Consider the following 102,870-nt stretch of genomic DNA (forward strand, 5'->3'; position numbering starts at 1 on the left):
AATTTACTTCTTTCAATTAAAAATTTTTAAAGATACATATGTAACATCCATTCTTATTAGGATAAAATATAAATAACAAAAATTTGCTCTGGGAACCTGAATAAGTCTACCCTTAAATGGCATTTACTTAGTCATTATGGTTTTTATGTTTTGTGGTTTTTTTAATTAACCATTCAGTCTTCAGTTATGTAGTGGGTCTAATGATCAACAAAACTGTCAAAGGACATTGTAGTCTTAGAACAATGTGAAACTCTCTAGAGTATCTCAGACTAAGTTCTAAGAGTCTCCTGTCACTTCCATTTGTTCTCACTTTGGTTTTGCTAGGCTCAAGGACATGTCTGTCATTCTTGAAGGTTGTAGATATTCACAAAGGGAGGTGTGGGCCCTGTGTAAGGGAAACACAAACAGGAGCTGCTCAATCTTGTCTCTGACTCTGGAGGACATTCCTGAGTAGAATGAAGATACAGACAGGAGAGCACTCGTGTGTTGAAAGACCACTGAGCAAAGCCAACCTGTTTGTAGAGCAATGGCCTATTCAATATTTAACACATTTTATAATATATATAATTAAAATAGATAATATAATTATGATATATAATAGAAGATATATATATATCTTCTGTGCCTAAAATGGTGTAAGTTCTTGGGTATCAGAAAAGAAAGACAGTTGGTCATTTCACCCCAGATATACAGCATATACTTATATAAGGGGAGTATAAAAATATAACATTATAGAAACATCAAAATAATAAATTCATGTCAAAAACATTTCACTTGAATATGATGAAGTTTAGTCTTTCCATATGAATAATAACTATCTAACATTTTGTCTATATTTTGCAACTTCATCAAATATCAGTCACATAGGTAATACACAATTTCAGTTTAATGTGGATTCAATGACATTGTATCAGCTATAAATCACCTTGGATGACATTGCTGAGTATCATAGACACTAACAACCTGCCAGGTATTCAGGAAAGAACCAGCTGAGACAACAGAAGCCAAAATTAAAATTTAACTCTCTGGTTCTGATGCACTAATCTCTTCACTGTTTTCCAAAAATCAGGGCGTTGTCAACAGAATCCAGATGTCTTAGCTGCAGGTGCATATCAAATACAGTCTTATTCCTTTCCAAGTAGTAATGAAATACTGACCTGCTTTTGGTATCCGCTTTAAATTGAGTGAGCTAATTATCAGCACACAGGAGGATGTGGCAGCTGCAAGGGTGTCCCAGAGAGGGGGACACAGGGAGGCCTGTGTTGCATTATCTGTGCCCACTTGACCTTAGATCTTTGTCTTATATCAGCCATTCTTCCATAGCTGGTGCAACTGATGCCACTGGCTGCTCTCACCAGGGATCCACAGGGAAGTGCACAGAAAAACAAGGTCCTCTCCTGGACTGACAAGAATGTAAAACACAAATGGATTGTGGAGGGGACAACCAGCCAGCACTGTCCTGCCAAGATGCCATGTGCCTCAAACCCACAGTGCATTTCAAACATAGCCTCAGTTAGTTGATCTAAACATCTAGCACAAGTTACTAAAAACTCTGATCCTCTCGATTCTGTGAAATAAAATATCATGGTCATGACAGTTACACCTTGGTGAAAATTGTCAGACAAATTCAAACAATCTGCAAATAGCTTACACTTCAGGCACTCAGGGATCTCTCATTGAAGGATCATATGTTGGTGTGCTATCCTCATCCAGGTCCACCTCCTCCTCCTTACCTACATAGACATAGTCTCAGTGCTGAGGACAGTGTGAAGAGCACATTCCCTCACTGTGGATGACAGTGTGTGGTAAGAAGGATCTGTGTGGGTGGAAAGGAAAACTGTAGTGACATTGCTGCCATGCTCACCACCACCGTGGATGTCACACACATGCCTCGACTCTCAGTCCCCATGACTGACACTGTGCAGGGCTCTCCCCTCTGGGCAGCCACACTGCATGTTGGTCCTTCCTCCATCCTCACCTCCCTCAGCAGTTACCTATTTACACTGGCTCAGGTGGTCGTGACTAAGGAGAGTGGATTCCACATGGCTGGTACCCAGGGGCCTCCCACCTCATCTTTAGGGGTGACTCTGTGCACACTCAGGTAGGGGCTTCCTAATAGAAACATCCAGTGAGAAGAAACACAGTGTGGGGCCCATCTGACTGGAGCCATCAAGATGAAAGTCTGGAGGCAGAGGCTGCCCATTGACTATGGTGTGACCTTGGAGGCTCAAAGCATGGAACTCCTGACTGGCCAATAGGTGAGCACATCACAAACTAAGGACTTCCTAACTGCAAAGTGGAAGAATAAGGGTAGAAAATGAACATCAACTGTTGTTTTTCAGTAATTCTTTGTGAAAAAAGTCCATTTTCACTCTTGGATTCTTTAATTATTTTTTTTTAAAATAGTAGCTTCCAAAGAATATTTTCATTATGGCATTTTAAAATCATAAACATTTTCCATTATTGTCATTATCAATAGCATAGTTTAATGTCATTCAATATAGACTTTGTGTGATACAATAACCATCATCCATCTCCAATATTCTTCATATTACCAATATTAATCTTTGTTCCCAGTAGGAACACTTCCCAAATTTCCCTACTCCACCATTCTACTATGGAACTCGAACTCAGGAGTTGGAATTCAGAGACACGGGTTACGTTTTGTGCTAGTATACTGCTTAAACCCCTTTTGAAAAAACAAAGCAGGTGTTACAAAAAATATATAAACAGGCACCCCTTTTTCTGTAAGCATTTGAAATTAAGTATGTACAAGGAAACTGCTCATACATTAGGTCCATACACCTTCAACAACAGTTGTCAGTAGTGAGACTCCCAGTCTCTGCATACTGTTTCATTCTTTCTCCATAATTCATCCTCTTTCTGTACTCAAAGTTGTGACATTTTCATAAGCAGAGTTAGAAATCCAGGAGCAGAGGAGAAAAGTTCATGATCACAATAAAATATAGCATACTATTCAAGGAATAAAAAAGAAATAAGTAATGATTTTCCTGTAAGAGAAATTAAGAAGCAGTTGATATACCTCTAAGTTAGGCCTTGGAACAAATTCCTTTGACAAGATATTTGTGACTATGTAATGAGTGCTTTTCCTGACAACTAAATCAAGGGGGATGCATCATAACTAGAAAGAAGTATGCTCCATTTTCTGCAAGGGGTCTCATCATTCCTTTATCTTCTCATTTTCCTCCTTTGTGCATATTTCTCTTTATTTTTTAAAAAAATTTCAAGCTGCATAACGTGTAATTCTCTCCCACTATTAAGTGTCCCTGTGTATATCTTAGAATATCTATGCAGAGTGATGTCAGACCAACACCAATTGTATCTGCATGTCCACATGTGAAGTTCTCTATGGTCCTTTCTTATACCAAATCTGATATCCATTGTCTAACAACATCCTGACATAGAACATACTCCATGAGTATTATCTACTCTTATTGACCATAATACCCATTACCTATATTAAAATATGTTAATCTGATAATACTTGTGCCAGGACTAACATTGGTAAGAGATCTGAATCATTATATAAGAAATTTGAGTCTTGGTATCTCTGCCTGATTCCATTCTCCTGCAAACCTGTCTCTCAGACACTTCTACTGTCATGAAATGGGGAGGTGTTATTTTCTGGTATTTTCATTTTAGTGTTATCTACCATACAATTTTCTTTACAAAATTGCTTTAAAAGTACCTAAAAATACTCATCTAAGTATTCTGCAAGACAATGCCTATTGCCCATGAAAATATACCAGTTTACATTAACCTGAGGTGATAATTCCTCTGTGAATTACATTCCTCTTCTTCAGTGTTTATCTGATGCAAAGTGCTACCTGAAGAAAGGACACTGTCATTTAGTTGGAGAGTTTATTAATATGGCAATGATTTCAAAACCCTTCTGCCAATTGATTTGTCATTCAAATAAAATATGCTCACTTTGGCAACACATATATTAAATTGGAATGATAACAGAGAAGATTAACATGGCCCCTGCTCAAGGATGAAATGCAAATTCATGAAGTGTTCCATAGTATAATAAAGAATGTTCCATAATGTCTTGGTTGGGGATAGGAGACTGATTTCCAATGGGAAACAAATGCATATTGAAATTTGCTATTAATGACCTACATTTGTGTCCCTATAAGAGCAGACAATATCACCTACATCTTCTCAATCCTAATATGTATCAGGAAAATGAAGCATCAGCCTGAGTAGGAATATGCTGTCCTTGAAGACTCCTGAAGAAATTTCAACTTGTGCAGGGGATACGTTTCCCTCTGGCTGCAGTGGAAGAGCTGGTGCCCTGGCCTCCAGTCAGGAAGGCAGCATTTCAGACCGACATCCCACCTGCCAGTGTGTGTACAGTGTGCGAATCTCTCCTCCTCTCCCTGATCACTGCTTAAGGGAAACACAGAAAATAACACCATCTCCCCAACATGTGCAGTGTCAAAGGGAAATGTGGAACTCAATAAATATTTGGTCACTATGATTTCAATAAACAAAGTCCATGATGAGGTAACTATCAGCATTATGGAGAAAAGCCAAGGTCAAGGGCAATGAAGTAAGGTGAAACTCTGACCTGTGCTTCATGGAAAGCTGCAGTGTTAAGTGCCCTTCAGCTTCTGCCTCATTGCCACTCTTCAAATCCATAAAGATTTCCATCATGATTTCTGAAACTTTTTCTACTGTGGATTACATTAAATAAAACTAAATGTTCGCTATGTCAAAAACATGGAGAGAGGAAGACACTATTTCAACTTCCTTGGGCACTGCTGAAAGGAATGAATGTTCAGACAGGAGGCCACAAGGCTGATCCTCCAAATTCATTTGGATAATTTTGGACAGAAATGATGCATGGGTTTTAATGTCCAACAGACCTGCTCTAGATGCCTCCCATGCCAAGAAGAACATGACCTGGAGTGTAAGAAATAGGAAAAAGGAAACAGTTCTAAAATGCACAGCACATGTATCTGTAAGGGCAAAAGTAAAGTGTCCCATCCAGAAATAGGAACGGTCACTTCAGACCACTGAATGCATTAGTTGAGTGGTATGAAGATCAACCTAGTCATGCTAACAGTAACAATGATATCCAAAATTTTTTTGCCCAGATTTTATTCACATATTTCATATTATACAGAGAATAGCATCAAGTATCTATTTATCTTTACTCATTGCAGTTGCATCAGTGGGAAATCAGCTCAGATGGCAAAGCTGACTCTAGACCCCCATGAAATTAGGGACTACCATACAGATATAGAGATTGGGAATGACAGACTCTAAAATGGATCGATCAAATTTTTTTTTTAACTTTCCCACTTAACAGTTTTCAGCCTACATCCACAGATCTTAACCACTGGTAAATCTCAGGTACATTTTATAACACTTTCCAGTTTTTTTGAGTGGGAATGAAATGGAGACCTAACATTAGGTTTCCTCTGAGATTAAGAGGACTGTTTTCATGCGTGGAAGAGCATGTGGTGAGCTCAAGGAGGCTATGGAGGGAGGCCAGGAGCATGATTTATGCTGAATGATCATGAGCCTCCTCTACTCTGACCTTTCCTGTGACTTGTGCATGTTCCTCCATAGTGTATTCAGCAAGCGCCCCCATTGCTCTGCCCTGTGATTCCCCAGGAATCCCACAGGAAGAGCACCATGGGCAAGGCTCTCTTTCTTCAGGACAGGGACAAGGAATGGCTAGTGGGCTTGCTGATGGAATAGCCTGCCAGGATTCTCCCATGATGCCCTATGTCCATCGTCAGAGAGCCCAATGCAACCTGGCTACTCTCTCCTAGCAAACAAGAACAAGTTGCATAATTATAAAGTTCTTTTTTTACTGTAAAAGAATAATAAATGAGGCATGCATAATCAGAGTAGGACACACAAAAAAATGAGACAGATAACACAAAATCTGTTCCCCAGTTCCTGAGCCTGGAAACCCTGAGTGACAGTTCATGATGCTCTGGCTTCTGTCATCCCCTCATCATCCTTATCAAGACCACCACAGGTCTTTCCTAGAGCTTAGGAAATGTAGTTGAAGGACCAATTTGCTGTGTAAGTTGAGCTTTTTATAGGAAATAAAAACATCATGGGTGGAGAGTACATTTTAAATAAGATATATGAGAGCCAAGCAACAGTATTTAAAAAGAAATCACAAATACCATACATGAAACTTGACCTCCTGAAATCCCCCCATCTGGGAATTCCAGCTTTGATGATTGTTCTTCTGATACGGAAGGAATTCTTGCAATTTCAAGGCTCCCAGTGCACTTACAGGGTTATGCTGTTTCTCTGCTGGGTAATGATAAGGGCTGCACATGCCAAGACCCACCCATACCTGGTGCCCAACAAAGGCTCAGACTCTGTGCCCAGCATTCCCAGGAATATGCTGTCAGCTGGGAGCTTCCTGATGCAGAACCATAGCAGGAGACACAGCCATGCAGCTCACTGGACAAGAACTATCAATGAAAGGGCTGCAGGCACAGGCTGACTGTGGATTAATATAAGACCTTTTAAGGCTCTATGCACAGAGCTCATAATTAGGCTATTTGGTCCATGCAATGCCCATCTCTAAGGACTTCCCAACATTAATGCAGAAAGATGAAGAAGAGAAAATGAAGGTCCACTTAAGCTTTGGACCCTAGTTGTAATTAGTAAAAACCTTGCATAATTAATTACTTCTTTCATTTTATGTTTTTTAAACACTTCCATTTTTTTCTTTTTTTTAATTTGTTCTAACTGGTAATACATGAAAGCAGAATGCATTTCAATTAATTCATTGTACACAAATGGAACACAACTTCTCATTTCTCTAGCTTTACATGATGCAGAATCACACAACTCATGCAATCATACATTCACATAGGGTAATAATGTCCATCTCATTCCTCCATCATTCCCACCCTCCTCCCTTACTCCCCTATGCCCAGTCCAAAGTTCCTCCATTTTTTCCTACTCACCACTTACTATGAATTAGCTTCTGCATATCAGAGAAAGCATTTGGTCTTTGATTTTTTTGAGATTGGATTATTTCACTTCATGTGATATTCTCTATCTCCTCATTAGGCTGAATAATATTTCATTGTGTATATACCACATTTTCTTTATCCATTCATCTGTTGAAGGGCATCTAGGTTGGTTCCATAGTTTAGCTATTGTGAATTCAGCTGCTATAAACATTGATGTGGCTGTGTCTCTGTAGTATGCTGATTTCAGGTCCTTTGGGTATAGACCAAGGAGTGGCACAGCTGGGTCAAATGGAGGTTCCACACCAAAAACTTAATACCAAAAAAAAAATCAGTAAATGGACTAAGGAACTGAACAGACACTTCACAGAAGATATACAATTGATCAACAAATATATGAAAAAATTTTCAACATTTCTAGCATTTAGAGAAGTGTAAATCAAAAGTACTCTAAGATTTCATCTCACTCTGGTCAGAAGGGCAATTATTAAGAGGCACTGCCTCAAATCCACACAGCGTTTCAAATATGGCTTCAGTTATTTCATCTGAATACCTAGCCCAATTTACATGAACACCTGTGTTTATTACTGTTCTCTAAAATAAAATTGTTTCATACATATGCCATGGGAAGACTTTGCACGTGAATTCAAACAATCTACAAATAGAGGATGTTGGGGGGAAAGGCTCACTCGAACATTGGGACTGCAAATTAGTGTCATCACTCTGGAAAGTAGAATGGAGATTTCTTAGAAAACTTGGAATGGAACCACTTCTCTGTTTTCTTTCTTTTTTTTTTTTGAGAGAGAGAGAGAGAGAGAAAGATATTTAATATTTATTTTTCAGTTTTCAGTGGACATGACATCTTTATTTTATTTCATGTGGTGCTGAGGATTGAACCCAGCATTCTGTGCATGCCAGGAAAGCATGTTACCACTTGATCCACATCCCCAGCCCACTTCTCTGTTTTTTAAGTTTCATATTTATTAGGTTATAATATACATAAGAAAAATTAGATTGAACCATAAAAAGTATATACTTGAATGACATTTATTTGGTTATTAAGGTTTTTTGTAATTAAAGATTAAGTTCTTAGAAATCAGTGGGTCTACTACCCAGAAGGATTGTCAAAGGACTCTGCAACATTGGAATGATGTCAAACTCTGAAGTGTGTCTCAGACCAAGCTGTAAGGGTCTTTCAATTCCCTCTGTTCCTGCTTCATGTTTCCTAGGTTCATGAACGTCTCTGCCATTGATGTTGAGTAATTGAATGCTGCAGATTCTGTTGAGAGAAAGCTGGGGCTTCTGTGTCCATGACACAGACACAAACCAGAGCTGCTCAATATCATCTTCTGCTCTTAGAACATTTTTTAGTAGATTGAAGGTACAGACAGGAGAGCACCACTGTGTAGAAACCCTGCTTGAGCATGGCCAGGACCTGTGAATGTAGCAATGGTCTATTCGATGTTTAACAACATAGTTTTCATTTTCAACTCTCTGTGCCTAACACGGTAGAGGCTCTGGGAAATCAGTAATGATGGAGAGATCATTTTTCAACCAACATACAGCATATACATATGAAAGGGAATAAGAGGCTGTACCATTACAAAAATAAGAAAATAGTAACAGGTCACAGGATAATTCATTTGAATAATACAGATTGATATTTCCATATTTGTGATAACTAATTTTCTTTTGCTCATATATTATAACTTCATCACATATCAATCACACAGGAAGAAACAATTTCTGTTTAATCTGAGTTCAATGATGTTGTATCAACTAGAAATCAACATGGAGGACATTACTGATTATCATAGACACTAGCACCTGTGTCCACCAACAGAAGCCAAAATGAAATTGTGAGCCTCTGGGTCTGATGCACTCATCTTTTTCAGTGTTTTGCAACAGTCAGAAAGTTTTCAGCAGAATAAAGAGGTCTTAGTTAGAGAAGCATCTCTGGTACATTCCTAACCCTTTAAAGTCCCTGAGTAGTAATGAAATCCAGACCTACTTTGCTCCTATTTGATGGAGAGGGTTAATTATAATATACAGGTGGATGTAACAGCTGCAGGTGTGACCTGGAGTTGGGGATACAGGGGGATGTTCCCCCTGGACCTTTGTCTTGTCTCAGCCATTCTTGCAGAAATGATGCAACTGATGCCCTGACTGCTTTTTCCTGGAATCTACCAGAAATCCCAAAGGAAGTGCACAAGAAAACTGGTCCCATCCTGGAGTGACAGGAAACTGAAACATGTGATTGTTTTGTGGAGTGGAAAACCTGTCAACAGTGGGTTGCACAAATGGCATATGCCTCAAATACACACAGCATTTCAAACATGGCTGCAGCTATCCAATCTGAATACCTAGCCCAAGTTACATGCACACCTGTGCTCATTTCTGTTCTCTAAAATAAAATTGGGTGATACTTATGCCATGGGAAGACTTTGCACGTGAATTCAAACAATCTACAAGTAGTAAATAGCTTAGCACCTGGCATTCAGAATCCCTAACAAAAAATCATCCTCTTCTTCATTCACATTCTCATAATCTCCTTCACAGACCATCTGGAGTGTTGAAGACACAGTTTAAAGGGATGCCTTTCTGCCCTTGTGGATGATAGTGTGTGGCAGGAAGAGTCAGGTGGCAGTTAAAGAGGACTTCCCATGAGCCTTCTGTTGTGCTCACCACAACAAAGCGTATGATCTCACAGTTTCATCCCTGACAATGTGCACCACGTTCTCCCATCTGGGTGGATAAAGTACATGCTCCTCCTGGTGGTGAAGAAATAATGCTGGCAATGTCCTTCCTCCACCCTTCCCTTCCACAGCAGCTCCTGATTCACACTGGGGCTCTGCTGACTTAGAACTAAGGAGGGAAGCTCCAAAGTCCCCGACTCCCTGGTGCCCAGTGGCCCTGACTTCAGCCTCCAGATGTCAACACACACTCAGTTAGGTGCTTCCTGATGCTGACATCCACAGCAGGAAGAGATGCATAATGGCACCCACTGCACTGGGGTCCTCAAGCTGAGGGGCTGGAGGCACTGGCTGGTTGTTGACTACTGGGTGACGTTGGTGGCTCAGTGCATAAGGCTCCTAGTGTACCAAGTAGCTGAAGCATATCAGCAACTCTTAAAAGCTTCCTAATATTAATGATGGAGAAGAGGAGCAGAAAACGAACATCTACCAATATTTATCAGTTTATCCCTACTAAGGAAGAGGCCCTTCTCTACTATGAATTTTTTTTCCTAAAAAAATTTAGCTTTATATTAATATTGTCGAAGTAAATTAAGTGAAAAAATTTTCTTTTAACAATTCTCAAGTATTATTATAAGCATCATCGATCACATAGATGTTTTTTAGAAATATTCATAATCACCATCTCAAAAATCTTTCATTATTTCAAAGTGATCCTTTGTTCCAAATATGAAGAACTCCCACACATTCCATTCCATCACTCACTGCAGTCATTGCACTTACATCATGTGTGATATTAAACCCATCAAAGTTCCTGAAGAGGCAGATTAAACGTTCTTGATAATTAGTTATAATGAATTTTCCAACATACATCGCAACTGGACACCACAGGGTCTGAGATTTAGGCCATCCTGCTGGGCAGCCTCCTCAGGGCACCTTTAATGTCCCTGTTCCTCAGGCTGTAGATGAAGGGGTTCAGCATGGGGGTGACCACAGTGTACATCACAGAGGCCACTGCACCCTTCCTGGGAGAATGTGATGCAGCTGACCCAAGGTACACTCCAAGGCCTGTGCCTATAAATAAGCCAACAATTGCCAGGTGAGAGCCACAGGTGGAGAAGGCTCTGTACCTCCCCCCTGAGGATGGGATCCTCAGAATGGTGGAAACAATTTTATAGTAAGAGAAAAAGATCCCTGAGATGGGGAAAAGGCCATAAAATGCTCCCAGAAAATATTTGACAATCTTATTAGAGAAGGTGTGAGAACAGGAGAGATTCAGAAGTTGAGAAGGGTCACAAAAGAAACTGGAAATTTCCACACTCTTGAAGTTGGTAATTTTTAAGATCATCAAATTGTGCATCTGGGAGTCCAAAAGGCTGAACAAAAATGAAACGAAAGTTAGGAAACCACAGAGATGAGGGTTCATCATGACCAAATAGTGCAGGGGGTAACAGATGGCTACAAACCGATCATAGGCCATCACACTCAGAAGCATATAATCCATACATCCAAAAATGGTAAAAATAGACATCTGTGTCAGGCAGCCCACATAGGAGATGTCTGTGCTGCGAGTTTGGATGTTCACCAGCATCTTTGGGACCGTGGTGGAGATGAAACCAATGTCAGCCAAGGACAGGTTGGAGAGGAAGAAGTACATGGGGGTGTGGAGGTGGGAGTCAGAGCTGACCGCCAGAATGATGAGCAGGTTTCCAAGCACGGTGACCAGGTACATGGACAGGAACAGTCCAAAGAGGATGGGCTGCAGGTCTGGATCCTGTGAGAGTTCCATTAGATAGAATTCTGATATGTGAGTTAAATTTTGTGCTTTTGTGTTGCTTGGACACCTTTAGAAAAGCAAAGGGTGTAAGGAAAGAAAAAAGAAACCCATCAGCAGGCTCCACTCGCTCTGCATGCATTTGGATTCAGATATTCACTAGGAAGCTGCTCACACTGGAGATCCACAGGCCCTCAACATAGGTCTCAGTCCTGAGTCACCCAGGCTTGCACACTCTTTCACTGTTGCTATCTACATCATTTACCCCTCTCTCCACACCCTTTTTCAGACATTGAACTGATCAATGTTAAAAGCCCAGGAGCAGAAAGAATAAGTTTATGTTTGCAGGAAATTATAGCCTACCATTTAATGGGAAATTCAGGAAGAGTAATGTTTTTTATTAAGAAAAAGTAACGTTCATAAACGTTTATTAAGAACCAGCTCAATTTACTTTGTTTTGTTCTAACAAGTTGAGGATAATGAGTCTCAATCAGAAGCATGGTCATGAGCCATTTATCTTCAAAGTGTCTCATCATTTTTTTTCTCATTGCCCTCCTCTGCAGATTAAAGCTTGCTATTTTTTAAGGTATATAATATAATGAAAATTTCCTTGTCTTTGGCACATTTCAAAATCAATAAATATTACTGAGCTAAGTGCACAAAATCAATAGTAACCCTGATCACAAATGTGGCTGAAAGAGATAATATTAAAAACATAAATGATAAAAAATACTTCAAATAGTTTGATTTTATACTGGTTTTTTTGTATGAAACCATACAATTTCAGCAGAATAGCTGGCATGTAGAAGAGCTCTTCACTGTTTTTCTTTCCTTGATTCTGTCCTCCAGCTGACCTGTTAAAACTGCTCCATGGTTTTGTGATCTTAGTCCATCAAGTTTGCAGTTTAAGATTTCATCACAAAAAAAGGCCCAAAGCTCAGCTTTTATTTGTAACCACATTATTTCCCCTTTTTGGACTCTCTGGTCAGGCATTCCTGATGTGCAGATTGTAATTCTCTCAATTAAGCTATGTGAGTGTAACTTGGGTTCATTATTTGTCTCTTCTTGCTGTGATTGATTTTGTCTAAATGTGGGGTAATAATTAACTACCTTGGGTTTTAAAAGTATTTCCAATTACCTAAACTAGTGGCTTTGTCTCAGTTAATGTTATATTAATCTTTGGATATTTTATATTATCCACATACTGTGAAATCAGACCAACACCAGTTTAATCAGGATATCTGCATGTGAAATCCTAGGTGCTTTTTTTCTTACACCAGAGTTGGAAACCACTGCCTGACAAATCTTGGCACTAGAAAAAGCTCCATGAATATTACCTTCTCGTATTTCAATAATACCCACTACCTATGTTAAACTATAGGTATTTGACAATAATTGTTTCAGGACTAACACCGTATAGAGAGATTTCAATAATTACTTCAGAAATTTGAGTTGCTAGTGAGCTAGGGATTTGGGATAAAGAGAGGGGAAATACTGAATCTTAAAGGAAACATCCACAAGCCTTTGAGATGTAGAAAGCACAGTTATAAACCTTGAAAAAACGCCCCTGGCCCATGCCCTTGACTCATGCCCTGGCTCACCTCCTGTCCAGGACCTGATACAGCCCTTCTATAAACATTCAACAGCCAGCCCAAAACAGGGCTTCCCTCAGCCTCAAGACAACCCACATCCTCCCTTGCATGTGTACCTGCCTTCATAAATAAACCTCTGTCCATGCCTCTGTCCATCTCCTGCTGAAATCCTTCTCCATCACATATACCAAGAACCCACTGGTCTGAAGCCGAGGTCCTCCTCTGCCCTGGGAACCCCTTGGACCCATCTCCAGGAGCATCTCTTCCCCTGTGACATTACTATCTCTGCCTGATTCCACTCTCCTGCAAACCTGTGTCCCAAACACACCTACTTCATGAAATGAGCAAGTGTGATTTTCTGTTGATGTTTTTATGACAATATTAATTTATGATCCCATAAAGATTTCCATTAAATATAACCTAAAGGGCACCTAAATCTCCTCTAAGTAGCACAACACAATACCTATTGCCCCAGAAATGCACCATTTACATTAAATTGAGGTGCTAATTCCATTTTTGAAGATCATTCCTCTACTTCAAAATCTTCATCCTACACAAAGGATTACCTGAAGAAAGTGCATTGTTTAACCAGTAAGGTATGACCATCACTTCAAAATTGTTGTTCATCTCTCCATATAACACAAATAAGAATTTCTATATAATACATCAGCAGGGGATAGGGGTGTGATCTCTGAAGTACCATGCATGTCCAAATTTACTCTTTAAGAGCTACATTCACTTACCAATTTAAAAAGTAATAATAATTATAGTTATACTTAATAGTTGGATTTGGTATTTTCACATTATTATGAGTGTATTATAGTTGTACATAATGGTGAGATTCATTGTTACATATTCATACATGCACACAATATAATGGTATAATTTGGCCAGTATCATCCCCTAGTATTTCTCCTTACCCTCCTATCCTCCATCCTACAGTCCCTTTCCTCTGCCATACTGATCTCCCTTTGATTTTTAAAGAGCTTTATCGTTACACATACTAGTTGTGTTTATCCCAGATATAACCATATGCCCATGAAGGGGAACCAGATGTGTAGACTCAAAAGGGTCTTGGCATGCATACTGGCCTAGTTACCAGATGGCCAAATGTGTTGCATGTTTACTGTATTAAGTTTCCTTTTTCTCCAATAGACCAAAATATAGCAATCTTTAGGGTTCAGAGACAGAACATGGGAATTCCCCATTGGAAAAGTTGCCTTACCAGCTGCTGGGACAGTCCCTCAGTCCTTCACGTTACCCAAAGGTACATCTCCTCTGCTTCATCACAAGACAAAGCCACAATGTCCTAGTTCCCCAGCAGTCATTTCTTAATAAGCTCACCAGACACCTGGCATCTTTAGGAGGGAAGGGGGTTGCCTGGAGTGTCATAGCTGCCCAAGAAGACTAGGGTGGGGGCAGCTGTGGGATCCCAGGTGGGTTACCAATCTGTTACCAAATGCTTCATCTTGTCCCCAATACCAATTCAATATTAAAAACAGGGCTTTGAGAAAAAATAAGGATTATTGTTTTGCTATCAAAGGAGAAACACGGAGGAATCTTGTCCTAGAGTCTGTGATTCTCACCTACATCTTCTGTGTCATCAAAACACTGCTGACCATGACATATTCTCTGCATAAAGACTCCTGAAGAAATCTTATCTGGTTTATAGGATATTTCCATGTTGTTCAGGTAAAAGAGAAAGTGCTTGCATTTGAGTTTTAAAAGCAACACTTTTCTTGATATCACAGCCCTGCCAGTGTGTACCCAGTGAGTGAGAATCACTCCACTTCTCCTGGCTCCGACTGCTTAAGGAGAGAGGGAGAACAACACCCAGCTCCAAAACATGTGCAGCAGCAAAGGGGAATTTGGAACTCGATAACTGATTGGTCACTGTCACTTTAAATTAAAAGTGTATGATTAGGGAAATGCCAACAGTATTGAGGAAAGAAATTGTCAACAGACCCCAGAGACTCCACAGTGGGAAACTCTGATATGTGCCTCAGAAGAGGGCTTGGGTTTCAGGGGTCCCTTCAGGTCCTACCACATTTTGCTATTTTTCACTTTAGAAAATCTATGTCATGAGTGCTCAAACTCGACTAAGTTAGAGGGAATTAAATAAAAATACATGGTTTCTATGTCCATTACAAGAAACAGAATGATAGTGATTAACTTGCCATGATTTTCATGGGGCATTGCTTCAAAGAATGAAAGTACAGACTGGAAGCAAGAAGTCCATGAATCCAAATTAATTTGGGCCATTTTGGGGAAGAAAGATCAGGTAAATTTAATGTGGAGCAGATCTGTTTTAGATGCCTCCCTGTGCCAAGACAAGCATTAGCCCCAGCGAGTCACAAATAGAAAGAGGGACACCTTCCCAAATACACAGCACACACGTGTGGAGCATCAAAGTTATTATATCCAATCCAGAAATATAAAAATTGTAACTTTGAGTAGGGCATAAATTCTCTGAGTTGCATGAGGATTAACCTAATCACTACTAACAGTAACAATAATATCTAGAGCTTATTTTGCTCAGAAATTTTTCAAAAATTCCACATTATTCCTGTAAGAGCACGGTGTATCTATTTCATCCTTAGTCAATGCAGTTGTATCAGACATAAACCAACTCAGATATCAATGCTGAATCCAGACACTAGTGACTTGCTCCTTCACAGACACAATAAGTGGGACTGAAAGACTCTAAGACCCATCCACTGTGTTTATATTTTCTTCCACGCAACATAAAGTTCTCTACCTATGTCCTAAGGTTTTAAATATAAGGTATACATTTGAGTTCTCTCTATTGATGTAAGAATAAAATAAAATAAGGACATAATATTAAGTTTGTTTTAAGATTAGAGGGCTGTTTTCAAGCATGAAAGGTCATATGGTAAGGTCCAAGGTGGTCCTGGAAGGGGCCCAATAGCATGATCTGTGCTGAATGATCATCAGCCTCCCCTACTGTGACCTCTCCTGTAACATGTGGCCATTCTTACACAATTCACACAGCAGGCACCCGCCCTGCTCTGCCCTGTGATCCCCAGGAATCCCACAAGGAAGAGTACCACAGGCAACGCTGTCTTTCTGCATTGACAGGGAAGAGGAATGGCTCTTGGCTTATTGATGGGACAGCCTGCCAGGATTCTCCTGTGATGCCCTGTGTCCATGATCAGAAAGCCCAATGCAAACATGCCGCAATCTTTCCTACCTAACAAACAAGAGCAATTTGCATGATTATAAAGTTACTTTTTTACTGTAAAATAATGATAAATGGGGCATGCATTTTCAGAGTGGGCAATGCACAAAAAATGAAAGTGATGATAGAGAAAACAGTGCTCACCCACTGAGACTGGGAGTCCATGGTGCTCTGGTTTCTGGCATCGTCCTACTCATCCTTATCACCACCAGAGTCTTTTCATGGTGTGCAGGAAATCTTTTTTCTATTCATTCTTTCTGTTTTTTTTTTCTTTTTTGGTACCAGAAATTGAATTCAGGCGTGCCTTGCCACAGGACCAGAGTCTTAGCTCTTTTCATTTTTGAGATAGGACCTCCCTAAGATGATTAGGGCCTTGCTAGGTTGCTGCGTCTGGCCATGAACTTGCAAACCTCTGCTTTAGACTCCCACCACTCCAGGATTACATACACACACCACTGCACTAGGCTAGTGAACACTTCTGAAGACACATTTTGTACACTATGGGAAACAGAAGCAGTGTGAATAGAGAGCACATTTTAAATAAGATATCTAATACACTAGCAAAAATAAAAACATAAACTTTTCAAACAATATGCATGAAAATTGACATACTGAAGACTCCTATCTGGATACTCAAACTGTGATGTTTGTCCTTCTGATAGAGGAGCAATACTTTCCATCTTTCTTCCAGGGTCCCAAGACTCCATCTGCACCTACTGGGTTATACTGCTTCTCTGCTGGCTCATGACAAAGAAGTGCACATGCCAAGACCCACCCATACCTGGTGCCCAACATAGGCTCAGACTCTGTGCCCAGCATTCCCAGGAATATGCTGTCAGCTGGGAGCCTCCTGATGCAGAACCACAGCAGGGGACACAGCCACGCAGCTCACTGGTCAGGAACCATCCACTGAAGAAGGGATGCAGGCACAGGCTGACTGTGGACTAATATAGGATCTTGGAAGCTCAATGCACAGAGCTCATTATTGAACTAATTGGTCCATGCAGTGCCCATCTCTAAGGACTTCTCAACATTAATGCAGGAAGATGAAGAGAAAAAAATGAAAGTCCACTTAAGATTTGGACACTAGCTACAATTGGGAGGAACTTTGTGTACTCAATTTACTGCTCTCACTTCTGTGTTTTAAAGCTAATCAGCCTTTAATGCCTATTCTCAGTATTAATATGCAATATAAATATAAACCACAAAACATTGCTATTTGAACCTAATGAGCATATGCTTTAGTTACTTTTATTTGGCCATTTTTTTAAATGAAGCATTCAGTCATTAAAAAAAATAGTGGTTCTCCTGCTCAGGACAGTTGTCAAAGGACTCTGCAGCATTGGAATGGTGAGAAACTCTAAAGTGTGTCTCAGAATATGCTCTAGGGTCTCCTCTCACTCCCCTCTGTTCCTACTTTACTTTTCCTAGGCTCATGGACAATGTCTGCCATTGTTCTTGAGTAACTGAAGTTTGTAGATGCTGTTAAGGAGAAGTATAGGACTCGTGTTTCAGTGACCAGACACAAACAAGACCTGTTCAGTCAGTGAAAACCAGCAAAGGGAGGATCTACACTAAAGGGACATTCAACCAAAGGAGAAACTAAGTCAAAAAAAATGAGAAAGAAATCAAATTGACAGGGAATACAAAACATATCACAATAATAACCTTGAATGTCAATGGCCTAAACTCATCAATCAAAAGACATAGATTGGCAGATTGGATTAAAGATCAAGACCCAACAATATGCTCATGGGCAAAGACATTTGCAGGCTGAAGGTGAAAGAATGGGGGAAAAATTTATCACTCGCATGGATTGCATATACAAGCAGGGGTTTCCATTTTCATCTCAGATAAAGTAGAGTTCAAACCAAAGTTATCAGAAGAAATGAAGAAGGACATTTCATACTTCTTAAGGGAAGTATATATAAGCAGGACATACAATTAAAAATAGTTATGCCCCCCAAAATGTTACATCTATGTACATCAAACAAACCCTTCTCAATTTCAAGAGTTAAATAGAGTACCGCACAACAATACTGGGTGAATTTAACACACCTCTCTCACTAATGGACAGATATTCCAAACAAAAACTAAATAAGGAAACTATAGAACTAAATAATACAATCAGTAATTCAGACTTAACAAGCATATTTAATCCATAAACAAATGTATATGCTTTCTTCTCAGAAGCACATGACTCTTTCTCTAAAATAGACCATATCTTCTGCCACAAAGCAACTCTTAGTAAATACAAAGAGAGAGAGAGAGAGAGAGAGAGAGAGAGAGAGAGAGAGAGAGAGAGAGAGAGAGTACACTACATTCTATCAGACCACAATGGAATAAAATTAGAAATCGATGATAAATTGAAAAAATACAAGCTACTGTAACAAACGGAGACTAAATAATACACTATTGAGTGATTAATGGATAGTAGAAGAAATCAAGGATTAAATAAAATTCTTACAAGTAAATGAGAACACTGAAAAAATATGTCACAATAGTCTACTGCCTTGAGTGCATTCATTGAAAGAATAAAAAGTCAACAAATAAATGACTAAAACTACATCTCAAAGCCCTAGGAAAAAAAGAAGAACAATAAATCAACACCAACAGCAGTAGAAGACAGGTGATAATTAAAATCAGAGCTGAAATCAATGAAATCAAAACAATTTAAAAAACTGACAAAAAAGTTGGTTCTTTGAAAAAATAAATAAAATAAACAAAGCCCTAGTCATTTTAACAAAAGAACAGAGAAAGAAAACTCAAATTACTAAAATACAAGATGAAGAAGAAAATATCAAAACTGACATGTCTGAAATACAGAAGATAATTAGAAACTATTATGAAAATTTATATTCCAAGAAAATAGAAAATTTCAAAGACATTAAAATATTTAGAGAGATATGATCCACCCAAGTTCAAGTAATGAAATAAAAAATGTCATCAAAAGCCTACCAATCAAGAAAAGCCAAGGACCAGATGGATTCTTTTTTTTATGTTATAACAGTCACATTTGTAACATAGTTTTATTGCCTTGGTTAATTGTATTGTTAACCTACTATAGATGAAATTATTTAACAGAGAACAGTGATTTTGAGTTTTCAATTTATTTTGAATATATATTTTTTGTTTTGGGTGGACACAATATCTTTATTATTATTATTACTATATTTTTATTGATTAAAAAATAAATGACAGGAGAATGCATTACAATTCTTGTTACACGTATACAGCACAATTTTTCATAACACTGGTTGTATACAAAGTATGTTGACACCAATTCATGTCTTCATACATGTACTTTGGATAATGATGTCCATCACATCCCACCATCCTTGCTAATCCCCTACCCCCTCCCTTTCCCTCCCACCTCTCTGCCCTATCTAGAATTCTAGATAGGACCATATCTGCTGTGCAGACTCCTCAGTGCTCTATTAATGTCCCTGTTCCTCAGGCTGTAGATGAAGGGGTTCAGCACGGAGGTGATCACAGTGTATATCACTGAGGCCACTGCACCCTTTTTGGGAGTATGTGACAAAGCTGAACCAATGTATTCATCAATGCCTGTTCCATAAAATAAACACAGCCAGGAGAGCACGGGTGGAGAAGTCTTAGTACTTCCTTCCTAATAATGGCATCCTCAGAATGGAAGACATAAAATTAGTAAAAGAAAAGCATTCTGAGTATTTTTTTTTTTGAGGATATTATGAATGGAGTGTTTTTCCTCATTTCTGTTTCAGAAGTTTTGTCGCTCATATACAGAAATGCTTTTGATTTATGTGTGTTGATTTTATATCCTGCCACTTTGCTGAATTCATTTATTAGTTCTAGTAGTTTTTTTGTAGACCCTTTTGGGTCTTCTAGGTATAGAATCATGTCATCCGCAAATAGTGATAATTTAAGTTCTTCTTTTCCTATTTTTATGCCTTTAATTTCTTTTGTCTGTCTAATTGCTCTGACTAGTATTTCAAGGACTAAATTAAATAGAACTGGTGAGAGAGGGCATCCCTGTCTTGTTCCAGATTTTAGAGGGAATGCCTTCAACTTTTCTCCATTCAGAATGATGCTAGCCTGAGGCTTAGCATATATAGCTTTTACAATGTCAAGGTAAGTTCCTGTTATCCCTAATTTTTCTAAAGTTTTGAACATAAAGGGATGCTGTACTTTGTCAAATGCTTTCTCTGCATATATCGAGATGATCATATGGTTCTTATCTTTAAGTCTATCGATGTGGTGAATAACATTTATTGATTTCCGTATATTGAACCATCCTTGCATCCCAGGAATGAATTCTACTTGATCATAGTGCACAATTTTTTTGATGTGTTTTTGTATCCGATTTGCCAGAATTTTATTGAGGATTTTTGCATCTAGGTTCATTAGAGATATTGGTCTGTAGTTTTCTTTCTTTGAGGTGTCTTTGTCTGGTTTCAGAATCAGGGTGATGTTGGCCTCATAGAATGAATTTGGAAGAGCTCCCTCTTTTTCTATTTCCTGAAATAACTTGAAAAGTATTGGTATTAATTCTTTTTTAAAGGTTTTGTAAAACTCCACTGTATACCCAACCAGTCCTGTGCTTTTCTTGATTGGTAGTCTTTTGTTCATGGATAGGCAGAACTAACATTATCAAAATGGCGATATTACTCAAAGTTCTCTACAGGTTCAATGCAATGCCAATCAAAATCCCAATGGCATTTCTTGTAGAAATAGATAAAGCAATCATGAAATTCATATGGAAAAATAAAAGACCCAGAATAGCAAAAGCAATTCTAAGCAGGAAGTGTGAATCAAGCGGTATAGTGATACCAGATTTCAAACTGTATTACAGAGCAATAATGACAAAAACAGCATGGTACTGGTACCAAAACAGGCAGGTGGACCAATGGTATAGAATAGAGGACACAGAGACTAATCCACAAAGTTAAAACTATCTTATATTGGATAAAGGGGCTAAAAGTATGCAATGGAGGAAGGATAGCATCTTCAACAAATGGTGTTGGGAAAACTGGAAATCCATATGCAAAAAAATGAAACTGAATCCCTTTCTCTTGCCATACACAAAAGTTAACTCAAAATGGATCAAGGAGCTTGATATCAAATCAGAGACTCTGCGTCTGATTGAAGAAAAAGTTGGCTCCGATCTACATATTGTGGGGTCGGGCTCCAAATTCCTTAATAGGACACCCATAGCACAAGAGTTAATAACAAGAATCAACAAATGGGACTTACTTAAACTAAAATGTTTTTTTTCTCAGCAAGAGAAACAATAAGAGAGGTAAATAGGGAGCCTACATCCTGGGAACAAATCTTTACTCCTCACACTTCAGATAGAGCCCTAATATCCAGACTATACAAAGAACTAAAAAAATTAGACAATAACAAATAACCCAATCAACAAATGGGCCAAGGACCTGAACAGACACTTCTCAGAGGAGGATATACAATCAATCAACAAGTACATGAAAAAATACTCACCATCTCTAGCAGTCAGAGAAATGCAAATCAAAACCACCCTAAGATACCATCTCACTAAGTCAAACAACAACAAGTGCTGGCAAGGATGTGGAGAAAAGGGTACACTTGTACATTGCTGGTGGGACTGCAAATTGGTGCGGCCAATTTGGAAAGCAGTATGGAGATTCCTGGGAAAGCTGGGAATGGAACCACCATTTGACCCTGCTATTGCCCTTCTCGGACTATTCCCTGAAGACCTTAAAAGAGCATGCTACAGGGATACTGCCACATCAATGTTCATAGCGGCACAATTCACAATAGCTAGACTGTGGAACCAACCCAGATGTCCTTCAATAGATGAATGGATAAAAAAAAATGTGGCATTTATACACCATGGAATATTACGCAGCACTAAAAATGACAAAATCATGGAATTTGCAGGGAAATAGATGGCACTAGAGCAGATTATGCTTAGTGAAGCTAGCCAGTCCCTAAAAACAAATACCAAATGTTTCTTTGATATAATGAGAGCAACTATGAACAAAGCAGGGAGGAAGAGCAAGAAGAAAAGATTAACATTAAACAGAGACATGAAATGGGAGGGAAAGGGAGAGAAAAGGGAAATTGCATGGAAATGAAGGGAGACCCTCATTGCTATACAAAATTACATATAAGAGGTTGTGAGGGGAATTGGAAAATAAACAAGGAGAGAAATTAATTACAATAGACGGGGTAGAGAGAGAAGATGTGAGTGAAGGTGAGGGGGGATAGTAGGGGATAGGAAAGGTAGCAGAATACAACAATTACTAATAGAACATTATGTAAAATTGTGGATGTGTAACCGACATTATTCTGCAATCTGCATTTGGGGTAAAATTGGGAGTTCATAACCGACTTCAATCTAATGTATGAAATATGATATGTCAAGAAGGTGTCAGAACAGGAAAGATTCAAAAGTTGAGAAGGATCACAGAAGAAACTAGGTTGTAGATGATGGGATTCAGCAGGGGGTGACCACAGTGTATATCACTGGGGCCACTGCACCCTTCCTGGGAGAATGTGAGACAGCTGATCCAAGGTACACTCTGCTGCCTCTTCATAAATATAAGCAAACAACTGCCCAGTGAGACCCATAAATGGAGAATTCTTTGTGCTTCTTACCTGATGATGAGCTCCTCAGAATAGAGGAAATTATTTTATAATAGGGGCAAAGGATGTCTATGCTGGGGAAAAGGCCATATATAGTATCAAGAAAGTACCTGGCAATATTATTAGATAAGATGTGAGAATACGCAAGAATAGAAAGCTGAGAGCGTCTCAGAAGAAATTAGCAATTTCTACTCTACCCTTGGAGTAGTCAAAGTGCAATAAAGCCATATTGTGCCACTGGTATTCCAAAAAGCCAAACAAAATGATACCAAAACTAACAGGCCACAGTGATGAGGGTTCAGGGGTGAAAAATGGCCACAAATAGATCATAAACCATCCGAGTCAGAAGCACATAATCCACACTTCAAAATGATAAAAAGAGACATCTGTGTCAAGCAGCCTCCAAAGGAGGTAGCTCTCTTATGAGCTAGGATGTCCACAATCATCTTGGGACCATGGTTAGAAAAGACAGATGTCAGCCAAGGACAGGGTAGAGAGGAGGAAGTACATAGGGGTGTGGAGGTGGGAGTCAGAGGAGATGGCCAGGATAATGAGCAGGTTCCCAAGCACTGTGGCCAGGTACATGGACAGGAACAGTCCAAAGAGGAGGGGCTACAGGTCTGGATCTTCTCAGGGTCCCATGAGATAAAATTCTGAGACACATGTTAAAATTTGTACTTCTATATTGCTTGAACATCTTTGAAATAGAAAAAAGAAGATGGAAGAAATGAAACAAATAAGCAGGCATAATTCTTTTTTATGTTGTTAATTCACATAAAAATTTATTCACACCTCTGTTCCATATACGTTCATTAATATTTTACAGTTGTGACAATCTGTATCTTCTTAGTACTATTTAATTATTTTTTCTGTATTATCTCCACCTATACACCCCTACTTTAGAGACATTCAACTGAATATTGGAAGTACAAGGAAATTAGAGAAAACCAATCCATCATCACAATAAAATAAAACCTATTCTTTTTAGGGAAAAAAAACAGGAGAAGAAATATCTGTCATTCCTTAAATAAATCATAAATCCATTGATTCTGGTAAAAGTAAATTAGGAAGGCTTTTAATATGCTTTATTACATTCTAGGATAATGGTACAAACTCCTTTGACATATAATATATAATATATTATATATATATATATATACACACATATATATGAATGATATATATGTGTATATATCACATATGTGGAATATATGGAATATTATATATACATATGCATATGCACGGATGGATATGTATGTATAATATATACCCATAAGACCTAGAACTGCAAAATCTGAAGACTTAATTAAAGTTTATAGCTCATAAACCATAAGTTCTGGCAATAATTTTGGGAAAACAAAAACTTTTATCTTATAGACGGAAATATAAACAAGTACTAAGAAAATCAGAATGGAGGTCCCTCAAAAGACTAAAAATTGAACTGATATATGATCCTACTATACCACTCCTTCATATATATCCAGAATTAGAGACAGCATTCTTTAGAGATGTATGCATTCCCTTGTTTATAGCAGCACAATTCACAGCAGCCAAGTTATGGAACTTGGCTAGGCAGCCATCAAAAGGTGAATGGATTAAAAAAACTATGGCATCATGAGAACACATTCTTACATGCCAGGTTTCATTCTTCTGTGTAAGTGTTCATCCAAGCATTCCTTCTGTTTCTCCTCCTTCATGGATATAAGTGCTATATCAAATGTTGTTTATCTTTTTAAAAACCATTTCATTTTTACTCATATCATTGGCCTAAGTAGACTTAAAATTATGATAAATGTGGTTTAGTGAACTGTCTATAAATAATATCACCAAATAAAAACGTGGCATGAGTGTACACTGTCCCTGTCAATGATTAAAACTAATAAAATGTTTTTTAAAAAACTTCTGAAATTACTTTTGAATTTTATGCAACTTTATTTGTGTCAACCCCATAAATAGCTGGCGAGTATGGTTGGCAAGGCAATAGTTCGTTTCTTCTCTTTTTTAAATTTTTGTTTGTTTATTTCAAGTCTGTTTTTGGTTTTATATGACCTGCCATGGCACTTCATGTCTTTCTAATTTCAAGTCCTTCATTAACAGATGAGGATATTCGCACCAGAGAAGCCCCCAAACCCAGTTTGAGTCCCAGCTTTCTCATTTCTAATAATACATTTCACAACATCGCCTCCTGATACATGGATTGCTATTCTCTTGCTTCAGCTGCTGATGCCAACTCGGGTTCATTCCTTTGTCAGGTCTTACTATGATTTATTTGGAGGGGAAAAATGCACAAAAGAAAAGCTCCTGGCCTGGCATTTTGAGAGCCCTGAAGTGGCCTGATGTTATCAAGGTGCTGTCTTTCTCCACCTCCTTTTTCTCACCACCTGTAGGACTGCTAACAAAACCTTTTAGAGGGAGCCATTTTCTGGGATCATGGATGAGATGTGTATGGGGATTAGAATCAGGGTCAAGAAAAGAAACCTTTAGGCAGAACACAAGGCCCATTTAAAGATGTGTGCCGGAGCCGTTGCTGCTTGGTTGAGGGCTGGGGTCTCTAGTGTGCTGCAGCAATGGTCAGCCACATCAGCTCAATAGATGTCCCTCCTGGGCCTGGGCACTTGGAAGTCATCTCCAGGCCCGGTGCCTGAGGCTGTGAAGGTAGCGCTTGACCTTGGGTACCGCCATATTGACTGTGCTCAGGTGTACCAGAATGAGAAGGAGGTGAGTGGCCCTTCAGAAGAAGCTCAAGGAGCAGGTGGTGAAGCACCATGAACTCTTCATCACCAGCAAGCTGCGGTGCACGTCCCATGACAAAGCCTGGTGAAAAGAGCCTTCCAGAAGACCCTTAATGACCTGCAGCTGGACCACCTGGACCTCTACCTGATTCACTGGCCAACAGGCTTTAAGCATGATGAAGACCATTTCCCATTGGAGGCAGCAGGCAGCGTGGTTCCCAGTGACACTGATTTTGTGGACTCCTGGACGGCCATGGAAGAGCTGGTAGATGGAAAGCTGTTGAAACCAATTGGCATCTTAAACTTTAATAATCTTCAGTTCGAGAGGATCTTAAACAAACCTGGCTTGAAATATAAGCCAGCAGTTAACCAGATTGAGTGCCACATCCACACCTAACGCAGGAAAAGTTGATGCAGTACTGCCATTCCAAAGGCATCGTGGTGACTGCCTACAGCCCCCTTGGCTCTCCTGACAGGCCCTGGGCCAAGCCTGAGGACCCTTCCCTTCTAGAGGATTCCAGGGTCAAGACGATTGCAGACAAGTACAATAAAAGGACAGCCCAAGTGCCTATCCAATTCCCCATGCAGAGGAAATTGGTGGTGATCCAAGTCTGTGACACCTGCACGTATTGCGGAGAACTTTCAGGTCTTTGACTTTGAGCTGAGCAGCGAGGACATGACCACCTTACTCAGCTACAACAGGAACTGGAGGATGTGTGCCTTGGTGAGCTGTGCTACCCACAAGGAGTACCCCTTCCATGCAGAGTTTTGAAGCTGTGGATGCCTGCTCTTCCACAAGGTTGCACCTGTTCCTGCCTCAATTTTCCAGGCAAGCTAGTCAGCAATGGGCCACATTGTGGGTTGCTAGCTTGACACTGGTTGTGAAGAGCAGCCTCAGTAGATTAGGTGTCTCTTACAACCTTCTTTTGCCTTTCTTCTTCTTTTTTTTTTTTTTAGAGAGTGAGAGGGGTGAGAGAGAGAGAGAGAGAAATTTTTTAATATTTATTTTTTAGTTCTCAGTGGACACAACATCTTTGTTGGTATGTGGTGCTGAGGATCGAACCCGGGCCGCACGCATGCCAGGCGAGCGCGCTACCGCTTGAGCCACATCCCCAGCCCTTGCCTTTCTTCTTGCTCATCTGGGAAAGTACAACCTGAAAATATTTTCTGACGAAAAAGAAGCAAAAGCTACAAATTTAAAATAGTGCCGCTAATCATTGCATTCTGGCTGCTTGGAACTGTAATCCTTTTAGCCAGACTTCTCTGCCTCAAATAAAAAGTCTTTTTGTGAACTTGAAAACAAAAGAAAGAAAAAGAAAAGAAACATTTAAAATGTTAAGTACGTGCAGATTTTTATACCCCAAGTATAACCAATAACCTAAATTTCACATTCCTCTGAGTTGAAATCTCACTTATTGATAACCTCCCATCTGGCTTCCCAGAGTGTCACGCTTGTCTTCATGTTGAGGGAATAATGCCTTTAATAGTCCCACCTCCATCCATCACCTCCATCACTCCTATGGGGTTAATCTGTGACTCACTCTCCTGGGTCACAAGCAAGAAAACACAAGACTGATGTGAATCCCTTGTTGGGTTCCCCATGAAGGCCGATGCACAGTCCCCAGGTGGGGACACAGCTGCGGAGCCCACTGGCCTGGAGCTATCAATCTGAAGGGCTACAGGCAAAGGCTGATGTTAGCTATTACATGAATGGAGACTCAATGCACAGAGCTCCTAATTTGCCATTACTCCATAATATACCACCCTCAAAGGATTCATAACATAAGTGAAAGCAGAAGGTGAGAAAATGAATGTCTAAGAAATGACTTAGGGTGTTTTTCTACTCGGGAGTGAAGGTTCAGAATCCCTCCACAGAATCCATAAGAGAAGCCTGTGGCATTGTATTCAGATCCACCCTGAGACTAGGGCCTGAATGCCTTGAGGAGGGTGACAGAAGAAATTGCCAATTTCCACCTCTAGGAAGCAGACAAGTTGCAAGGCCAGCAAATGGTGCAGCTGAGTCCTAGAGTCTAGCAAAGATGATGCCCAACTAAGAGACCACAGAAGCGGGGTCCAGGATACCCGTTAGTACATGGAGTGGCCTGTGGCCCCTCACCAGTATTATGAGCAGGTTCACACCCCATGACCAGGTATATAAGAGAAACGGTCCTAAGAGGACCAGCTGCCCTTTCTGGATCACCTGAGAGTCCTGTGAGATGGAATTCTAAATTCCATGTTAGATTTGGACCTTAGGAGGAGACACAGCTGTGGAGCCCCCTGGCCTGGGGCCATCAAGCTGAAGGGCTACTGGCAAAAGCAGGTTAGATTTTGTGCTTCTATGTTGATAGAACAGCTTTGAGTAGAAAAGAGGGTGGGATAAAGGAAAAACCAAGCAAGCTTCCAGAACTCTGTATACGTGTTTACTCCAAGCACTCACAGCTGAGTGTCTAGAGTTGAGACCCAAACACCTTCAACCATATCCCACAGTTGCGACAAACTTAATCTTCCTGGAAATCTTCCATTATTGGTTTCTATATTATTCAACTCTTTCTGTACAGAATTCTTTTTAAGGACTGAGAATAGAGTCCAGGGTTTCCTACATAGTAGGCAAGCAACCTCCTACTGAAGTACATCCCCAGCCCTCCCCACCACCTTTTTATTTTTATTTTTTTAAACAGTGTCTCAATAATTTTCAGAGTCTGGCCTTGAACTTGTGATCCTCCTGCCTCAGCCTCCTTACCAGTTTGGATTGCAGTCATGTGCCACTCTGCCCAACCTACTTTAGGGACACTAAACAGAGGAGCATGAGAAGACCCACAACACTAGATGTCACAGGCTCATGATCACAGCAATGTGCAGCCTACCCGCGTTCTACCTTTCAGAAATAGAACACATTTAATTAAAGAAAAGTAATAAGTAGTTTAATGTATTATATTCTAATATAATGATGTAGATTCGTTCAATGAAGGATATATATTAACATTGCATAGGAGCCAGCACTGCATAATCTGAAGACATTACAGATGAACATTCAGTATCAGAACTCATTGTTCGGTGCCACTTTTCTTCCAGGAGTTCCAAACCTCTGAGGTTATTGATGTCCCTCTCTGTAAGGATGGAAGTAGTCAGCCAAATGCTGTTTGTCTTTCAGCAATCAATCATGCACATCCACAAGAATGGGGTCCTAATCAGAATAAGATATATTCCATTCTTGTATAATTATATCAAAATGAATCCTACTGTCATGCATAACTAAGAAGAACTAATAAAAACAAACATAAATAAATATATAAAATCGTTCAAAATTCTGCTCCCTTCCTTGCCTTAGGTGGATTTCAAATGTTGGGAAAAATGGTTTATTTAACTGGACATAACCAATGGCATCACAGCCCAGAGGTGTGGCATTACTGTAAACTGTGCCAGTCAATGATTAAATAATAATGAAATTATTTCTAGAATGTTATGCAGCTCCATTGGTACAAATGCAATAATTACCTGGTGAGGAAAAGAGCTCTTTGCATTTTTTGCTGTGCCCTGCCAGTGGGCCTCCGGGCTTCCATGTTCACAAACCCTCTCATTTACAGTTGAGAGGTTTAGCACCATGGATGCCCTCAGAGACCAGGTTTAAGTCCCACCCAATGTTTTTATGCGATTGCATAGATTTTCACATCAATTTCTAAACTGATAAAGGGACTATAATTCTCTGACTATAGTCATGTGAAGAAAACTCAGGGTCATTACTCTGTCTGGTTTCACAATGCTGCAGAAGGGATAAAATACAAAAGAGAACAGTGCAGAAACTACTGGAAACACAGGAGGAGATTCCTCAAGCCGAAAATCATGATTATATTTATACGTAATGGTAATGACCAGTTTGTCATAGGAATATTTTTTAACTTTTACACTTCTTCTTTAATGTTTCTCAATCTGATAGATTTATATATTTGAATGTGAAAATTTTAAAATATTCAGATTCCCTGGCATCAAATCAAAACAAATTCAATTAGACTATATGCCTGGGAAGTTCTTGATGGTCACTTTTTTTAAAATAAGAGATGGAACCCAGGGGTGCTTAACCAGTGAGCCATGTCCCCAGTTTTTTTTACCTTTTTATTTTTAGACAGGGTCCTGCTAAGTTACTTAGGGCCTCATTAAGCTGCTCAGGCTGGCTTTGAACTTGAGATCCTTTTACCTTGGACTAAGGAGCCACTGGGATTACAGGTGTGTGCCACCAAGCTGGGTGCTCTTTTCTTAAAGCAGCATTGGGAACCTTGGCCTTAGAATATATCCTGTCATTCAGAAATCATAAAATAACACTACTTGTTATTACTACAAATAAAAATACCAATTTTAAAATTTAAAAAATTAGTAATATAATTTACTAACATTTGCTTCATAACTATAACCATATCTAGATTGGAATGATCACAATGACCTTTGACTTCTTGGTAACTCTGCATGATTCCATTCTCCTGCAAAGCTCTCACTGAAAACCAAATAGTTGCATAAATTTGGTGGGTAGATTTTTCTCTTTACCAATGTAGAAAGTATTGACTGTACATAACAGTATTGAATTATACCTGCATAAACTCTTTTCTCAAAAACTTAAAGAGAAAGGAACCTAAACCTCATCTAAGTGGTCAAGAACACAAAACTTACTGCCCTGAAATGTACTATTTTATATCAACTAGTGTTTTTCAGTGTATCCGTGAAAGACAAATAATTGTTTTCATGCTTTAACAAACACACAGAGAGACGTCATTAAACTGGTAAGTTTATTTTTGTGACAATCCATTCAAAATTCTTATGTGACTCCCCACTTTGCATGAGTGAGGATTACTTTGTAATATATGTGTGGAGGTTTGTTGATTGACTTCCACAATTCAAGAATGTTCTCTATTACTATTATACTCATATATTTATTGTTCCAAAAACAATAAATGGGAGTTTTAAAAAGTTATATTTTTCACCATTCTCAATTATGTCGAATATCAGCCTTAATCACATGGATGTGCCTATGACACAATATTCTTCAACCAACTCTAAAATTTTTTTATTTTTCCAAAGTGATACTTTGTTCCAATGTAAAAAAATTCTAAACATACCTTCCCAAACTAGCTAGAGTCATTACATTAATAATGTGAGAAATGAAGCCCTTAGAATTACTGAAAGTGCAGATTAGTATGACTGGACATTTAGCTTTAAGGCATGTTGAGCACACAGTGCAAGTGGCTGCTACGTGTGATAACATTAAACATTTCTGCTGTGCAGCTTCCTCAGAGCAACTTCAATGTCCCTGTTCCTCAGGCTGTAGATGAAGGGGTTCAGCATGGGGGTGACCACAGTGTACATCACTGAGGCCACTGAACCCTTCCTGGGAGAAGGTGATGAAGGTGACCCAAGGTACACTCCAAATGCTGTCCCATAAAATAAGCCAACAACTGCCAGGTGAGAGCCACAGGTGGAGAAGGCTTTGTGCCTCCCCCTGAGGAGGGGATCCTCAGGATGGAGGAAACAATCTTATAATAAGAGAAAAGGATCCCTGAGATAGGGAAAAGGCCATATATAACTCCAAGAAAATACTTGACAATGTTATCAGAGAAGGTGTCGAAACAGGAGAGATTCAGAAGCTGAGAAGGGTCACAGAGGAAACTAGAAATTTCCACATCCTTGAAGCTGGTAATTTTTAGGGTCATGAAACTGTGCAGCTGGGAGTCCAAAAGACTCAGAAAGAAAGACACCAAAGTTAAGAAGCCACAATGGCGAGGGCTCATAATGACCAGATAATGCAGAGGATGACAGATGGCCACAAACCTGTCATAAGCCATCACAGTCAGAAGTATGCCATCCATACATCCAAAAAAGATTAAAAAGGACATCTGAGTCAGGCAGCCCACATAGGAGATGGCTCTGCTGTGAGTTTGGATGTTCATGATCATTTTTGGGACCGTGGTGGAGGAGAAACCAATGTCAACCAAGGACAGGTTGGAGAGAAAGAGGTACATGGGGGTGTGGAGGTGGGGGTCAGAGCTGACAGCCAGGATGATGAGCAGGTTCCCAAGCACTGTGACCAGGTACATGCACAGGAACAGTCCAAAGAGGAGGGGCTGCAGGTCTGGGTCCTCTGAGAGGCCCAGGAGATGGAATTCTGATATGCCTGTTACATTTTGTGTTTCTGGACACCTTTGGGAAAGGCAAAGAGTGTAAACAACAACAACAAAAAAAATCATCAGTCCCTCCTGACTCTGTCCTTTTGAATTCAGGTATTCACTAGGAAGCTGCTCACACTAGAGATCCACACGCCCTCAGCACAGTTCTCAGTAGTAAAACACACAGTCTTGCACACTCTCACTGTAGCTCTCTCCGTCATTCACTCCTCTTTCCACATCCTGTTTGGAGACATTGAACTGAACAAAGTTAAAAACCCAGGAGCAAAGGCAAGAAGTTCATGATAACAATAAAATATAGTCTACTGTTTAAGAAAAAAGTGAGGGAGAAGTAATAATTTTCCTATGAAGATTAAATAATCTTCATAAAAGTTACTGAAAAACCAGTTCAATTTACCTTGTTTTCTACTAAGAAGTTTTGACAAATTTTTTCACACCTCTTTTCTACCTATTTGTAGACATTGAACTGAGCAATGATAGAAACTCAGGTCTAGAAAGAAGATGTTCAAGATCACAGTAAAATATAGTCTACTGTATGAGGGAAAACAGAGAACAAATAATGGCTTTCCTATTAAGAACAAAACTATCCTTATAAAAATTAATTAAGAACCAGTCCAATTTACCTTTTTTAAAAATTCTAAATACTGAGATAATATTGTTGACTTATTCCTTCTAAGACACCATCTGAACTGAGGGTGATGAGTCACAGTCAGAAAGAATGGCTATTAGACCATCAAAGAGTTCCGTCATTCTTTGGTTTCCTCATTTCCCTCTTCTGTGGATTTAAATTTACTGTTCAAAGATCAGATAATATAAAATAAGTAGCCTTGTCTTTAGAAAAGTCCAAATATCAATAAATATGGTTGAGTAAATGCATATAATCAATAGTAACACTGACCACGACTGTGGCACAATTAGATGTTATTGAAAAATTAAGTGATAAGAAACACTTTGAATACTTTAATCTTATGCAGTTTTATTTGTATCAAGCTGTATAATATCATTAACATATTTGCTGTATTAAAAGGCTCCTCGCTCCTTTTCTTTTTCTTAATTCTGTATACCATCTGGCTTATGAAAACCGCTTCATGGTTTTGTTATCTCAACCCAAAAGTTTCATAGTATAGGACTATCTCACAAGGACAGGCCCAAATCTCAGGTCTCATTTCCAACCACCTCATTTCCACTTCATGATCAGCCTGGTCATTTCTGAAATGTGGATTCCAATTCCTCACTTAAGCCAATCGTGGGTTCATTGCTTTTCAGTTCTCACTGTGATTGAATTGGATAACAGCAAACAGAACAGAACAGGAAATAATGTAGACACTTCTGACCCAAAGAGTACCTAGTACCTATTTATTCCTAAACACAGTTGCATCAATGGGAAATCAATTCAGATACAATTCTGAATCCAGACACTAGTGACCTGTCCTACTTCACAGAGGACTGACAGAATCTGAGAACCATCAACAACATGTTTTCTTTTTCTTTCCCACTCAACAAAGGTTTCTGCCTATGTCATGAGGTCTTAACTACCGTTACATCTTGGGTATACATTTAATGACTTTCCAGGTTTGTAAGAATAATATCAAGACTCAACATTAGGTTTTCCTTTAAGAGGACACTTTTCCAGCATGGAGGGGCATGTGGTGAGCTCATGGAGGTTCTGGAGGGGCCCAAGCACAATCTGTGCTGAATGATCATCAGCCTCCTCGACTGTGACCTCTCCTGTGACCTGTGGCTGTTCCTCCATAGTGCATGCAGCAGGCGCCCCCACTGTTCTCCCCTGTGATCCCCAGGAATCCCACAAGGAAGAGCACCGAGGACAAGGCTCTCTTTCTCCAGTGACAGGGAAAAGGAAGGGCTGTTTGGCTTGTTGATGGGACAGCCTGCATGGATTCTCCTGTGATGCCGTGTGTCCATGGCCAGACAGCCCAGTGCACACAAGGCTTCGCTCTTTCCTACTTGACAAACAAGAGGAAGTTGCATAAATATAATGTTCTTCATTGATTACTGTAAAGGAATAATAAATTGGGCATGCATAACTGGAGCAGGGTGATATACATGAAATGAAACAGATTGCATAGACCACGTTGCTCAGCACCTGAGCCTGGGAAGCCCTGCACCTCCGATCAAGATGTTCTAGCTTCTCTCATCCTCCTCCTTATCCTATCGCCACCACCATAGTTCTTTTGTAGACCTTTGGGAACCCTTTTAAAGAACCCAGATTCTGCTGTTGTGGGTGAGATTTCTATGGGAAATAGAACAAGTGGGAGGGGGATGCAAATCATATCTTACCTAAAATACAATCATAAGCTTCACAAGCAACAGACATGAAAATTGACACACTGGAATTTGCCTATCTGGATTCTCAAAGTGATGTTTGTCCTTGGGATACAGAAACAATAGCTCCTTCCTGTATCCCAAGGCTCCCTCTGCACTTACTGGGTTGTGCTGCTTCTCTGCTGGCTCATGACAAAGAAGTGCACATGCCAGGCTGGGGTTGTAGCTCAGTGGTATAGTGCTTGCCTCGCATGTGTGAGGCACTGGGTTTGATTATCAGCACCACATAAAAATAAATACATAAAGATATTGTGTTCATCTACAACTAAAAAATATTTAAAAAAAAAAGAAGTGAACATGCCAAGACCCACCCATACCTGGTGCCCAACAAAGGCTCAGACTCTGTGCCCAGCATTCCCATGAATATGCTGTCAGCTAGGTACTTCCCAATGTAGAACCACAGTAGGGGACACAGCCATGCAACTCACTGGTCAGGAACCATCCACTGAATGGCTGCAGGCACAGGCTGACTGTGGACTGATATAGGACCTTGGAAGCTCAATGCACAGAGCTCACAATTAGACTAATTGGTCCATGTTATGCCATCTCTAAGGACTTCCCAACATTAATGCAGGAAAATGAAGAAAAGAAAATGAAGATCACTTAAGATTTGGACCCTAGCCAAAATTGGGAAGAACCTTGTGTACTCAATTACTTCTTTCACTTCTGAGTTTTTAATAGCTACACCAGCTTTTAAGATCCATTCCTATTAGGTTAAAGTATAAATCACAAGACATTACTACTTGAACCATCTGAATTATACATTTTAATGACATTTATTTGGTCTTTAATTTTTTTAATTAAGCATTCACTCATTAAAAAATAGTGGGTGCACTTCTCAGAATAATTGTCAAAGGATTCTACTGTCGCATTGGAATAATGTGAAACGTACAATGTGTCTCAGGCAAAGTTCTAAGAGTCTCCTGTCACTTACCTCTCTTTCTACTTTCTTCTCCTAGGTTCATGGACATTCCTGCCATTGTTTGTGAGTAAGTGAAGGTTGTAGATGCTGCTAAGGGAAGTATGGGGTTCTGGGGTCCATGACACAGACCCAAACAAGAGATGCTCAGTCTAGTATCTGGCTCTGTGGGACATTCCTCAGCAGGAGGAAGGTACAGACAGGAGAGCACCAGGGGATTGAAACCCCAATGAGCAAGGAAGGCCAGGACATGTGCACACAGCTAGTATTCAACGCACTTTTATTTTTTATCTCCTCTGTGCCTAACATGGTGCAAGCTCTGGAGAAGCAGAAATGAAAGGGAGATGGTCATTGCATTTAAATATACATCATATATTTCAATAAGGATATATAAAGATGCAAAATTATAGAAATATAAAAACAGTAACTTGAGTTCAAAAATATTTCAGTTGAATAGTTGCAAGTTTAGCCTTTCCATATTAATTATAACCATCTGACTTTGGTCTATAATTTATACCTGCATCACATCTTCATCACCCTGATGGTTTATTTTGTAGTTTAATATTGTTCTGATTAGTTACACCTGATAATAGAATGCATTTGACACATCTTACTGTATCAATTAGAAACCAGCTCAGGTGGATTCAAGGACAGTAACAACCTGCCTAGGTTGCAGAAAGAGGAGTTCAGCCAACAGCAGTAAAAATTACACTGTGACTTCCTGGATGTGATGCACTAATCTTTCTCCCTGTTTTCCAACCATCAGAATATTTTAAGCTGAATCCAGAGGTCTTAGCTACAGGCACCTCTCTGTAGCTCTTTCAAGATTCCTTAAGAGTAAAGACCTGCTTATCTCCTATTCAGATAAGAGGACTATTACCAGAATGCAGGAGCATGAGGCAGCTTCATGGGTCTGCTGGAGTTGGGGAAATGGGAGGTCTGTGGTGGATTACTTGGCCCACCTGACCATAGACCTTTGTCCCCTCTCAGCCATTCTTCCTGAACTGGTGCAACTGATGCTACTCACTGCTTTGTCCTGAGATCTACCAGAAATCTGAAAGGGAAGTGCAGAGGAAAGGGGTCCCATCCTGCAGTCACAGGAAAGTGAAACACAGGGCTGATTGTGGAGGGGCATCCTGCCAGCACTTTCCTGCTCAGATGCCATGTGAGTCAAACCCACAGTGCATTTCACACATGCCTTGTTATTTGACCAAACTCCTAACACAGTTGCTAAAAACTCTGATCCTCTCTATTCTGTCAAATAAAATATCACGGCACTTATACCTTGGTGAAGATTTTGCAGATGAATTAAATAATCTACAAATAGCACACAGTTCAGTGCCTGGCACTCAGGGATCTCTCACGGAAGGATCATGAGAAGGGTCACAGAAGGATCATGTGCTAGCCTATCCAGGTCCACCTCCTCCTATCACCTTCATAAAGGTGATAAGGACAGCATGAAGAAGCACATTCCCTCCATGTGGATGACAGTGTGTGGTAAGAAGGATCAGTGTGGGAGGAAAGGAAAACTGTAGTGAGATAGCCGCCATGCTCACCACCACCGTGGATGTCACACACGTGCCTCGACTCTCAGTCCCCATGACACACTGTGCAGTGCTCTCCCCTCTGGCAGCCACACTGCATGTTGGCCCTTCGTCCATCCTCACCTCCCTCAGCAGTTACCTATTTACACTGGCTCAGGTGGTCGTGATGAAGGACAGTGGATTCCACATGGCTGGTACCCAGGGGCCTCCCACCTCATCTTTAGGCCTGACTTTGTGCATGCTCAGGTAGGGACTTCCTAAGACACAACCAGGGTGAGAAGAAACACAGGATGGGGCCCACCTGACTGGAGCCATCAATCTAAATGCCTGAGGCACAGGCTGCTCATTGACTATTGGAGGCTCAATGCATACAACTTCTGACTGGCCGAGAGGCGAGCCTATCACAGACTCTAAGATGTCCTTATAGTGATTTGGTGGGAAGAAGGGTAAAAAATAAACATCTGCTTATGTCATTTAAGCATTTTTTAAATAGAAAAAGAAGTCCATTTATACTATTGATTTCTTTAATTGTGTTTTAAACATAGTGGTTTATAAAGTCCACTTTCATTATGGAAATTTTAAGTTACAAATACTTGGAATCATTAATTACCATTGCCAATTGCATATCTCAGGGGCATTAAATATTGACAGAGTTATGAAACAATCACTAACTATCAACTATCTCCAATATTTTTTATCTCACCAAACTAAAAATTTGTTCCCAACATGAAAACATCCAAACATCCTTTCCCAACATGAGTTCCAACCATTCTACTGTAAAACGTGGTGAGAAATTAGACACAGGGGCATATTGACAAAACCGTGTATTTAGCTTTTCTGCATTTTCCAAAACATATTGCAACTAGACACCACAAGGGGTGAGATTAGACCGTCCTGCTTGCAGCCTCCTCGGGGCCCTTTTAATGTCCCTGTTCTTCAGGCTGTAGATAAAAGGATACAGCATGGGGGTGACCACAGTGTACATCACAGAGGCCACCACACCATTTCTGGGAGAATGTGACACAGCTGATCCAAGGTACATCCCTGAGGCTGTCCCAAAAAATAAGCAAACAACTGCCAGGTGAGACCCACAGGTGGAGAAGGCTTTGTACTTCCCACCTGAAAATGGGATCCTCAGAATGGAGGAAATAATTTTGTAGTAAGAGAAAAGGATCCCTGAGATGGGGAAAAGGCTATATATGACAGAGTAAATATTTCACAATGTTATCAGAGAAGGTGTTCAAGCAGGAAAGATTCAGAAGTTAAGAAGGCTCACAGAAGAAACAAGAAATTTCCACATCCTTGAAGCTGGTAATTTTTAAAATCATCAAACTGTGCAGCTGGGAGTCCAAAAGACTCAGCAAGAAAGACACCAAAACTAAGAAGCCACAGAGGCGAGGGCTCATAATAACTGAATACTGCAGAGGGTGACAAATGGCCACAAACCTGTCATAGGCCATCACAGTCAAAAGCATGTCATCCATACAGACCAAAATGGCAAATAGAGACATCTGTGTCAGGCAGCCCACATAGGAGATGACTCTGCTGTGAGTCTGGATGTTCACCAGCATCTTAGGGACCGTGGTGGAGATGAAGCCGATGTCAGCCAAGGACAGGTTGGAGAGGAAGAAGTACATGGGGGTGTGGAGGTGGGGGTCAGAGCTGACAGCCAGGATGATGAGCAGGTTCCCTAGCACTGTGACCAGGTACATGGATAGGAAAAGTCCAAAGAGGACGGGCTGCAGGTCTGGATCCTAGGACAGGATCAGGAGTTGGAATTCAGAGATACCTGTTGATTTTGTGTGTCTGTTTTTCTTGGACACCTTTTGAAACAAAAATGAGGGTGAGAAAAGGAAAATAACAAAATAAGCACCCATCACTCTGTATACTTGTGATTCAGGCAGGCACAAGGAAGGTGCTCACACTTAGGTCTATGCACCTTCAATAATAATGCTCAGTAGTGAAACACCCAGCCTCTGCACACTCTTTCATTTCCCTTTATCCCTGATCAAACCCTCTTTCCATACTCACCTTAGAGATATTGAACTGAGCAATGTTTGGAGTCCAGGAGCCGAGGAGAGAAATTCATGATCACAATGAAATATGTCTTATTGTTTAAGGAAAAAATAGTTAATGAGGAATGGCCTTCCTTTAAGGGAAATTAAGAAGCAGTTTGATACCTTATTTTATTTTTAGGCCTTTGGACAAAGCTCTTTGACACGATTTTTACAATTGTGCAAGGACTGATTTTCCTGAATACTAGAGCAAGGGTGAGGGATCCTGACCAGAGAGCAGCATGTGCCCTTTTACTGCAAGGGGTCTCATCATTCTTTCCACTTCTCATTTGCCTCCTGTGTGGATTTGTATTTTCTTCTTTAAAAATGATAGAATATAAAATAAACATCCTTGTCATTGTAAACTTAAAATTTGAATAAGTATGAATGATTCAGTGCACAATATCAATAGTAGCCCTGACCACAAATGTGGCAATAGTGTGCCCTCTATGAGTCATAAAAGTCATAAGCTGTAAGAAGTTGTTAGTCAGGTTTTTCATTTCTGTGACCAAAATACCTGACAAGAACAATTTAGAGGAGGAAAAGTTTATTTGGGGTTCACAGTCATAGTCCATTGATGGCCTAGTCCATTCCCTAGTTCTGCCTGAGGTGAGGCGAAACATCATGGCAGAAGTGTGTACAGCTGGAATGGGTCACCCAGAAAGTGGAGAGAGTGTTTTCTCAGAAAGAACAAAATAGAAACTCCAAAGGCATGCCCCCCAGGACCCACCTCCTCCAGCCACACTCTATCTGCCTTCAGTCACCACCCAGTTAATTCCTATCAGGGAATTAATATACTGATTAGGTGAAGCCTCGTATAACTCAAACATTTCATCTCTAAATTTTCTTGCATTGTCTTACACATGAGCTCTTGGAGGACACATATAGTTTTGATTTAACCCCAAAGAAAGCCCCAGAGCTCAGCCTTTCATGCAACCACTTCATTTCCTCTTCATAGACTATCTGTTCATTACTGCTATGTGGCTTTCAATTCCTTTATGTCAGCCACATGAGGGAAACAGGTTCATTCTTTGTAAGTTCTCAATGTAATTAAATTGGAAAACGATGAAAAAATGATAATAAAGAGTCAAGGAAATAGTAAATACTCCTGGGAATTTCCAAATTGTAAATAATTACCTACCTTGTATATAGTTTGAAAATTTATTTTTAAATCTTTCCAATTGCATACCTAGTGCTTATGTCTCATTGTTAATATATGCACTTTTGGATATTTTAGATAATCCAGATTCCACAATGTCAGACCAACACCAATTTAATCAGCATATCTGCATGTAAAGTCTTCAGTTGTCCTTACACCAGAATTGGAATCCACTGATTAACAACCTCTGGGCATTTAGAACATGCTCTTTGAATGTTGGAAATTATAATAGTCAATGATACTCACGACTTCTGTTACAGCCCACAAATTCAGTAATACTTGTCTCAGGACTAGCATCGGATAGAGACTGAATCATTACCTACAAAACATGAGGCTTAGTATCTCTGCCTGATTCCATTCTCTTGCAAACCTGTCTCCAAACACATCTTCTGTCATGAAGTGGGAAGGTATAATTTTCTGTTGGTGTTTCCATGTCCGTATTATCTACCATAAAGTTTCCTTTACAAAATTGCCTTAAAAGTACCCAAAGCTCATCTAAGCAGTCTGCAACACCATACTTATTGCCCCTGCAATGTACTAGGTTACATTAATTCCATCTGTGAAGTACATTCCTCTTCTTCAAAGTCTATCTGATGCAAAGTGTTACCTGAAGAAAGGACACCATTTAATGGGAAAGTTTATCAATATGTCAAACATTTCAAAATGCTTTTGCCTCTCACCAGGTCACACAAGTAAGAGTGCCTATGTAATATGTTGGCCAGGAATAGTTGAATGGTTTCCAATGTACAAATATACTATTAATGACCAACATTTATGTCACTATGAGGACAGTCAATGTCACCTACATCTTCTCAATCTTAATATATATGATGAATATGAGGCTAAACACTAAATAGTAATATGCTGTCCTTGAAAACTCCTGAAGAAAGTTCGTCTTGTATAGGGAATACTATTTCCTCTGGCTGCAGCAGAAGGGCTGTTGCCTGAACTAGAGTCAGGAAGGCAGCATTTCAGACCCACACCCCACCCGCCAGTGTGCGCACAGTGTGCGAATCTCTCCTCCTCCCCCTGCTCATGGCTTAAGGGAAACACAGATTATAACACCATCTCCACAACATGTGCAGTATCAAAGAGAAATCTGAAACCCAATAAATATTGGGTCACTCAGCAAAAATTGTGATTTAATATAAGATTCCATTCTTACAAAAGAAATCCATGGTCAAGGGCACTGGAGGCTGGAAGGAGGTGAAACTCTGTGCCTCAGTGGAAGGCTGCAGCATTAAGTGCCCCTTCAGCTCTGCCTCATTGCCTTTCTTCAAACCCATGAAAATCTCCACCATGATGTCTCAAAATTTGTCTACTGGGATAGTATTAAATAAAACAATATGTGGATGCTAGTTCACTAAGGCAGGTGGCACTAGGGAAGAATAGTGTTAGCTTAGAGTAGGCAGAGGGAAGGGATGTGGGGATAGGAAAGACAGTGGAATGAAGCAGATATTATTGAGTGTATATAGTGACTGCATGACCAATGTGATTCTGCAACATGTACACTCAGAAAACTCAGAAATTATATCCCATCTATGTATGATATATCAAAGTGCAGAAATGCATTCTACAGTCATGTGTAACTAATTAAAACAAAGTTTAAAATCTTTAAAAAACAAGAAAAAAGAGGGTCTCTATGTCCAAAGCATGGACATAGAAAGACACTAGTTTAATCTGTCTCTACTCCCATGGACAATTCTAATAGGAGGGTCAGAAATAAATGGCCCATTCAGAAATAGGAAAACTGTCACTCCAGGTCACAGGATGTATGAGTTCAGTGGCATGCAGATTAACCTAGTCATTACTAACAGCAATAATAATATCCAGGTTTTATTCTTCCCAAAATTTATTTATATATGCCATATTTTTCACATAAGAGCAAGTATCTACTTAATTCTGACTCACTGCAGTTGCATCAACTAGAAATCATCTCAAGAGGACAAGGCTGAATTGGGAGACACTAGTAACACTAGTGACCTCTTTTTACACTGACACTGCACATTAAATATTTTTATTCATTCCCAGAAGACAGTTTTCAGCATAGGTCTACAGTTCTTAACCACAGGTCTATTACAAAAATGTTTCCAGCTGCATGAGCAGGGATGAAAACAAGACCTGAACTTAGGTCTGCTTTGAGATTCAGTGGGCTGTTTTCCAGCATGGAGGGGCATGTGGTGAGCTCATGCAGGTTCTGGAGGGGCCCAAGAGTGGATCTGTGCTGAATGATCATCAGCCTCCCTACTGTGACCTCTCCAGTGATCTGTGGCTGTTCTTCCATAGTTCATACAACAGGTGCCCCGCATTGCTCTGCCCTGTGATCCCCAGGAATCCCACAAGTAAAAGCACAGAGGACAAAGCTCTCTTTCTGGAGTGACAGGGAAGAGGAAGGGCTGTTTGGCTTGCTAATGGAACAGCCTTCCAGGATCCTCATGTGGTGCCCTGTGTGCATGGTCAGACAGCCCAACGCAAACAAGGCTGCGCTCTTTCATACTAACAAAGGAATATAAGTTACATAAGTAAAACACATTTCTTCATTTTCTATACAATAATAATAATAATGAGGACACATATAACTAAAGTGAGATGGTGCACATGAAATGAAACAATTGACACAGAGCACATTGCTCAGCCCTGAGCCTGGGAAGCCCTGCACCTCAGTTCATGGTGCTCTGCCTTCTGTCCTCATCATCATCATCTTCATCACCACCACCCTAGCCCTTCATAGAGCTTAGGAAACACTTTTGAGGACCCATTTTGTGCAGTTGTGGGTGAGATTTCTGTGTTAGAACCAGTGTGGGTGGAGAGCACATTTTGAATAAGATTTCTCATCTCCCAACCAGAAACAAAAGCATGAACCCCACAACCCCAAGTTGAACATGCATGTGGTGTCCTCCCACCTGGCGACTCTGTGGTGTTTGTCCCTGTGCTGAGGTAACACTGCTTCCCCAGTCCTTCCCACATCCAAGGCCCCCTCTGCACTTACTGGGTCTTGCTGCTTCCCTGCAGGGTCATGACCAAGAAGTGCTGACCCTGAGACCCTACCAAGTGTGGAGCTCAGGGAAGGAGCAACTGTGTCCACAGAACAGATGGTGTGCTCAGGAGCTTCTGATGCAGACACCCCAGGAGGAGAGACAGCTACACAGGTCACTGGACGAAGCCATCAACTGAAGGACTACAAGCACAGGCTGAGTGAAGACCATTATATGACCTTGGAAGATCAATACAGAGATTATAATTAGACTAATTGATCCACGATCTCAATCTCCAAGGACTTCCCATCGTTAATGGGGAAGACAAAGAAAATCCACTTCCACATGAATTTTAAACCTCAAAACTAATGATGAGCTCAGCTGTGTGTTTACTACTTTCATTTCTATAATTTTAAAGGTACATCTGTTTTCATGGCCCATTCTTTTTTTATTTTAATTTTTTATTTGTTTTAATTAGTTACACGTGATAGTACAAGGTCCATTCTTATTAGGGTAGAATGCAAATAGCCAAAATTGCCATGAGAACCAAACTAAGTATACCCTTCAGTGGTAATTACTTTGTCGTTACGGGGGTTTTTGTATGCTTGTTTTTAAAGTTTTGGGGGGATTGTTGATAGACCTTTATTTTATTTAATTAAATTCAGTGCTAATAATTGAACCTAGTGCCTCACTCATACTAGGCAAGTGTCCTACTGCTGAGCCAAAGCCCCAGGCCCTGTTTCTTTTCTTTTCTTAACTTTAACATTCAGTCATCAGGAAAATAGTGAATCTATTGAAGAATACAATTGTCAATGGGCACTGCAGCATTGGAATTAGGTGAAACTCTAAAGTGTGTCTAAGACCAAGCTCTAAGGTCTCCTGTAATTCCCCTTTGTACCTATTTTGTTTGTCATAGGCCTGTGAACATCTCTGCCATTGTTCATGAGCAACTGAATGATGTATATGCTGTGAAGGGGAAGTATGGGGCTCAGGTGTCCATGACACAGACACAGACAAGAGGTACTCAATCTTGTCACTGCCTCTGAGGGACATTCCTGAGTGGAATGAAGGTACAGAGAGAGCCCCAGTGTGTTGAAACCCCACTGAGTATGGCCAGGACCTGTGCACAGAACAGGGTCTACCCAATTATTACAACTTTTTTTAAATTTTTTATTCTTTTAACTCCTTGTGCCAAACATGGTATGGACTCTTTGATACCAGAAGTGAAAGAGTTGGTCATTTTATCACAAATATACATCATATAACTACAGAGGGGTATTTTGGAAATGTGAAACCAGTAAATTTAGGTCACAAGATATTTTAATAGTATGAAGATTAGCATTTCCATATTATTAATAACTATCTAGGTCATATTTGTCCATATTTTATATCTTCTCTCATATTAATCAAATAGGGAGCTCAAGTTTGCTCATTAATCTGGATTCAGTGACATTGTATCAACAAGAAATCACCTTGGATGACATTGCTGAGTAACAGAGACACTAACAACCTGCCCCAAGTTTACAAAGAACCAGCTGAGACAACAGAAACTGAAATCAAATCATGAATCTCAGTGTGAGGTGCTAATCTTTTCACTGTTTTCCATCCATCACAATATTTTAAGCTGAATCCAGAGGTCTTAGCTGCAGGCACCTACCATATACAGTCTTAATCCCTTCCAAATCCCTGAGTAGTCATGAAATCATGATGTGCTTTGCTTCCTCCCAAGAAGAGGGCTGATTCCCAGAATTCAGGAGGATGTGGCAGCTGCAAGGGTGTCCTGCAGAGGGGGACACAGGGAACTCTGGGCTGGTTGATTTGTGCTGATTTAACCTTAGATTGTCGTCTCCTTTAAGCCACTTTTCCAGAATTAGTGCAAGTGTTAGTCCTGGGATCTATTGGAAATCCCAAGTGAAGGGCACAGAAAAATAGAGTCCCATTCTGAAGGGACAGAAAAATGAAACAGGGTTGCTTGTGGAAAGGTATAATCTGCCAGCACTGTCCTGCCAAGATGCCACGTGTCACAAATCCTCAGTGCATTTCACACATAGTTTCAGTTATTTGACTTAAACTGCTAGCCCAAGTTACAAAAATATCTGATCCTCTCTACTCTGTCAAATACAATAACCTGGCACTTATATCTTGGTGAAGATTTTGCAGAAGAATTTGACAATCTACAAATAGCACACAGTTCAGTGCCTGGCACTCAGGGATGTCTCATGGAAGGATGATATGTTTGTGTGCTATCCTCATCCAGGTCCACCTCATCATCAGCAGCTTCATAAAGGTGATAAGGTCACTGTGAAGGAGCACATTCCCTCCATGTGGATGACAGTGTGTGGTAAAAAGGATCAGAGTGGGAGGAAAGGAAAACTGTAGTGAGATGGCCGCCATGCTCACCACCACCGTGGATGTCACACACATGCCTCGACTCTCAGTCCCCATGACTGACACTGTGCAGCGCTCTCCCCTCTGGGCAGCCACACTGCATGTTGGTCCTTCCTCCATCCTCACCTCCCTCAGCAGTTACCTATTTACACTGGCTCAGGTGGTCATGACTAAGGAGACTGGATTCCACATGGCTGGTACCCAGGGGCCTCCCACCTCATCTTTAGGGCTGACATCTGTGCACACTCAGGTAGGGGCTTCCTAAGACACAACCATTGTGAGAAGAAACACAGTGTGGGGCACACTGACTGGAGCCATCAAGCTGAAAGGCTGGAGGCACAGGCTGCCCATTGACTATGGTGTGACCTTGGAGGCTCAAAGCATAGAACTCCTGACTGGCCAATAGGTGAGCACATCACAAACTAAGGACTTCCTGACAGCAATGGTGGAAGATTAAGGGTAGAAAATGAACATCAACTGATGTTTTTCAGTAATTCTTTGCGAAAAAAGTCCATTTTCACTCTTGAATTCTTTTATTATTTTTTTTCACAAAAGAGAGAGAATTTTAATATTTATTTTTTAGTTTTCTGTGGACAGAACATCTTTGTTTGTATGTCGTGCTGAGGATCGAACCCAGGCCACATGCATGCCAGGTGAGCGCACTACCGCTTAAGCCACATCCCCATCCCCATCTTTAATTAGCTTCCCAAGAACATTTTCATTATGTATTTTTACATTATAAATACTTGCCATTATTGTCATCATCAATAGCATAGTTTAATGGCATTAAATATAGACTTTGTTGTGATACAATAACCATCATCCAGATCCAACATTCTTCATATTACCACTATTAATTCTTATTCCCAATAGAAATACTTTTCAAATTTGCCACCCAACATAGTCTGTACCATTCTACTATGGAACTCTATGGGAAATTAACACATAAGGGGTATATTTAGCTTCACTGCATTTTCCCACACACATTGCAATCAGACTCCATAGGGACAAAGATCAGCCTCCTCAAGGCCCTTTTAATATCCCTGTTCCTCAAGCTGTAGATGAAGGGGTTCAGCATGGGGGTGACCACAGTGTACATCACAGAAGCCACTGCAGCCTTTCTGGGATAATGTGATGCAGCTGAACCAAGGTACACTGCACAACCTGTTCCTAAAAATAAGCAAACACCTGCCAGGTGAGAGCCACAGGTGGAGAAGGCTTTGTACTTCCCACCTAAAGAGGGGATTCTCAGAAGAGAGGACATAATTTTATAGTAAGAGAAAAGGATTCCTGAGATGGGAAGAAGACCATATACAGCAGCAAGAAAATACTTGCCGATGTTATTAGAGAAGATGTCAGTGCAGGAAAGATTCAGAAGTACAGAAGGGTCACAGAAGAAACTGGAAATTTCCACATTCTTGAAGTTGGTAATTTGTAAGATCATCAAATTGTGCAGCTGAGAGTCCAAGAGACTCAACAAAAATGACACCAAAATTGAGAAGCTACAGAGGCGAGGGTTCATAATGACTGTATAATGCAGGGGGTGACAGATGGCCACAAACCTGTCATAGGCCATGACAGTCAGAAGCATATAATCCATACAAATAAAAATGGCAAAAAGAGACATCTGTGTCAAGCATCCTACATAGGAGATAAGTTCATTGTGACTTTGAATGTTTACAATCATGTTTGGGACCGTGGTGGAGATGAAGCCGATGTCAGCCAAGGACAGGTTGGAGAGGAAGAAGTACATGGGGGTGTGGAGGTGGGGGTCAGAGCTGACAGCCAGAACGATCAGCAGGTTCCCAAGCACCGTGACCAGGTACATGGACAGGAACAGTCCAAAGAGGATGGGCTGCAGGTCTGGATCCTCTGAGAGGCTCAGGAGTTGGAATTCAGAGACACGGGTTACGTTTTGTGCTAGTATACTGCTTGAACACCTTTTGAAAAAAGAAAGTAGGTGTTAAAAAAATACGTATACAGGCACCCCTTATTCTGTAAGCATTTGAATTTAAGTATGTACAAGGAAGCTGCTCACACTTTAGGTCCATACTCCTTCAACAACAGTTGTCAGTAGTCAGACACCCAGTCTTTACATACTCTTTCATTCTTTCTCCATTATTCACCCCTCTTTACATACTCACATTTGCAGCATTTTCATAAGCAAAGTTAGAAATCCAGGAGCAGAGGAGAGAAGAAGTTCATGATCACAATGAAGTATAGCATACTGTTTAAGAAAAAAAAACAGGTAATAAGTAATGACTTTCCTGTAAGATAAACTAGGAAGCAGTTGATATACCACATTCGGTTTTAAGGCCTTGGAACAAATTCCTTTGAGAAGAATTTTGTGACTGTAACGACTGCTTTTCCTGACAATTAAATCAAGGGGGATGCATCATAACCAGAAAGCAGTATATGATCCATTTTCTGCAAGGGGTCTCATCATTCGTTGATCTTCTCATTTGCCTCCATTGTGCAAATTTCTCTTTAAAAATTATATAACATGAAATAAGAAACCTTGCCATTGGCAAGCTTCAGATTTGATAAACATGATTGAGTCAGTGCACGTAATCAATAATAGCACTAACCACATATGTGGCACTGGTGTGCAGTGTACCTGTCAAAAAATTTTAAATCCTTGTGTCTAAAATCTCATTTGAGTAGTTTTATTTCACGCAGGTTTATTGTGTCAACCAATACAATATCAGCAAAGCATCTGTTATATAAAATGGCACTTAACTTTTTTTCTTTTTCTTGATCCTGTACTTCCTCTAGCCTGCCAAAACTGCTTCATGGTTTTATGATCTCAATCCATCAAGTTTATTGTTTATAATCTAAGAAAAAAGAAAGTCCTTAAACTCAAGTTTTATTTCTAATCTTCGTATTTCTTCATGGATTTTCTGGTCAGTCATTCCTGACACCTTGATTTCAATTCTCTTACTTAGGCTACATGAAGTTCACTTGGGTTCATTTTCATTTTACACCATGATTGAATTGGATACAGCACAAAACAGAATATAATAATAAATAATAAAACAACTTCTTCAAAACTTTCTCAACTGTAAATTGGGATAATATTCACAACCTTGTATGGTTCTCATCAGGAAATTACTTTAACAAATCATTTAAGCTGCATAACTTGTAATTCTCTCCCACTATTAAGTGTCCCTGTGTATATCTTAGAATATCTATGCACAGTGATGTCAGACCAACACCAACTGTATCTGAATGTCCACATGTGAAGTTCTCCAGGGTCCTTTCTTATACCAGATTTGATATCCATTGTCTAACAACATCCTGACTTGGAACATATTCCATGAGTATTATCTACTCTGCTTGTCTCTAATACCCATTACCTATATTAAAATATGTTAATCTGATAATACTTGTGCCAGGACTAACATTGGCAAGAGATCTGAATCATTATATAACAAATTTGAATTTTGGTATCTCTGCCTGATTCCATTCTCCTGCAAACCTGTCTCCCAGACACATTACTGTCATGAAATAGGGAGGTGTAATTTTCTGTTGGTATTTTCATTTCAGGATTATATACCATAAAATTTCCTTTACAAAATTGCTTTAAAAGTACCTAAAAATACTCATCTAAGTATTCTGCAAGACAATGCCTATTGCCCATGAAAATACACCAGGTTACATTAACCTGAGGTGATAATTCCTCTGTGAAGTACATTTCTCTTATTCAGGTTTTATCTGATGCAAAGTGCTACCTGAAGAAAGGACACTGTCATTTAGTTGGAGAGTTTATTAATATGGCAATGATTTCAAAATCCTCCTGCCAATTGATTCATCACTCAAATAAGAATATGCTTGCTTTGGCAACACATATATTAAATTGGAATATAACAGAGAAGATGAGCATGGCCCCTGCTCAAGGATGACATGCAAATTCATGAAGTGTTCCATATTAAAAAAGAAAAGAATGTTCCATAATGTCTTGGTTGGGGATATGAGTCTGATTTACAATGGGAAAAAATAAATGTTGAAATTTGCTATTAATGGCTTATTTTTGTGTCCCTATAAGAGCAGACAATATCACCTACATCTTCTCAATCCTGATATGTATCAGCAAAATGAAGCATCAGCCCAAGTAGTAATATGCTGTCCTTGAAGACTCCTGAAGAAATTTCAACTTGTGCAGGGAACATTGTTTCCCTCTGGCTGCAGCAGAAGAGCTGGTGCCCTGGGCTGGAGTCAGGAAGGCAGCATTTCAGACCCACATCCCACCTGCCAGTGTGTGTACAGTGTGTGAATCTCTCCTCCTCTCCCTGCTCACTGCTTAAGGGAAACACAGATTATAACACCATCTCCACAACATGTGCAGCATCAAAGGGAAATTTGAAACTCAATAAATATTTGGTCACTAGGATTTCAATAAACAAATTCCATGATTAGGTAACTATCGGCATTATGGAGGAAAGCCACAGTCAAGGGCAGTGGAGGTTGGAATGAGGTGAAACTCTGACCTGTGCCTCTTGGAAGGCTGCAGTGTTAAGTGCCCTTCAGCTTCTGCCTCCTTGCCTTTCTTCAAAACCATGCAAATCTCTGCCATGATTTCTAAAACTCTGTCTACTCGGCATGATATTAAATAAAAATTAAGGTTTCCTATGTCCAAAACATGGACACAGAAGGACACTGTTTTAGCATGTCTTGGTTCCCGTGGACACTGCTGGAAGGAAGGAAAGTTCAGCCAGGAAGCCACAGTCTGTTCATCCAAATTTATTCTGACCAATTGAGGAAAGAAAAAGGTGGGTGGGTTCAATGCTCAACAGACTTGCTCTAGGTGACCCCCTGTGCCAAGCAGGGCACAGGCCCCAGAGGGTCAGAAATGGAAAAAGTGAGACATTCTTCCGAATACACATCTGTAAGGCCAAAAATAAAACATGCCATCTAGAAATAGGAAAATTGTCACTACTGGCCACTGAACAAACTAGTTGAGCACCATTAAGCTTAACCTAGGCATGACTAACAATAACAATAATATCCAGGTTTTATTTTGACCAGATTTTATTCACATATCCCATATTCTGTCATCACTAAGTGCAGTTGCATCAACTGGAAATCAACTCAGATGAATGGCTGAATCTAGACACCAGTGAAACTAGTGACTGCTTCACAGACATAGTGATTGGCACTGACAGACTGCAAAATGGATCCACAAAATATTTTTATTCTTTCCCACCTGATAGTTTTCAGGATAAATCCCCAGATCTTAACCACTGGTAAATCTTAGGTACATTTTAAAAATCTTCCCACTTTTATGAGTAAGAATGGAATTAAATCTGACCTAAGCTTTGCTGTGAGATGCTGTTGTAATCACTGAGGAGCATGTGGTGAGCCCCAGGAAGGTTCTGGAGGGGCCCAAGAGTGTGATCTATGCTGAATGATCATGAGCCTCCCCTACTGACCTCTCCTGTGACCTGTGGCTGTTCTTACATGGTGCATGCAGTAGGCGCCCACACTGCTCTGCCCTGGGATCCCCAGGAATCTCACAAGGAAGAGCCCATGGCTCTCTTTCTGAAGGACAGGCAAGAGGAATGGCTGTTTGGCCTGCTGATGGGACAGCCTGCCAGGGTTCTGCTGTGATGCCCTGTGTCCATGGTCAGTGCAAACAGGCTGCACTCTTTCCCACCTAACAAAGAAGTACAAGTTACATTTTTCTACAAAATAATATGTGGACACATATAACTAAAGTGAGATGGTGCACATGAAATGACATAGAACACGTTGCTCACCCCTGAGCCTGGGAAGCCCTGCACCTCAGTTCATGGTGCTCTGGCCTCTGTCCTCCTCCTCATCATCCTTTTCACCACTACCACAGTCCTTTCATAGAGCTTTGGAAACACTATTGAAGGACTCATTGTGCTGCAGTACATCAGGTTTTGGTAGTAAATAGAACCAGTGTGTAAACTGAATGATTGTGGCATGCTTGGTGGCTAGGAAGTTTCTGTGCAAAGGTACAGAATGTCTGGCTGCTGGCAAACTTCCATGTGAAAGACGTGGGATGCCTGGCTGCTGTAGCAATGTTGTTCACGAGGAAGCTCTGTGTTCAGAGTTTTATCAGTTTCGACCTTGATCTTAGGCACGTTAGCTCCTGGGAATAAAGGAACTTGCTTGCTAGATAACAATAACGTTTCACCAAGCAGTGGTTCTCCTGTCTGCCCTCTCAAGAGTAACTTTAGTCAAGGGACTTTCTTGAGAGCTGCACAGAGCTCCTGACATTGCATATTGAAATGTAACTGCAGAACAAGCAACATTACTGATACTCTAACAATATGTAGTTATGGCTCTAATGACCTAATGTAACCTACTGATATAAATAAATGTGGCCGCTTGGACAAGGGGCCACTTCTTTTCCTGCCTCTACATCTTGTCTCTGTGTCTCCGCTATTATTATTCCTTATACCAGTGTGAGTGGAAAGCACATTATAAATAAGGTATATGATATCCCAGCAAAAATAAAAACAAAAATTCACAAACATCATACATGAAACTTATCATCTTGAGATCTTCCCATCTGGATACTCAAACTGGGGATTTGTACTTGTGATATAAAAACAATACTTTGGATCTTTTTTTCCAGGATCCCAAGGCTCCAATGGCATTTACAAGGTTATGCTGCTTCTCTGCTAACTCGTGACAAAGAAGTGCACATCCCAAGACCCACCCATACCTGGTGCCCATTGAAGGCTCAGACTCTGTGCCCAGCATTCCCATGAATATGCTGGGAGCTTTCTGATATGGGACCACAGCAGGAGACACAGGCATGCAACTCACTGGCAAGAACCATCCACTGAAGGGCTGCAGGCACAGACTGATTGTGGTCTAATATATGACCTTGGAAGCTCAATGCACAGAGCTCACAATTAGACTAATTGTTCCATGCAGTACCCATCTCTAAGGACTTCCCAACGTTAATTCAGGAAGATGAAGAAAAGAAAATGAAGGTCCACTTAAGATTTGGACACTAGCTGTAATTAGGAGGAACCTTATTTTCTCAATTTACTTCTTTCAGTTCTATGGGGTTTTTTTAGAGCTTCATAAGCTTTTAGGTCCATTTTTATTAGGGTGAAATACAAAGAACAAAAATTAATATGTGAGCTATAACATTTATATGCTTCAGTGACCTTTATTTGGTCATTAAGCTTTTTTATTAATTAAGAATTCATTAATTAAAGAAACAGTAGGAGTACTGCTCAGAATGATTGTCAAAGCACCATTGCAACATTGAAATGACGTGGAACTCTGAAACATGTCTCAGACCAAGCTCCAAGGGTCTCCGGTCACTTCCCTTCATTCCTGCTTTTTCTCCTAGGCTCATGGATATCACTGTCATTGTTCTTGGTAGTTGAAGGTTGTAGATGCTGTTAAGAGAAGTATGGGGCTCAGGTATCCTTGACACAGACACAAACAAGAAATGTTCTATCTTGTCTCTGGCTCTGTGGGATGTTCCTAAGTAGGAGGAAGGTACTGACAGGAGAGCACCAGAGTGTTGGAACCTCACTGAGCAAGCAAAGAGCAGGATCTGCCCACAGAGCTAGCATCTATTCAATATTTATCATCCTTTTACTCTTTTTTATCACTTCTGTGCCTAACATGGTAGAGTGTCTGAGTAATCACAAATGAAAGGTGATGGTCATTTAACCCCAAATATGCAGAATATACCTACATAAGAGAAGTATTAAAATGTAACATATGGAAATTTTAAAACTGTAATTTCAGATCAAAAAGGTATTTCATTTAATAGGAAAGACAGTACAATGAATGGAACATAACTTTTCTATGTTCATATGTGAATATACCAACAGTGAAACTCAACATCCTATACAACCACAAGAACAGGATCCTAATTAGAATAACTTATACTCCATTTATATATAATGTCGAAATACTACTCTGCTCTCATGAATCTCTAAAAATAACAGATAAAAAATTCACTGAAAAAAGATATTTCAGTTGAATAGTATGAAGATTAGCCTTTCCATTATTAATAACTACCTAACATTTTCCCACATTTTATACCTTTATCACATATCAGTTGCATAGGGAACAAACATTTTCTGCTTAATCTGGATTCACTGACATTGTATAAATTAATTATCACCTTGGATGACATTGCTATTTCAGAGACACAAGAAGTCTGCCCTGAGTTACAGGGGAAAATGAATACAGCCAACAACAGTAAAAATTAAATTGTGAATCTCTGGCTCTGATGCATTAATATTTTTCACTGTTTTCCAACCATCAGAATATTTTAAGCTGAATCCAGGAGTCTTGTCTGGAGGCACATCTCTGATACATCTTCAACCTTCGCAGATTCCTGAGTAGTAATGAAACCCAGACCTGCTTTGTCTCCTCTTCAGATGGAGAGGGATAATTACCAGAATGGAGGAGGATTGGCAGCTGCAGAGGTATCCTGCAGAGGGGGACACAGGGAGGTCTGTGCTGGATTACTTGTGCTCACTTGATAAGAGATCTTAATCTTGTTTCAGCCATATTGGTGAAACTGATGCCACTGACTACTCTGTCCTGGGATCTACCAGAAATCTCAAACATAGAAGAAGAAGAGTCCCATCCTGAAAGAACACAGACATGAAACACAGGGGTGCTTATGAAGGGGTCAACCTGTAGCACTCGCCTTGTGCCTCAAATCCACAGTGCATTTCACACATGGCTTCAGCTAAAAGAAGTACATGGGGGTGCAGAGGTGGGAGTCAGACCTGTCAGCCAGGATGAGGAACAGGGTCCTAAGCACTGAGACCAGGTACATGCACAGGAACAGTCCAAAGAGGAGGGGCTGCAGGACTGGGTCCTCTGGGAGGCTCATAAGTTGGAATCAGAGACAGGTGTTAGATTTTGTGCTTGTATACTGCTTGGACAAGTTTGACAAGGAAAGAGGGTGTTTAAAAAGAAACACATAAAAAAGGCACCCCTCATCCTGGAAACGTTTGAATTCAAGTATGCACAAGCAAGGTGCTCACACTTTAGGTCCATCCACTCTCAACAATAATTCTCAATAGTAAAAACCCAGTCTCTACATACTCTTTGAATTTACTTTCCATCATTCACCCCTCTTTCCATACTGACTTTAAAGACATTGAACTGAGCATTGTTAGAAATCCAGGAGCAGAGAAGAGAGAAGGAAGTTGATGATCACTATTAAATATAGCTTACTCTTTTGGAAAAAGTAAGGAATATGTATTGACCTTCCTTTCAGGGAAATTAAGAAGCAGTTTGATAACCTTATTTTCTTTTAAGGCTTTTGGACAAAGTCTTTTGATACGATATGTAACTCTGTGTGAGGACTGCTTTCCAGTCCTCACAACTAAATCAAGGGTGGTGGATCATAACCAGAAAGCAGCATGTTCCCCTTTTCTGCCAGGGGTCTCATCATTCTTGGATCTTCTCGTTTACTTACTGTGTGGATTTGTGGGGCTTTTTCCTTTAAAAAATATGGAGTATAAGGACTGGGGATATAGCTCAGTTGATAGAGTGCTTGCCTCACATACACTAGGCCATGGGTTCAATCCCCAGCACCACACACACACACACACAAAAATCACTTGCAAATGTTTTCAGGCTGGGGTTGTGGCTCAGCAGCAGAGTGCTTGCGTAGCATGTGTAAGGCCCTGGGTTCAATCCTCAGTACCACATAAAAATAAATAAATAAAATAAAGGTATATAAAATTTTTAAAAATATGGAGTATAAAATAAGTATCCTTGTCTTTGGTTAACTTCAAATATTGTTAAATATGAATGAGTCAGCACAATATTGATTGTAGAACTGACCATAAATGTCACATTAGTTTGCAATGTACCCAGCAATGATTTTAAAATCATAAATTGTAAGATGTTTCAGTCATGCTCACCACCATGGATAACACACACATGCCTCGACTCTCAGTCCCCATGACTGACACTGTGCAGTGCTCTCCCCTCTGGGCAGCCACACTGCATGTTGGTCCTTCCTCCATCCTCACCTCCCTCAGCAGTTACCTATTTACAGGGCTCAGGTGGTCGTGACTTAGGAGAGTGGATTCCACATGGCTGGTACCCAGGGGCCTCCCACCTCATCTTTAGGGCTGACATCTGTGTACACTCAGGTAGGGACTTCCTAATAGACACAACCAGGGTGAGAAGAAACACAGGATGGGGCCCACTGAACTGGAGCCATCAAGCAGAAAGGCTGGAGGCACAGGTGTGACCTTGGAGGCTCAAAACATAGAACAGACTGGCAAAATAGGTGAGCCTCTCACAAACTCTAAGATTGTCCTACCAATGATGATGGGATAAAAAGTTTGGGAAATAAACATCAAATAATGCTTTTCAGTAATTTTTAGTAAAAAAGAAGTTTTAAAGAAGAGTGAAATTATGGCATTTGCCAGTAAACGGATGGAGTTGGAGAATATCATGCTACGTGAAATAAGCCAATCTCACAAAACCAAAGGCTGAATGTTACTTCTAATATATGGATGCTAATTCACAATAAGGTGAGGGGGTGGGGGGCACTAGGGATGAATAGTGTTACCTTAGATTAGGTAGAGGGAAGTGATGGGAGGGAAGGAGAGAGGATGTGGGGATAGGAAAGATATTAGGATGCAACAGATATTACTACTATATGTATGTATGTGGCTGCATGACCAATGTGATTGTGCAACAAGTACACTCAGAAAAATGAGAAATTATATCTCATCTATGTGTGATCTATTAAAGTGCATAAATACATTCTACTATCATGTATAATTAATTACAACAAATTAAAAAAATAATTTAAAAAAGAAGTTTGTCAGTGATTAAAACAAATTTTAAAAAAAGAAGATTATTTATTTTATTGATTTCCTCTATTTATTCTTAGAAAATAGTACCTTCTTAAAGCCACATTCATTATGGTCAATTTAAATTACAAAAAAAGAAAAAAACTTGCCATTATTACCATTCTCAAATGCAAAGCTCAGTGGCATTAAATATAGGTATAGTTGCCAAAACATCACTATCCTCTATCTCCACCATTCCTTATCTTAAAAAAGTGGAACTTTCTTTCCAATGTAAAAAAGTTCCAAACATCCCTTGCCAACAGGAGTTCCAACCATTCTACTGTAAAATTTGGTGAGAAATTAGCATAAGGCACATCTGAACAGGACCAGGTATGTAACGTTGCTGCATTTTCCAACACATATTGTAACCAGTACCAGGAAAGCTGGGATTAGATTGCCCTGCTGTGAAGCTTCCAAAGAGCACCTTTGATATCCTTGTTCCTCAGGCTGTAGATAAAGGGGTTCAGCATGGGGGTGACCACAGTGTACATTACTGAGGACACCACATTCTCTCTATGAGAATGTGATACAGCCGATCCAAAGTACACTGCAGTACCTGTTCCTAAAAATAGGCAAAAAACTGCCAGGTGAGAGCCACAGGTAGAGAAGGCTTTGTACTTCCCACCTGAGGATGGGATCCTCAGAATGGAGGAAATTATTTTATAGTAAGAGAAAAGGATCCCTGAGATGGGGAAAAAGCTATATAGGCCAAAAAGAACATACTTGCCAATATTAATAGAGTAGGTGTCAGAACAGGAAAGATTCAGAAGTTGAGAAGGGTCACAGAAGAAACTGGAAATTTCCACATCCTTGAAGCTAGTAATTTGTAAGATCATCAAATTGTGCAGCTGAGAGTCCAAGAGACTCAGCAAAAATGATACCAAAATTGAGAAGCCACAGAGGCGAGGGTTCATAATGACTGTATAATGCAGGGGATGACAGATGGCCACAAACCTGTCATAGGCCATCACAGTCAGAAGCATATAACCCATACAAATAAAAATGGCATAAAAGGACATCTGTGTCAGACAGCCCATGTAGGAGACGACATCATTGTGAGTCTGAATGTTTACAATCATGTTTGGGACGGTGGTAGAGATGAAGCCGATGTCAGCCAAGGACAGGTTGGAGAGGAAGAAGTACATGGGGGTGTGGAGGTGGGGGTCAGAGCTGACAGCCAGGATGATGAGCAGGTTCCCAAGCACTGTGACCAGGTACATGGACAGGAACAGTCCAAAGAGGAGGGGCTGCAGATCTGGGTCCTCTGAGAGGCTCATGAGATGGAATTCAGAGACATGGGTTAGATTTTGTTCTTGTAGGTATGTTGGACACCTTTGGAAAAAAGGCAAAAAAGGTGTTAAAAAAGAAATACGAAAAACAGGCTCTCTTCATTCTGGAAACATTTGAATTAAAGTATGCACAAGGAAGGAGCTCACACTTTAGATCCATACACTTTCAACAATAGCTGTCAGTAGTGAAGCTCCCAGTCTCTACATATTCTTTCTTATCACCTTCTCCATCATTCACCCCTCTTCCTATACTCACCTAAGAAGCATTGAGCTGAGAAGTGTTAAAAGTCCAGGAGCAGAGAAGAAGTCCATGATCAACCCATATAATTTAAGCCAAATATCTGTTATATAAATGACCCTACTTTTTTTTTCTTTTTCTTGATTCTGTACTCTATCTGGCCTGCCAAATGTGCTTCATAGTTTTTTTTTTTTTTATCTCAAACCATCAAGTACATTGTTTATGATCTAGCACCAAGGAAGGCCCCCAAACTCAAGTTTTATTTCCATTCTCAGTCCTTCTTCATGGGTTCTCTGGTCAGCCATTCCTGACACATTGATTTCAATTCTCCTGTTTAGGCTACCTGAATTACACTTGGGTTCATTATTTATCATTTCTCTATGTGAAATAATTGGATACAGTACAAAACAGAGTATAACAAGTAAAAATGTAACAACTTCTTGGAAACACCCTCATTTGTAAAGTGGAGGTAGTAATTACCTACCTTGTATGATTGTCATGAGGAAATTAAAAAAAAAAACTTTCAAGTGGCATAACTCGTAGTTCTCTCCCATTATTAAATCTACCTGTTTATATTTTAGAATATCCATACACAGTGATGTCAGACTAATACCAATTATATCAGCATATCCACAAGTGAAGTTCTCAGTGGTTCTTTCTTACACCAGATCTGAAATCCTATGTCTAACAATATCCTGCCATATAGAACACTCTTCAGGAATATTACCTACTCTTATTGTCCATAATTCCCATCACCTATATTGAAACATATAAATCTGATAATAATTGTGCCAGGACTAACATTGGATAGACATCTGAAACATTACCTAAGAAATTTGAGTCTTAATATCTCTATCTGATTCCATTTTCCTGCAAATCTGTTCCCCAAACATACTTATTGTTATGAAACGCAGAGGTGTAATTATCTGCTTGTGTTTTCATGTCAGAAACATCTATCAAACACTTTTATTTCACACATTTACCTAAAACATAGGTTAAAAAAATTATCTAATTAATTTGGAAAACAATGCCCATTGGCCATGAAATCTACAAGTTTACATTAACCTGAGCTTTTAATTTCTCAATGAAGTACATTTTTCTTCTGCAAAGTCTTTTCTGGTGCAAAGTGATAGAAAGGACATCATGGTTTAATTCAGTAGTATATTAGTATGACAATCATTTCAAAGCAGTCTCCCTGCCACTTAAATAACAGTGTCTGGATAATATGTTGTCAGGACTTGATTGGTTGATTTCCAGTGCAAAAGCTGTGTCCAAATTTACTCTTAATGACCTACATTTAGGTACCTACAAGAACAGTCACTATCACCTACATCTTCTCAATCCTAATATGTATCATGGAAATGCAATTTCACCCTAACTAGGAATATTCTTCCTTGATGACTCCTGAAGAAGTTTGGTCTTATGCAGGAAATACTCTTTACTATGTCTCCAACAGAAGAGCCAAGGCCTAGGCTGGAGTCAGGCAGGCAACATTTCAGACCTGCATCACCTGCCAGTTTGTGCACAGTGTGCGAATGTCTCCTCCTCTCCTTGCTCACTGCTTAAGGGAAACACAGATTATAACACCATCTCCACAACATGTGCAACATTGGGAACCCAATGAATATTTGGAAATTGTTATTTTAGTAAAAAAAAATCCCATAATTACATAAGTATTAATATTATGGAGGAAAGCCATGGTCAAGGGCACTGGAGGCCGGAATGAAGTGAGACCCTGACGAAGGTCTCAGTGGAAGGCTGTAGTGTTAGGTGCCCCTTCAGCTTCTGCCTTGTTGCTTTTCTTCAAATCCATGAAAATCTCTGCCATGGTTTCTGAATACTTGCCTACTGTGGATTAAATTAAAGTGTCCCTATGACCAAAACATGGACACAAAGGACACTGTTTGAACTTGTCTATTCCCATGGACACTGCTGAAAGAAATGAAAGGACAGTCAGGAGGCCACAGTCTGTTCATCCAAATTCGTTTTGGTCAATATAGGGAAAAGGGTGGGGTGCTTCAATTCTCAACAGACTTGCTCAAGACGTCGCCCTGTGCCAAGCAGAACTCAGGCTCCAGGGTGTAAGAAATGGAAGAAAGGAAGCCGTTCCTCCCAAATGCACTGCACATGCATCTGTAAGGGCAAACATAAAGTGTCCCATCCAGAAACAGGAAAATGGTCATTTCAGGTCACTGGATATATTAGTTGAGTGGAATGAAGATTAACCTATCAGGACTAACAGTACCAATAATACCCAGATTTATTATGCCCTCATTTTATTCCCATATCCCATATTATTCACATAAAAGACCAAGTATCTATTTATCGTTACTCACTATAGTTGCATCAATGGGAAATAAATTCAGATGACAGGACTGGGTCTAGACACCAGTGAAACCAGGGACTGCTTTACAGACACAGTGACTGGGCTGAAAGACTCTGGAAGGGATTGATTTAATTATTTAATTCTTTCCCACCTAACAGTGTTCAGTATGGGCCCAGACATTTTCTCTGTTAGTAACTGAGGTACATTTTTTAAATATTTCCAGTATTTGGGGGAAATAAAATCAAACCTGACCTTAGTTTTGCTTTGAGATTGACAGGGCTGTTTTCAAGCATGGAGGAGCATGGAGGGAGCTCCACAGACGTTCTGGAGGGGCCCCAAGATTGTGATCTAATCTGAATGACCATCAGCTTCCCCCATTGTGACCTGTGATGTGTGGATGTCCTTCTATTGTGCATGCACCAGGAGCCCCACTGTTCTGCCCTGTGATCCCCAGGATTCCCAAGAGGAAGAGCACCATGGGCAAGGCTCTCTTTCTGCAGGACAGGGACGAGGAGTGGCTGGTTGACCTCCTGATGGTACAGCCTGCCAGGGTTCTCCTGTGATGCCCTGTGTCCATGGCCAGACAGCCCAGTGCAAACATGGCTGCACTCTTTCCCACCTAACAAAGGAGTACAAGTTACAAAAGTATAACACACGGCTTCATTTTCTATAAAATAATAATAATGTGGACGCATATAACTAAAGTAGGATGGTGTTTATGAAAAGGAAAAAAAAGGTAGTTGGTTAGCACCTGAGCCTGGGAAGCCCTGCACTTTCTGTCATCCTCCTCATCATCTTATCACCACCATCACAGTCCTTTCTCAGAAGTTAAGAAGCACTTCTGAAGGATTCATTTTGTGCTGTTGTGGGTGATATTTCTGTGAGAATCAGAATCAGTGTGGGTGGAGAGCACAGTTTGAATAAGATTTCTCATCTCCCCCCTGAAACAAAAGCTTGAACCCCACAACCCCAAGTTGAACATGCATGTGGTGACCTCCCATCTGGCTACGCTGTGGTGTTTGTCCCTGTGCTGAGGTAACACTACTTCCCCACTCCTTCCCACTTCCATGGCCTACTCTGTACTTACTGGGTCACGCTGCTTCCCTGCAGGGTCATGACCAAGAAGTGCAGATCCTAAGGCCCTACCATGTGTGGAGCCCAGGGACGGAGCAACTGTGTCCACAGGAAGAGATTGTGTGCTCAGGAGCTTCCTGATGCAGAAAATCCCAGGAGGAGACACAGCCATGCAGCTCACTGGACAAGAACCATCCACTAAAGGGCAGCAGGCACAGGCTAATTGGGCACTAATATAGGACCTTGGAAGATCAATACACAGAGCTTGCAATTAGACTAATTGGTCCATGAAATCCCCATCTCTAAGGATTCCCCGTCATTAATGGGGAAGACAAATGAAATTGAATGTCCACATAAGTTTCTGGCCCTAACTCTAATTAGTAAAAAGTTTGCATATTCTATTTATTTTCTTTCATTTATGTGTTCCTTAAAGAGAAATCTGTGATCTATGTTCATTTTATTGGGATAAAATACCAATGCAAACAAATATTATTTGAACCACATTAAGTACACTCTTCAGTGACAAAATTGCAATCACATTGTTGTGCCATTATCACCCACCATCATCCAAATCCAGATATTTTCTATTTTCTAAAATTTAAACTTTGTAGCCAGGTGGAAAAAAAAATTCACCATTTCTCCCACCCCAACCCAGCAACCACCACTCTATTGTGAAGCATGTTGAGGAGAGAATCATCCAAACAAATCATGCTCAGGGAGGAGGCATTTCCACAACTAGATTTAATTCTGTTCTGTTTTCCAGCCTGCATTGCCATCAGGTGCCTTGGGCCCTGAGAACAACCTGTTCTGCTGGCAGCCTCCTTGATGGTGGTGTAAGGACTCTGTTTCTCTGGCTCAACTGAAGTATTCATAGTACAAGAGCCCAATGCACAACCACAGAGGCCACTGCCCCTTCTAGGCAAATGCAGCACACTTGAACCAAGATGCAATCCAAAAGTAAGTAAAACACCTCTTTGTTATTGAAACTTTATGAGAAAAGGCAAGATTAAGGAGAAAATATTCTCAGAAGAAATCAGAATTTTCAATATTCTTATAATGAGTATTAGGAAGGCAATTAACTATTGCAGTTGGCATCCAACACTGACCAAAGATGACATCCAAATTACAACCAAGCACCGAGGGATCAGGAGGACTGAACAATGCAAGGAGATGCAGAGGACCTTAGTCTAATCATATACCATCACAGTCAGAAGCTCAGGAAGTATTCTTACTAATAATTGACTATTTTATTTCTTTTTTAAAATTTTTTTATTATTTGCTCAAAACATTACAATGATCTTGACATATCATACATTTGATTCAAATGGGGTACGTAATCTTAATCTTATTTTTCCACGTGTACAGACTGCAGGATCACATTGTTTATACAGCCACGTTTATACATAGGGCCATCCTAGTGTCTATTGTACTGTGCTGCTCTTCCTATCCCCCTTCCCCTCCCCTCCATTCTCTCTACCCAATCTACTGTGACACATTTCTCTCTCTCTTTCTTTCTTCCCCCTCACACCATCTTATATGTAATTTTGCATAACAATGAGGGTCTCCTACCATCTTCTGTGCAATTCCCCTTCTCTCTCCCATTCCCATGTCAGCATTTAATGGTAATCTTCTTCTCATGCTCTTCCTCCCTGCTCTGTTTTGAGTTACCCCCCTTATATCAAAGAAGAAATTCTGCATTTGTTTTTTTAGGGATTGGCTAGATTCACTTAGCATAATCTGCTCTAATGCCACCCATTTCCCTGCAAATGCCATGATTTATTGTTTTTTAGTGCTGAGTAATATTCCATTGTGTATAAATGCCACTTTTTTATCTATTCATCTATTGAAGGGCATCTGGGTTGGTTCCACAGTCTAGCTATTGTGAATTGTGCTGCTATGAACATTGATGTAGCTGTGTCCCTGTTGTATGCTCTTTTTAGGTCTTTTGGGTATAATCCAAGAAGGGGAATAGCTGGGTCAAATGGTGGTTCCACTCCCATTCCTGGTTTTGTGGGGGAATTTCCATACTGCTTTCTAGAGTAGTTGCACTAAATTTTAGTCCAAACAGCAGCATATGAGTGTACCCTTTTCCCCACATCCTTGATGATATTTATTATTATTTGTATTCTTGATTATTGCCATTCTGATGGGAGTGAGATGAAATCCCAATGTAGTTTTAATTTGCATTTCTCTAATTGCTAGAGATGTTGGCCATTTTTTTCATCAATTTGCTGACCATTTGTATATCTTTTTTGAGAAGTATCCATTTATTTCTTTATTTTTTCCCTTTGGTTAGGAGAGATTTTTATTTTATTTTCATTTTTTTAGACATGCATGACAGTAGGCTGCATTTGGACATATTATATCTACATAGAGTATAACTTATTCTAATTAGGATCGCATTCTTGTGATTTTACATGATGCCAGGTTCCACTGGTCGTGTATTCACATATGAACATAGGAAAGATGTCCAATTCGTTCTGCTGTCTGTCCTATTACTATACTCCTCCCTTCCCTTCATCCCCCTTGGTCTAAACCACTGAATTTGTATTCTTCTCCCACCCTTGTTGTGTGTTAGCTTCCACATATCAGACAGAACATTCAACTATGTTTTGTTCCCCCCATTTATTGATTGGGTTATTTGTTTTTTGGGGTGTTAAGTTTGTTGAATTCTTTGTATATTCTTTGAATATATTTTGAATTTATTGTATATATTAATAGGAGCAGGTGGTAAAGATTTTCTCCTGTACTATTTCTCTTCCTTCTCTTATTTCCTTTCCTGTGAAGAAGTTTTTAATTTGATGCCATCCAACTTACTGATTTTTTATTTTATTCTTGTATTTACAAGTCTAGCTATGGAAGTTGGTTCCTATGGTAACACATTGGAGTGTTGGGTCTACCTTTTTTTCTAGCAGTTTCAGGGTTTCTGGTCTAATTCCTAGGTCTTTGATCATGTTGTTGGCTTTTGTGCAGAGTGAGAAACATGGGTTAAATTTAATTCTTCTACATATGTATTTTCAGGTTTCCCAGACCATTTATTGAAGAGGCTATCTTTTCTCCAATATATATTTCTGCCAGCCATCTCTCTAGTGTCTGACAATTGTTTTGTGTTGTTATTGTTTTGTTTTGGGTTGGTTTGCCTCTGTGTCTTCTGTTCTTTTCCACTGGTCATCATGCCTGCTGTGATGCCAGTACCATACTGATTTTGTTACTTTAGCTCTATAGCATAATGAGTTCTAGTATTGTGATGCCTCTTGCTTTGCTTTTCTTACTAATAATTGCTTTGACTATTCGGGGTCTCTTATTCTTCCAAATGTACTTCATAACTGTTCTTTTTTAGTTCTGTGAAGAATATCGTATCATTAGAATTTTGAATCTGTATAGTGCTTTTGGTGGTACAGCCATTTTGCCTATATTAATTCTGCCTATCCAAGAACATGGTAGGTCTTTTCATCTTCTCAGGTCTCCCTGAATTTCTTGAGTGTTCTATAGTTTTCACAAGATTATCTCGATATATGCAGAAAAAGCATTTGACAAAGTCCAGGACCCCTTCATGTTTAAAACACTAGAATAACTGGGAATAGAAGGAACTTACCTCAACATGAAGATCATAAATGACAAAATATCACCAACATCATACCAAACAGAGAAAAGCTGAAAGTGTTTCCTCTAAAAACAGAACAAGACAAGGATTCCCACTTTCACAACTCGTGTTTAACACAGTCCTTGAAACTCTTGCCAGAGCAATCAGACATGACAAAAAATTAAAGGGATATGCATGGGCTCTCTCTCATCCAGCAAGGAGGTCCATGGAACAGGGGAGAAGAGAGTATGGCTGCATAGTTGCTAATCAAGACCTCTGGAGACCAAGCAGGGAGCAAGTCTGATTTCATTGTGCAGTTACCATGTATATATACTCAGGCAGTAGCTAAGCAGATTACAGGCACCCACCAATGCAATTTCTGCTAACTGTGCTTGCAGCAACCAATCGAGGAGTGGACCGTGGAGCAAGCACAGGGACTGTGACACACAGCCTCATGCCCAGGACTGTGCCTACGGGGTAAGCAGCCTGTCGCTCATCCATCTAGCACAAAGGAAGTGGCCTGCCACTCTGATGCCCTTTATGTATGCCATGTATGTAGTATTCCACGCACTTGTCCCCACAGGGATATAAACAGGAAAAGAAGGGCTCAAATTATCTATTCACTGATGATATGTTCCTATAATTATAACACCCAAAAACTCCAAAAGAAAGTTTCTAGAGCTCATAAAGGAATTCAGCAAGGTAACATGATACAAGAACAACTCTCATAAATCAATCACATTTCTATATTTCAATGACTAATCTTCTGATAAAGAGATTAGAAAACTATCCCATTCACAATAGCCTCAAAACAATAAATTGCAAATCAGTAAATTCAAAAGAATTGAAGGACCTTTGCAATGAAAACTATAAAACACTAATATTAATTTTTTTAACTAGGGATTGAACACAGGGGCCCTTACCCACTGAGCAACATCCCAGCTCATTTGGTATTTTATTTAGAGACAGGATCTTACTGAGTTGCTTAAGGCCTCACTAAATTGCTGAGACTGTCTTTGAACTCTGCACCCTCCTGCCTCAGCCTCCTGAGCCTCTAGGATTACAGCCATGCACCACAGTACCCAGCAACTTTTTAATTTCATTTTTAAAACTCATTGGCTTCGTGAGTACACTTTCAATATGTGGTATGTAAATAAAAAGAAGTTACAAATTTCACCATTGTCAAGTGCATAATGTAGTGGCATTTATTGTTATTTGTTTTCTTGTGAAACTAACTACTATCCATCTCCAAAATTTGTCATCTTAATGCAGTGAAATCTTGATACCTAACATAGGCTGAAACCATTATACTATAAAACCTGGTGAGAAACTAAAACTCTTTATGTTATGAAGAGGCACATTAGCAGGGCAAACTGTTTAGCTTTGCTGAATTTTCCAAGATATTGCAACTGAACAACACAGTTGCTAAGAGTGGAAAATTCGGCTGTGGAGTCTCCTAAGTGCATTTTTAATGTCCCTGTTCCTCAGGCTGTAGATGAAGGGGTTCAGCATGGGGGTGACAACAGTGTACATCACTGAGGCCACTGCACCCTTTCTGGGAGAATGTGATACAGCTGAACTCAAGTACACTCCAACAACTGTTCCATAAAATAAGCAAACAACTGCCAGGTGAGAGCCACAGGTGGAGAAAACTTTGTACTTCCCACCCGAGGATGGGATCCTCAGAATGGAGGCAATTATCTTATAGTAAGAGAAAAAGATCCCTGAAATAGGGAAAAGGCCATATATGGCAGCAAGAAAGTACTTGACAATGTTATCAGAGAAGTTGTCAGAACAGGAGAGATTCAGAAGTTGAGAAGGGTCACAGAAGAAACTGGAAATTTTCACATCCTTGAAGCTGGTAATTTGTAAGATCATCAAATTGTGCAGCTGAGAGTCCAAAAGACTCAGCAAAAATGATACCAAAGTTAAGAAGCCACAGAGACGAGGGTTCATAATGACTGTATAATGCAGGGGGTGACAGATGGCCACAAACCTGTCATAAGCCATCACAGTCAGAAGCATGTCATCCATACATACAAAAATGCCAAAAAGAGACATTTGTGTTAGGCAGCCAACGTAGGAAATGACTCTGTTTTGAGTTTGGATGTTCACGAGCATCTTTGGGACTGTGGTCGAGATGAAGCCGATGTCCACAAAAGACAGGTTGGAGAGGAAGAAGTACATGGGGGTGTGGAGGTGGGGGTCAGAGCTGACAGCCAGGATGATAAGCAGGTTCCCAAGCACCGTGACCAGGTACATGGACAGGAACAGTCCAAACAGGGTGGGCTGCAGATCTGGGTCCTCTGAAAGGCTCATGAGTTGGAATTCTGAGACACGTGTTAGATTTTGTGCTACTATATTGCTTGAACACCTTTTTAAAAAATCAAAGAATGTGAGAATTAAGAAACGTGTACCAAGCACCCCTCCATCTGTACGTATTTGCATGGAAGTATTCACAAAATTATTCACACTTTAATACTGTGCATCAATAACGATTCTCAGGCGTGTAACACACAGTCTTTGTACACTCTTCATTCACATTCTGCATTATTTACCCCTCTTCCATATCCACTTGAGAGACATTGGTCTGAACAATGTTAGAAGTCTAGGAGCAGTGGAAAAGCAAGTTCATGATCACAACAAAATATTGCATACTCTTTTATGAAAAAAAAATTAATAATAAGTAATGGCCTTCGTTATTAAGAAAACACTATTAATGAAACTATTTATTAATAAAAGGAAATTCAGAAGCAGTTTGATATGCCTTGTTTGGTTCTATCACCTTGGGATAAATTCATTTGATTTCAGATATCTAAAGTACTGTGTATCAGGTACTTTAATTTCTCTGACAACTAAATCATGAGTGAGAAATCATAATTAGAAAATATGATGGGCAATCATCTTCAAGAAATCTCATTATTCATTTGAATTTTATTCCCCTACCCTTAAGTTTGTTCTTGAAAATTTATATAAATTAATAAATATTCTTCTCTTTGATGAACTTTAAATTTGGGTAAATATTGTTAAGTGCACACAATCAGTGTTATCACTTACCACAAATGCAGCATTTATATACACTGTACCTGTCAATAGTTCTAAAATCTTAAGCCCTAAGAAAAACTTTGAATAGATTACATTTTGACACATATTTAAATTTAAAAATATTTTATTTCTCTTTGGTATAAATTTGATATTTCTATAAATTTTGATATTTTATATCAACACATAGAATATCAGTGAAATACCTACTATACAAAACAATTCTTCACTCTTTTTTTTAAATCTTCATTCTATTCTCCAGTTGTATGGAAATTCTTACTTCAGCTTTGTGAAGGAAAGAGATGGTTAGTGTATGTCAGGTTTCACTATTGAATTGGACAATAGAAAACAGAGAAGAACAACCAGTAACATAATTACTTCTGGAAACTTCCTCATCTGTTAAACAGTAATAATAATTACTGACTTGGTGGAGATGCTGTAAGACTATTTGAAATTTGAGACTGAGAGTCAGGTGTGGTGGTATCTGCCTGTATTCTTAGTGATTAAGGAGGCTCAATCAGGAGGATCACAAGTTCAAACCCAGCCTCAGCAACTTAGGCCCTAAGCAATTCAGTGAGACCCTGTCTCTAATAAAATATATAAAAGGGCTGGGGATGTGGCTTAGTAGTTAAGCACCCTTGGGTTCAATAACCAGTATGCCCCCCCCCGAATTTTTTTTGAGATTGAGATTTTGAGGATCCCTCTCTAGGCTCCCTCTCCTATGCTCAGAAGGCCCACTTGCTCTGTTGTGCAGGTACTAGAAGATCTAGAGGGAGAACACTGGGCAGCCTGGAAGCCAGAAAAATGAATATAAGTGCAATTTTATACCTGGATAAGAGGAAGAATGGAGAATATTATCCAGTTCTTGTTTTTCCTAAAGCTGACTAGTATGAGGTTGGTTCTGAAGTAATTGTAGTAAATGGGGTTTAATGTCTTCTATCAAAGAGGAAACGGCAAGAACTCACATTGAGTGAAAGTATGGAAACCTGGATATTTTCCCATCCAGGGCTCTTCAGAAAAAGGAAGTTTACTAAATAATCCCTTCCATTAAAGTTGAAGCAATAATCAGATCAGCAGATGGGTAGACATACAAGCAGTATGAAAAAGCCACCAAAGGAAACACCCCAAACAACCCAAAACATGTCAAGACCTGTTCCTGCTGACAACACAGTGGAGGAAATGTTAGAGAATAAAAATTTAGAAAGTTCACTTTTAAAATGTTCAATAAGATAAAGGAAGATGTAGGAATTAACTTAGACAATACAAAAACTGAATGGTCATTCCAATAAAGAGAAAGAGATTCTGAAACAGAATGAAACAGAAATTGTGCAAATGACTCAGTAAATCAAACAAAGAGTTCAATGGAAAGCATCACCAACAGAGTAGACCACTTTAAAGACATCCTCAGGCCTTGAATACATTGGAAAATCTTGAAAATAAACTCAACAATAAAGAAAATGTATTAAGATATTATGACCAGAATATTCAAGAAATCTGGGATGGCATTATAATAAAAAAAATCTAAGAATTATTGGTGTGGATGAAGGCTCCAAAATACAAAATAAAGAAATATACAGTCTTATCAATGAAATAATATTAGAAACTTTTCCAGCCTTAGGAATGAGATAGAAATACAAATACAAGGTGCAAATGGAACCCCACACAATAAAGACCAAAGAAGATTTTATAAAAAACACATTATGATGAAAATGCCTAATATATATACAAGAAGGATAGAATTTTAAAGGCCTGAAGAAAAAAAATGGCCCATCACCTTTAGAGATGAGCCAATTCAGAAATCAAATGATTTCTCAGCCAAGACCCTAAAAGCCAAGAGGCCTTGAAAAAGTATTTATAATATCTGAAAGAAAATGGACACCAACCAATATTACTATATCCAGCAAAATGATCATCTGGAGTTGAAGCTGAAAGGTAAAACTTCCATGATAAGGAGAAGCTAAAAGAATTTATAACCACTAAGCCAGCACTACAAACCATACTCAATGAAATATATTTCATGTCAAAAAAATGAAAATTAAAATGAAGACAAGTATATGGATGAATCACACTGAAAGAATAGTCAACTTAAGGAGAATCAAGTCTGAATTAAGAATTAGATATAAGCCAAAATGGCAGGAAATAAAAATCATCTCTCATATAATGTTGATATAAATGCTCTACACTGTCCAATCAAAAGACTGAGATTGGTAGATTGCATCAAATATAAGACCATAAAAAACTTGACTTATAAACTTGCTTTACAGGAAAAGAGATCCAAATAACCAAGGTGCAAGGATGAAAAAAGATCTATCATACAAATGAAAACTGAGGGCAAGCAGGAGTCACTCTTCTATCAAAGTAGACTTCAAGAAAATTAACTGGAAGAGAAGAGAAAGGTCTCTTCATAGTGATAAAGGGACTCATCCAACAACAACACATAATGAACATAAATCCTCATGCTGGGTACACACATGCATAAAACACACCTTCTCAAAATGAAGAATTAAACAGGTCCCAGTGCTATAATGGGTGATTTCAACACCCCTCTCTCACTGTCTGATAGGTCATCCAGACATAAGTAAAGACTGATCAGAGCTGAATATTATTACTAATCAAATGGACTTCAGAGACAGCTACAGAATATTTAATCCATCAAAACCTGAATTCCTATTCTTCTCAGTGGCACATGAAACATTTTCTAAAACATTGGATTTTAGGGAACAAAGCAAATCTTAGTAACTATAAAAAGAGGATACACTCTTTTGAATTTTATCATATCATAATGGAATTGAGTTAGAAATCAATGATAATATAAATTTAAAAAACCATTTTAACTCCTGGAGATTAAATAACACACTTTTTAACTTTAAATGGACCATAAAAGAAACCAGAGGAGAAATAAAATAATTCTTAAAAACAAATGAGAATAGAGATACAATATATGAAAATCTCTGGGACAGGATGAAGATAATTCTAAGAGGAAAGTTGATAGCACTGAGTTCCTATATGAAAAAAATAGAAAAGTATCAAACAAATAATCCAACATTATGACTCAAGGCCCTAGAAAAAGAACAAATAATTCCAAAAATCAGTAAAAGATAGGAAATAATTAAAATCAGAATTGAAATTAATAAAAATGAGAATTTAAAAAATATAAAGGATCAGTGCAACTGAGTTGTTTCTTTGAAAAGATAAACTTTTAACCAACTAACTGAAATAAAGAGAGAGAAGACTCAAATCAACAAAATTAAAGTGAAAAAAAAGAGAAAATATCATCAAAGACACTTTTGAAATCTAGAGGAACATTAGAAACAATTTGGAAATTTATACTCCAGTAACATGGGAAATCATGAGACATTGACAAAATTTTTAGACACATATGACCAAAACAGAAATAGGAGGATATATGAAACTTAAATAAATATCAAGCTGATAATTTTAACCAACAATTAAAAGACTTCCAACAAAGAAGAGACCAAGAACAGAGGTATATTAATCCAAGTTCTACCAGACCTTTAAAGAAGAAATAATGCCAGTCCTCCTCAAATTATTCATGATATAGAAAAAGAAGGAATATTTTTAAATTTATTCTATAAAGCCAGTATCACTCTTATATCAAAACCAGACAGACATATCACAGAAAGCAAACCTAAGATCAATAAACCTGATGAACATAGATGCAAAAATTCTTAACAAAAATATTGATTAAAAAAACAGTAAGAAGATAGTATAGCATGATTGAGTGGTTTTCATTCCAGGGATCCAATATTTCTTCAACAAATGCAAATCAATAAATTTAATACATCACATAAATGGAGTTAAGGACAAGAATCTGTCATTACCTCAATAAGGTGCAGAAAAGGCACTTGACAAAGTCCAGCACTCTTCATGTGAAAAACACTGGAGAAACTCTCATAGTGGAAATTAGATCAAAATAAGGGAAAAAAGGGTTGGAATCTCATGAAAACAGAGATCAATACAGTATAGAAAGGGATTGAGGGTCAGGGAAGAGAGGAGGGATGGGAAATGGGAGAAAAGGTGGAATGAAATTGACCAAATTAGCATATGAACATATGTGAGTATTCCACAGTGAATTTCCCCTATGTGTATATTTATAAAATACTAATATTAAAAAGTGTAAATAAGTAGAATAAAGACCAATAGAGGAAACAAAACAGGAAGAGGGAAGAAGAAAGGGAAAAGTGAAGTGCTAGGGACTGAATCAGAGCAGATTATATTCCATGCTTGTGTAACTATGTCAAAATGAACCCAGTATAGTGTATAACTACAATTCACTAATAAAAACTAAATATAGGGGATTGTATGAAACAGAAAATCACCTGCAGGATACCATAGTGGTTATTAGTGCAGGTAGTGGTCACCAATGAATGCAAAACCGTGGGTGAAACAAAAGAGAATATTAGATTGCCTGGCTTAATGTAAATCCTTTTGAACATACTGTAATACATTTTTTTCAAAACCTATGATTATTCAGTGAGAAATTTACAACACTGTATTGCAAGGTTTATAATCTGTGGATACAAAATATACAACAGCCATACAAAGATAGAAGAAAATAAAGTCTTATAATGTTTTCTATTTTGTAGTCATTAAAGTCAAACAATATTAACTCTAAGTAGATTGTAGTATGTTAAGATGCGTATTGAAATTTTCAGAGAAACTAGCAAACTGAAAACCTCTGTCATTAGTATGTAAATACTAGTAAGAAATTAAAAGTAGAATAGGTACTTACATATGTCCACAGGCCCTGTAGTCCTATTGGTCCAAAATAAGAAATAACCAAAATGTTTTTGAAAACACATTGTCCTGAATCCATATAATGCAATATTTCTCAGCAAAACAAAGGAAAGTACACACCCTGCTTGAATCTCACAAATTTTGTGTGGGGAGACAGCTGATCCAATACCATGTATATTGTATGATTTCAGGCAAAATGAACCTAGGGTTAAAAATTCTCAAAAGTAACTTCATCTGGGGGAGGAAAAAGTTGCCTAGGAAAGGACACAGATAATTTTCTTGTGATATTGCCAATATTCTATGCTTAAAAGCAGTAAGGTTTTATGGGTGGGTGGGTGTGTGAAAACTCTAGTTAAGATTTCTGACATTCAATATATATACTTCTGAACGCACCAAAAATGGAATAAGTGGGATTGAGTTGGGACAGGTGAGAAGCACAAAAGAAATTAAATATAATTAGCAAATGTTCCATCTGAGTATTGAGTTACTATTCAGTTCATTTTACATATACTTAAAAAGTTATGTAATAAAATGCTTATATAAAAAGAAAATGTTCAAATTGCATATCTAGTAGTTTTGTCTCATTATTACATCCACCTGTTGTCAGACCAACACCACTGTAGTCAGCATGTGTACATGTGAAGTGTGTGGTGGTTCTTTCCTACACCAGAATTGAAACCCACTGTCTAACAATATCCAGGCTCCATGAATACTAGCTATTAATATAGTCAATAATAGGCACTTCCTATTTTTAATTATGTGAATTGGATAATACTTGTCTCAGGACTAACATTAGATAGAGGTCTGAACAATTCCCTAAGAAATTTGAGTTCTTAGTATCTCTGCATAATTCCATTCTCCTGCAAACCTGTTTCCCAGACACACCTACTCTTATGAACTGGAGAAGTGCAACTTTCTGTTGGAGTTTCTTCATCAGTATTTATTAATGTACCCATAAACACTTGTCGCTAAAAAAAAACTTAGGTACTTGAGTACTTAAATCTCATCTAAGCAGTCTGCAACACAATTCCTACTGACCCTGAAATGAGTCCCTGTGAAGTATATTCTTCTGCTTCATTCAGTCTGGATCTGATGCAAAGCATTAACTGCAGAGAGGGCATCATTTAACCAGTAAGTTATTAGTATGGCAATCATTTCAAAATTCCTGTGCCTTTCTTCACATCACACAAAAAAAGGCTCTGTATAATACGTTAGCACAGGATAATTGATTTCCAACTAAAATGCATGTTGAATCTTGCTATGAATGACCAACACGCATGGCTCTATAAAAAGAAGTCATTAACACCTACATTCACTTAATCATGACTTTGGTCACCAAAATACAGTGGCACCCTAACTAGGCACCGTGACAACTCACAAAGAAGTTTGGTCTTGTGTAGGGAATAATATTTCCATTTTGTTCCAGGAAAAAAAAGACAGTAGCCTGGGTTGGAGCCAGAAAGCAGCATTTCGATCCTGCATTACTAACCTGACAGTGTGTGCAGGTGTGTGGGAATCTCTCTACTTATCCCTGCTCACATTACTTTGTGGAGCAATAGGCGCATCTCTACAACTTGTGTGGCACCTACGGGAAGTATGGACCTTAATAAACTTTGATCCTTGTGATTTTAGTAAAATATTCCATGATTAGGGAAATACAAATGCTGGAGGAAAGCAACTGTCAAGGGCAATTGATGATGTGAAATGCAGAAGTGTGTCCCAGTTGAAGGCAGAAGCCTGAAGTAACCCCTTCAAGTTCCTGCCTCTGTTCCTTTACTCAAGCCCATGAAAGTCTCTGCCATGATCTTTTAAAAATTGACTATTTCAGGTGATATTCATAAATAAAATAAAGGGCTCTATCACCATGAAATGGGCACAAACAAGACACTATGTCAACTTGCCTCTATTTCCATGGGACATTCCTAAAAGGGATGAAACTGTAGACAGAAACTCCAAGTGTGTTGAATCAAACTGATTTGGGCCAGTTTTAGGAAAGAATGGTGGGTCGCTTCTATATGCAACCGGCATGTTTTTGATTCCTCCCCTGTGCCAAGAAAACCATTCTATGTGAAATCCAAAATGAAAGAGGGATGTAGCCTTCCCAAATACACAGCATATGCATCTAGAGGGTCATACATAAAACATCCCCTACAGAAGAAGGAAAATGGTAACTTCAGATCACTTCATGCATTAGCTGAGTGGCCTGAGGATTATGTTTGTCATTGGTAATAACAATAACAATAATATCTAAGTTTTATTTTTCCTTAACCTCATAGATGTCACATATTAATCACATACAGAGAAACTATTATCCATTTAATCCTGACTCACTACAGTTTTATCAAATAGAAATAAACTCAGGTGAAAATGCTGATTCTCAGAGACACAAACAATCCTCCCTACCTCTCAGAGATAATGATTCAAAATTGAAATGTGCGACTCTGAATCTGATCCAGTAAATATTTTTATCATTTACCAGAAAACAGAATGTTTCCAGCAGATGTCTCAATAAGGCTCAGCCACATTTTTAAAGTATTCCAGCATCATGAGTAGACAAGAAATCAAACCTGATCTTATGTTTGCTTTGAGACTGAGCGGGCTATTTTCAACCATAAGGGACCATGTGGTGAGCTCAAGGAGGTTCTGGAGGGGGCCCAAGAGCATGATCTGTGCTGAATGATCATCAGCCTCCCCTACTGTGACCTCTCCTATGACCTGTGACTGTTCTTCCATTGTGCATGCAACAGGTAACCCCACTGCTCTGCCCTGTGATCCCCAGGAATCCCAGGAGGAAGAGCAGCTTGGGCAAGGCTCTCTTTCTGCAGTGACAGGGAAGAGGAAGGGCTGGTGGGTTTGCTGATGGGACAGTCTGCTAGGATTCTCCTGTGATGCCCTGTGCCCACGGTCAGACAGCCCAGTACAAACAAGACTGCATTCTTTCCCACCTAACAAAGGAGCACAAGTTACATTTTCAAGTCACTTTTTCAATTTTTATGAAATAATAATAAAGTGGACATGCATAACCCAAGTCCAATAGTGCTTAAGAAATGAAACAAATAATGTAGAACACATTGCTCAGCACCTGCATCTAGGAAGCCCCCTATACCAGTTCATGAGGCTAAGGTTACTCTCATTTCCCTCATCCTGTTTATACCATTATGGTCCTTCATAGAGCTTAAGAAACACTTCAGAAGGACCCATTTGTGCTGTTTATAGTGAGATTTTTATAGGAAATTGAACTAGTGGAGGGACAGCAAATTTTTAATCACCTTAAACAGAAATGTAAACTTCACAGTCCCCGTAGCTGAAACGTTGCATATTGGTATCCTCTCATCTGGATCCCCAAACAGTGATGTTTGTCCTCGTGATGAGGAACACTACCTCCAACAGCACTTCCCACATCCTCTGGCTCCCTCTGCACTTACTGGGTCACACTGCTTCTCTGCTGGGTCATGGCCAAGAAATGCACATCCCAAGACCCACCCATAATGGGTGCCCAGTAAAGACTCCAACTATATCCACAGCATTCATATGAATACAGTGTCAGCAGCTTCTGATAGGGGCAACCACAGGCGGAAACAGACCTATGCAATCCACTGGACAGGAACCATCAGTGAAAAGGCTGGAGTCACAGGCTGATCACTTGCTGTTAAAGGACCATGGAAGCTCAATGCACACAGCTCCTAATTAGTCAAATAGGTCCACATTACCCCATCTCTAAGGACCTCTGAACATTCATGAAGGAAGCAAAGCAAAATATTGTCCACAAACTTCTTTGATCCTGACTCTAATTAGGGGGAAGCTTGTGTGTGCTACTTGCTTCTTTCACTTTTTTAAAAAAAGACATATCTTCTTCAAATGTCCATTTTCATTGGGGGAATATATAAATAAAAACTATAACATTGTGACCATACCAAATGCAAACTTCACTCACATTAATGTCATTCACTTGTTCTGCAGAAAGGAGGGAAACAGCTCAAAACGTGGCAAATGGGAAGCAGAGAGAAATAGAGCACTCCACTCACCAAGAGCAAAGTAGAAACCCAAAGACATGCCCCTAGTGACCTGCCTCCTCCAGCCATCCTCTACCCGCCTTTTGTTACCACCCAGTTAATCCTGGTAAGTGGACTAATACACTGACTAGGTTACAGCTCCTGTGATCTAATCATTCACTGTGAACCTCCTTGTGTTGCCTCACACCCAAACCATAACAATCTACTGTGAAATGCAATTGTCAAAGCACACTGCAGCTTGGAAATGATGGGCGACTCTAAAGCATGTCTCTAAGGGTTTCCTGTCACTTCCCACCACTTTACTTTTCCTAGACTCATGAAAGTCTCTACCACTTTTTTGAATGTTGAAGATACTGTTAAGGGCTGGGGATATAGCTCAGTTGGTAGAGTGCTCGCCTCACATGCACAAAGCCCTGGGTTCAATCCCCAGCACCAAAAAAAAAAAATGCTGTTAAGTGGAAGAATAGGGCTCTTGTTTCCATGACACAGACACAAAAGACAGCTATTCCATCTCATCTAGGACACATTCCTAAGAATGATGTAAGTACAGAAAGTAAAGAATCCAGTGCCCTGAAGCCATACTGATTATGCCCAGGATCTGTGATCAGAGAAAAGGTCTAATCAATGGTAAACCCAATTTTTTTTTAATCTCCTCTCTGCCAAAAATGGTATAGGCTTTGGGGATCCAGAGATTAAAAGATTTAGTCATTCCTATCTGAATACATAGCACATACCTACAGAAGGATGACATTAAAATGCAACAGTAAAAAAATAGGAAAATAGTAACGTAAGATCAGGACATGTTTTAATTGAAGGGTATGTACAATGATCTTGCCATATGAATAATGACTACCCAACATATATTTGCCCCTATTTTACACATTCAATGCATGGAAATAGGGAACAAACCTTTTCTTTTTAATTTGAATTCAATGCAACTGTATAAAATAGAATTCACCTCAGATGACAATCCTGGTTCTCAGTGACACCAACAACCATTTCTATGTTCAGGAAATAATAAGTGGAGCAAACTGCAGTGAAATTAAATTGTGAGTCTCTAGGACTGGCGTTTCCTAATATTAGCAACATTCTAAGCAGAGCACCAGAGGCCTCAACTGCAGGCACATCTCAGGTACACTCTGACCACTCTCCAGTTTCCTGAATCATAATAAAATCAAGGTGTGACTCTGGGTCTCCTTTTCACGTTGAGTGGGCTCATTGTAAGAACACAGAGGATGTGGGCAGCTCCAGGGATACCCTGGGGGTATACCCAGTGTGTCCAGCTATTGTTGCCTACTTTTTCTTTGATTTTTCTCCTCTCCTCTGAGCCATTCTTCCTTAATTGGTACAGCAGAGGCCAGGCATTGTGGTGTCCTGTGATCTACCGGATATTCCAGGACTAAAGTTCACAGGGAAGAAGGGGCCCATCCTGGACTGAGAGGAAAGTGAAAGCACAGGTTGATTGTGATGTGGACAACCTGCCCATGTGCCCTGCGTCTCAATCCATAGTGCAATTCAAACTTGGCTACAGTTATTCAACCTAAAAACCTAGGTTGAATTACCCAAAAACCCGAGCCCCATTTTTGTAAAATAAAATAAAGTCCAATGTAGACCTTAGGGAAAACATTGCAGATGAAGTCAAATGATCTGTGTGGAACCCCTGGTCAGCACCTGGCACTCAGGAATCTCCCATTAGCAATTCATGATGTTATTTATGGTTGCTCTCCTCATCCTCATCACCTTCATACACCCTTTGTAATGCTTAGAACAAGGGTAACTAGGGTGTATTTACTCCCTTTGTGGAGAAAACTCTATGAGAAATAGAGTCATTGTGGCAGAAAAAGAAAATATTTGCATGAGATTTTGGTTATCATCACCACTAACAGTCCCCCTGTGGCTACCCAAATATCATGTTCGTCCTAGGAAAAAAAGGAGGCAATGCATAGGACATTCCCTCTTCCAATCTTTACCTCCCTCAGAAGTTACTGTTTGCACTGTGTATCTGGTAGGTCATTACCCAGGAGAGAAGCCCCAACAAACCTCCCTTGCAGGACTAACCTGGCCCCATTCAAGATGAATGTCCATGCAGTTTTGGATAGCAGGTTCCTGGTGCAAACAATCATGGAAGAAAGAGACAGGTATGGAGCCCACTAAGCTGGGAACCATTAAGCAGAAGGGCTAGAAGCAGAGGCTGAATGTGACCCCGGAGGCTCATGTCTCAGAGCTCATATTTAGTCATATTTGTCCAGGTAAATACAAAATCTAAGAACTTCATATTGATGATGGAAGAAGGGGAGAAAATAAATGTCAAAAATGTTATTTGGCTCTTCTGATACTGACAATGAAGTACATGTGTCCTATTTGTTTCTTCAATTTCTTTTTTATGTTTTATTTGCTTTTTATTTCCATTTCTATTATGGCAAATTCAAAATTTCACTAAGATGAATAACTTTCACCAGTGTCAAGGGCACAGTTCAGGGGCATTTGATATATTGATATTATTGTGAAGATATCATCATCATCCACCTACAGAATTTTTTTTTATTTATTCAACATGAACCTATTTTCCCTAACACTGGCCACCATCATTCACTATGAAATAGCAAAACCATGAAGCTGCAAAAAACAGTATTACTATGAAGGATAAATTGACAGGACTAGATGTTTAGCTTTGCTGTATTTTCCAACAAATATTGCAACTGGACACCACAGGTGCTGAGATTAGACTGTTCTCCTGTGCAGTCTCTTCAGGGCACTCTTAATGTCCCTGTTCCTCAGGCTGTAGATGAAGGGGTTCAGCATGGGAGTGACCACAGTGTACATCACAGAGGCCACCACACCCTTTCTGGGAGAATGTGACACAGCTGATCCAAGGTACACTCCAAAAGCTGTTCCATAAAATAGACAAACAACTGCCAGGTGAGACCCACAGGTGGAGAAGGCTTTGTACTTCCCCCCTGATGACTGGATTCTCAGAATGGAAGAAACAATTTTATAGTACGAAAAAAGAATTCCTGAGATAGGGAATAAACCATAAAAGGCACCAATAACATACTTGATAATGTTATTAGAAAAAGTCCCAGAACAGCTAAGATTAAGGAGTTGGGAAGGGTCACAGAAGAAACTAGAAATTTTTGAATCCTTGAAATATGTAAATTGTAAGACAATCAAATTGTGTAGCTGGGAGTCAAAAAGGCTAACCAAAAATGACGCCAAAACTAAGAAGCCACAGAGGCGAGGGCTCATAATTACTGAGTAACGCAGGGGGTGACAGATGGCCACAAAGCGGTCATAGGCCATCACAGTCAATAGAAAATCATCCATACATGCAAAAATGATAAAAAGCGACATCTGTGTCAGGCAGCTCACATAGGAGATGATCTTGCTCTGAGTTAGGATGTCCACGGTCATCTTTGGCACTATGGTGGAGGAGAAGCCAATGTCAACCAAGGACAGGTTGGAGAGGAAGAAGTACATGGGGGTGTGGAGGTGGGAGTCTAAGGTGACAGCCAGGATGATGAGCAGGTTCCCAAGCACTGTGACCAGGTACATGGACAGGAACAGTCCAAAGAGGATGGGCTGCAGGTCTGGATCCTCTGAGAGTCCCAGGAGATGGAATTCTGAGACACTCGTCAGATTTTGTAGTTCTGTATTTGTTGGACACCTTGGGAAGGGTGGGGAGAGATGTTGGGGAAAGGAAGTACATAAACAGGAACCCAGCACTCTGTATTAATTTGAATTCATTTGAATTCATGGATTCACAAGTATTCAAACTTGAAGTCAATACTCTTTGATAAAAACAATTATGGAAAATCCAATCTTTTTAGACACTTTCATTATTGGTTTCTGTCTTATTCATGTCCTTCCATTTACACCTAAATATAAACACTCAAATGAACAATATTAGAATACCAGGAGCATTAGAGAAAATAAGTCCATAATCACAAAAAAATTCAGTCTACTCTTCAGAAAATAAAATTAAAAATGGGTAATAGGCCTCCTCATATTTAGAAAAAAAATCATTCTAATGAAAGGAAATTAAGAAGTTGCCCAAAATATCTTTCTTCATTCTAAGTCCTTAGGGACAAAATCTTTGAATTACAATATTAAAAACATTAAGTTCTGCATTCTCTTACAATTAAATCAAGGTTGATTATTTACAGTCAGAAAACATTTTATGTGCAGTTTTTCTTTTACAGATTTTATTTTTCTGATTCCCCTCCTCTTTAAATGTATACTTTAAAAATTATGCAGTAATAAATAATTATTCTTTGCTTTTGTGGACTTAAAAATTTTTATGGTTTTGTAATAATTGTACCTAATAGTGTGATTCACTGTGACATATTTGTGCACAATATGATTTTGACAGTTTAATTTCTAATTATTTCCTATTCTCTCCTCCTGCACCCCATTTTGATAAACATTGTTAATTTCACATAATCAATAGTACCACTGATATAAAATGTGACATTATTGTACGTTGAAACTGTCAATAATTTATAGATCATAAAAGATAAGAACCTTCTTTGAATATTTTATTTTTATACAGGCTTATTTGGGATAATTCATAAAATATAAGATATATAAAAATGTTCTTTTTTATTCTTTTGTGATACTTCTATACTGGACTTGATTGGGGCCTAGAATACTTCATGGAATTTCAGAACATAACCTATCAAATTTACAGATTAAGACCTTAGTACCAAATAAAGGCCCAAGCATAGGTTTATGTCCCAACATTATTTCTACTTAATAGATTTTCACATGAATAGTCCCTGATACAAGGATTGCAATTACTTACTTCACTTACATGAAGGAAACTAGGTTCGTTATTAAGATTTAATTAAGAAAATATGCCAAAGAGAAAAATAAAAGAAATAATGTAAGCATCCAGGATATTTGGATCATCTATAAAATGGCAGTGATAATTACCTCCTGTTTGTGTTGTAAGAGAGTATTTTTAAAATCTTTTAAATGTTAATGGTTTGGGGGCTCATTAGTTAATATGTTCACCTGTGGAGATTTTTACTATTAGTGCACCATAGTAATAAATACAATTGGGATCAGTTTGACACAGCCAATGGATATACTCACCTCTACTTTAGTCCTCAATACTTCCTCTTTCCACTCTCTCCTACCTCTCCTGTGGAGATTTTAATATACCCAGACACCTTGGTCTCAAACACAAATTACTTTAATTATTTAGAAAATTCTGCTTGGATATTAACTTTGCTACTCTCCATTAATACACACTATCGATATTAAAATAAAAGCATCTGATAATATTTGTATCAAAACCCACATTTGATAGAGGTCTGAATAATTACCTATGAAAACTGAGTTCTTTGTATCTCTGTAAGAAACCATTCTCCTGCAGACCTGTCCCCAAACACAGCTACAGTCATGAATCGGGTGGGTGTAGTTCGCTGTTGATATTTCCACAAATCAGTATCAATGTATGTGTCCATAAACAATTTTCCTTAAAACTTACCTGAAAAGTACCTAATGCTCATCTAAGTGGCTAACAAAAACACCTATTACCTTTGAAATGTGCTAGTTTGCATCCACGTGTGGATTAAAGTCACTCATGAAATACACATTTATGCAAAGGCTTTATGTGATGTGCACTACTACCCAAAGGAGGAACATCATTTACCTTATAAGTTCATTATTATGCAAATCCTTTCAAAATTCTTCTGCCTTTCACAATTTCACAAAAGTGAAAATTACTATATAATAGTGGAGAGAGGATATATTTTGAATTTTCCACAATCGATGCATGTTCAGTATAATAACTGATCACCTGCATACTCTATCCCAAAAAAACCAGTCATTGTCATATGTGAAATTAACTTTTTCATAAGATTTATCAAGAAAAATATCACTGAGGTGCTTCTAGTAATAATCCTTCCAAGATAACTGATCAAGGTGATTCATATTTATATTGTATTGGAAATTCTATTTCCATGCAACTCCAAAAGGAGAAACATCACCCTGCAATGGAAGCTAGCAAATCCAGGTTTTCATGCTATATATTGACCAGAATCACATGCAGAACATGTGTAAACTTTCCACCTCCCAAAAGCATGTACTACTTAATGAAAATAGGGAGCATAATGCCTGTCACCACCCAATGTGTATATAAGTAATGTTTAGAACCTAACAAATATTTTGATATTATATCTTTTAAAAAGAATTCAATGGTTAAGAAAATAGTGAGTCAATTCATATATATAATTGTCATAGATAATAGTCTAAAATGTGTCTCCGCCCAAGCAATAAGACATTCCTGTCCCTTCTCTTTGTACCTCTATTGTTCTTTTGATACCTGTGAAAACCTCTGCCTTTGCCTTCAAATGCCTGACTGTTGTCGATGCTGTGGGAGAGAAGTATAGTTCTCAGGTGCCCATGACACAGACACCAGCAAGAGCTGTCCAATCTTGTCTCTAAGGGATATTCCTGAAATGGTGAAAGTACAGATGGAAAAAAAACCAAGTATGTTGAAGCCACACTCAGTACAGCCAGGATTTGTGAACAAGGAAGGGTCTGTTAAAAGTTTAACATTCTTTTAATTTTGATGCTTCCTCTATGCCAAAAACCATCTTGTCTCTGGGGATTCAGAGAAGAAAGATGGCCATTCCTATCAAATTACACAGCACAGACTTTACATAGGATAAAATCAAAATGCAACAACACAGAAATAGGAATATGGCAATTTGGGGTCACAATTATATTTTACTTAAATGGATGAAAATTAGCATTATCATTAGAAATTGCTACCTACTATTTGACGGTATTTTATTTGTTCTGCACATGTTGATCACATAAAGAACACACATCATCTCCTTAATTCTAACTTCATAAAGTTACTCCAACTATAATTCAACTTGGATGATATTGCTGAATCTCAGAGACACTAACAACCTGCTTTAAGTTCAGGAAACCCTGAGCAGAGCTGAAAGCCCTGAGATTAAACTGTCAATCACCTGGCGAGATTCACTGATCCTTTTTGTTGTTTCCCAACCAGCAGAGCATTGAAAGCAGAGGTCCAAAACTTTTACGTTTATTTGCCAAGTACATTTTTACCTCTTTCCAACTTCCTAAGTAATAATAAAATCAAGACCTGAATGTGAGTCTCTTTCGGAGATTGAGTGGGCTGGTTACAGGAATGCAGGAGGATGTGAAGAGCCACAGGTATGTCCTGGGGTGGAAAAAGAGCTCTCCGCTAAAAGAGTGTGGACCTCTCTTTCTGTGCTTTATTCCTATATCTCAGATACTCTTCCTAAATCGTTGCTGTAAAGACCACCCACTATGAAAACTGATCTACCAGAATCCAACAAAATTCAGTGCAGAGAAGAACTGGGTCTCATCATGGAGTGAGGGGGCTGGGGGAAGTGACGACCTGCCAGGGTCCTCCTAGCCAGAGGCCGTGCACCTCTAATCAGGCTGCTCAATTCAAACATGACTTCAGAGTTTTTGACCTAAACACCTCATATAGGTTGTACAAAACGCCCATGTTCCTTTCTCTTCTGTAAAAAAATTAATGTGGCACTCATTCCCTGTGGGAAACTAGGGAGATGACTTCAAACAACCAGTATAGAACTCACACCTCATTGCCTGGCACTGAGGAATCTCTCAATAATTGTTCATGATGTTCTGGTTATTGTCTTCCTCATCCCCATCTTCTGCATCACCTTCACAAAGCTTTTGGGGTAGCTAGGAAATAATCTTAAGGGATGCATTTGCTGCTATAATGGATGAGAGTTTATGGGAGTAAACAAGTGTGGGAGGAAAGCAAAATTTCAAGTGAGATCCAGGGACTCTCACCTAACCATGTGTACAAAGTCAGTCTTCAGGGTTGAAACTTAGCACATTGGTATCCTCCTATGTGGCCACCCAAACTGTCATGTTTTTCCTGGTGAGGGAAAAACTGGCTTTCCAATGGGCCTTTATTCACTCAAATCTTGTTAGCACTTACTGGTTTATGCTGTGTGCCTGCTGGGCCATGACCAGATCTCCCCTGCCTCATGCCCAGTGAGCACCTGTTCTGTCCCCAGTATTTATTTCAATGCATTCTCAGGAGCTTCCTGATGCAGACAGCCATGGGAAGAGGAGACACAAGTATGGAGCCCACTGGACACTGGACGGCAGACTTCACTGAAGAACTAGAGGAACAGCGGATTGCTGACAATTGTGTAACCTTGGAGGCTCAAAGCACAGAACGCATAATTAGCCAAATTGGTCCATGTTATTCCAATCCCTAAGGACTTCCTATATTAATGGAGAAAGTAGAGAAGAAAATGAATGTCTACCAACTCTTTCTGGCTCTTCCTCTATGGGAAAGAAAGTTCATGTTCACTCTCCATTTATTTCCTTTCATGGCAAGATGTATTTGATTTTTATATCCCTTTAATTGTAATTAAATTTTAATTTTTAAAAATTTACATCTCTCACCAATTTTACGTGCACAGCTCATTGGGATTAATTACTTTCTTGTTATCATGCATTTCATCTACAGAAAATTTCCATCTTACCAAACTGAGACTTTGAACACATTTTTACAATTTTTATATGTTTATTAGTGCATTACAGTTATACACTATATCGGGTTTCATTTTGACGTAATCACATCAGCATGGAATGTAATTTGTCCACTTCAATCCCCAGGCAGTAGCCACCCTTCCCTTCCCTCATCCCTCCTCCTGATCCCCTTCCTCCTCCCCACTTGTCTTCCTTCCATCTAGTATAATTTTTTAATCAGTGCTTTATGGATACATGTAAAGGTGAGATTCACTGTGGTATATTTGTGGATGCACACAGCATAATTTGGTCAATTCCATTCCACCATCCTGTTTTCCAGTTCTTCCTTCCCTCCCCCTTGATTTACTTCCTCTACTCCACTGATCTCCCTCTTATTTTTATGGGACTCCCCCACCCCATATTTTTCCTATATTTGTCTAGCCTCCATGAACAGAGAGACTTCAAAATGGGAAAAAAATCTTTGCCAACTTCTCCTCCAACAGATGACTAATATACACAATACATGGAGAACTCAAAAACTTAATACCAAAAAAACAAATAACTTAATTTAATATATGGACAAAAGAGCTAAACAGACAGTTCTCAAAAGAAAAAATACAAATGGCCAGCATACATATGAAAAAATGTTTAACAACCCAAGAAATCAGGAATATGCAAATAAAAACTTCATTGATATCTCATCTAGCTTCACTGAGAATGGCCATTATGAAAAAATAATAATAACAAATGCTGGTAAAGATGTGGGGAAAAGGTACTCTCATACATTGTTGGTGGGGCTGAAAATCAGCACAAGTATTCTGAAAATCAATATAGAGATTCCTCACAAGACTAGGAATGGAGCAGCTCTCCCATTCCTGGTATTTATCTTAAAGAATTAAAATCAGCATACTATAGTGATACAGCCATGCAAGTGTCTATAATAGGGCAATTCACTACAGATTTTCCAAGTTATGGAAAAGCCAAGGTGAATGTATAAGAAAAACATGGGTGATGTACACAGTGGAGTTCTTCATAGCCATAAATAATAAATTCATTGTATTTTCTGGTAGATGGATGGAACTATAGAACATCAAATTAAGTGAAATAAGCCAGACTCAGAAAATCAAAGATCAAATGTTTTCTATCATATGTGGAAGCTGCACCCATTTTTGAAACTCCACATTCCTCTCCACCATAACACTGGCTACTACCATTCTATTATTAAATGTGTTGAGAAATTAAATCTACAAACTTACAGGACTACATGTAAAAACTCTTTCTGGAAGATTGTGACACACCTGAACCAAAGCACACCATGGCTTGTCCCATAAAAATACTCAGAACCACAGGTGGAGAAGGCTATGTACTTCACACATGATGATGAGATTCTTAGGTTGCAGGAAATACTTTTATAATAAGCAAAAAGGATTTCTGAGATGGAAAAAAAAACAAACGCCAACAAAATTCTGGACTGTATCATTAGATGAAGCATCAGGACAGGTAAGATTAAGGAGTGGAGAAGGTTCCCAGAAGAAGTTAGAAAGCTCCACAACCTTGAAGTAGATAAAATGTAAGACTATTAAATTGTAGCTGGGAGTCTCTAAGGCTAAACATAACTGACACAAAACTAAGAAATCACAGAGGCAGGCATTCCTCATGCCTGGATAATGCCAGGGGTGACAAATGGCCACAAATCAGGAGCCATCGCCATCAGAAGCAGAACATCCATACATGCAGAAATGATAAAAAAGAGACCTCTGTGTCAGGCAGCCACATGACTGATGACTGTGCTATGGGTTTGCATATCCACAGCCATCTTTGGAACCATCATGGATATTAAACAGATGTCAGTTGAACACACATTAAAGATCGAGAAGTACAAAGGGGTGTAGAGGTGGAAGTCGAGGCTGACAGCCAGAATGATGAGTAGGTTCCCAAGCACTGTGACCACGTACCTGGACAGGAACAGTCCAAAGAAGTTGGATTGCAGGTCTGAGTCCCCTGAGAATTGACAGTTGAAATTCAGAGACACATATTAGATTTTGTATTTCATATTCCTTAGACACTTTGGGAGAGGACAAATACACAATCAGGCACCGAGCACTCTGTTTATATTTAAATTCCATATTTGCAAATAAAGAATCCATGTTTTATGGGGGCAGGAAAGATGGTGACTGAGATGGACATCATAACCCTAGATACATGTAGGACTGCACATACGGGACAACACTATATCATACACAATCAGAGAAATAAAAACTTGTGCTGCAATTGTGTAAAGTGAATCAAAATGCATTCTGCTGTCATATCTACCTAATTAAAATTAATTAATTAATTAATTAATTTTTAAAAAGTTGAAGTTTGGACCAGGCAAGGTAATACAACCCTGGAATCCCAGAGATTCAGGAATCTGAGATCACAAGTTGAGGGCCAGCCTGGGCAGTTTAGTGAAAACCTCTTTCAAAATAAAGAATAAAAATGGCTGGGGGTGTGGATTGATGGTAGAGTGATCCTGGGTTTAATCCCAGTATTAAAAAAAATTTGAGGTGACAAAAAAAGAATCCATATTTTAACTCATTCACCATCAACAATACTTCTCAGTTATGGAAAACACAATTTCGTTGACTCTTCATTGTTTTCTGTATTATCTGCCTTATAGCCAAAACTGCCTCAGACACATTCAACTGAACAATGTTAAAAGACCCAGAGAATTAGGGCTGGGGTAGTGGCTCAGCGGTAGAGCACTCGTCTCCCATGCGCGGAACCCTGGGTTTGATCCTCAACACCACATAAAAAAAACAAATTAATGAGTGAAATGAAGGTATTGTGTCCAACTATAAAATAAATATTTTTTTAAAAAGACCCAGAGAATTAGAGAAAACAACCAAATGTTCACAATGAAATATTGACCAAACATTCTGAAAACAATGAAGAATAAGTTATAGCATTCCTCATTATGAAAAATATCATTCTGATAACAAGAAATAAACAAGCAGTTGAATATACCACATTATATTCTGGTACCTTGGGATGAAATCTTTTTCTGTTTTTATTAGTACATCATAGTTATACATCATATTGGGGTTCATTTTTACTTAGATATATAATTATGGTTAGAATATAATTTGCTCTCTCTCCCCCACCATTTATTTCCCTTACTCCACCGTCTCCCTTCTATTTTTATGGGATTCCTCTCTCCCTTTTGTTTTGGCCTCTTTTCCCTTTTTCGTCCTCATTAGAATCTCAGCTTTCTTCTTTCAAAAACTGAATCTTGTAGATGGTGTTCAAATAAAATTAATGTGCTGTGAGTCCATGATATGCCCACAAAAAAGGAGCTATTTTAACGTGTCTCTAGTTCTAGGGGGACAAGAGGGATGACAGTGCAGACAGAAAATACCAAGTGCATTTTTCAAATGGGATATAGGGCCAGTTTAGTGACCTAAGGAAAGGGTGATTCAAACTTTAATAGATTTTTGATGCCTCTTCTGTGGCAAGCAAAGGTTATCTCTTGAGAATTGGTAAAGAAAGAAAAAAAAATCAGTCTTCCCCAAGTACATAGCACAGACATCTACAGCAACAAAATTAAAATGTCCTGCTGGGTGATCCCAGCAGCTCAGAGGCTTAGACAGCAGGATGGTAAGTCAACACCAGTCTCACCAACTTAGCGAGGCCATAAGCAACTCAGCAAGACCATGTCTCAAAATAAAAAATAAAAACCAAAGTGTCTGGGAATGTGGCTCAGCAGTTGAGTGCCCCTGTGTTCAATCCCTGGTACAAAAAAAAATGAAAAAGTAAAAAGAAAGAAAACTCCCATTGAAATAGAAAAATGGTAACTTCAGGTCACAGGATATTAAATGTTGACTCATAGATTATATTGAAATAAAATTAAGGGTTTTTATGTTTAACCCCTTTATCAGTAAATACTATGAAGATTAACCTCATCACTATAAATAATAATAACACTATCTAAATTTTTGCCCCCTTTTAATACCTACCTTATAAATTAATCCCATAGGAAGCTTCTATTATCTATTGAATCCATATTCAATGCACTTGTCTAGACTAGAAATCCATTCATATTTTAGTGTCCACTGAGTCTCAGGGACACTAAAAACTTGTCCTATGTCAAAGTAGAAATAAGTGACATAGACAGGATTCAAATTTAAATTGTCTGATTTTTGAGTCCAATCCATTGATGTTTTTAATGTCTCCCAGCCAATAGGAAGTATTAAGCAGAGGACCTGCTGTCTTCACCAAGTACATTTTTAAATTCTTTCTTGTTTCCTGTGGCAAATCAAGAAATCAAATCAAGACTGGACTCTGTGAGTCCTTTAAAAGCTGATTGGGGTGATTTTAAGAATGGAGGAGACAGTGATCAGCTACAAGGGGTCCTGCAAGGGAGCCAAGACAGAGATCTGTGCAGAACTGTGACACAGCTACACTTTTTGGCAAATTTGCCCTTTATTCCTGGATACTCTTTCTATTATGGATACAAGTGGCTCCTCCCACTATTCTGTCCTTTGACCCACCAAGAACCCACAAAAGGCAGAAGACAATGAACAAGAGGTCTCCTCCTGGAGTGACAAGAGGTGAAATGACTGTTGGGGTTGCCTAGGGGACAATCTGCCAGTATTCTCCTGGTATGAAGCCATGTGTCCATAACCAGAGAGACTAATTCAAACATGGCTTCATTTTTTCCTAATAACTAGTACAATTTTATTTACATAAATATAATGTGACCTTTCATTTTCTGTAAAATAATACTAATGTATATATATATGAAATAAGATGATATGCATAAAAATTAACGAGTGACTCAGAGCACTCAGTGCAGGCAGGCAGGAAGCCCTCTCTATCAGTCCATGATGTGAGAGTTACTCTTGGCCTCTGTCTCATCCTCCCATCACCTTCCTAATCTTTTTAGAACTGTTTAGAAAGACCCACTTTTTGCTATTATGGGTGAGACTTTTATGAAAGGTAGATACAGTGTGGGGTAAAAAGCAAATTTTGAATAAGGTTTCTGGTATCTGCACCATAAACAAGAACATAAATGGTCTCAATTCTCATAGTTGAAACTTTGCATATTAGGATGCACATGGGTCAGGTTACCTAAACTATCATGTTTGTTCTCATGATAAGGAAAGAATACTTCCATGAATCCTCCCCTAATGCATGGGATCCCTTTGCACTTACTGGTTGATGTGTCTCTGTTCATGAACAAGTGCAGAAGTAAAGACCTCCCCATGCCTGATGCCCAGTGAAAGCTCAGACTGTGACTTCAGGATTCATCGGAGTACTGCATTATTATATAGCTGCCTCCTGGTGAAGAGTGTCACAGGGAGATTAAGCTACAGAGATCACTGGACATGAACCACTCACAGAAGGACGGCTGGCACAGCCTGATTACTGACTATTGTATTGTCTTGGAGGCTTAATGCAGAGCTCCCAGTTAGCCAAATTGGTTCACATTATCCCAGTCTCAAAGAACCTCCTAATGTAAATGGATGAGAAGAGGATAACGAGGAAGAAGAGGAGATGGGGAGGGGCAGCAGAGGGAGAAATGAATGTCCACAAAACATGTGGACTCTCCCTCTGCTTAGAAGAAATCTCATACACACGCTTCACTCCTTCCACTTATAAATTTTGCAGAGATTCATCTGATTTTATGTTTATTTTATTAGAAGAAAATATAAACCACAAAAATTACCATGTTAACCATGTCAAGTCCGTGCTTGGGTGGCGTTAGTTACATTCACATCTTTGTGCAACTATTACCATTAAACATCTCCACAAATTTTTCATGCACTCAAACCAAACTTGGGAATCCATTTTAAAAATGCCACAACCTTGGTGACCACCATTTGCCTATGAAATATAAGGAATTAAACCCGTCAACATACAAAAACAGTATGTTCTAGGAAGCTGGATTTATAGGAAATATGTTAATCTTGCTGCATTTTCTGACATTACATCCCAGCTGGATGCTCAGATCCTGAGATTAGACAGTTCTGCCACGGAGCTTCCAGAGGGGACGTTAATGTTGACTTCCTCAGGCTGCACAGGAGGAATGCAGCATAGAGGTGCCCGTGGGATACATCACTTAGGCCACTAGGAAGTCCATGTCACTGGAAGAATGTGACACAGTTGCAACACAAGACACTTCCATGCTAGAGCCAAAAAACTAACAAATAAATCACAGAAGAGTCCCACACAAAAAATGCTTCATCCTTCTCACCTGTGGATAGGATTGTTCCAATGCAGGAAATGACTTCATAGTGAGATGAAAGGATTACTTGTCGTGAAGTAGGGGGCAGAGGGTTACGGTTGAGGGAACTGTGCACAGGGAGGGAAGAAGTGACAGACAAGAAAGGGCTTAGGAGTATCACTGACCAAGTATGTCACCTGCATGTATCCATACACTACAGTAAGACCACTATCCTGTAGGATTAATATTCTTCAGTGAATTTTTTTAATGTAACATGAAGGGAAAATAGGTGTCCATCACTGAATAAATGGATAAAGAAAGGTGGTGAATACACACAATAGGGTTTTATTCAGCCATAAGGAAAAATGAAATTATGTCATTTGCAGAAAAGTGGGTGGAACATAAGAACATTACATTAAGTGGAGTAAGTCAAACTCAGAAGGTCAAGAATCATGTTTTCTTTCATTTGTGGAAGCTAGAGAGGAAAAGGGTAAAGAAAGGCAGGGGTTATTGCATGACAAAGGGAGGTCAGGAGAGTAGAGGAAATGAACGGGGAGAGGAGCAGAAGACGGGATGGAGGGGGAGTGCTGGGGATCTATACTGACCGAATTCTGTTGTTATATTGTGTGCATGTACAAATATGTAACAATAGATCCCAACACTGCACACAAAACTAAAATGCACCGATAAAAATGTCAAGGAAAAACTGCAGAAATCCACTTCATCATCAAAAATCTATAATCACTGTTCTTGACAACTAAATCTTGTAGGAGTTTTAATGAATTCCTATAACATTTCACGTCTTGGCATCTCTGTATGATACTATCCTCTTGCATATTTCTGCCCAAGTGGCAATTACTGTCAGAAATTTTGAGGGTAGATTTTCCTGGCACTGGTTTCATTTCTGCATTTATTTTTGTATACATAAATAGTTTTCTTAAGCACATGCCTAAAAGAGTACATAATCTCACCTAGGTAGTATGCAACATAAAAACCTATTGCCCTGCAATGTGCTGATTTGTTTCAACATGTAGTTTAAAGTTTCTCTAAAGAGTACATACATTTATTTTGAAGGCTTTAAACTGCTATGTGGCATTACCCTAGAGACAAACATCATTCGTTTTTTTTAGTTTCTGATTACAATGAAACTTTCAAAATTCCTGTGCTTCTCCATACCATATAAGTGAGTCTTAATATAATAAGTGGATGCACCCGAGTTGTTTGGTTTCTGTGTTAGTCACCTTTCTGTTACTGTGAAAAAATACCTGAAGAAAATCACTTAAAGGAGGGAAAACTTGTATTGGCTTCTACCTTCAGAGGGTTTAGTCCATTATCATCTGGCTCCATTGCTTGGAGCTGGAGGAGACCCAGAGCATCACAGAAGAACAGCATGATAGGGGAAAGCTGCTTACCTCATGTCTGGCATGAAGAAGAAAGAAAGAAAGGAAAGAAGGAAAAAGGGAAAGAGGGAAAAGAGGAGGGGGGAATCAATCCACAGATAAGGTTAGAGGTCTCATGGAACATCCACTTTTCACCCAACATTTGAATATTGCTGTTCTTAGGACAAAGACTTCAACATGCAAGTCTTTGAGGGGCATTCCAGATTCAAACAGACCAATTTCTAACAGCTGTTCACATTCAAGGTCCAGATACCTACAGAACTATTTCTTAATTTTTTCCAGCATGAATTCCAACCATTCTACTATAAATCTTGGTGAGAAATTGGCATGTGGGGCACATGAACAGGACCAGGTATTTGGCTTTGTTTCGTTTCCAAACATGCATTGCAACTAGACCCCACAGGGGCTAGTTTTAGACTGTCCTCATCTGCACCCTCCTCAGGGCACTTTTAATGTCCCTGTTCCTCAGGCTGTAGATGAAGGGGTTCAGCATGGGGGTGACCACAGTGTACATCACAGAGGTCACTGCACCCTTCCTGGGAGAATGTGATACAGCTGATTCAAAGTACACTGCAGTGCCTGTTCCTAAAAATAAACAAAAAACTGCCAGGTGAGAGCCACAGGTAGAGAAGGCTTTGTACTTCCCACTTGAGGATGGGATCCTCAGAATGGAAGAAATAATTTTATAATAAGAGAAAAGGATCCCTGAGATGGGGAAAAGGCCATAGATGGCAATAAGAACATACTTGGCAAAGTCATCAGAGAAGTTGTGAGAACAGGAAAGATTCAGAAGTTCAGAAGGGTCACAGTAGAAATTGGAAATTTCCACATCCTTGAAGCTGGTAACTTTTAAGATCATCAAATTGTGCAGCTGGGAGTCCAAAAGACTCAGCAAAAATGATACCAAAATTAAGAAGCCACAGAGGCGAGGGTTCATAATGACTGGATAATGCAAGGGATGACAGATGGCCACAAACCGGTCATAGGCCATCACAGTCAGAAGCATATAATCCATACAGACAAGAATGGTAAAAAGAGACGTCTGTGTCAGGCATCCCTCATAGGAGATGATATCATTGTGAGTTTGAATGTTTACAATCATGTTTGGAACTGTGGTAGAAATGAAACCAATGTCAGCCAAGGACAGGTTGGAGAGGAAGAAGTACATGGGGGTGTGGAGGTGGGAGTCAGAGCAGACAGCCAGGATGATGAGCAGGTTTCCCAGGATGGTGACCAGGTACATGCACAGGAATAGTACAAAGAGGATGGGCTGCAGGTCTGGATCCTCTGAGAAGCTCATGAGTAGGAATTCAGAGACACGGGTTAAATTTTGTGCTTGTATATTTCTTGGACACCTTTTGAAAAGCAAAGAAACTGTTTAAAAACATATAAAACAGGCACCCCTCATTCTGGAAACATTGAAATCAAGTTTGCACAGGAAATTAATAATCTACATTTATGCCCTTCAAGGACAGCCAGAATTACCCATATCTTCTCGATTCTAATATGTATCAGGAAAATGAAGCGTCATCCTCAAGTTTTAGGTCCACACAACTTCAACAATAATTCTCAATAGTGAAAAACCACATCTCCATCAACCACCCCTCTTTCCATACTCACTTGAGAGACATTGAACTGAGCAATGTTAGAAGTCCAGAAGAAAAGGAGGGAATAAATTCATGATCACAATTAAATACTGCTTATCTTTAAGAAAAAAATAGGGAATAAGTAATGATCTTCCTCTAAAGGAAATTAAGTAGCAGTTTGATATACCTCCTTTGGTTCTAAGGCCTTTCAACAAAGTCCTTTGACAAGATATTTGAGACTGCATAAGAACTGCTTTTCCTGACAACTAGATGAAGGTTGATGGATTATAACAAGAAAGCAGTATGGACCCATTTTCTGCAAAGGGGTCTCATCATTCTCATTTGCCTTCTTTGTTCATTAAAGTTTTCTAATTAAAAATTAAATAACATAAACAAAAATCCTATCCTTGGTGAACTTCAAATTTTGATAAAAATGATTACAAGAATAAAATTGCTGACCACAATGTGGCATTAGTGTGCACTGTATCTGTCAATGATTTTAAAATCATATACTGTAAGAATATCCTTTGAATAGTTTTATTTTATGCAGGTTCATTTTATCAACCCATATAATATCAGCAAAATATCTGTTATATAAAATACCCCTTGATTTTTTTTTCATTTTCTTGATTCTGTACTCCATCTGGCTTGATAAAACTGGATCATGATTTTTTGATCTTAAACCCTTAAGTACATTGTTGATGATCTAAACACTAAGTAAAGACTCAAAATTCCAAGAGTTTTATTTCCAATCTACTTATTTCTTCTTCATAGATTTTCTTGTCAGTCATTCCTGACACATTGATTTCAATTCTCCTATTTAGGCTACATGAAGTACACTTAGGTTCATTATTTATCATTTCTCACTATGACTGAATTAGATACAGTATAAAATAGAGTACAACAAAAAATAATGTAACACCTTCTTAGAAAACCCCTCATTTGTAAAAATGGGGGTAGTAATTACCTACTTTGTATGGCTGTCATCAGAAAAATTTTTTAACAAATCTTTCAAGTGGCATAACTTGTACTTCTACTTGTTCATATTTTAGGATATCTAACATAGTAGTGTCATTACAACACTAATTGTATCAGCATATCCACATGTGAAGTTCTGAGTGGTCTTTTTTTATACCACAGCTGAAATCGACTATCTAACAATATCCTAGTGTGTAGAACATGCTCCGTGAATATTGCTTATTCTTATTATCCATAACATCATCACCTATATTAAAACATATGAATCTGACAATACTTCTTCCAGGACAAACACTGGCTAGAGATCTGAATTATTACATAGGAAATTTGAGTCTTAGTATCTCTGCCTTTTTCCATTCTCCTGCAAACCTGTCTCCCAGACACAGATATTGTCTTGAAGTGGCAATATGTAATTTTCTCTTGGTGTTTTCATGTCAGAATCATCTACCATGCAGTTTTCCTTTATAATGTTGTCTTAAAAGTACTTAAAATACTTAATTTAAGTATTCTGCAAAACAATACCTATTGCCCATGAAATATGCAAGTTTACATTAACCTGAGAATATACTCTGTGAAGTACATTCACATTCTGCAAAGTCTTTATCTAATGCAAAGTGTTAACTGTTGAAAGTACACAATCTTTTAATTGGATAATTTATTAATTTGATAATCATTTCAAAATCCTCTGCCAATCTTCATGTCACTCAAATAAGAATATCCAACTCCAATAAATATGTTGGTTGTAGCTAGGTGATTGATTTCCAATAGAAAAATGCAAGTTCAAATTTGCTATTAATAATATACATTTATGCCCTTCAAGGACAGCCAGAATTACCAATATCTTCTCAATCCTAATACATATCAGGAAAATGAAGCGTCACCCCAAGTAGTAATAATCTCTCCTTGATGAATCCTTAAGAAAATGTGTCAAATTCAGGAAATACTCTTTCCCTTGGATCCAGCAGAAGAGATCATGCTGGAGTCAGGAAGGTAGCATTTCAGACCCACATCCCACCTGCCAGTGTGTGCACAGTATGCGAATCTCTCCTCCTCTCCCTGCTCACTGCTTAAGGGAAACACAGAAAATAACACCATCTCCAAAGGAATATTGGAAACTCACCAAATATTTGGTCATTGTGATTTAATTTAAAAAATCCATAATTTGGTAACTATCCATATTATGGAGAAAAGCCATAGTCAAGGGCACTGGAGGCTGGAATGAAGTGAAATTCTGACCTGTGCCTCATGGAAGGCTGCAGTGTTAAGTGCCCTTCAGCTTCTGCCTCCTTGCCTTTCTTCAAACCCATGAAAATCTCTGCCATGATTTCTGAAACTTTTTCTGCTGTGGATGATATAAAATGAAAATAAAGAGTCCCTATGTCTAAAACATGGACACAGAGAGACAGTTTTAACTTGGGTCTATACCCATGGACACTGCTGAAAGGAGACAGTTTTAACTTGGGTCTATACCCATGGACACTGCTGAAAGGAAAGAAAGTACAGACAGGAGGCCACAATTTGATAATCCAAATTCATTTTGGTCAATTTAGAAAAGAAATGGTGCTGGGGGTTCAATGCTGAACAGACTTATTCTGGATGCCTCCCTGTGCCAAGCAGGGCATAGGCCTCAGGGAGTCAGAAATAGAAAAAAAGGAGACGTTTTTCCCAAATACCCAGCACACATATCTGTAAGGTCAAAATTAAAATGCCCATCCAGAGATAGGAAAATGGTCATTTTGGGTCACTGGACATATTAATTGAGTGGCATAAAGATTAACCTAGTAAGAACCAACAGTAACAACAATATTCAGATTTTATTTTGCCTGGATTTTATTCATACATCCCATATTATTCAAATAGAAGAACAAAGTATTTATCCTTACTCTGCAGTTGCATCAATGGGAAATCAACTCAGATGACAAGGCTGAATCTAGACACAGAGTTAGGGATTGGACTGAGAGATTCTGAAACAGATGGATTGCTTTTATTTTTATTCTTTCCCACTTGACATTTTCAGTATAGGTCCAAAGATCTTAACCACTGGTAAATCTCTGGCATTTTTAGCATCTTTACAGTTTTATGAATGGGAATGAAATCAAAACCTAACATTATGTTTGCCTTGAGATTGACAGGTCTGTTTTCCAGCATGGAGGACCATGTGGTGAGCTCAAGGAGGTTCTGGAGGAGGCCCAAGGGTGTGATCTGTGCTGAATGATCATCAGCCTCCCCTACTGTGACCTCTCTGTGAACTGTGGCTGTTCTTCCACGGTGCATGCAACAGGCGACCTCACTGTTCCGCCTGTGAACACCAGGAATCACAAGAGGAAGAACAGAGTAAGCAAGAGAAATGGCTGGTGGGCTTGCTGATGGGACAGCCTGCCAGGTTTCTCCTGTGATGCCCTGTGTCCATGGTCAGACAGCCCAGTGCAAACAAAACTGCACTTTTTCTGGTCTAACAAACAAGAACAAGTTCCATAATTATAATGTTCTTCTTTGTTTATTGTAAAGTATAATAAATTGGGCGTGCATAACTACAGCATGGTGATATACATGAAATGAAAAAAAGACATAGACCATGTTGCTCAGCACTCACCCTGGGGAGCCCTGCATATCAGCTTATTATGCTCTGCCTTCATTCATCCTCTTCCTCATCCTTTCACCTCCATAGTCCTTTCATAGAGGTAAGAAAACACTTTTAAAGGACCAATCCATTTTGTGCAGTTTGCGGTGAGATTTCTATGGAAAACAGAAACCAGTCTGGTAGAGATGAAATTTTCAAAATGATATCCAATACCCTCACCTTAAACAGAAAACAAAACTTCACCAACTCATACAAAAACTGCATGTTGGTGTTCTTCCCTCTGGCTACTCAAACAGTGAAATTTGTCTTCAAGACGAGGAAATGTTACTCCCTATATTCATTAGCACATCCAAAAGCTCACTCTGTACTTACAGGATTACAATGATTCTCTCCTGGATCACAACTAAGAAGTGCACATGCCAAGACCCACCCGTACCTGGTGCCCAACAAAGGCTCAGACTCTGTGCCCAGCATTCCCAGGAATATGCTGTCAGCTGGGAGCTTCCTGATGCAGAACCACTGCAGGAGACACAGCCACGCAGCTCACTGGTCAGGAACCATCCACTGAAGGGCTGCAGGCACAGGCTGACTGTGGACTAATATAGGATCTTGGAAGCTCAATGCACAGAGCTCACAATTAGACTAATTGGTCCACTCAATGCCCATCTCTAAGGACTTCCCAATATTAATGCAAGAAGACGAAGAACAGAAAATGAAGGTCCACTTAAGATTTCGACCCTAGCTGTAATTCGGAGGAAAAATGCATACTTAATTTTCTTCTTTCACTTCTGTGTTTTTCAAAGATACTTCAGCTTTTAAGGCCCATTCTTATTAGGATAAATATATATATATATATATATATATATATATAACAAAAAATTACTATATGAATCATAATAAATATATGCCTCAGTGACATACATTTGGCCATAAGTTATTTTTTAACTAAGCATTCAGTAATTAAAGAAATAGTGTATCTACTTCTTAAAATGATGGTCAAAGGACTCTACAGCATTAAAATGATGTGAAATTCAAAACCTTGTCTCAGGCCAGGCTCTAAGGGTCTGCTGTCACTTCCCTTTGTTCCTACTTTGCTTCTCAAAAGCTAATGGACATCTCTGCCATTGTTTGGGGGTAATTCTATCTAATTTGTTTTTGCCCATATTTTATTCTACCATCACATATTAACCACATAGGTAGCATAGATTTTCTGTTTAATCTGGATTCATTGTCATTGTATCAACAAGAAATCACCTTGGATGACATTATTGGGTCTCAGAGATGCTATCAACCCGCCCATTGTTGCAGAAAGAATGAATCTAGACAACAGCAGCAAAAATTAAGTGTTAAATCTGTGGTTGTGTTGCATTAAACTTTTTGACTTTTTTCCAAAATCAGAATATTTTAACCTGGATCCAGGGGTCTTAGCTTGAGGTACATATCTGGTACATTCTTAACCCTTTTCAAATTCCTGAGTAGTAATGCTGTCTAGACCTGCTTTGCTCTTCATCTGCTGGAGATGGCTTATTACCAGAATGCAGGAGGATGTGGCAGCTGCAAGGGTATCCTGGAGTGGGGGACACAGGGAGATCTTTGCTGGATTATTTGTGCCCACTTGATCTTAGATCTTTCTGCTCATCTCAGCCATTCTTCCTGAATTGGTGCTGATACAGCCACAAAGAGATCCCTCACCATAATTGTAACATACAAGCTTCGTCAGGGCCAACATCATAATTAAGCTTTTTGACAGCAAGATTTTGTAAAGTAAATTGATTTATTTTTAAAATTTACCAAAAAAAGTATCTAGTGCTCATGGAAGTAATCTAAACACAATACCTGTTGCATTTGAAATATACTAGTTCACATTAACATTTGTTTTTAAGTCTCTCTGTGAAGGTCATTTAATCTTGTCATTGAATAAATCTATGATCTCTTTGATGAGAGACTTCTAAATAAATAAATTACAAATTTCCTTTTGCCCTTTTTTATACACACTTCACAAATTAATTCCACAGGCAGTACCCATTTTCTGTTCATTCCATACTTGATGCAGTTGTGCCAACTAAGACACAGAGAGGATTCAAATTTAAATTTTCTGGTTTTGGGTCCAATCCATTAAATGTCTTTATTTTCCCAGCCAACAGAAACTACTGAGGAGAGGGCCAGTGTTCTTAACTGCAAGTATGTTTTTTAATTCTTTCCATTTTCCAGCATAGGAATGAATCAAGCAAGACCTGACGTTGTGTCCCCTTTAGATAGAGTGGGATAATGACATACATGGAGGGGGACGCGGTCTGTTATATAAAAGTCCTACAAGGGGGAGCAAAAGAGAGAGATCTGTGCTAAATTATAGTGTGCCTATAGTTTTTGTAAACTTTGTGATCTATGGTTACCTTTCTTATAATGGATGCTACCCTGCCCTTTGATCTACCAGAAAACCCCAAAAAAAGAATGGCAACACTAAACAAGAGGTCTCTTCTTGGATTGAAAGAACATGAAATAACTGGTGGGTCATCAAGGGGACAATCTGCCAGAATCTTCCTGGTATGAAACCCTGTTTCAAACAAGGCTCAACTCAAATGGCCCAATCCAACCATGGCCTCTTTCTTTTCTATCTAAAAAATTAGTATAAGTTACAAAAATATAAGGTATTCTTTCATTTTCTGTAAGGTAATAATAATGTGAGCATATGCAACTAGAGTAAGACTGTGCCCATGAAATTAAACAAGTGACTCCAAGCATGTTGCTCAGGACCTGACACTTAGGAAGCCCTCTACATCAGCCTATGATGTGATGGTTACTTCCATTCTCCTCAACATCCTTACATCACCTTTATAATCATTTTGGAGTGCTTGAAAACAATTTAGAAGCATAAACTTTTTACTATTCTGAGTAATATTTCTGTGATATGCAGGACCTGTGTGGTTGGAAACTAAACTTTTTAATAAGATTTCTGCTATTTGCACCATAAACAGGAATGTAAACTTCACAATTCTCATAGCCGAAACTTTGCATATCCCGTCATCTGATTACCAAAACTGTCATGCTTGTCCTCATGATGTGGAAAGAAGGGTTCCAAGAGCAAGGAGTTTCTTCCTGGAGTGACAGGGAAGTGAAAAGATGTTAAGAGATCCAGGGGATAACCTGCCAAGACTCTTGTGCCCAGGTGCTCTGTGTCTCTAGTCACACAGCTCAATTCTAATGGTTTCAGTGCATTCAACCCAAACACCCATCACAAGTTACATAAAAATGTTGAGCTCCTTTAGTTTTTGTAAAATAAAAGAATGTGGCACTTACAGCTTGGGGAAGACTACACAGATGAATTCAAACAATCTACATAGAACACATAGCTCAACACCTGGCCCTCTGGAGTATCTCAATAATGGTTTTGTTGTGGTTACTATCATCCTCATCTCCATCAAGTCCATCATAATTTTTGGGGGATGCTTAAGAAATAGTTTAGAGAGACCAATTTTCTGCCATAGTAGATGAGATGTCTGTGGGAAATAGATTCTTTGTATACGGGAAGTAAAATTTAGGAGGAGATTTCTAGGACACCTACTACAATCCCATATGTACATGTCACAGTCCTCATTGCTAAAATTTTTCACATAGGCAACCTCCCTTAGGTTACCCCAACTGCTTGGTCGTCAAAATAATAGGAAACAATGCTTGTGACAGTCCTTACTCCATCCTTCATCTCCCTCAGTACTTACTGGGTGATGATGCTTCTCTGCTGGGTCATGGCAAAAGACTGCAGATTTAAGGCCCCTACCCTGCCTGTTGCCCACTGAGTACTTCTCTGTCTACAGGACTGGCATCAGTGCAGTCTCAAACAGGAGGCTCCTGATGCAGTTAATTGTGGGAGGAGGAGCCACAAATGGAGCCAACTGTACAAGAAACATCAAACTGAAGGGTAAAGGCATAGCTGATTATTTACTACTATATGACCTTTGAGGCTTAATGCACAGAGCTCATAATTAGCCAAATTGGTCCAGGTTATCACAAACTCCAAGGACTTCCTACTATTAATACAGGAAGAAAAAGAAGAGAGAAATGAATATTGACAAAGGAGGAAGATCATGTGTACTATTCATTTCTGTCAGTTCTTTTTTTAAATTTTATTTGTAGTTGAATATGGACAAAATGTCTTTATTTTATTTGTTTATTTTTATGTGGTGCTAAGGATCAAACCCAGTGTCCCACAAATGCTAAAGCGCTCTGCCTCTGAGCTACAGCCCTAGCCCTGTCACTTCTTTTTTTAAAAAAATCATTGACTTTTGGGTTGGGGTTTTGGCTCAGTGGTAGAATGCTCACATCGCACATGTGAGACCCTGGGTTTGGTCCTCAGCACCACATAAAAATAAATAAGTGAAATAAAGATATTGTGTCTAACTACAACTAAAAACAAATTTAAAAAGAAAAAAAAATCATTGAATTTTTTAAAAAATAATTTCTATTTGTATTAGATAAAATTTAAATTCCAAAGATACATTACAATTCTCACCATTGTTAAGTTCAGAAATCAACAACATTCATTAACCCACATTGTGATACATCCACCACCAACATTTACCTCTAGGAACTTTTTATCTTATCAAACTGAAACATTGTATCAATTAATAACTCCACATTCCTCCCACTCCCAACAATGATTACCATTATCAACTATAAAACATGATGAGAAATTAATTCATTCTACGATATAAATGCACAAAAGTGATGACATCACAGAACACAAGTATAGTAGTAGTGTACATTTCACCTACCAATTTCATTTTATTTCTAAAATGAAATGCTAACACTAAAAATTTATAATATGCAAACCACACGTTTTTCCCTTACTTTGCTCTAGTTTCTGCATATGACTCTCCGTATATTTAAAATTCAAATATTCACATGTAATTTATTCACTCTTGAGGTCCATAGACTACCAGTACTTCTCAGTTCTGTTATACAGATTTGTATTAACCCCATACAATCTCAGTAAAATATGTGAGGTAGAAAGCACCTCTTTGACTCTTTCTTTTAATCTACTTTATGTAGTGTCCTGACAGTATGGTTTTATTCTTTTCTGATCATAAACCCTCTAATAAATTGTTGAGACCTTTAGATTCAAGGAAAGCCCCCAAAACCCAGTTGTCAGTCCCAAACTTCTTATGCCTAAATAATTGTTGTTCACATCAAAACTTTCGAATTCATGGATTGCAATTCTCTTACTTTACCTACCTATGAACAACTTGGGTTCATTATTCTGCTGCCTTAATTAATGATTTAACTAGGGAAAAATTCAAATAGTACAGGAAATATTATAGCATAT

The 102,870-nt window shown here is 39.1% G+C and overlaps 6 protein-coding genes, 2 non-coding genes and 3 pseudogenes across 8 annotated transcripts; 3 read left to right on the forward strand and 8 right to left on the reverse strand.

The window, feature by feature from the left end:
* Positions 1-3,943: 3,943 nt before the first annotated feature.
* On the forward strand, positions 3,944-4,050 carry LOC120892063 (U6 spliceosomal RNA). Its single transcript, XR_005736734.1, has one exon. It is a non-coding gene; the product is annotated as a U6 spliceosomal RNA (small nuclear RNA).
* A 6,521-nt stretch (positions 4,051-10,571) lies between these two features.
* LOC144370764 (olfactory receptor 7E24-like) lies at positions 10,572-11,474 on the reverse strand. Its single transcript, XM_078031860.1, has one exon. It carries the CDS (start codon positions 11,457-11,459, stop codon positions 10,572-10,574), a length of 888 nt encoding a protein of 295 aa, XP_077887986.1. The 5' UTR covers positions 11,460-11,474.
* Positions 11,475-19,521: 8,047 nt separating this feature from the next.
* Positions 19,522-26,406, forward strand: LOC101967368 (aldo-keto reductase family 1 member B1-like; annotated as a pseudogene).
* A 4,417-nt stretch (positions 26,407-30,823) lies between these two features.
* LOC110597253 (olfactory receptor 7E24-like) lies at positions 30,824-33,493 on the reverse strand (annotated as a pseudogene).
* A 3,915-nt stretch (positions 33,494-37,408) lies between these two features.
* LOC101970234 (olfactory receptor 7E24-like) lies at positions 37,409-38,258 on the reverse strand (annotated as a pseudogene).
* A 7,374-nt stretch (positions 38,259-45,632) lies between these two features.
* On the reverse strand, positions 45,633-51,911 carry LOC144370769 (olfactory receptor 7E178-like). The gene is made up of 2 exons (XM_078031880.1): positions 51,817-51,911; positions 45,633-47,062 (listed from the first exon to the last, which is right to left on the reverse strand). Exons 1-2 carry the CDS (start codon positions 51,909-51,911, stop codon positions 46,087-46,089), a joined length of 1,071 nt encoding a protein of 356 aa, XP_077888006.1. The 3' UTR covers positions 45,633-46,086.
* On the forward strand, positions 48,952-49,055 carry LOC120892178 (U6 spliceosomal RNA). The gene has a single exon (XR_005736831.2). It is a non-coding gene; the product is annotated as a U6 spliceosomal RNA (small nuclear RNA).
* A 4,160-nt stretch (positions 51,912-56,071) lies between the features above and the next one.
* Positions 56,072-57,345, reverse strand: LOC101971109 (olfactory receptor 7E24). Its single transcript, XM_005342061.4, has one exon. It carries the CDS (start codon positions 57,232-57,234, stop codon positions 56,347-56,349), a length of 888 nt encoding a protein of 295 aa, XP_005342118.3. The 5' UTR covers positions 57,235-57,345; the 3' UTR covers positions 56,072-56,346.
* Positions 57,346-65,892: 8,547 nt separating this feature from the next.
* LOC144370770 (olfactory receptor 7E24-like) lies at positions 65,893-66,840 on the reverse strand. Its single transcript, XM_078031889.1, has one exon. The coding sequence runs from the start codon at positions 66,784-66,786 to the stop codon at positions 65,893-65,895; it is 894 nt and encodes a 297-aa protein (XP_077888015.1). The 5' UTR covers positions 66,787-66,840.
* A 12,006-nt stretch (positions 66,841-78,846) lies between these two features.
* On the reverse strand, positions 78,847-79,917 carry LOC101971694 (olfactory receptor 7E24). The gene has a single exon (XM_013366062.3). The coding sequence runs from the start codon at positions 79,830-79,832 to the stop codon at positions 79,002-79,004; it is 831 nt and encodes a 276-aa protein (XP_013221516.2). The 5' UTR covers positions 79,833-79,917; the 3' UTR covers positions 78,847-79,001.
* Positions 79,918-90,456: 10,539 nt separating this feature from the next.
* On the reverse strand, positions 90,457-94,396 carry LOC101971989 (olfactory receptor 7E24). The gene has a single exon (XM_078035592.1). It carries the CDS (start codon positions 93,703-93,705, stop codon positions 92,818-92,820), a length of 888 nt encoding a protein of 295 aa, XP_077891718.1. The 5' UTR covers positions 93,706-94,396; the 3' UTR covers positions 90,457-92,817.
* Positions 94,397-102,870: the final 8,474 nt, after the last annotated feature.

Source organism: Ictidomys tridecemlineatus, chromosome 2, assembly GCF_052094955.1.
Source record: "Ictidomys tridecemlineatus isolate mIctTri1 chromosome 2, mIctTri1.hap1, whole genome shotgun sequence".
In the NCBI taxonomy this organism is placed as follows: domain Eukaryota; kingdom Metazoa; phylum Chordata; class Mammalia; order Rodentia; family Sciuridae; genus Ictidomys; species Ictidomys tridecemlineatus.

Excerpts from the sequence above, each read along its gene's own strand:
- LOC144370764 (XM_078031860.1), bottom strand. The coding sequence starts at position 11,459 with ATGGAACTCTCACAGGATCCAGACCTGCAGCCCATCCTCTTTGGACTG.
- LOC144370769 (XM_078031880.1), bottom strand. The coding sequence starts at position 51,911 with ATGCCTGTGTCTCCTGCTGTGGTCCCATATCAGAAAGCTCCCAGCATA. Across the intron at positions 47,063-51,816 it reads GAGCCTTCAATGGGCACCAG|GTGTTCAAGCAGTATACTAG; the intron begins GTATGGGTGGGT and ends TTTTTTCAAAAG.
- LOC101971109 (XM_005342061.4), bottom strand. The coding sequence starts at position 57,234 with ATGAGCCTCTCAGAGGACCCAGATCTGCAGCCCCTCCTCTTTGGACTG.
- LOC144370770 (XM_078031889.1), bottom strand. The coding sequence starts at position 66,786 with ATGAGCCTTTCAGAGGACCCAGATCTGCAGCCCACCCTGTTTGGACTG.
- LOC101971694 (XM_013366062.3), bottom strand. The coding sequence starts at position 79,832 with ATGTACCTGGTCACAGTGCTTGGGAACCTGCTCATCATCCTGGCTGTC.
- LOC101971989 (XM_078035592.1), bottom strand. The coding sequence starts at position 93,705 with ATGAGCTTCTCAGAGGATCCAGACCTGCAGCCCATCCTCTTTGTACTA.